Source organism: Cucumis sativus, chromosome 3 (genome assembly GCF_000004075.3).
Source record: "Cucumis sativus cultivar 9930 chromosome 3, Cucumber_9930_V3, whole genome shotgun sequence".
NCBI lineage: Eukaryota > Viridiplantae > Streptophyta > Magnoliopsida > Cucurbitales > Cucurbitaceae > Cucumis > Cucumis sativus.
The window spans coordinates 3,913,768-4,017,700 of NC_026657.2; the positions used below are offsets into that span (position 1 = coordinate 3,913,768).

Genomic DNA, 103,933 nt, shown 5'->3' on the forward strand with positions numbered 1-103,933 from the left:
AATGCATAATAAACTAAGGGTCCGTTTGGATTGTCTTTGAAAAAAATGTTTTTATAAGAATACATTTTCTAAAACACTTTTTTTTATAAAATGAGTTTAAAATCTAAACATTTACGTGTTTGGTTTGACCTATTTATAAACGTTTATATGCAAGAATGTGTTTAGTTTGTCATATACTAATAATATTTTATACGTACGTTAAATTACCATAAAAGGCTATTAAACATTATGAATTAATTTCATAGCGAAATAAACACATTTTAAATCTTTTTTATAAAAATATTTTTAAAAATTAATCGCACGTTATCTTGAAATTATTAATTTTTTAAATACTTGAAACTAAACATTAGTTTCGTTATTATTATTATTTTGGACAACTCAATTTTAAAAGCACAAATATCTTGAAATGTAAATACATAACTATACAAAAAATTAATTGATTTCCAATAACAAAATATAAATAAGATAAATAATGTTCTTAATTCATCTTCATTTCACGAACCGAATGATCATGTTCTTTATTGACGTCCTCATAATTTCTTTCACAGATGTTAAAGCGAAATTGATTTGGTTGAAAGAGAAACATTTGCAAATCTTTATATTTAAATGTATATGAACACATTGAAAAAATATTCAAAGTATTTAAAAAAAAACGACGGAGGGAAAAATAGATAGTAAAAAAGAATATAAAAATGGAGAGAGAAAAAACATATTTGGAGGAAATTTTTCATTAAACATCATATAAACATTTATTTTAAAATCTAGTTAAATGTATTTTTTCTAAAATGATTTATTTTATAATCTAATTTTAGAAAAATGTCAAACACCTCAATTTATTTTTAAATGAATTATTTTGAAAATTAAACACTTCAAAAATCAATTCAACCACCACAAATGAGATCAAATAGATGAAATGAGATATTTTTCAAGTCATTCTTTTCTAGTTTAATTGTAGTATAATATTTTTTCAAATACACTTTCTCATGCTTCTTCTCTTTTTTCCTTTTGAAAATTATTCTAAATTATTATTATTAGATTTTCTTTTTAAAATTAGAAACATTTTAAAAAGTACAAAAAAAAATATTGAAACTATTTTCAAAATATAACAAAATTAATCCTCTCTTTAGTCAATTAAAGTTTTTCTTTTTCCATATTTTATAAATAATTTTATTTTTTTTCTTCTTATTCGTAACAATTCTCCTTAATATTCTCTCTTTTTTCTTTGTTTAAAATTCATGTTTTCGTTATTGTAGTTGACTTGGTTCATTTTTTAATAGAATTTATTACTTTAATTATGTTTATAGTTTTATAAATAATGATTTTTTAGTGTATGATAAGTGTGGGAAACAAAACCTAATGCTCTCATCTTTGCTAGGAGTAAATATTATGTCAATTATTATTTAGGCTATATGTGTATTTGTGTAGAAAATTTTAGTTTAGTTTAATAACATTTTTCATTTTATAGTTGGTCAAATTGCTCAATCGCATATAATTCTCTTTTAAACTTTAAAGTTACAATATTCGAAAAAACTTAACAGACAAATAGAAATTAAAATTCAAGACTTTATGAATTTTTTATCATAATAAAATGTATAACTTTTCAATAATTGAATTCAACACTAAAATACTAGTTTATTTCTACTTGAAGTTAACATATTAGGATAAAAAGAAAACATATTTATCAAGTGACAAAAATCTATGAAATTTTATTTTTAAATTTAGTAAAACATGAATATTATATATATATATATATATATATATATATATATATATATATATATATATATATATATATATATATATATATATATATATATATATATAATATTAAATTTATTAAACAAATAACATAATTAATTAGATAATTTAATAAAAATAATCCCATATCAATTTTTATAAGAGAATATATTATAAAATTTGATAATAACTGCTATCATACGTAGAAATAGATGTTTGTACAAATTGTGGAAGTTTGTTTCAACTATGTTTTTCAAAAATAATATCTTATGTACTAAATAAATGTATGATAAAAAATAATAGTACAAAAACACATAATAACGGATATTTATCTTACAAACTACTATAAATTGGAATATAATAATATTCACTCCAATCATAGATTATAATGATTCAAACTATAATACTCCGCACTTCAAATATAGACTATAATCATTTACCGTGTATTATAACTCATAGAGTACAATAACTTATTATGCACTTCAAATGCATCAAATTGATTATATAGTGAAAATTTTGATCTTCGGCCTCACACCTTGGGATGGTTTTTCACTTTAAAGTGTTTAGTGTCAATGTGCCAGATTATTATTATTGTTTATAGTTGACTAATTTTCTATTAGATTCACGCCAACAAATTATGATAAAAGAAATTGTATTTTTTTTATTTGTGAATTTTTTTTATTTATATGTAAACTCCAACGTGAGAAAAAATACATAATTATTTTCTTTCTGTAAATGAAATTATTATCTTTTTTTTTTTACAAACTCAATACAAAATGAAAAATGTTCTAATATTTTTTGTATTTGTGTAAATTGTTCATACCGTAAAATCTCTACAACAAAAAATTGTATTCAAATTCATTTGTTTTAGTTAGGTTGTACCATAATCCAAGCGTTCACAAAAAAATTGTATTGGTTTTTTTGATCTTGTATAAATATTTTTTTACTTGTAGCGTACACCTACTATACTTTGAAAAGTAAAGTTTTTCTTTCTTTTTAACATTTAATCAAGTAAACAAAATAAAATATATTAATTTTTGTTGTTGTGTAAAATATGTTTATGAAATTTATATCGTAAATTCAATTCACATAGGAATTGTATTATTTAATTTTTCATTTGTCTTCAGTAGTTCAATTTGATTCGTAAATCCAATACATTAAAAAATATGCTTTTTTTTTAATTTATGGCAAATATTTGTTTTTTTTCTACCGCAACTCCATATGAGAAAGAAATTGAATTACATTTTTTTTTTCAATGTGTAAGAAATGTTTATGGAATATTTTCCGTAAACCAAATACAAACAAAAATTGTATTAATTTTTTCTTTTTTGCGTTTGTCTAAACTTATTTATTTTGTTCGTACTGTTTTCCAAAATAACGAAAATTATATTAAAATAATGTTTATACTTCATTTCTACTATAACCCTAACACACAACAAATATGTATTAATTTTTAAATTGATTTTGTATAAAAAAAAAATTGGACCGTACACATAATACACAATACAAACAAATCGTATTATTTTTTCATTTATGTAAAATATGTTTCTTCAAATTGTACCGTAAATAGAATACAAAAAGAAATTTGTATTTTAAGTTTGTAATATCAATACTTACAATAAAAAATTGTATTATGTTGTTTTTATTTTTCCTTTCATTTATTAATTTTTTTTCTTTATGGAAACGATAAGCAACATACTATAGAAGAGGACTAATTCATTTGGCACAAAGAGAATGAAGAAGAAGAGAGGGTGATTAATTTGTTTGCAAAAGAAAAGAAATAAGATGATTAATTTGGAGAGAATAATAAATAAATGAAGAAAGAGAAGAATAAATAAATGAAAAAAGAGAAGAAGAAATAAATAAATAAAGAGAATGATTATATTGGAAAATGAAAGGATTATACTCGAAAATGAAAGGATTAAGTGGGGAAAGTTGGATAATAAACGAGAAAAGAGAATGAATAAGGAGATTAAGCTAAGAATATATAACATTTATTCCTACGAAGGCTAAACTTATTATAAAAGTCACATAAATAGATCCTTTAAATTTTACCATTTTTATCCACAAATGGAGAAGTTCAACGGGCAAGGTGAGGACGAGATGAATTTTTTATTTGCAAAAAAAAAATATAGGAGTATTTTTAAAAATGACAAAATAAATTAAAATATTTACAAACTATAGCAAAATCTTAGATTCTATCATTGATAGTCTTCTATCACTATAACATATCAATGACTATAAGTCGTAAAATTTGTTATAGCTTGTAAATATTTTGTAAAATTTATTTCTAAAAATATACATAATTTTTTAAAAATATTTTAAAAAATAATAAAGTATTAAAACTAAAATGTATGACTTATTTAAGTTATTTTTGTTATGTCTTATAAATAGTTTCATTTTTTTTCATTAATGACAAAAAAAAAATCGATTGTTTTTAGAACAAAATCAATAAACTTAAATAACTGAAGTTTTAGTTAAATAATTATATTTGAGTAAATTTTTAAAAATAGTAGATTTTATAAAATATTTAGAGCCTAGAGCAAATTCTATCGATAGTCATTGATATGTTATAGTGATAGAATTCAAAATTTTGCTATAACTTATAAATATTTTTATTTATTTTGTTATTTTTTAAAAATACCCTTTATATGTATCTCTAAATCTTTTATATAATTAATTACATATGTAATTTTAATTTAAAGAGAGATTACTCAAATTTGCTAGGGGAGAAAATAGTTAATTATCTTTCAACTTATGCATGTGTATAATATAAATTTAAATGTTCAATTCAATGATATGTGTTAAAGTTAAATGTTAAATAATAAAACATAAAATTTAAATATCATATGCGTCCTGAATATTGTTAATAAGTACATAACAATAGTTATTATTATAATAAATTCAAAATTAATTCATAGTAGGATGGATTTTCTTCGTTTTTCTTTTAATTATAATTGATGGTCATTTTAGAAATAATAATTAAGGACATAGTCGGGTTTAAAATTTTTTGCAAATATAACAAAACTATCGTTGATAGACTTGTATTACTGATAGGTTGGTATTGATAGATCAATATTTACAACATGATTTATCGATGTTAGACTTCTATCATTGATAGAATTTGACAAATTTTGCTATATTTGTAATTTTTTAAAATGTTGCTATATACTTAATTATTTGCATCTGATTGCTAAATTTGCAATTATCCCTTCTTTTTTTTTTTTCTATACTCCATTCAGTTCGGGACGGATTTTCGCAGAACCCGTTCCACGAAAAAGAAAATGAACATTTTTATCTAAATTGTAAAACTCTTCAAGTTATGAGTTATGAGTTAATTTTTAAATGTAATTATTTTTATCTAATAGATTAACTAATTTTTTTACTATTAGATTAACATAATAATTACTATTAGATAGTCATGAGTTGTACAACATAGTTAATCTAATAGTAAAAAAATTAGTCTCCATAAGTAACTCTACCAAATTGATAATAGTCACTTCGTTAGAAATTAATTTTTTATGAGTTTTCTTGTCACCTAAATGTTAAAGGATTAGACCGCGTGAGATTAGTTGAAGTGCATGTAAACTAGGTCGGAGATTCATAAATATAAGAAAAATAAAAGATTTAAAAAGGTCAAGCCTACTTCACAATCTATACTTAACAAATGTTCTAATTTCGAAAAATATTTCACTACTAAATTCTCTTTTAATTTTAGCACAAGATTAACTTTAAAAACTCATATTATGCTCTCTTAATAAAGTTGAATTTTTACCAGTTAGATTATATTGAAAAAATCAACCAAAAATGTACTTTTTAAGTATTATAAAAAACGATTTTGCAATAAGACATTTTTAGGTATAGTAAAATGAACTAAAATATTTATAAATTATAATAAAATTTTGGATTCTATTAATGATATGCACTGCTAAATTTTATTATTGTCTATTAATAATGTCACTAATAGAAGCATATATCCGTGTCTATCAATATCTATCAATGATAGAGCTATACTTTGTGAATATTTTGTCAAATTTGTCATTTTTAATAATTCTCCTTTTGTAATTAAATATGATATATATATTTATTGTAATTATCATTTATGGCTTTTAGTTAATGTGTATTATCATGTTATTTGATTTTTATGGTATTTATTCAATTCATTATAGAGATTTTAGAGGATTAGGGTCCATTGGGATTGAATTAAGAACAAAATGTTTTTCAAGAATACATTTCCTTTTAAACCATTTATTGAAAATGAGTTTAACTTTAAACCCTTGCATGTTTTGTTAGACTTTTTTTATAAGTGTTTATATGTGAATTTTGTTTAATTTGCTATATACAAAAAATGTTTATACTTCACTTAAATTTCCATAAAGGACTACTAAATATTATTTTAAAATTTTGAAATTAGTAAAGTTAGATCTCAAAACATTATTTTTTTTCTATTAAATTTTTTAGATAGTTTTATTTTAGAAGTAGAAGTATATTGATATTTAAATTCATAATCAAAATATTTATTCTTTTTTCTTTTATTTTCAAAAAATAAATAAATAAGAGAAAATGAAATTAATAATGCCACCAAAAATAAATACATAGAGCTTGATTTATTGTATTGTTTGAATAATTACACTTAATTATTCAAAATAAAAGAGAAAAAAAAGTGAGATATTTTTTCAACAATATTTTATTTCTTTCCACAATATTGGATGTAGGGCAGTTTTGTAATTTTCATAAAGATAGAAAAAATTGCCAATTTTATAGTCAATCACCTAAACTTTGTGTTTGGATTGTTTTTTGAAGTGTTTAATTTTTAAAATAATTCATTTTAAAATAAATTGAGGTGTTTGACATTTATCTAAAATAAATTTTGAAAAAAAAATGAGATTATGAAATAAATCATTTTAGAGAAAATACATTCAACCAGGTCTTAGAATAAATGTTTATTTGGTGTTTAATGGAAAATTCCTTCCTAATATGTATTTTTGTCTCTCTATTTTTTCTATTCCTTTTTACTATCTATTTTTCACTCCGTTGTTTTTTTAAAAAATATTTTGAATATTTTTTTTAATGTGTGTTTATATACATTTAAATATAAAGATTTGCAAATGTTTCTCTTCAACCAAATCTACTTCACAAATTCTGTGAAATTAATCATGAGGGCGTCAACGAAGAACATGATCATTCGATTCGTGAAATGAAAATGAATTAAGAACGTTATTTATCTTATTTATATTTTGTTGTTGGAAATCAATTAATTTTTTTTATATAGTTATGTATTTACATTTCAAGATATTTGTGCTTTTAAAATTGAATTGCTCAAAATAATAATAATAAGAACGAAATTAATATTTAGTTTCAAGTATTTAAAATATTAATAATTTCAAGATGACGTGCGATTAATTCTAAAAAATACTTTTGAAATAAAGATTTAAAATGTGTGTATTTCGTTATGAAATTAATTCATAATGTTTAATAGCTTTTTATGGTAATTTAACCTATGTATAAAACATTATTAGTATAGGATAAACCAAACACATTTTTGCATATAAACGTTTATAAATAGGTCAAACTAAATACATAAGTGTTTAATTTTTAAACTCATTTTACAAAAAAAAAGAAATTTAAAAAATTTATTTTAAAAATACATTTTTTTTCAAAGGCAATCGAACGGAGCGAAAATTTTAGAAAATTTTCCCAACCACATGTGTAATTAAAAGGCCACGTTTACATTGTATTCAACACTTTTGTTAGAAGCAAGAGACCACTTAAATCTATTTTAAGAATTAAAGGGAACTAAAAATGTTTTATACCTCTTCTATTTAATGAGTGAAAATGTGGTAATGACAAATTTTTATTTTTATTTTGAAATTTTTTAAAAAATAAGACAAAGTGTCAAAATATTTACATCATATAAAACAATTTTGAAAAAGTAAAAAGCCTAAAAGCAAATAACAAAAATACCCCTACGACTAATCGGTCACACTCGCATGAAAAAATAATTTTGTACTATATCTAAACGATATTGTAGCAAATCTAAACAATTTTATATAATTATACCAAGTATAAAGGATCTTGTACCTTTGTATCTAATCTAAATGATATTGTACTAAATCTAAACGATTTATTATTGAGATAATGGTCTATTTCTATTTATCCGAAATTCTAAAAAAGTTTCTTTAGTTAATCACATTTATCTAAATTAACCTTTTATTTTTGCATTTTCATGTATATTTTTATCTATGCATTGTAGGAAAAAATGCAAACCTTCCTTTTGATTTGCAAATCAAACAAATTCAGTTCACCGCTCATGAACCCGCCAATCTAATCTTCTACTCCACCCAATTCCTCACACCGGCACAACAAGTGCATAAGCAACAGTTTCAGCACTGAAGACAATGCCGAATTGTACCTTTTAAACTCCCCTAAACGTTTGGTTACTAATTTGGAAACACCCAACACTAACACCTATGCTATTTTGCAGTCAAATTAGATAAACAAATCCGAATTGTATTTGGATTTTTGGGAAATTTATTCTTGGTCTTGGGCCACATTAAACCTTCAGCTTCCTGATTCGCTTTTGCAGTCTGGCCACAAGGTGTTTGTAAACTCAAAGAAGAGCGCAAGACTTGAAACATTATCAATAAGCTTACTGTAAGTCCAGTTTACCCTAAAATGGATGGCGGCATGTAAATCCCAACCTTTTAATGAGTCCCAAATATCCTAACGGTCCCTTTTTTTTTAGTATACAGAAAGTGTCGATGCTAAATATAGATACATATTTACATAAACAACTTCAAGAAACAATAGAGAGTCGTGGAAATTGACCAACTTGAAGAAACAAAGCAAGTTGAAATTTTAAGCAGCTTCTGCAAACCCAACTCTCGAGTTTCCATAGTCAAATACTGTATGGTAGGAACCCATGAAAACATCCCCCAAGATCCTGTGGAATAGACAGGACGATGTTATAGCTAAAGCAGGAATCTGAAAGCGAAGAAGAATTCCTAGGCATGTTTGGAGTGATTTTTCAGAATGACTATGAAACATGTTTAAAATCCTTTCGAAGTAGGAGCAGTAATGCATATAGCAATAAGACAAGAGTGTTAGTAGATATAGTACAATGCAAAAGAATTTGCAAGTATAACAAACTTGAGATTCATTATTTGGACTTTATCAGTGATAAACTATAGCCATCACTAGTAGTATTAACCATAAAATCTATCACCGATAGATATTGTTATATTTGTAATTCTTAAAATGTAGTTATACTCTTTAATTATTAGTCCTAAAAGTGTTACTTATTTGCAATTAAAATTGTAAATAGAATTTGAAAGTGTAAAGTTTAAAATTCCATTAGTAACGAAGGATTAAAAAAGTGTTCTAGAATAGTTTAGAAAATGAAAAAAAAAAGTGATTTTGAAGCATGCATGGAGAAACTAAGATAAATTAAGACTAACCAGAGGGGTCCTCGTGGAGGGGGAACGTCCAAAGCGGCAAATCCACTGATGCATTCAGTTACAGGTCCCTCGGTGACTTTGAGCACGTACTGGTCGAATTAAAAGAAACCCATATAGATTCATTCATTATAGGCTTGTTTTGTAAAAGATAACAAGATTGCTATTGTTGCTTGTTAGTAGAGCTAAAAGAAATGTTCACACGAAAATAGATAATCGACCATATCTTACCTGCTCCGGCTTGAGCTCAAAGACCTTTCCGCCAATAGTGAATGAAATGCTAGGCAAAGTAGACAAGGAATCACAATCAATTACTGATTCTCCCATTGGACTAGGCAACTTCTCGCAGAGCTGCAATCACAATAGAAGACTACATGAGCACAAGTGAAGCTGAGTATTGAAGGAACTTGAGGATGAAGTGTTATTTTACCCCATCTATATAATTGAGAATCTGGTCTTGGGTTTTCTCCTCCTTCAGCTGGCTTTGTGCCCATACAACTGCCATCTCACATGCGTTGCACATAACATCACGTAAACCATTTGAAGATTTCTGGGTGGTGTTATCGACAACGCTCTCAATGCCCATACTGAAACCAATTTCACCAAAATATGAACAGGAATGTAAAAAATATTACTCCCCGGTAAAAAAAAATAGAACAGAAATAAGATCATGAAATGTAAGCATCAGCTTCTGTCAAGGAGAAGAAATTGCAAACCTTACACCTCGCTCCCCATCAAAAGCACACAGGCCAAGCGTAGAGCAGATTTTCTTTGGTTGATCCTGCCAGAAAAGAAAAATAGTAAAGCAAAATGAAGACCTGAGAGTCTTAAGTTCAAGTTTGGATAATGTGAAGAAAGGCATCAAATACCTTTGCTAACAGCATTTTAATGATGGTTTCTCCATATTCGGCAACGACAGCCTTGCATTCCTCACTTACAACCCCGGAGGCCCCAATGGCATGATTAACTTGAGTAATAATAGTCTGAAATGACGTAGAAAATGATAAAATTAATGCAAACAAGAAACCTCAAAGCCTTACTATGAAAATGAAGGAACACCCGGCCATGGTCTTTCTTGCACATATGTGCAAAGAGGAAAAATGAAGATGCAACCTAAGATGTTGGAAGGTGAATCAATGTGAGAGAGACACTAAATGGGGGATTTAGCCCATCAAATTCATAAGTCAGTGTTAAATAACTCAACTCCACCATTTTAATGATGTTCACAGTTAAAAGCTTGCACAATTATGGAGATTTCATTTTTCCCTATTTCTCTTTTTTTGCACATTAAATAAGAAACTCCAAACTCTGTAACTCCATAACTCCAACATATTTAACTCTAGGCTTCAAAATTCAACTCAACACTTCAACCATCCCTAATGATTTTTATTATGAATTGAGCTGAAATAAACGCATCCTACAACATAGGTAAAATCATATACTAAAAAAAATAAACATGCTTAACCCCATTATTGCACATGAAGGGCAACACACACCGTTGGACCAGCCAATAACGAAGTTCCTGAATCCGCAATCGCTGAGCAACCACCAGAACAAAATCCTGCAATATGAATTTTTGAGTCGAAATTAATGAAGCCAGTTATGAAAATTATATTTGATTGATCAAAGTTGATGATTTTGAACATACCAGTTGTACTGCCATTGATCAGGACGTCACCCATATCAAACTGCCAACATAGAAAATGATATAAAAGTTTAAGGCCTAATAATAAACTGCTAACAAAGACAACTATATATTACATGCAAGCTTGTTTACGAAACAGCACCACAACGAACCTGCCAATATCCCTTTTTAGTAACTGGAACATATGTATGTTCCCCCTTGTAGTGATCAGGATCCACACCACCAAATACGATTTCACCACCTTGTTCCTCATCTGCATTCCGATTAAACCAAAAAGAGAAAACAGGTTCCTTTACAAGGTTTTGATCAACCATGTTGTACCTGTACTACTAAACATTTAGTAATCTATACCATCAACATTAACTCTCCGTTAAAATACGCATGCAAAAAGCAGTATTGATTCTACTACATACCATACAGGCACTGCATCTCCAACTGAGATCTCTTTAAAGCCAAGTCCTAATATGCCATCAAATTGGGCGAGTACAAACGTGAGGCTGGGTTCCCTAGTTGCCTCGATAAAATCCTGGAATGAAAAATATTATAGTAAAGGTCGACCAATAAAAAAATAGATGAAAAGAACAGCCATAAACACAAACAAAGACCTGTTTTTTAACTATTAGGTCGCCAACTTTAACATTGTCTTCACTAAAGTAGCCAGAAATAGCACCAGTCCCATATTTGATTGAAGCAGATTTACCTGCACATTAGGGGAACATAAGATCAGTGCCCATAGCCAAAACCACTCAAATTAACGTTGGTGATATCAAAAAGAAGTACAAGTGGCTCAAACCAATTAGTAGATTAAGTATCTATAAGAAGATAACTTCACAACCATAACATTAGCTACTAAGAGTACTGACCATTCTTTTTATAAGTACTCGATCGCTTTGACTTGTACTTGGAATGGAGTAGACAAGCCACCTGCAGACAACTCAAAATCATTTCATGCTATAATATATAATGGACAAATAAATCATTTCATTACTAAGATGATGGGGACTTACAGAGAAGCACTTAGATGATGGAACCCACAAATTTGAACTACCAGTGTCAAAAATAACAGCAAACTTTTGAGGGGGAGTACCAATACCAATCTCACCAAAATACTGAGCATTCAAGTAATTCTTCAATCCAACAATATCAAAATCATCCGAATCTCCCAAATTTGCACTAGGTTGATATTTCTCAACAGAATTTTTCAAAGAAATTCCTTCCTTGGTTGCAATCTTGCTAGCAACTCGGTTGTTCTGGCCAAACTTCCTCCTTTTAAGTCCAATTCTAACCTTCCCATCATTGGATGCACAAAAGACCATTGGAAACATAAAGAAGCAAATGAAGAGAACGGCTATAAAAAGTTTGAGTCTCGTACCCATGTTGCTCACTGTGAATTGAAAACACGCTTAATTAAAATCAAAAGGTAGTCATAAGGGCAACACTTCATTAAGCAATTCAAAAGATGAGTACAGTAATTAATATGTACAAACCAAAGTTTCACAAATCACATTTCAATCAAGAACTCTCTAAACAACATTGTAATTCTTTTATCATCAATAGGTCAGAGCAGTATTCATTTACTGTAATGCAACAGTCTCACTTTCTAGTGCAACAGTCTGTTAAGGCAAGCCGGGGCAACAAAAAATCTGCAAGCTTTATTTGTGAGACACAATATAAATAAATGAAGTACTTTATATTGATAAAACAGTTTTAGCGTGAGAAAATGAGCATGTTTGGGAGTAATTTTTAAATAGTTAAAATTCTGTTTTTAAAATCGCTTGAAAACATGTGTTTTAATTGTTTAAAAATCAATTTTGATTGTATGAAAAACTAAAGGAATTGGAAGCTTAAACGAGACTGTTTAAAGACATAAGCAAACCCATAAAAGTTAGTTCTATTTGTTTTATTTTGTTTTTCATTTTGAGATATTGTTTACGGAGGACACCTGCTTCACTTCTAAGAACAACAGTGCCAAGAGGAAATCATATTTAATCCAAAGTTACATGCTTCCCTTCAGCAGCCTCAGGTCAAAGCACAGAATATTCACATACAAACTGACTTGCACACACAAATACAAGTAACATAGACACACACTCCTCAGGATTCCCATTAATTGTAAACAAGTGAATTCCAAAGCTAAATATGCTGTCCAAAGATTTGACAATAAAATACAGCACGATTCTACAAAATAAAATCCACCTAAAAGTTAAGGTTTGGAAAAAGTAAATTTAATTAGTGGTGGAGCAAAGCAACAGTTAGCCACAACTAATGCATTTCAACAAGAAAAAAAATAGAAAAATCGAAATAAATCAAAGTTAGAATAAAGTGCTCTCCCAATACTTCAACAATTAACAGATTCAAGCTTCCTCTAGTCCCAAGATATTCTAATCTAAAATTCAAATGCTTCAACTATCTAACTTTCCCACAACTTATCAGAAATCAGACAACAAAGAACATTAAGATAACTTAATAAATTAAGCAATTTCCCAAGCTCGAACCTGAGTAAAAAATCCTACAGCAGATGTATATAAAAAAAGAAAGCAAAACCGAACTCGATCGCGGACCAAAGAGACGATTGAAGCAAAAGAAAAAGGGGAAATTTAAGAGAAATGAGAAAGAGCATTCACCTTGAAGACAAGAAGGAAGGCGAGAAGTACAGAAAAGAATTCAACGGTAGAGATACCGAACAGAAGGAGGAAGCTTCGTAGTCCCAGTGTGATAGAATATCAACCGTACACGTGTGTGGAGACCAGTGAAGATTCTTTTCGTCTTTATTAAGAACACTGCGTAGTTTTATTTGATTGGATAAGCTCTAAAATATCTATTTATTGTGAGTGTATATATTTATTATTTATAGATATATATATTTGGGTAAATATTTATAATAATTCATCATTATGATTTTTGAAATTTTGAGGGAGCCGAGCGTCCCACCCGTTTGTCCGTCTTCTAGTATTTTAATATTAATTTTAAAGTATTAAATTACAATATATATTAAAATTAGTTACATTTTTCCTAAAGTTTCAGTTCAAATCTCATCTACTACAATTATTTTTATAAAATAGTTTTTCTTCCGATATCAATATTTTCCTCCCAAATATCAAATTTCTTCCTAAGTTATTACAAAATAAATTTTATTCAAAACATCAATAAATTTCTTTTCTCAAATATCAATAATTTTATTTTCCTAAATATCAATTTTCTTCCTAAATTTTAATGATTTTGTAAAAGGAAGATATCAAATTTCTTCCTAAATTTCAATGATTTCCGGAAAGAAGATAATTTGATTTCCTCAAAGGAAGATAATTTTAAAAAAGAGAAAAAAGAAAAAACTCATATATAACTCTAACTTATTTCCTAGACCTCATTTGTTATCTAACAAAAAAAATTAAAAAAAATGCAACAAAATCGGTGATTCAAACTTTCACTCCCTCAACAATATTCCATGAAAAATGTATTATTCTTTTTTTTTTGTATGCAAATTTTAAATTCACATATTTACGTTACAAAAAAAATCATATGAAAATTGTCGATCTTTCTTTATTACTACAAATGTAGTGAATGGAGTATCAGTGAAACGTCGAGATATTTTTTTAACATTTTTAGTGTGTTTATTATATAGTGTCTAGTGCTCCCTATATAAAATTTCTGGATCCGTCATTAAAATTAATAAGAGTCCATTTAATAACGTTTTTGTTGTTTGTTCTCTACTTTTTGTTTCAAGTTTCTTTTCTTTCGAGAACAAGAAACAAAATTACTTTGGATAACTATTTTGGTTTTTTGTTTTTCTTTTGAGAAAATATCGTGCTTGTGAAATATTAAAGTTAAGCTAAATGAATGTGTTAGTCATAAATAATTAAAGAGAAGAAACTAAAATATAAATAAAATATGAAAACAAATATAAAAGGAAAAGAATTTGTAGGGTGGTGAAATTTGATATATAAAAAAATTAATATACGGATCAAAAAGGTAATTTACATATATGTACATATGTATATGTATGACAAATGGGGAACTATTTACATTTTGTATAACAAAAAAAATCCATCGAGACCCATGGTTCCATTTTTACTAACTACAAAAATAGCGTCAATCTCTCCTTCTTTTTCAAAGAAAAATTCCTTATTCATATTCTTCTTTCTCTTTCTACTCCACCTACATTTTCGTTTTTGTTTTCTTCTTCTCACCATACCGCCCAAGATCCACCTCCGACCTTCAGCCGCCGCCATCGTCATTCGCTTTGTCTTCCTTAACGTTATTGTCGTCCTTATCAAATAGACAATGATACAACTCTACCATTACCCTCCATCCAAGAAAAATGAGCAAAAGCAGCAATATCAAAGTGAAAGAAAGGAATAGAAAACTAGTCCAGTCTATCTGAGATAGACAACTAACTTCTTTGTAGAGATAAGACAAATATAGAATTATAGAATTCTATCGGGTCTATCAAAGATAAAATTATATATATCTGTCTCTAGATAGTTAGAGATATAGTACTTTCAATCTCTGTCTATCGCAAAGTCATCTACCTAGACTCTTGAAAGATTTGTCTAATTGGTGCTCGGGGAGGATGAGGAGGTCTATCACAAAACAAAAAAAATAAGTCTTTATCTATCATAGATAGATAGTGATAGACTCCTATCTTTATCTATCTCTTTGTTTAGTGATAAATAGAGATCAACTTCTATCTCTATCTATATCACTATGTCTATTGAGATACACAAAGATAAACTTCTATATTTGTCTATCTAAGATAAACTTATATCTTTGTTTATTTGAAATAAATAGAGATAGAAATCTAGTTATTTTTATCTATCAAAATAGTTAATATAATTATGAGTTTCTTAGTTAATTTTAGTGATATTTTCACTCCGAGTTTCTTATATAATCATATCTATTCCTATAGCTTAGTGTTATCGTAGAAGAACATTGTTAGCAATATACATCAGTTGTGTTCGACCTGTTGAGGTTCATTTGGATTGGAGACCTGAAGATGATGTCATCGAAACATTTACCTCCTATTATTAATAAAAATAAAGTTGAAAGATGCGACCTAGCAAACAGAGAATTTCATACGTAGGTGAATCTAAAAGTTCATCAAAACGTACTTGTTGTAATCGTAAAGGTCAAAATAGTAGAGCTTGCAAACTTGACCAAATAAACCAAATGATGTAGTCATTATTTTTGCAATGTAATATATATATAGACAGATGAATTGTCGTTTCTATTTATGAATGATATATTTTCTGATTTCTTATGTACTGTTCTTGAGTTGTGATTATTTTTTTAACGATAAAGTTGCTTTCTAAAATAATCTAATAGAACTCTATTAGGATCTAAATAATCTAATAGAACTCTATTAGGATCTAAATAATCTAATAGAACTCTATTAGGATAATAGGATAGATCCCTATGATGGTCTACATCTTGTTCTTGATCTTTTTCATCAACCAAGAGAATTTTGTGTTTCAAAGGTAAGTGTTCTTGAAATAATTTTGTTTATTTTTTTCAATTTTTCAGCATGTGCTTTAATCCTAAAATATTTTCAATTAGAGTGTTCAATGGTAGCAACTATTAGTGATGCAATTATAGCAAATTTCTCAAATTGAAAGTTATCGTTAATAGTCTAATTCTCAAATTGAAAGTTATTACTAATAGCAACAATTGGTTATATTTGTTGATAACTATTAGTGATAGCAACTTATAAAAATTATCAATTTTTGTGTTAGACGTACATTTGGTAGTTCTTTTACCAAATTTTATACTATATATGCCATTACTTTATTCTTGTGCTATTATATTTTATTATTTAAATTTAATCATACTAACACTTTAAGCTATACCAAAATACTGAAACAAAGAAATATGTAAACAAATTCACACCAAAACCCTATATTATAAGAAGGCAACTCAACTGGATCATTTTAATTGAACTTGAAAAGTTTTAAGTATACTAAAGAAAAGTATCACACTATGTCTAAATTTTGAATTCCAAGCTTTTTTTTTTTTTTTTTTTGTCGTATATCAATATTACTAATAAATAAATTATAGAAGTGACATAAAATTTTGATATATTTTTATAAATATTTTAATTTATTTTATTATATCTAAAATGTTTGTTTTTTTTTTAATGGAGAAGGATGGGCAATGAATATAGGTAATACGAATACTTTTTTCCCACTCCTAAAACTATACATTTTCCTATGTTGTATAGCGAATCACAAAGTGCCAAAAAATTTTATTAGCCCATAATTTGTGGCGGAAAATATCCAAAAAATAATTAGCTACCATCGAAATTTGGGAATAAATTGTTGGAGGAAACAAAGGAGACAAAAACATAGAAGTAGTTGATCCCAAGGCTAACCAATAGCTCAAAATCAAATTATTGGACTCGATTAAGAGTTTTCTTTTCTTAAGAAAAACGTACTATTTATTTATTTTAGCAAGATAATCTAACATATTACAAACCACCTCATCCACACATTTATTTCTCTAGAGAATAAGGAATAAAACAACAAGAGGCAATACCTCTTTTTAAAATCTAGTTAGAAGAAGATGTCAAAGCTAAGATGATAGATGATTTGGAACTTTTTCCTCCTCTCTTTGAGAATTTAGAAAAAAAAGCAAGAAGGCAAAATATCAATCAGTTTAGACTATATTGCAATAATTTAAACCTTAAACTCATAGTGATTGTGTAAACCTTGAACTTATACAACTGTTTGTTTAAGTTGATACAACTCCAACATTTAGGGTTTAAATTGATACAATTATTAATTTATCATCTAAATTATACAACTTCATAGTTCAAAGCAATATTTATCTAAAAAAACACTAAAAAAATAAGATTTGCTAGAAAAAAGGAACCTCTTGGACAAAAGAAAATAGGGTATGACAAATTAGATTGATTTGGTTTAGAAATGAGACACTTTCAAGTTTGAAATGAGTTTAGAATTCACAGCTCTCTTCCACACCTCCCAGATACATTGGGTATATATATATTAGGCCATAAATAAACAATTTTTTAAAATTTATTTTATGACACTTTCTATCTTCGTCTTCTCTTAATTTAGCTTTCTCCTGTGTCATAGAAAGTTCATGCATGTTGAGGAAGAGGAAGTTTAAAGAATTTGTAACGTACACAGTCATGAGTATGAACTAGGGAAAAAGGGAAAAGAGAGAAGAAAACATTAGGGACAATATTGTTATCCTAAAAGAGATAACTTGAAGCTAATTTTTTTAAGGTATAAAATATGCTTGAAAATTAATAAGGATATTAAAAAAAAAAAAACTATGGGAAATTAACTAGCATTATTGTTCACCATAGAGCTAGTGGATAAGGAATTTAATTTGGAGTACAGAAGAACTTTTTCATTTGTAAAAGATTAACACATCGTTACGACATTCAAGTTGGATGGAGATTCATTTATTTTAAGAATATGGAGGGGATGAGTTTGGATATGGACAATATACCTATAACTATATACATTCAAGTGATTACAATAATGGGGTTTGTCAACACATCAATTTATACACACGATTATCACAACTTTCTCTGAAAGTGATGAATACGTACATTCAATGCCTCTATATCATCTACAATCTTCAAAGCATCCATCCTCGTTCGGAAGAAATATGGTTTGGTCTAAGGTATCTTCTTATTGGTAGCGTCAAATTAACATTGAGACTCATGAATGACACGTAGAAATCTTAAGTAAACTGCGATTTGATTGAAATATTTTCATTATCAAATAAATTTTGGTAATGTTGGAGCTAGTACTTCATCACATCATTTTACTTATAAGTTTTTTCCTGTGAGTTGTGCCTTCGAAAAGCTTTTTCCGGTAGACTTACCAATCACACAATGTTCACAAAAATAATGCTTTCACTCTCACCACTTCGTACCCTGCTTTGTTTGGATAGAACTCCAAGGCTTTAGCAGCTTAACATGGAATATAATTCTTTGTGCCATAGATCACCATCGGAAAGACCTTTGGTAGAAACAATAATGTTAGCTCGGATCATATCAACATCTTTAATATATAAAATATCAATGTCGATATTGATAACTAGATATATATATGTTTTGGTTAAACTTTAAATCCAGTTTTATGCGTGAAAAATCTGTCCCTCAAATAAGTCTTATTTAGTTAGATCCTTCAATGAGCTAGTATAGTACAGTGAATATCCAATTTGATCCATAACTTTGGTAGACTGTATCTTGATTCATGAGTTGTCTCTCAATATGTTATAAAAATTTAGTGAGATAGGTTGCATCGTGCTTTTTGTTACCCATGCACTACCTTTAATTCAGCATTCTATAGATCAAAGTCACATTTTTTTTATCAAACTTCTCATTGCCATATCTAACCATAACAATCATTTGAATTCTTGTCATTTCAATAGTTTGGAATCTTATCGTCCTTGAATACTCACAACACAAACTTGTTAAGATAATAACACGACATAAACTCTTTACTCGATAGAGGAATCACAAATGTTTTAAATCGAGAGATATGTCAAAAAGAAAAGAAAATAATAAACACATCAATTTAAGTGGTTCAGTCAAGTTGACCTACATCCTTGACTCTACATCCACCGACCACTAACAAATTTATTATATAGACCCAAAGAACCTCAACTATATCCTCTTTATATAATATTTTAAGTGACTTGATCAAGTTAACGACTTACATCTACCAGTAAATTTAGTATATGTTCAAAGAGACTCAAGCCCAATTTATAGTTATATATATCTAATTTTAAAACTTAACTTAATATTAAGGTCTCCTTCTAGCATTTATATGTTTTTTAATATACGGACCTAAAATATGATAGATTTAGTAGTATAACTCTTATAACTTAATATCATAACAATAAAATCCTATCTACTACTAACAGGTAAAACCCTAAATAATGTCGTAATATGCATTTAACATAATTTTAATATCAAAATAAAATCATAGATCTACTAATAATATGCTTCTACGTAATAATTTTCTTATCACAACACTATAAATCAATATTAAATGAAAAGAAAACTTACGAATTGAATAACAATTATACTTTTTCGTGAAATGAATGATGATTCTTCTCTTCTTTTTTTTTTATATCAATCCAATCCAATATAACTATAATATATATATATATATATAGAATTAATTTTCTTAACATATTTATTATTTTATTCTTCTTTTTTCACTTTCTCTTTTTAATCTTTACCTAAAAGAAATTAAATTAAAGTATAAAAACAAATTTGATATTTTAATTTTTACCCAAAGAGAGAGTTTTCAAACCTAATTTGAAATTTTTTAAAACCCATTTACTATTTTATTTTTTATTTTCTATCTCAAATATGCAAGTAAAAGAAAAATGAAGGATTGATTTAATTTATTTTCAGGTAAAAGAAATTTTTTATTATTTTATTATCTAGAAAGTAGGGAAAGGAGGAAAAATATATTATTATCTCATAGTCAATGAGCATGTTCCAATAGTCAACGAATATGCTCATGTGGTCAATGAACCTCTACCCAACAACAACCACAACATTAATTGAAATGTGACGGTGGTTATAGTTGATAGAGATAGGGGTAGAGTTCTGATAATGACAGTGATCCAAAACATAATCAGAGAGTGCAGTCCACCAATCGTGAAATCAATAGACGAAAACAGATGTGACAAACGATATTGGAGATTAACACTTCATAAAGATTTTGTGAATTGTAGTTTGGTTTCAATGTTTAATGATGAGGATTGTAACCACCTATTTTTACCTTACATATATATTATTTTTTTTAAAAAAATAATATTAATAGTAATGGGTAAGTTTTTTATTTTTCACAAAGGTAAAAATTTATTAATAATATAAAATCTTATAATATCTCATTTAATTTATTTTTATCATTTTAAGAGAAAAAGAAAATCAATTTCTTTTTGACAAAATCTTTTAATATCACATTTGATTTATTTCTTTTAGAAAAAAAATGAAAAATTAATTTATTGATTGAGGGAAATTTTAAAAAAAAATCAATTTATTTTTAACAAAATCTCATAATATCTCATTTTTATTATTTTAGAAAAAAATTATTTTATTAACATCCCATTTGATTTATTATTTTTAGATAAAATCACAAATTTTCATATCTAATTTGATTTTATACTTATTAAGTTTTCCTAATTTGTAGTATATCCACGTTTATAAATAGATACATTTGCTCACGTGGAAAGGAAAATAAAAATTCTTTAGAGAGAATTCTATAGGAAAAAAAATTTATTTAGAGAAAATCTATACCCGGAAAAAAGTTATTTGAAGAAAATTTATGCAAAAAGTGGATTCTTATTCATTTTATTACTTAAAATTTTTTCTTTGTCCTGAACAACACCTAATCACACATTCAAATAAAACTTAGTTGAAATTCAAATAAAACTTAGTTGAATGTTGCATTTGGTAGAGATTTATGTTTACTTCCAAGGATCAGCACATCGTATCATAAGTAATTTTCTTTAGGATTTGAAATTTTTTTTTGCATTATTATGCTTTTTTTTATATAAAAAAAAAAGCTTTAGCACTTTTTCTCTCTAAAAAATATGAAAAAAGAAAGAGACATAAGGAAAATATTTTTTTTCTTATTTAAACGTTATTATCGTTGCCTTTCTTAAAGTCTCAACTCGTCTTGATTCTTCTTGATTCTTATTTTCTTTTCTCTAAAACATAGAGAGAATGACCAAGGATAAAGAAAATTTAATATTCCTATTACTATTACTGTTTTTGTTACCTTATTATTGTTATTATTATTATTATTATACTTATTATTATTATACTTATTATTATTATACTTATTATTATTATACTTATTATTATTATTTAAAAAGGCAATGATAATATCGCTTAAATTAAAAAAAAAAACTCCTTATCTCTTTTTTTTTCCTATTTTTTTAGAGTGAAGAAAAATGCTAAAGGTATTTATTTAAAAAAAATAAATATTCAAATCCCAAAGAAAATTACTTTTATATGAAGTGTGATCGACTGTAAATCTCTACCAAATGCAACCTCCAACTAAATTGTATGAGAAATTGCATTAGATGATAAAAAATAAAAAAAAATTCATGATAACAATGAATGTAATCTATTCTTAAATTTTTCATTTTTACAATTTAGAAAATGTAGATTGACATGACCTCTATTATTATAATATTTTTTTTTACTATTTTTGCGAACTTCCCAAAATTTAATTTCATTGTGCAATTAGGTTGTTTAGGATAAAAAAAATGAATAAGTAAAAATCCACATTTTGCATAAATTTTCTTCAAAAATTTTTTTTCTCATTTTCTCTAAATAAATTTTTTCTCCTATAGACTAAAATTTTTCTTCCGTTTTCAAATGACCAAAGATATTTATTTATAAACTCAGGATGTACCACAAATTAGAAAAACTTAATGCATATCAAACCAAATTAGATATTATATGATTTTATCTAAAATAATAAATCAAATGGGATGATATTAATAAATTAATTTTTTTAAATTAATAATAATGAGATATTATGAGTTTTTGTGAAAAATAAATTGATTTTTGTTTTCCCCCTAAAATGATAGAAAGAAATAAATCAAATGGAATATCAATAAATTAATTTAAAATAAATAAATCAAATGTAATATTAAAAGATTTTGTGTAAAATAAATTGATTTACTTTTTTTTCCTAAAATGATAAAAATAAATTAAATAAGATATTATAAGATTTTATATTATTACTAAATTATTAACTTTCTAATATTAGTCACTACTACTAATATTATATTATACGCAAGATAGAAATAGGTGGCTACAAAAAAAAATTTGAAGAATAGAACTAGGGTTATTGTTTATGACACTGAAGGAAGAGAATGCAACATGACATTCAAACTTTGAATTTTTAAACTTTATGTGCTAATGAAAAGTTGGATAGAGTTTTACAAAAGACTAATGATTTGACACAACTCAGTGAGTTTTTTACTGTTTGAATGTTTCGACATGTCGTCAATCATAAACTTTGTTTTGCTATTACGAGGGAAGACAAAGAACATTGACGAATTGAATCATAAGCCTTTCTCCTTTATATATATATTATATATATATTTGTTTTGTTTTTTTGGTTCAATACCAATAAAAATAGTGTATTCTTGAATCTTTTTTCCACATTATTTTTTGTTTTAATCTTTTCTCATCTAATTTTGAACTTTTGGCATTTTCTTTTATAACAATTTGTTATAATTTATATTGTTTTTGAAAAAATCTTACTACCTTACCTCGTGACTAGAAGAATTATTTTTGGACAATTTTCTCCAAATGGGTAAGTCTCGAATTCCAAATGTGTCCTTTAATCAATTAGTGTTTCTTTAATATTTATATGAGTATTTAAAACATCTAGAAAGCCCTTTTTTCTTTGCTAGAACTTGAAGGGATCTTGCCTCTTTAATGTTTATATTTATATTATTTTAATATAATTTTAAAACATTTAAAAAGTGACAAAATTTGTGGTTATGGTAGCAACTACTTTTATCCTACCAATAAATTTTTAAAAAAATAATATTAGTAATATTGACTAAATTTTTATTTATTTATTTTTGAAAAAAAAGTAAAAAAAATTAGTAATAACATATATTATTGATATCTCATTTTCATTATTTTAGGAAATAAAAGTAAATCAATTTATTTTAAATAAAATATTTTAATATCACATTTATCTTATTTGTACTATTTTATGAAAAATAAATAAATTTGTTTTTAAATAAAATCTTCTAATATCAATTTTCACTTATTTTATATCATTTTAAGAAAAAAAAAGAAAATTAATTTTCAATTTTTTTAATATCCATTGAATTTATATATTAATTTTACAAAATCTCAAAAAATCTCATTTAATTTAGTTTATTTATTTTAGGAAAATGAAATTTACCTTATTAATATAATATCAAATTTTGATTATTTTTTCTTAATTTATGGTACGCTCCGGGTGTATAAATAGGAACGTTTGTCATTTGAAAAAATGGAAAAAGTTTTTTTAAACAAATAATTCTTTGGATGAAAAAAGTTCTTACCAAAAAAAATCTTTAGAGAAAAGTTGTTAGAATTTTTTTTGGGAGAACCTCTACGAATTGGAAGAAAAGTTTCTCCAAAAAGGTAGGTTTTTTTATTCATTTCATTAAACATAGTATCGTTACCTTTTTTTTTGTTTCGATATATTTTTTTTATTTCTCTATACCAAATCAAATCTCGTGTTGAAATAGACTTTGTTAGAAGTTGCATGTAGTAGAATTTTACTCCCAAGGATTCACACCTGATCGACGAGTAATTTTTTTGGAATTTGATCTTTTTTTCTTTAAAGAAAGAAATAAATAAAAAATTGTATAAAAATGTTTCTTGGCTTTCTTTTACTTTTATTGTTATTTTTATATATATAAAAAAATAAAACTTGAGTCTTTTTCTTCTCCCTAAATAATAGAGAAAAAGAAAAAGGCATAACATTTTTTTTTAACTCTTAGATCTTTATTTTCTTCTCTCTAAAAAATATGGAGAAAATGATGGAATAATATAGAATTATGTCATTATTATTATTAAATATATATATATATATATATATATATATATATATATATATATATATATATATATATATATATATATATATTATTGTTATTGTACTCATATTTATATTTATTAGTGTTTTCTTTCTATTATTACTATACTTGTTATTTGTTATCGTTGTCGATATTCTTTTTATATTACTATTTATTCTCTATTAATTATCTTATTATTATTATTTTATATATATATTTCTTTGTATCACTACTTTTTTTTTTGTTTCTTTTCTTATTTTATTTACTCGATTATGTTTTCCTTTCTTTTACCTATTCACGTTACTACAATAATTATGGTTTGATGCACTTAAATATAACTCTTTATATTTAAATTTTTTAATGTTTAAAAATCCTTTCAATTTAAAATTCTTTATGTTTTAAAATAGACATTAAAAAAAAACCATTTAGCAAATTTGTCTTTAATGCTATAAATGTTTTTTGTTTTTTTAAAACCTTCCAAATTTAACATATAATTTCATAAGGTTTCCTAAACCAATCTTTTCCAAAAAAAACTTATATCGTTTCCCTTAAAAAAACTCCTACTATGGAATCTAGAACTTTCTGGGAGTCCGTTATTTCTAGATTCTTGAGGTGAGGGATCAATATTTTTGGAAGTCTGAGATTTGATCCCAAGAAAAAATAAATTTAATTAATATTTAAAAAAATCTTTATTAAAAGACTAGCCTAGATTTTGAGAAATTGTAATAATTTTTCATTTTCTTAAGGTGAGAAACTTTCCTTAAATATGTAGTCTTAATTAATGAAATATTATTCCACTTATTTTATGAAATTATTGTTTCAAATATTGGACTAATGAGCGGTAAAATAAGACATTAGTTTTAAAATAAATTAAAAAATATTTTTCAATTCAAGATTTTAAATTTGGCTACCATTTTTCTAAATGAGTGTTGTGGGGTAACCTTCCCCACACACAAATGACTCCCGAACTCAACTCTACTTTTTCGCAGACCATTTTTTAAAAAAATTGTTTACTTTATTTCGGTGTCCAATCACACCGTGACTCCTATTTTCCTTTAAAATTAACTCTTTTGAGAATGTTGGCCGCTCCGCGTCGTCTCGGGCACGTGATAAAGAGAACTAGTTTGAACACTAGTCTCAATGTTCTTAGCATGCAACCTTGAATCAAGAGAATTGCAATAAAGGTGGTGATGAAGCTCTATTATCTGCTAGAGAATTTATATTTATAGAAAAGCCATCATAAAAAAAAAAACTAAACACCAAAATGACTTAAATAGCCTTCCAATAAAACTCTAATTTATTGTAAAAAGATTAAATTAACCCTACTTAAATGTTATTAAAAATGATAAAACTTAAAAATACTAAAATTTAGTTAAAATTATTAAATACAATTTAATTAATAATTATTTGATGTATATGGACGATTCATATTAGAACTCCAATGCATTATTAACATGTCGGGAGTTGGTAGAGCACTTACGATGCCATTAAAAACGACAATGGGAGCTACCGAAAATTTACTAATTTAACCTGCCATAACTCTTGATGTCATTCTACATACGGCGTTGCGAGTTGCCCATAACTTTTGACGCTCTATAATGCCCATTGGGATATGTCTTTTCTCCCAACGATGATCTCTCTTCCAACTGTGGTTTTGTACATCGAAAAATACCTTCTTCTTTTTTCTTTTCTGTTGTGATACTGATATATTTGAAGATACATTTTCTTTTTTTAAAAAATAGGATATAGATATATTTATACATAAACATACTAGATGTAATTTATTAAATCTAAAAAAAATAAAGATAACAATGGTATGGAATACAATACAAACACTAAAGTATAGTAGAAAAAAACATCAAAATTATGGAAGTGCCATAATCAATCAAATGCATTAGAGAAAAAAAAAAGACACAAAGCAATCATAGAAGAGGAAAGAAGATCAGAAAAGTACGAAGATAAGCTAATAAATTTTTAAGATATTGAAAAGGATTATATTTTACAAAATTTTATAGCTACCCATGTGAGATGTTTTATTTATTTTTATCTTTTTGGTACGTCTTCGATAATTGAATGAACATTTTTAGGTTGTTTAGTTTTGAGTTAGAAAATATTGGATAAGTTGTTTAACTTTTTTTTTTTCTTTAGTTAAAAGATAGTACATAGAAATAGATACGCCAACATAAAAACAAATATAACCACGTAAAAATAGATATGTGAAATTTAGTATAGAAATAGATACACCAACATAAAAACAAATATAACAGAAAAAAAAAAAAAGTGCCAAATTGTATATCAAATGTGTATATGAAAAGTATCCAAAAAAAGTGCCAAATTGTATATCAAATGTGTATATGAAAAGTATCCAAAAGTATCAGTATTTGATACTTATCTAATATGATTTTTTTTTGCCTCAAATGATGTATCTATGGTTAATAAAGATCAAAATAAATATTTTTTTTAAAAAAGCTCATATCATGTTTGATATTCATTTGTTAAAATCAAATTAAGGTTATTTCCTTCCATTATATTTCTCAAATAAAATAGTTGAATTCTTTGTAAATTATCGAAAGAAAAAAAGTTTTCATAAACCACCCTTTTTTGTTTTGAAAGCTTAGTTTGGTTTTTGAAAACATTTGTATAAAGTATATATGGCAAAATAACATTTTTAAAGATGAAAAAGATATCTACGTTATAAGCTTAATTTAAAAAAAAATTAAAATAAAAAAGTAAATGATTACTCATAAACAAGAGTTTTTTTTTTCTTTTGTTCTTGGAATATATGTTGGTTTTCTCTCTTAGGGACTGGATTGAAAAAAACACAAATACTAAAGGTAAATGAAAAACATACGAATCTAATACACAACAATGACATAAGTCAAACACAATGTTGTAATAACAAGAATTGACAAGAATGCAAACTAAAAAAAATAAAAAAGAGATGAAGGGGCATGGAGCAGTTCAATACAATATCACCTACTCCATGGGTACAATGTTTGTCAGTGAAAAGAAAATTTCAATAACGAAAGAGTTAAATGATTACAACCAAGTAGTTATATATGTTAAAACTCATGCTTCAGTATCTAATAAGTACAACTTATTTTATAGTACTTAACACCTAGATTTCTCGTAAGCTTGAGATCCTCTTTTTACCATTATAAAGTACCTTCCAAATCTTAGCTTGAAATCATCTCAAACAAACTGATCACTTAGGCCCTCTAAGTGCACACAAAGCACTTAGTCATTCCTTAGTATGTATTAAAGAAGTTATATATGAACTCCTTCACTAAGGTCTACAACTTGATTATATAAACGCTCTTTAATCAAGCCTCAAAAAGTTGTTGACATATTCCATCATGACAAAACTACACTGGTTTTTAAAAAAATTCAAACAAACCGAACTGCAGTTAATAGTAGAAAATAGTAACATTTAGACTTCGTTAGGGAAGAAAATGCAAATTTTCCAATATAAAAATATTGAAAATAAATCAACATGACCCTTTATAGTTAGCCCATCAACTTTGAAAATTGAAAAGAATGGAAATGGGTGTAGCATGGCACATACCATGTATGCATATGATCCTTGTGAGTTAGTCAACTTGAAAATTCATTAAAACTTTGCATTCAGACCTTTCTTTTTCTATACCATCTTTGCTTGTACGTGTGTGAATTTTATTGCTTAGTATCATTTAATTGTATGCTCTTTTAAGAGATTTATATATTTAAATAAATGTTTTTGTTCTAAGAAAATACACCACACAAACCACTAAATTAAACCATATATTAAATTAAAGTCATTTATTTTGCTTCAAATGTAATGTTTTCATTTTTCTTTCTTCTTTGCATTGCAAACCCTTAACCTTTGCTTAGCCTCTCAGCATGGCTTAATTTCCTCAGGTCAGCGCCTTCATAGAGACACAATAATGATATTTTCTTTAAATCCCTGATTTACCCCTTTGACCTTTTGAGTTATGACGTTGATTAAATTAAAATTATGTAGAATACAAGTTTTGTTTAAGTGTCCCAAAGCAATGAAATCTCTTCTATTTAATTAATCTTTAGGGTTATAGACCTAGAATTCAACAACACTCTTTTCCCTTTCCCTTTACCCATCTTTTTCGCATTAAGTCCTACTATATACATCAAAGTCTCCCTCCTCTAACTTCCTACCCTCTCTCTGATCCCTTTTTAAAAACCCTATTACAAAAAAACCGATTGAAACCATACGCCTTTTCCCTTTGAAACTTCCACCGGCCAAGCCATGGAAGTTAAGAAAATAATGCTCGTAATAGCCGTAACCATGGCTCTATCCGTCACTCTCACCATGAAGAAATTTGAAAACTCATCGACAACAACTGTAACAGAAATAAAGACAGATCAAACAGACACAACAACCGTCGTTGAAGGTTCTTCAACAACGATAACAAATACGAGGTTGGAACCATCGAGAAGTTTGAGTCGATTCTTAGCGGAAGGAATGAAAAACCCTAGAGCGGCGAGCCATTGCCACAAGAACAAACATATGTGTGAGAAGATACATGGAAAAGGGTGGAAATGTTGCAACAACAAGTGCGTCGACTTGACGATCGATAAACACAATTGCGGGGGATGCAAAAAGAAATGCAAGTACACGGATGAATGTTGTCGAGGGCAGTGTGTCGATTTCGCTTATGACAAACGCCATTGTGGCCGTTGCAATAACCGTTGCATGCGCGGTAAATTTTGTGTATACGGCATGTGTGAGTATGCATGATATATTCTAAATATTTTTAAGACAATTACAAAAAGTCTCTTGGTTTATCCATTATTTCAATGGATTTATCTAATTAATCATCTTGAATTTTCTTGTTTAAACAAAAAAGTAATTTGAAAAAGTTTCAAATTCAATAAAAAGGAATCACATAATTCATTTATATTGTGTGGTTCTGGTCAAAATAATTACTAAAGTTGAATTAAAAATATATATTTAAAATAAGAGTGTGGTGTTACAAAAAAAGAAAAAAGAAAGAAACAAATTTGATTGAGTATATTTTATGCCAATGGCTATTTTATTTCCTTTTTTCCATTTTCTTTTTCTTTTTTCTTTTCGTTGATGTAGGGAGGATTATTTGTAACTCAAACATATTATATGCTTCACACCAAGTATATATACCATTTTTTTTGTTCACGTTATCTTTATATTGTGTGCCTTTTCTTTTTTATTCTTTGATGTGAAAAATACTGAAGTAACCAATAATTTAATTGTGATTTATTGACTTAAATTTGTGGATTTAATTACAATAAAGCTATTCAATCAATGTAACCAAGTGAAAAAATCAAGTATTTTTTTTTTTTGTTTTAAAATTAAAACCAAATCTCTAACTTTAAAATCCATAATATAAATTATGGATACATATAAACAATACACATAAAAATAGAGAACCATGTTTTTATGCTAATTAAATATATATGTATTATGTGTGACTATAATTTATATATTACGTTTTTTTAGGCAATGTAAATTTTGCACATAAACATGAGAATTATAGAGAAGGAAGAGTAACCATATGTTTTAATTTTTTTCTAGGTTCAATAGTAAATTTAATTTGGTTCCATCAGCTTGAAAAATAACTCAAATTTAGTCATAGGAATGGTAATTATAATTTATTCTTTTTTATTTGATAAAACTCATAAATAATATATGAACATGAGATTGTTTATAAGAATTTTATTAAAGCCAAATAGGAACATTTTGTAATCAGACTAAATTTTAGCTTACTAAATTTATCTTTTTGCTTGTTACTAATAGACCAATTTTATAGGGTCGAATATTAATCACTCTATTATTCTATTTTATATTCTAAAATAACTATAAAAAAATGGTTTTTTGAATCGTAATAAAAAAATCTATATATAATATTTTTTTTTGGAGAATTATTACGAATAAAAAAAGTATAAAATTATTTACAAAATATAGAGAAAAAAAACTTAAATAAAGAATATATATATATATATAATTGATGAATTTCGATATATTTTGTATATTATGATATTAAAATACTTCATATTGTTTCTTGTTATTCATTTATTTGGGTAACACTTCAAATATATATATTTAAAATAAAGTCTAAAACTTAAGAAATAGGTTAAGGACAAATGAACTGGCTTTTAAAATTTTTGAAAATATTACAAATAGACATGTTATTGCACCTAGATTTTGATATTGTTTATTCAAAAAATAAATGAAAAGAAGCATACAAAAGTTATGGGGAACCTCACTAATTGTCCTATATCTATAATCTATATATATATATATTAAATTAAATATGATAAATAATGACCTTGACATATATATTATATTCTATATTCATTCGCATGTTCGGATCTCTAGTACTCTACCATTGTTTACATTTCAATATTATATATTTATATAGAAACTATGAATTGTGGATCAAATCAATAGAGCACATGAACCCACATTCTCCTCCCCCGATCCATAATATTGTATGTAGAAATAGTTAAACCGAGAAGAAAAAGAACTCAAAGTTAAAATTTTCTTTTTTATAAAAAAATTTATAAAATATAGCATTTCTTATAAAAAATATTTTAATTATTATGTTATATTTAAAAATATCCTTTAAATTTATTTATTTCCTATTATTTTGTATGCTTTCATTTCCTAAAACAAAGAATAAAAGTAGTTCCAAAAGTAATTTTATTAAGTTTTAAGATTTTGCTGGAAGTTAAAAGATGTTTGAGGAAAAAAAAATACATTTGTGTAACAAAAATTTGAAAAATGAAAAATGAAATATATACATATTGATTCCAATTAACAACAATATTCTTATATGAGAATTCATTTTCTTTTTATATATGTAAGTAATAAAAGAATAAAAGAACAAAAAAAACCACCAGAAATATATCAAGTTATTAAATATAACTTTCAAGTCCAATAAATCATTTTAACGAGAGTAATTTTTAAATTAACCACATATAATGAGTCATGCTTGATAATTTAAATGAACTACGTAATAGTATTATTACATTGTTAAAAAAAAAGATTCTAATACAATTTGTGTATTTTTTTTTTGGTCAAATGCATGCATTGCCATATAAATTCGTGCCACTAGGCCAAGTTATAGGCTGCAAATAGCCTACTTAATTAATTGTATAATATGATTAATTTGTGTATGAAAATAATGTTGCCATTAAAGGGGGTTTTGTTTGCTTGCAAATGTGCTATTTATAGATGGCCTAAATGCCTAATTTTCGATCACAAGCTAAAAGCCAAAGTCCAAATTAACTATACATTATTGTTTATTAATATACTATAAGCTCCAAAATTTAATTTTCCACCAAATTAATAGTTGTTTAAATGTTTGCTTTACGAAAAATAAAATTAAATGTTGAAACGTATGATAAAAGCTATACAAATAATATGATATATATATGTTTCATCAGCCAAAGTTCTCCATCTTGAAAATTGCATGAAGTCACATGTATTTCCCCTCAAAACATGCTACTTCTCACATGTCTTTTTACCTTAATATAGGGCAAAAGCAAAAGAGCTAACACAACCACCTTTAACGTTCGCATGAAATCAAACCTTTCTCATATTTTATATCTCATTCATAGTATTAAATTTTTATAGTTTTTATCGATATCTCTACGTTTTCATGGATAAGTATCGATATGAGGGGTGAATCAATATTTTTTTAGTATATGGTTGAAAAATCTATGAATCACGAAAAATAAGCATTAAAAGACTACTGATTAAATAAATTAATATAAATAATAATCAAATTTACCTATTTGAAAATAATAATTTTTTATTTAATAATTTAATTTTTTTAATTGTTTGTATAAATATAAATTATTCAATTTAGGAGTAAATTGATCTATTGTCTTATTTAGTTGTTTCCTTATATTCATGTATCAGTCTTGTATTTATTCTCTAATTATTATAATGTAAAGACACACAATATTTTATCAATAAAATATTTACCCCACACGGTATCAAAGCAAAGATCTTAACCTAGTTTCCTTTGACCTTTGACCTTTGACCTTTGACATCGTTAGTATCTATCTGTACCAGTCGCCGTCGCCTCTCTCCACCGCAAGGCCCGCTACCGTTGACGTCGTCTCCAGATTCTGTTTCGTCCTATCGTTTTCATTAGTCAACTCTGCCAGTCTCTGTTCCAAAGTTGTTTCATCCTTAGTCTTTGTGCCCTGGTCATTAAAATCAATCTCTATTCATTGGTCTTTGTTGATCTCTAATCTGAATATTTTTCAGATCCAGCTGTTTGTTCGCGTCTGAGGTTTTCGTTGAAGTTTTTTTCCTCAGATTCATCTCTATTTCATTCGCACTTATTCGTCCCCTTATTTGTCTCTATTTTTCTCATTCATCTCTGTTTTTGCCTCTTTGATTGTCGAAGATATCGTCTCTCTGATTGTTTTTGCCCATTCATCGCGTCTGAAGTCTCTCTGTTTGTCCATTCGTTGCCATTGCTCTTTTTGCATATTCAACTTCCTGATTCACTTCAGTTCACTCTAGATCAGTTCCTACTCAGTAGCTTTGTGGGTGCCTCCAAATCTAACTTCAATGGAGAAAAATCATATGATTCATCCTATTAGTACAATCCTTGATGACACCAATTACCTCACCTAGGTAGATCAAATGAAAAGTTTTCTAATTGGACGAAAACTATGACATATTGTCACTGGTTATATTACCAAACCAACCAAATATGATAAGGAGGACGATAATAAATTTATTGAATGCCTCGAAGGATTGAGACTGTAAGAATCATCAAATTATCATATGGACTCAGCTTGATTAAGCTAAAATCAGTAAAGATCATCTTCGACTTATTAAAGTCCTTATGGGATTACGTAAAAAATATGAATCTATTAGGGCTACCTTACTACACCGCAGTCCTTTGCCCTCATTGGATGCAACTATGCAAGAGATTTTGTTTGAAGAAAATCGTCTTGGCATCAATCCCTCCAAACAGTCTGATGTCGTCCTTGCAAGCACTTCTCCACTCAATGGAGCATCGAACACATTTTGTAAGAATTGTAAGTTCTCTGGTCATAAGTTTATTAATTGTCCTAAAATAAAGTGTAAGTATTACCATAAGCGTGGTCCTATTCTGGATAATTATTCCACAAGACTACCTCAACCTCCTGGTTCTTTTACAAAAGCAAAGAACTTTACTAAACCTGGTACCCCCTCTATCGTTGTCGCTACCTCAGATGATTCTACCTCCCCCCATCTTCAGATAAGTGATCTTCAAAACTTATTGAATCAATTAATTTTATCACCTTTCTTTGCTCTTGTTGTCTCACCAGGTAATTGATGGCTTCTTGACTCTACCTGTTGCAACCATATGACATCTTATTTTCCACTTATGTCTACTTCTAGTCCTGCAAAATCTTTACCTTCTATTTATGTTGTTGATGGCAATTGTATGAACATCTCTCATATATTGGCATCATTGATACTTCCAGTCTGAGTATTCTCCATACTTACTTAGTGCCAAACTTGACCTTCAATCTAGTGTCCGTTGTTCAATTATGTGATCTTGGCCTAATTGTTTCTTTTTCTCTCGATGGTTGTCAGGTTTAGGATTCACAAACGAAACGAACGATTGGCACGAGTCGCAAAGTGGAAAGATTGTTTAAGCTCATATCACTTCAGTTTCCTTCTCCTTTTTTCATCTCTGCTTCTCTCACTGACTCTGATACATATCAGTGACATATTCATCTTGGTCATGCTTTTTCTGAAAAACTTCATCGTTTAATTTTCGTTAACCATTTGAGTAATGTTGCTAAATTTGTTCCTTTTAATTGCTTAAATTGCAAACTTGCTAAACAACCTGCTTTGTCTTTTTCTCAATCCACTTCTATATGTGATAAACCATTTGATTTAGTTCATTCTCACATCTAGGGTTCAGCCTCTACTACTAATCTAACCGTAAAGTTTTTTGTTGTGCCTGCTTTGTTCTTCTACATCCTAATGAACACACTAAACTTGAACCACGTGCTCGCCTCTGCTGCTTTCCTGTCTATGACATAGAACATAAAGGTTTTCATTGTTGGGATCCTTTTTTCAATAGACTTCGTATATTTGGACATGTCATCTTTTTGGGAGCATACTATGTTCTCTCGTTTGTCCTTCTTCCACACCTCATTTTCAAGTCCTCATCCTTTCTTCACTGATAAATTTGTTGAACTTTTTCCTCTTTCTGAGGCCACTCTTGATACTAAGCTTGCTCAGTCTGCACCTGCTCTTGCAAACTTGAACAACCAGCCATCTGTCTCCAATCATGTTCTTGGACCTGCTCTAGATACTCTTCTTCATCGTTCTACTCGGGTAAGGGAACCTCTCATCCATCTCCATGATTGTCACTGTTTTTCCACTATTGTTTTCCTTGTTGAAACCACCTCTTATAAAGAGGCCAATATTGACCCTTTATGGCAGAAAGTAATAAATGATGAATTACAGGCTCTTGAAAAGACACACATTTTGGATTATATTGATTTACCTCCTAGTAAAAAACTCATTGGATGCAAGTGGAATTACAAAATCAAAACTCACTATGATGAACTATTGACGTTATAAGACTTGACTTGTAGTGAAAGAATACTCATAATAATATGGGATTCACTATGAAGAAACATTTGCTCTTATGGCTCGAATGACATATGTTCGAAGTTTGCTAGCAGTTGCTGCTGCCAATTAGTGGCCTTTTCTTCAGATGAATGTTAAAAATACCTTCCCTAATGAGACCCTTTTTGAAGAAGTTTATATGAAGCCACCACTTGGTACTTCTCCTCCTCCTAACAAGGTGTGTCTCTTGCATCGAGTATTATATGGTTTGAAATAGACTCCACGAGCTTGGTTTGCCACATTTAGCTCCATCATTACACAACTTGGATTTGCCTCTAGCCCTCACGAAACCTTTCTCTTTACATACCAGACACCCTATGATATTGTTGTTGTTCTTCTTCTTTATGTTGGCGATATGATTATTATTGGTAATGACCCACATGCCATATTCGACCTACAACATTATATGGGTCCACATTTGGAGATGAAGGACCTTGGATCTCTCAACTACTTTCTTGGCCTTGAAGTCTCTCGACGCTCGGATGGGTATTTGTTGTCTCAATCAAGATATGCTTACGATCTTTTAGCCCGCTCAGGAATCACCAACTTCAACACCGTTAAATCTCAATGTTCATTTAACCCATTTTTATGGTGTTCTTCTTGAAGATACAAGTTTTTATAGGTAACTTGTTGGAAATCTCATTTATCTAATAGTAACTCGTTCAGACATTGCATATGTTGTTCATATTGTTAGTCAGTTTATGGCTGCTCCTCGAACAATCCATTTTACTATAGCTTTGCCCATCATTCGCTATGTTAAGGGAACTTTAGGGCATGGTCTTCAATTTTCTTCTCAATCCTCTCTTGTATTATCTAGCTACTCTAATGCAGATTGGGTCGGGTATCCTACTGATCGAAGATCTACAATCGATTACTGTTTTTACTTAGGAGATTCTCTCATTTCTTGGCGTAGTAAGAAACAAAGTGTTGTCTCTCGTTCTAGTATTGAATCTGAATATCGTGCTCTTGCTGATTCTACCGTTGAACTCCTATGGCTTCGTTGGCTACTTGTTAACATGGGTGTCCCTTAATAGGGTCTCACCCTCCTTCATTGTGACAATCGTAGTGTCATGTGAATTGCCCACAATAATGTCTTTCATGAGCGTACAAAGCACATCGAAAATAACTATCACTTTGTTTGTCATCATCTCTTGAGCAACGCTCTTCTCTTACGCTCTGTCTCCGCTATTGAGCAACCAACATATATCTTCACCAAAGCTTTACCATCTAATCGCTTTAGTAAGTTACTTACCAAACTCAAGCTGACAATCATTCTACCATCCTGAGTTTGAAAAATGGTATAAATGTAAATTATTCAATTTATGAGCAAATTGATCTCTTGCCTTATTTAGTTGTTTCCTTATATTGTTGTATCAATTTTGTATTTATTATCTCATTCTTATACGTAAAGACACGATATTTTATCAATATAATATTTACCCCATGATTTTTTTTATAAATTTTTATAGAAATTTGGGTAAAATTAAGATATTGATATCTTAAATATTAATTTTAATCTTAATGTCCAAATATTAATCAAAACCAAAAGATCTTTATGTTTTCTATAATATATCATATGTTTTAGGTCGTTTAAAAACTGTGATAGACTATTTTTTAAATAATACAGTAAAATGAATTAAAATATTTACAAACATATCAAAATTTTACAATCTATTACTAATAAACGCTGATAAACTAATTCTAGCTATCTTATTTTTTAAAAATAAACTATAAACTTTATATATTTGTAAATATTTTTGAATAGCTTAATCATTAATTAAAACAATTTTTCTTTTATAAATACATGTTGTGGATGCAATATTTCCTGTTTAATTTATCTTATTATATATGTATGGAAATTATTCTCCCACACTCTTCATATCGACATGAAGAGAGAGAGTACATTTCAAATGCATGTAAATTTTATTTTCATGATTACATAAGTGGTACGATGTATAAAACAATAAATTCAAGAATTTTTGAATTAGATGATTTTTACAAATTAAACTTAATTAGAGAATCACATATCTTAATCCATAAATCTAACGGTACAACCATCACAAACATATATATGGATTTTGGCATCCACAAATTAATATAAAAAAAATCCGAAAAAAAATAAATGTGATGAACGATGATTATAGATTAATGAAGATGTAGTTTTTGTTGGGACAAAGCCTCCCAATTCTATCAAAGGAATAAACAGAAAAATAGTAGAGAAATTAAACGAATCAATAAAAGCTTAAAACACAAGAATTTATATGAAAAACTATCAATTTGGAGAAAAATACCACAAACAAGAAATAAATCTACTACGTAGAAAATTGCTACAATCACACATAATAGTTTTTCTCTTCCTGGCCTAATTACAACAATGCTCTTTCAAAACTTTTGACTACTCACACCTTTTATCCACTCTCCAACTAGATAATGCAAAAGGGATTTAATTAGAGTTAACACAGTTAAGCTTAAAGTTCTTCTAACTAAGATAATTGAAAAACAAAAGGCATAAACCCCTTTTATAGCAAATGACTTTCCTAAACATTTTGAGTGTGAAACAAACTAATGACTTTCCTATACATTTTCAAGTAGAACAAACTCATGGTTTTCTTGAATCTTTTTTATGTTGGACAATGACCCTTTTAATATTTTGTCAAAAACAATTTCGTTCTCCGTATAAGCTATTATTTCAAAGGTGATACAGGCTAATAGGACATCGTAACGTATTGAAATTGGGACCCAAAGAAAACTTGGATATTGACAAATAAAACACTAAAGTCTTGTTTGGTAATTATAACCATTTTCACTTTTTGTATTTTAAATTCTATTTTTTACTTTTTGTTAATTAAAAAACAAAAACTATATATGTTTGGTAATTATTTTTTTTCAAAACAAAATGTATTCTTTGAAAGTTTTTTTTTTCATTTTCAATTTTTTCCTAATTTTAAAATAAAATTTAATAAAGAAAAAAAAGGTGAATTAGATACCAAACACATTCATTTTTTACAAATTATTTTTTTAAAACAAAAGAAAACAAAAAAAAGAAATTGGTTACTTAGGTAATTATTTAATTGCGAAGACAATAGATATTCTAAAAATTTATATATAAGCTTATATATGGGAAAGATAAATCTGCAAAGCTTATTTAAGTTGTTGAAGCACTTCGATCGAGCTACACATGAGAAAGATAAATCTGCAAAGTAGAAACTTGTTACTAGTTTGGTTGAGTCATAGATCTCGATTTCCTTAAGATGTTTTGTGCCTCTACTCAGTATGCAAACAATTATGGAATTGTCTCGTCGTCCCCAAGATAAAACAACATTTGTTCGTTAATTGAAGCTACACTGAAAATGAATAGAAAACCAACACTCTAATAGATACTTGCTTGAAATTCCTGAGTTAAAAAATAACAAAAGAGAATACAAGAGAATAGTTTTTTTTTTTTCAATGTCTCAAACGAGAACTGAAGTGGCATATATATATATATAGGGTAGAGAATGTAACATTGGTAAGGTTAGCAAAACAATACTCCTATCATTATTCACCACGCCTTGTCTGTCTCACTTGGAGATATTGACAAAGTCACATTTGCCTATCTTCTCACCCCGTCTAAAACATGAATATCCCTCTTTTAGGATCCAAACGTAGAATTCAAAGTTGGGTATCAAGGATCTTTCACTTTTCTTTCCAAGCAACGTGAGAATTCCATTTTTAAATAAAAGAATAATATTTAAACATTTTTTTTTTTATCAACATGAGTAAATTGGAAATCAAACTTTTGTGATTTTTTTAAACCATACAAGAAATCTGTTACCATTAAAAATCGACTTATTCCCACCCATAAAAATTGATGACGGGTTAAAAACTAAATTCAAGATAGACATGAAAAGAATGTGAATTGAAGTCAACATTATCTTATCAATTGCATGGATATTAAGTGTTCGCACATCAACATAAAAAGACAAAATTCCAGCAAATACAAATAAAAATCCATTAAGCTCCACTCTCAACAATGAACAATATACAATCATTTAATTATATTGACACAATCCTCATGTTTCCCACTTCAATCACCACTTTTCACTTTCCACACGTCCATAAAAGTTGTTCATGTAAATGCACTATAAATGAGATTTTAAGTTTGCTCTCTATATTCACCATTCTATTGCTACTACAACATAAAACATAGGATTATTATGGCTTTGGTTTTAGCCTCCATTGTTACACTTATCCTTCTTTCTTGCCTCTTACATTCACTGTTCTTCAAAATTAAGACCAAAAATCTTCCTCCTGGTCCAAAAGGATTCCCCATTATTGGTAGCCTCCATTTATTAAAAAACCTTGTTCATAGAGATCTTCATAAATTATCTCAAACTTATGGCCCCATTATGCACATGAAATTAGGGCTTCAATCCACCATTGTTGTCTCTTCTCCTAATGCTGCTAAGCTCTTTCTCAAAACCCATGACCCTATTTTTGCAAACCGGCCAGTTCCTCAAACTTCCAACCAAATGTCTTACGACCACAAAAACATAGCCTTTGTTCAATTTGGGCCTTATTGGCAAAGTATGCGTAAAATATGTTCATCTCATTTGCTTACATCTAGCAAAGTCAACTCTTTTTCATCGATTCGAAGGCAAGAACTCGGGTTATTGATCCATCATCTTAAAGAGGCGGCAAGAAATCATGCTATTGTGGATCTTAGTTCTAAAATCTCTTCCCTTACTTTTGATGTGATTTGTGTAATGTTGTTTGGGAAGAAATTTGTTGATAAAGAGCTTACGGCTGCAATACGTGAGGGTACCTCGTTGTCTGGTGCTCCTAACTTGGGAGATTTTTTTCCTTTTATTGCCTTCCTTGATCTTCAAGGATTAGGTCGTCGTGCCAAAGCTGTTAACAAGGTTGTTGATGGATTTCTAGACATGATTATTGAAGAACGTCTTGAATTCAAGGACAAAAATAAAACTGAGAGCAGTGAGCTTTTTGTGGATGTTATGTTAGATCTCATAAGGTCAGAAGAAATGGAACACCAAATTGATCGATCAAATATCAAAGCTGTAATTTTCGTAAGTAAAACTTCAACACTCCATCCATATGCATCAATTACATCTGGTATTTTGTCAAGAGTATTATTTTTATAAGACACGTGAATCATTTCTCACATTGTCTGAATTTTTTAAAAGCCAACTAAGCGTAGAGATGTTCATGTTGGTATGAAATTTTGTCTAGGCCCTGGAATGGGTGAGAGAAAATGATTGGGGAGCATGACCTCCCCGCTGCCTCTTTTTCAAGGACATGTAGAATCTACGTAGGAACCCAAGTATCAAAAGAAAACCTATGATAATTTATTTACTATAGGTAATAAATAAAAAAAAATACAAAGATATAAAAGAAGAAAAATATATTTAGAGCAAATTCCCTAATGGGCTAAACTAATTCTAACAGTATATTATTATTAATTGCACATTTAGATTTATATTATATATAAATAATTTAATAAAAAATTATGAAAAATGGTAAAATGGACAAATATAAGCGTAATAATTTGATATTATTGAATTGAAATTTTGAGTGCAAATAGCAAAACTATGAATGGTAGTGAATTGGTGACTTATTGTAAATGAAAAAATGGTTGAAAATTTTACAAAATATAACCAATTTTCTTCAAATTTTATTCATGAAAAAACTTATGAAACTCTATCTAGTGATATATCTAAAATTTTATTATATTTTATAAATATTCTAGTTTATTTTACCATATATATTAATCTTATATTCTTCATTAATTCTCTCCCATGGAAACCCTTCTTTTTTTTCTTTTTTGTAGGACTTGATGATAGGAGGAGTGGATAGTTCAAGCACCACAATCATTTGGGCATTATCAGAGATAATCAAGAATCCACAAGTAATGAAGAAAATCCAAGAAGAGCTAAAAGAAGTAGTTGGTTTAAACAAAATGGTAGAAGAATCACATTTAAACCAATTAAAATACTTAGACATGACCATAAAAGAAAGCTTAAGAATTCATCCAGTAATTCCATTAATACCAAGAAAGTCCATTCAAGATTGCAATGTAAATGGCTACCACATTCCTAAAAATACAGACATAATAATAAATGATTGGGCAATTGGGCAAGATCCATGTTATTGGATTGAGCCTCAAAAATTTAATCCAGACAGATTTGTCGATACCCAAATTGATTTCATAGGAAACAAAAACAATTTCGAGATGATTCCATTTGGATCTGGAAGAAGAGGTTGTCCAGGAATGCAATTAGGATTGGTTTTGGTTCGAATGATTGTGGCTCAATTGGTGCATTGTTTTGATTGGGAGCTTCCAAATGGTGTATTGCCAAGTGAATTGGATATGAGCGAAGACTTTGGGTTGAGTTGTCCTCGAGCTCAAAATCTTAGGGTTGTACCTGTTTATCGTGTTTGTATTTGAATTTTGTTTCTGTTTAATTTGGATGTAATAATATGTTGTTTTATCTCTATGAATAAAACTTCGTTTCAAATATCATTTTAGTGTATTTTGGGTTACCTGCACTATTGAATATTCAAATTTAATTTTGGAATATTCATTCATTTACTCTCAACGGTTATTTTATTATTGATTTTTTTAATAACATTTTGTTATCTTTTACATTTTTTACAGTAAAGTTTAGAAATATATTCATATATAAAAAATAATAAAATATAGTAAATTTGATAAAATATTTATAACATATAATAAAATTTCAGATCCTATTAATAATAGACATTGATAGACACTGATACGCTTCTATCAATGACATTGATAGACAATGAAAAAAATTTATCAGTTTCTATTATTGATTGAATTTAAAATTTTGTTATAGCTTATAAATATTTTTGTTTATTTTACTTTATTTGAAAATGCTATTTTTAATATGATAATTGGTATTATTATTTAATCAACTTTTTTAATTAAAAATTAACTTTAAAAGATTAAATAGAACATCACGCAAGCGTCCCCGTCGTCACAAGCCACATCCCTCACCGAATCTAAAGTCGTATGTGAGGCCTTGATCCATGAGAAGGAATGTGAATTGAGAATAAGTGATCTGAAAAGCGTAAGTCCAATGTTCTGTCATGTGAAGGTGAGTGATGTGATAAGAACAACTGGTGAGAAGGAAGCATACCTTGAACGCCAAAGAGTTAGGTGTTTAGCATGGTGTTGCGAAAAGAAGAAATATCTATGCCCAAGAGAATGAGGCGAGGAAGTGTCTTGTCAAGGTGACATGACAACTCGTTGTAGAAAAGGAAACGATAGTGACTTTTCGAGAAGAGAAAATGGTAGTCAGGTGATTTAAGAGTTTGACTTCTCGATAAGATAAAGTGTGCGAGTCTCAAGGTTGTCAAATTGCCACGGACGGTTACACTTACATGTTGCGGTGTGTTAGTAAGGTGATACGTGTAAAGCTTGAAAGTGGCCCTTGGAGATGAAAGGAAACTATAAATATGACCGAAAGCCAAAGGAAAAAGAGAAGTTTTGCCTAAAAGATGCTAGATTTTCTTATGAAAATGAAAAAAAAAAAGTTCTGAATGTTGAACGGTCGGTTGAAGGAACTGTCGGACGAGAGAAGAAAGTCGAAAGTAGAGAAGGGAGGAGTTAAGGCTAAGTTTCTTCCGTGAGTGATAGAAATACGATTTATAAGTACTATGTTTTGTGAGTGTGATACAATGATTTATAAGTATTGTTTGTGAATGATAACAATACGATTTATAAGTACTACATCTGTTAGTGATAATATTTGTTTTAGAAACGTTTCCTATGATTAATTATTCTTTAATGAGTGGTAAAATATAAGTTTTGTTTCTGTGAATGATTTTTTTACTCGATATAAATGATAATTCAATCTTTAAAATCAAGTACTAAATCATTTTTATGGTTAAATGTTTTCTATGCTTGCATACGATTATCGAATAATTATTGAGAAAGGAAAATGTTGTATTCATGATCTTCGTTTTGAAAATGGATTGTTTTATAAATGTGGTGTTGTAAGTATATATCCTTCATAACTCTATGATTATGTTTGTGCGATGACTTTGTTATGTTGTGATAATTTGTGCTAAAACTAAGCTATAAGCTGTTACATTCTCGTTGTATCCGTGGTTTGGGGCCTTGTGGTATGGTTTGATCTATCGCACGATGCTGAAAAATATCCCAGGTAACTCACGTGACGCTAGTTGAGTGTGGATTCCAGGTCTAGGCAATGAGAGAATCCCTAGTCTCAGTGTTGAACTTGTTGCAAAATGGCTTAAGCATGTGGTGCATGTGACGTTTTTGTGATTGTGATTTATTTGTGGTTTGATGTCCTGTGTTTTATCTGATGCAGTTTATGTTGGGATTTATGTCCTAAAACTCGTAAATAGTAAATATAATTTATTGACTGTTATTTATTAATAAAATGTTATTATTAATATTTCAATAAGCGTTATTGATTATATTATTAACTTTGTCTTAATAACCTAAATCCAATAAATTAACGTCCTAAGTTGTTTAATGAGTCTTGAACAATATGTAGAGACATAGAGAGATCAATGTTCGAGATCAACTTAAATGATCTATAGTATAGGGATAAGACATAGTACCTTATCTTGGTAACACTATGGATACAACTCACTTTGTGTTTGATACAAACACAATAATCCAATTATATTAAAACTCATTCAACTAATTTAGTATTAAATCAAAATTAATTTAAATAAAATATAACTAAACTATTCATTACACATTTTAAATTGCAACCAAGAAAGGGACTTAATAAAGCTTCACGACTTCACGAATGTTCGTAACACATTGATGTAATAAATGCGGGGTGGGAATCTGAACCTAAGACCTTTTGTCCACGGGTACATACAGGTGCCAGTTGAGCTAAGCTCATGTTGGCGACTCATCAAACAACTTAAGATGTTAGTTTATGAAATTGAGGTTTTTAAGACAAAACTAATAATATAATCAATAACATTTATTGAAATTATAATAATAACACTTTATTAATAACTGTCAATGAATTATATTTACAACCTAAGAATTTTAGGATATAAATCCCAATAGTTTGTACGATCTCACTCATCCAGTTATGCTCCATTGGGCACACGACACTATTATTATGTTCCTAACGTAAAGTTAACAGATCACCTAGCAGGACCAGTAGTGGTTCCCTTAGTGGTATATTTATATATTCCATGTTTTCAATGTTTAATATTTTAGACAAATGTAGAGGATCTAGAAAACTGGCGAGCGACAGAAATGATCCATGACATGTTATATAGGAACTCATCTAGAAACCATACAAGAAATTTGTTACCATTAAAAATCAACATAATCCCACCGATAAAATTTCATGACGGGTTAAAAACTAAATTCGAGAGGGACATGAAAAGAATGTGAATTAAAGTCAACATTATTTTATCAATTGCATGGACATTAAGTGTCACACTTCAACATAAAAAGACAAAATTCCAGCAAATTAACTATGTATACACATAAAAATCCATTAAGCTCCACTCTCAACAATGAACAATATACATTCATTTACTTTATATTGACACAATCCTCATGTTTCCCACTTGAATCCCCACTTTTCACTTTCCACACGTCCATAAAAGTTGTTCATGTAAATGCACTATAAATGAGATTTTAAGTTTCCTCTCTATATTCACCATTCTATTGCTACTACAACATAAAACATAGGATTATTATGGCTTTGGTTTTAGCCTCCATTGTTACACTTATCCTTCTTTCTTGCCTCTTACATTCATTGTTCTTCAAAATTAAGACCAAAAATCTTCCTCCTGGTCCAAAAGGATTCCCCATTATTGGTAGCCTCCATTTATTAAAAAACCTTGTTCATAGAGATCTTCATAAATTATCTCAAACTTATGGCCCCATTATGCACATGAAATTAGGGCTTCAATCCACCATTGTTGTCTCTTCTCCTAATGCTGCTAAGCTCTTTCTCAAAACCCATGACCCTATTTTTGCAAACCGTCCAATTTCTCAAACTTCCAACCAACTGTCTTACAACCATAAAAACATAGCTTATGCTCAATTTGGCCCTTATTGGCAAACTATGCGTAAAATATGTTCATTTCAATTGCTTACATCTAGCAAAATCAACTCTTTTACATCGATTCGAATGCAAGAACTCGGTTTTTTTATCGATCGTCTTCAAGAGGCGGCAAAAAATCATGTTATTGTGGATCTTAGTTATCAAGTCTCTTCCCTTATCGCTGATGTGATTTGTATAATGTTGTTTGGGAAGAAATTTACTGATAAAGAGTTTATGGTTGCAATACATGAGGGTACCTTCTTGGCTGGTGCTTCTAACTTGGGAGATTTTATTCCTTTTATTGCCTTCCTTGATCTTCAAGGGTTAGGCCGTCGTGCCAAAGCTGTTATTAAGATCTTTGATGAATTACTAGACGTGATTATTGAAGAACGTCTCGAGTACAAGAAGCAAAATAGAACTGAGAAGGGTGAGTTTTTTGTGGATGTTATGTTAGATGTCATAAGATCACGGGAAAAAGAACACCAAATCGATCGATCGAGTATCAAAGCGGTAATTCTTGTAAGTAAAACTTTAAAACTCCATTCATATGCATTAATTAGGCCGGTAATTTGTCGAGGCTTATCCATTTTTATTATCATCTTGATCACAGTCTTCATTACTTCTCTCTCAGGGCAATTAAACCCTATTTTGTTATTTTTGTAGGACTTGATAATAGGAGGAGTGGATAGTTCAAGCGCTGCAATCAATTGGACATTATCAGAATTAATCAAGCATCCACAAGTAATGAAGAAAATCCGAAAAGAGCTACAAGAAGTAGTTGGTTTAAACAAAATGGTAGAAGAATCACATTTGAACCAATTAAAATATTTAGATATGACCATAAAAGAAACCTTAAGAATCCATCCATCACTTCCATTAATCCCAAGAAAGTCCATTCAAGATTGTAATGTAAATGGCTACCACATTCCTAAAAATACAGACATAATAATAAATGATTGGGCAATTGGGCAAGATCCATGCTATTGGATTGAGCCTCAAAAATTTAATCCAGACAGATTTATTGATAGCCCAATTGATATAGTAAGAAACAATAACAATTTCGAGATGATTCCATTTGGATTTGGAAGAAGAGTTTGTCCTGGAATGCAATTAGGATTGGTTTTGATTCGATTGATTGTGGCTCAATTGGTGCATTGTTTTGATTGGGAGCTTCCAAACGGTGTATTGCCAAGTGAATTGGATATGAGTGAAGAATTTGGATTGACTTGTCCTCGAGCTCAAAATCTAAGGGTGGTACCTATTTATCGTGTTTGTATTTGAATTTTGGTTTTGTTTAATGGATATTATTTGTTTTTTATCTTTATGAATTGAAATATCATTTTCATTAATGTATTTCATGTTTTAGATTTTTAAATTTTAGTTCATGCATCATTACTTCTAAATAGGTAAATTTAGTCTCGAAATCTTCGGTCATTTAGTCTCAGTTGATGTTTTATTATTGATTTTTCAATAACATTTTGCTATCTTTTACAATTTTTACGCAATGTGTGATATCTTGACGCAGAGCGGTCGACGTCCTCGTTTATTTAATCTTAATAAATAAATAGGTCCAAAGTTGCGACCAACCATACTAAAGTGTGATTGGTCACGAAAAAAATTGGTCTACCTAAATTCAGATTTAGGTTTGTGAGTCAGTTGTGTATGTGTCAACATCATACACCATCTATAAAAATGGTTACCAAAACAAAAATTTTATTTCTTAAACTAAGTTACAATGGTTCACAAAACAAGGTTTTGATTTTTTTTTAATGTCTCACAGTTCTCAATTTACATCTAAGAAATTAAAAGTTAAGCATGAATTGATAATTATAGGTGGCAGAGTAGTAATTAGAAAAATGAAATTTAGTTTAAGGTTTAGAGTTTAGGATAGTTTTTTATGAATGTCCCTTCTTTTCTTTCTCAATTCAATGTTGAGAGTGATTAATTTTGTATGAATGTCCCTTCTTTGTCATTTGAAAAGGCGGAGCAAGTTTTGTAGAGAAAAAAAAATCTTTAGAGAGAGTGCTTAGAAATTTTTTTATTATTTAGAACGAATCTTTGCGAAAAAAAGTTGTGCAAAAGGTGAATTTTTCTTATTCTTTTTATTATCTTATTGTCTCTACATTTTTTTAAAAAAACTTTATCTTAAGCAAATCAAATCCCATTATAAATAAACTTAGTTGAATGTTGCATTTGGTAAAGATTTAATCCCAATAATTCGCACCTCATACAACAAGTAATTTCTTTGGAATTTGAATACTTATTTTTCTTTTCTTCTCTTTTTAAAAATAAAAGAGAAACAAAAGAAAATGTAAGAAAATTTTAGTATTTTTTTACTACATTTTTTCTTTCTTTTATCATCATTTAAAAAAAGAAAATTTTTAGTCTTTTTCTTCTCTCCAAAAAAAATAGAGAGAGAAAACGACATATGAAAAATGTTTGTTTTTTATTTATTTATATTTCATTGCTTTTTTTTAAACCCAACTCTTTACCTTTCTTTTCTTTTCTCTAAAATATGAAGTGAAAGAATGAGGATAGAAAAAAATTTAACATTATTATCGTTATTATCATTATTATTATTATCATCATCATTATTATTATATTTTATTTTATTACTATTACGGTTCTTTTTTCTTTTTAGTTGTTGTTCTTATTATTTAATTTTTTTCTTTATTATTATTATTTTTATTTCTTTTATGGGGCCGCTCCTCTACCATCTTTTTTTATTCATTCCTTTTTGTTTGTTTGTTTCTTTCCTTATTTTATTTATTGTTATTATGTTTCATTTCTTTTACTTATTCACGTTACTATCATAATTATTGTTATATGCACTTAAATGGAACTCCTTGTATTAAAATTGTTTAATGTTTTAAAATTCTTCTAATTTAAAATTCTTTATGTTTTAAAATAAATATTTTTTTTAATTATTTAGCAAATTTGTCTTTAATGTTATAAATGTTTTATGTTTTTTAAAACCTTCAAATTTAACATATGATTTCATAAGGTTTCCTAAATCAGTCTTTTATAAAAAATTTATACTTTTTTCTTAAACAAAAATTTTACGACAAAATCTAGAAACTTGGAAGTCTGATTTTCTAGAATTCTTCAAATGAGGAATCACATCTTTGGAAGTCCAAGATATGATCCCAAGAAAAAATGAATTTAATTAATGTTTTTTTTTAAAAAAAATCTTTATTCAAAGCCTAGCCTAGGATAGATTTTGAGAAGTTGTAATAATTTCTCATTTTTTTAAGGTGAGAAACTTTTCTCAATATATAGTCTAATTAATGGAATATTATTCCACTTATTTTATGAGATCGTTGATTCAAATATTGGAGTAATGAGAGGTGAAATAAGACATTAGTTTTAAAATAAATAAATAAAAAATTTCAATTCAAGATTTAAAATTTGGCCACTGTTTTTCTAAATTGGTGTTGTGGGGTGTTAATAACTTTCCCACACACAAATGACTCTTGAACTCAACACTATTTTTCGCAGGCCATTTAAACAAAAATGTTTACTTTATTTCGATGTTCAATCACACCGTAAAAAAGATTGGTGGCGACTCCTATTTTCTTTTAAAACTAACTCTTTTGAGGACATCGGTCACTCTGCGTCGTCTTGAGCACGTGGAAACACTAATCAAAATCTCAACACTAAAAAACACTATCTACTAGGAAAACTTCACAAAGAGAATTTTAAAGAGATTTTTTCTTGGTTTTTCCCATGCACACAAAATGAAAAATGAAATGTGTTTGATAGAGTGATTTGGAAAGTTAATTTTAGAAACCTTTGAGTTAAAGGAAGATTACGTTGGAAATTAAATGTAAAACAGTACTAAAACATTTTTATTTCTTAATTATGTGATAAAGATCGTGTCATTTATTACATTTCATCTCCCCTAGGATGTCAACAAGTGAGAGGAGATATTCTAACATTTCGCATAGTTAGTACTATCGTGTAGTGTAGTCATAATGAATATCACATAATTAAAACTATATCATGTAGGACTCTCAAAGGTATCATTCGCATAGCTTAGTCCGATCGCTCTTGTTGCATAACACTTATCGCATATGACATAGTGTTATCACGTAAAGAATTTGTAATGTCTTTAGTTTAGGAGGGAGACATGAATAAATTGGCATCGCATATGAATGAGAGGGATCATGAGGACATGAAATGAGGATATGAAAGTAATATTAAAAAAGACTTAAAAGAATTAAAAGTTACTACTTATACTAACAAGGTGCAACATTTTTCTTTTCAATGGCTTGATCATAGAAACTCCAAAGTTAAGCGTGTTTAACTTGAAATAATTCTATGTTGAGTGACCTCTTAGAAATTTTCCTAGCATGCATGTGAGGGAGGACAAAGCATATTGAAAGAACTCGTGTTAGTTTGTTGGAAAAACTTTCACTAACAAGTCTTTAGGACGTGTAAGGATGATGCTACAAGGTCAATGGGTAATGTCAAGGATCTGAATCCTTGTCTAAATTCTCGGCTTGGGACAAAAAAAGATTATCTAAATTAAAATGGAAAATTGTATCAGATGACAAAAAAAATTTAGAAAAAAGCCGCCTATAACACTTTTTTTTTTTTTTTTTTGCATATTTCAAATATGACAAGTAATTAGATATATAAAAGAGTTATTTGCTTTTAAATTTGATACTTTAAAAAATGCAGTAACATGTGTCCTATTATCATAAAAAAAAAGTTTGCTATTTTTACGAACGCCCCAATTAAAGAATAGTCCTTAGTTAAACTTTATAAATAGTTCATATAAATCAATAAATTTTCACGTTTGAACCAAATTTTATATTTACGGTGGAAAATTTAATGAAAATTGGGTCAACCTTCACTTCTATCTCAATCCTCACAATCGAAAGTGTTTGGATCAAGTGATAGTGAAAAAAATTATTTTTTAGGTAATAAATTTTAATGAATATGTGAATTTGGTTTAAATTGTATCTTTTTAGTTCCCAAGTTTATAAGTATAGATGTATTTGGTCTCTAAGTCTTCCTAATTCATAATGTATTTTTTAGTGTATGGGATTTTAAAAATATATTATTAAAGGTTAATTTGATAAATATAACAAAACACTAAAATATTTACGGATTCATGGATCCAATCATTTTTTTAAAATATTATAGGTTTGTTTTTCTTTTTCATCTTCTTTATTCTCTTCTTCTGCAATTTTTCTTTTATATTTTTTTTGAAATCATGATCTTTGTTTTCAATCAATCATAAATCTTGTTTGATTTATTTTTTAAAAGTGTTATTTGGTTCAAGATTCTGTACCAAATATAAAAGATACGGGTGCACGATATTGAATAAAAAAATGTTGGGATATTCGTACACGATCGTTTAGATTTGGCTATATGATTTTGTACTAATATCGTTTAGATCATTTACAAAATATAAAAGAATCTACAAGATTATGTATCAAATATAAATCATTGGCATTTTTTTTTTGTATTTTTTGTTGTGGGTCTCTAAACTTTTCCATTTTCATAATTGTTTTATACATTGTAAATATTCTATTTTCTAAATTGTAAATATTTGGTCGGTTTGATATATTTTGTAAGAAACCCCTTATTTAAAAGGTCTTAATTTTTTTCCTTTTTAAAAATAATTGTATGTTTTTAAAATTAGAAAAAAATAGTTTTAGAGATATTTAAATTTTTAAAATTTATCTTTTAATTTAAAATGTTCCGAAACATTTTTAAAATAAAAGTATAAAGTTATTTTTAAAAAATTTAAAACCTATTTTTAAAAAATTCAAAGACTAAAAAATACCTCTTAAAAAAAATTCGAGGAGTAAATGAATCACAGAAATTGTACATTTTTTAAACTTAAAAGACTATACACATCTATTTTCCAAAACTTGAAAACTAAAAAATAATTCCTAAATAATTGTCAATTTATATATTCATGTATCATGGACTTATTTTAAATCGTAAATTTTAACGCAAATAGAATAGAAAAGGTTGGAATTTATAGTTATAATAATTTATAGTTAGAATCTTAGTTTGATAAAATTTACATAGTCATAAAATCAATCCCTATTATTATTATATGGAAATCACACCAATTCAACCCCCATAAATTATTGCTTTAAGTTTGTTCATGCCTTAATTTGTAGATATCATATTGGTGGTGTTATTGCTATGATCGTTGCTACAACTACAATCATCCATTTCTTACTCTCTAAGTGAATGGGCACAACAGTTTTGAATATAAATGACGGAAAATTATTTCAAAACACCTATCATAAAAAATATCTTCTCTTCATAAATTTGTGATCCTATCACTATAACATATCAATGACTATCCGTGATAGAATTTGCTATAGCTTATAAATATTTTATAAAATCTACCTTTGTTTTAAAAAAAAAATTCAAATAAAATCTGTTTTGATTAGATTTTAAAAACAAATGTTACCAAACAAATGAAAAGGAAAAACAAATAGGTATATAATATTTTTGAAGCATCTCCAATTGAATTGAAGACATCATAACCAAAATGACTTAATTTTTTTATAGAAAATTTGTAGATGTTGATGTTATATATTTTTAATTGATAATATATTGAACAATGTTATCATATACCTTATCTTAGATTTATCTACTAAAAAAATCATATAACAGTCATATATCAATCATATAATAATCACATAATTAGGGTGACTATGGTAGGTCAAAAAATTGAAATGACCGAACGAACTAAAATCGATCGATCAGAGGAATGGATAGTGTTGGTCGGTTTCGATTTTGTTATAAAAAACCGATTAAATGTCGGTCAATTTGGGTTGGAAGGGTGAGACCAACCAACCGACCAACTGAACTCCCGTTTTTTTTATGTTTATTCAATATATATATTATTTGTAGGGTGAAGTAAATTTGCAATTAATTTTATTAATTTAAAGGTTAATTTACATACATATACCAAAATCCAAAATATGTATAGTCCGTATAACAACAAAAAAAAAAATTAAAGCCCATGAAAGCTATTGTTTTTTTCATAAATTTCATATTTGCGGTTTGTTGTTTTTTAATATTGTAGGATCATTCTATTCACTTCACTTTTTTTCCTTTTCTTTATAATTTATTCTTCTCCCCTTCCTATTGTTACTTCTTCTTTTTCATATATGTTCTTCGTTTCCTTTTCCAGAATTTCTTCCTTCTTCTTCATCTCTCATCTTCTTTTTTTCTTCTTGGTACAAGATCTAGACGATCAATTGTCTATCCTAGATAGAAACAGAGATAGATCATTTAAATTTGGTACCAAAATCGTTTAAATAAGTACAAAATCATTAAGACCAAGTACAAAGATCGCTTAGACTAAGTACAAGATTATTTAGAATGGATTCAAAATCATTTAGACTGGGTACAAAGTTGGTTTTTCACGTGTTAGTGATCGAGAGTTATTTTTGTTATTTCACGTTGTGAACTTTTTTCTTTTTCAAGATTGTTCTATTTTTTAAAAAATCCCCTAACTTTTATTTATTTACTTTTTGAAAATTTTCAATTTATTGGTCTTGTTAAATTCATTTTATATGTTTAAAAATTCTGTCACATATTATTTATTTAGTACCAAAAGTTAATTGGAATGATTTTATTTTGGTAGTATATTTATACTACAAGAAAATAGAGATCTCCTGATGCTTTTGTGAGTCAGGAGATATATGAAAGTACATCGGAAAAAGATCTTCCGACGCATAAATGCCTATCGAGCCCAATGTCAGGAGATTTATGGACGACGTTGGGAATTCTTGACGCTACATGTTGTGCATTGAAAATTCCTCCAATTTTTTTTTTAAATACCTTGCATGGTATATATATCCATCCTTAAGTTCCTAATATCACCATAATACATTCCTATATTATGTAGCCTTAAAAAAAATTAATTCCAATTAAATCCTAACTCCTAACTAAAATTTTAATTAAGTGGCTAAATTCAAAACAAGACTCATTTTCTCTCCATCCCAAGAACATTGCAACATGATAAATAGGCAACTACCTCAAATTAAAAGACATGCAATAACATTTTAGTCTAAATAAAACTATAGCAAAATGGAATCTTGTCATAAAAGTGGAAGCTATTAAACTGAAGTGTAAGCATTTACCTGAATTTATTTATATGTTCCAAGAAAATCAATCGCATTATTGCATAGTATATTTCTTTCAGTCTCTACATGAAAAGATCATAAGAAAATTAAAAATTTCATGAAATAACATAAAACAAAATTAGACAAAATCAGGACATAATTGAGGATGAGATTTCGGATAAGTAGTGATTAGTATTTATCGAAAATGAGAGAAGAGTAGAATACTAAACCAATCCAAGAACATACCTCACAAATATTTGGAGAGATGAACGTGGTCGAACCATTTGTACGAGTGGGTTTCGTGGAGATGAAGATTGAAAATGAAGAGCGTTTGAAAAAAGAAGAGGCAGTGGGGAGATGGAGAGATGAAAATTAAAAAAAAAAAATGGGATCTTTTAAGTTTGTTCTATGAACAAAGAACAAAAATAGTCAGAGGATCTCCCAAAGCACCTCAAAGACGTCGGAAGATCTCACTATTCTCAACGCACCTCAAAGATGTCGAGAGATCTCACTATTCCCAACACCATAAAGAGAAACATCGAGGATGGCTCCAACCATTCCCCACATTTCACTAATTGCGTCGAAAATGGTGTGAACCATCCCTGACGTTCTTGCATGGCGTTGGAGAAAATGAAACAATTAAGCAATTATTTTATTTTTCCAAATGCGATCGACGTAGACGTTGGCGAAAGTTGCCTACATTCGCGACGTCTATTTGAATGGCGTTGAAAGAAATTTCAAAATAAAATAAAATAATAAAAATGGTGGATTATTGTTGTCGTCTAAACATATATGTTGGGATTGTTCCCCAACGTCAACACTTGTCAAGTAGCGTCAGAAATGGTAGAACATTCTCGACGTTTTTTCTCCTGACGTCTTTTTCGGCATCGGAAATTCTTCGATATTCTTATAGTGTTACAGTCTACTTTTTATGTTTGTATTAATTAACTAGCAAATGTGGGAGAAGAAAAAAAAAACAGAAAACCTAGAAAAGTGATCGATCGACCAAAAATTGATCAGTTGGTTTTATTGCGAATGGAAGTCGAGGTCAGTTTGGCCATTTTCATATTGACTTGTGGTCGGTTGGAGTCGGTTTGGCCAGAAAACCGACTTCATCCAATCATTGATCATTGATCATCCATACACATGATAATCAAATAAAAATTAGATAACAATTGAATAGTCGTATTTCATTGTGTATGCTTGAACAATTCACGTGCTTCTAATTCCCGATTTTAATTTTCGCATCTTGCATAACATATTGGATATATTATTAGCAATGATATACAAAACCATGAAATTAAAGGCATTAGCTCGATTATACCGATCATCATAAGGGTGAAATAAATGAAAAACAATTAGGGCAACTAGATAAATAGCAAAATAATTAAATACTTTAGTTTAGATAACTAGCAAAAATAAATAAATAATTATACTTGACAAAAATAACCCACCGTTAAAAATTAACGTAATAATAATAAAAGAACAAAAAAAAAAATATTTCCTCTCCCTATTTTCTCTCCCACCGTCTCTTTTCCCTTTCCCTCATCATCACTTCCTCTAACTTCTGCCCTCTCCAAAAAAAAAAAAAAACTATCAATTCATTTCCCTCTACTTCTCCCCTCTCTAAGAAACTACTACCTTATCCCTATAGGAAAAGATTTTTCTTGGGGGACTTTTCTTCTGAGACACTTTTTACCGTAAAAGATGTATTTAGATTCCTTATCAGAAGGTTGAGAAGACCGGAACAAATTTTTTCTTCAAAATCAAACATCATTCTGATTTCAAATTTATTTAGGGCGGTTTGATGTGCTTCAAATTTTGTTAGATTTAGTGTCTTTAAATTTATTAGAATCACTATATGTTTATTTGATTATTTGATTTAGCACCCTGCATTATTTATTTAGCATTAGAATCACTCACTATATGTTTATTTGATTATTTGATTTGGCACCGTGCTTTATTTATTTAGCATTAGAATCACTCTATGTTTATTTGATTTGGCACTCTGCATTGTTTATTTAGCATCGTGCTTTATTTGTTTGTCTGTTTGTGCTATTTATTTTACAGTATTATTTTATGTCACTAGCATGTCTACTTTTGTATCACAGCATGCATGCATATTACTTTATATCACAACGTGTCTACATATTACTTTATGTCACACCGTGTCTGCATATTATTACTTTATGTTACAGCGTATCTGCATATTATTACTTTATTTCACAGCGTGTCTGCATATTATTACTTTCTTTCACAGCGTGTCTGCATATTATTACTTTCTTTCAAAGTATGTCTGCATATTATTGCTTTATTACATAGCGTATCTGCATATTATTACTTTATTTCATAGTGTGTTTGCATATTATTATTTTATTTCACATAATGTATTTCTCAAACTTCACGCTATTTTGCTATTATTATTTATTTTTTAATTTGAATATTTAAATCGAAGAATAAGTAATATTTTTTATAGGTTTTATAACTTAAATTCGAGGAATACATGAAATTTCTCAATTTGAAATTTAATTTATTTAATTATTAAATTTTCTTTAAAATTATAAACAATTTCATTTTTAAATGAGACTGAGTAATGTTTTTATAAATTTATTAATTCCCACATACATCAAATTTCTCTTTAGACACCTACGATGGACATCAAAATATCAAAGTTTGGTATTTTAATATTCTTGAGATGAATCAATTAAAAATATCATCTTTTAAACAAATAAAAAACTCATTTTTCTAATGGCTCTTATGTCACTCATAGTTATCCCTTCATATTAATTCATGCTAAGTTTTAACACATTTACTACTTTTGAACCTAAATCCTCAATTTACGTAGGCCAACGTTTTTATGTTTTTTTTTTTTTTGTGACCAACCACACTTTATATATGGTTGGTGGACGTTAGCCGCTCCACGTCAGATCATGTCGCGATAATAAAGCCTCACGAAAATTAAAAATTCACTCAAATACATTGTAATAAAACACATACCATTATAAAATACATAATTAATAGATCTGTCATGTCTCAAATCAACCTAATAGGCATGGATCATTCTAACCTATACTTAAATTTGAATGAATATTTATTTAGCCTTTTGGCACTTGAAAATTAATTATTCTTCCAAACTGTACCTAGATCATAATGCATTTGGTATTAATTTGGACTTTCTTATAATGTTTCTTATTAGTTCAATTAATATTAATTAGTTACTTAGGACAAATCAATTCGCTTCTCCAATTGGGAAACTCAGTTTTACTCAAGCTAGATTTGATTCTTTTCATATGGAATTTCTCCAAATTTACTACTTTTGAAATATTTTTTTGCTTTCCAATTAAAACTATATATCAACCCCTCGAGCTGGAAACAACTTTGCAAGAGAAATTTATGTGCTCTTGAGTTTGACCTGAACTTGCCACTAGAATTAGTTGTAGGTGTATAATTTGGTAATTTATTTGATGAAGATTTAAGCAACAAAATCCAATAACTTTACTATCCATGATTGAGTAGGAGATGAAATAGCCACATTCCATAAAGTGATATGAAATTACATTAAAATTCAATTAGAAAGCAGCTATGTATGGAGATTAAAAAAACTCGTGAAATGTTGACAATAGATAAAAATAATAATATGAACTCAATTATCATGAGTTCCTCTTCCAATTCAATTCGGAAGGCAAGCAGAAATGATTGGTCAGACGACCTGAAGAGATAGGGAATGTTGGAGCGAGAGAGATGGCTGAGAAGGGGTTTAGGGTGAAGAAGGGGTAACAAACCCTACTTATTATGGAGAGGCAATTTTGGAATAAAATTTTAGGATATTACATTGTTAAATGTATTTTTAACTACACATATTATTTTAAATATATTTTTTGCCATATTTACAATATATTAAATGTTAATGGCATAAATGCTAATATATTATGAAAATTCAAACATGGTAATCTAAAAACGTTACCTATAAAATTCCAAAATATTTATCATCTCCAGCATTCCATAAGCACTTCTTGTTCAATAATTTTTCGGTTTGCAAAAAAGTAAAGGAGAGAAAGGGAGAGAGAAATAAATAAAGGGAAAAAGAAAGTGTGAAGCTGCCCTAAGTGAGAATCATATGGTACGGTGTGAATATTTTTTTATTAGATAATAACTAAAAGCTGAAAAGTGTTTCTTAATTTAATCTTCAAAGTATGTATATAGGAGCAAGCACATTCGTGAAACACGTGAAGTACTTTCTTATTGCTTATAAGCGTTTCATTGGTTCTCGTTAAATATTATTTGTTAATTTGAAAAAGAAAAAAAAAAAGAAAATCAGATGTTTCAGTAGAAAAACCTTTTAAATCAATTTTCAAGAAAAATAGTTTTCTAGTAATTATTAAAACGCTCCCAGCTAATCCTCTACCTCACTTCTACCATCCATGCCCCCAACTATCATTGTCTTTTGTCGAGCACCTCTAGTATTTTGATGACAATTACTACGGCCTCAAACCTACTTCAACGACAAATACGCTACTACTTACTTTTGCAATATCCGCGTTAATGACAACCGTCTCTAGAAATGAAATGAGCTACAGTAACAACAAATCATCATAATGCATCGGAACATTACACGACACATAGCATAACTATTTTGTTCTCTTTTTAGAAAGTGACAGAGTGAGGTACCAAAATTACAAAAGAGAAAACTTGGATAGGGTAGCAAGTATTTTTAATATCCCTTTTGTTGACAGTTCAATAAACCCCTTTATTAGCTTGATGAAGAGAGAATTTTAGTGTTTTGTAGCTTTCACTATGAAAAGCAACAAAAGTGCATACCATCCTTTGGGTAATATCAAAGCTTCCTAATATTCCAATTCCAAATCATAAAACATTCTAAATATATATATATATATATTATATTATATTAACAAACATAAACATAAAATACACATTATCCCTAACAATTAACCTCCCAAGATCAATCCCAAAAAAGAAAAATGCATTATTATCCATCTATCCCTTTCTTCATTCTAACCATCCTTTCAACCCTCCTCACCTCATCCAACTCCCACCGTTGTTCAGACAAATTCCAAGAGCTCGTCAATGCCCGAAATCTCTCGAATTGCCAACGCCTCCCAACGCTTGGTGCAGAGCTTGGTTGGAGCATCCCTGCGCCCAACAAATCCCACCACGTATTTCGAGTCCTCTTTGGCGCCCTGATGGAAGCCGACGGGGGGTGGTTGGCGTGGGGAGTGAATCCAGGGAAAAAGCCAGAGATGGTGGGGACGAGAGCTGTGATCGGGATCAAAAACCCTACGAACGGTTCTTCTTATTGTAGGAGTTATAATTTGACCCATGAGACACGAATTGGATGCCCGCTTCGACCGACGGATTTGGAGGAGATAAAGTGTACGAAATTCGAATATGAAACCATGACGGATTACCATTTGATTTCCGCTAGTTTGAATCTTTCGGCTGCGATTTATAATGATTTGAAGCTTAATATTGTGTGGCAAAGTGGATTAGATGTTGACGAAGATACGCCATTAGCGCATACGACTACTTTAATGAATATTGATTGTGTTGAGACGCTTGAATTGAGTACGGGTAAAAGTACTGATATGACTCACCTCAAGATTTACTTTAGAAAAGTATGCATTTCTCTTCACTCTCCATTTTTTCCCCTCATTTGTCTCATATTATGAATTTTCCATACATGTGAAATTGTCAGAAATAACACTCAAAGTTTTCTGTGGACTAACTTTTCTTGGTATAGTTTCCTAGCTGAGACTTCACAAAGAAAGCCAAAAACGAAATTATTAGCTTTGTTGTGTCATTTAAAAAAGAAACATTTTTCTTTTGTTTTTGTCTTGTTATCAATCTTGGCCGGTAAGCATTAGGATGAGTAATTAAAACAATCGGTAAAAAAATGGTACTATTTGTGAAAGATAAAAAACTCTTAGGGTTATTTTTTATAATTACCAACATAACATTAGGCTTGAATGAGAGGAGTAACTCAAATATATCTTACAAAAACTGTGAGATCTATTAATTTTTTCAATATAGAATCACCAACATGTAGGGATGAGCATGATAAATTAAGAAACCGAGTCAACCGATCAAAATTAATCCAACCAAGATAAGGAGAGGTTCGGTCAGTGTCAGTTTGGAAAAGAATTCAAATCAACTACATTTTAATTTTTTTTCAAAGACTTAAACCAACCAATCTACCGGCCAATGGTCAGTTTGTAAACTTTCATGGTAATGTAGGTTTGAATATTTACTAAACCGACCATGGTAGGTTTTAAGCGGTTTGATGGAAAAACGGACTTCGACGGAGGGATAAATATACCCTGTCAACACATCCCTTATTCTATTTTGTTTTTATTCTGCAGGTGCATGGAATATTGAATATTATAGGATGGGGAACATTTTTACCAATAGGAGCAATAATAGCAAGATTCTTTAGGAAATTCCCATTTGAAAGCGATGTTTGGTGGTACCGTACTCATGAGGTTTGCCAATTGGCTGGGTTCGCCATTGGCATGGTTGGTTGGGGGATTGGGATGTGGCTCGCCCATAGTTCACCTGACTACATTTTCAACACTCATCGTGTCTTCGCCATCTTCATCTTCGTTTTTGCCACTTTACAAGTTACTCCCCTTATCCCTTTTGCCTCTTTTCTTACTTACGTACATGTTTGAAAGTAATTTTGAAATAAAAAAACAATCTTTTGATCAAAGGTTTAAGATTTGTTTGGTAATCATTTTGATTTGTTTGAAAAATTAAGTCCACAGACGTCACATCCTTCCATCTCCAAATTTCTTTCTTATATTTTATTATATTTTGTTAGGTACCATTTCCAATGCATTGGTTTAAAAAATCAAGACATAATTTGAAAACTAAAAAGTATTCTTTAAAAATTTGTGTTTCATGTTTTGAATTTAACTTAGAATTCAATCATTTTACTTGATTTTAAAAAAAGAGCTAACTAGTAGATTGATTTTAAATTTACAATGATATTGATGTTTTTTGTGATGATTTTAAATTTACAATGATATTGATGTTTTTTGTGATTTTCTTGTATTTAAAGTGATTATGATTTATTACAAACAAAACTGATTTTAGAATCAATTGCTCTATTTGGAAACTATTTGCTTTTTGAAAAATTAAATGCATAAACATTATTTCCACCCATAAATTAAATTTCGTTTTGTATTTTCACTATTTACCAATAATTATAAAATCAAACCAAAACATAAAAACTTGTATGAAGGTCATTCTTTGCCAAACACCCCCACTTAAAAGTCTTCAATTGATTATGGGTGAAAAATAAATTTCATTTGTTCACTCTCGATCTCGATCGTCATGCTATTTTAGAAAAGAAAAATTATTTTAGCCATGTGCAAATAGTTTTCAATTTTTTTCAAAATCACTTTGAATTAAACCTGTCATTTACAACAAAGTGTTGCTTACTAATTTTCACTTCTAACATGTTGGTTTCTATATTATAGACATTGGCGATAAAGTTTAGACCCTCGCCTACGGACGACTCTCGAAAAGTGTGGAACATCTATCATCATTTCCTAGGATATGCTTTACTAGCATTGATATATATAAATATATTTGAAGGAATGAGAATCTTGAAGCCAGAGAACAAAGAGAAATGGAGATATGCAGTCATTGGAATTCTTGTAACATTAGGGTTAGTCACTTTGGTTCTTGAAGTCCATACTTGGAGAAAGTTTATTAAACAAAGAACTACAAGGAAGAAATTGGGGTCTCAATTTCCTAATCAAGCTAGGCCTAATCAACAAGAAGAAGAAGATGGGGATGGAATGACAATTCAATCACCACCATTTTCAAGAAGAAACATTCCCTCTACACCTGCACCAATATAAGAGTAAGTAAAATAGCTAGGACAAACATAATAATATTGGTAATATTATTATTTAATTCTAACTTTTTTGTATGGAGAGATGTATTTTTCATATATACTTGCACTTTTGTGATCATATATATAATTTGTTTTGGTGTTTAAGTTATAATGCTTTTTTAATTTTGTTTTGTTAGGATGGTTTGAGAATTTCATGGTGTATAAACGAATTAAAGAGAGCTCAATAATAATGTTTGCAAAGTTACATACATATATAGACTACACCCTTCAAACGTATGGTCAATTGCTTTTGATTAAGATGCATGGAGTTATGTTATTTAGGGTTTGTTCAATAACCAATTTGGTTTTTTTTTTTTTTTTTTTTCTTTTCTTTTGAAAATTTAAGTATATAAAACACTTATTTCACTTCTAAATTTATTATCAATATATTTAACAAGTTAAATTTTGAAAACTAAAAAGAATAATATCTTTTAAAATCTTGTTTTTAATTTTTAAATTTGGTGAAGAATTCAACACTATTGTACTAAAAAGAAAAGATAATCGACTTAATTTTAAAAACCAAGTAAATAATTACGTTGTTTTTGAGAAGTAAGTCTAAATGTAACACTCGTTATACTTCTAGGTTTCTTTTTCATATCTTATCTACTTTCTAAAGTAGTTCTCAAATCATGATGTTCAATTAAGAAAATCAACCCCGAACATGAAAACTATTTTAAAATTTTGAAAGAAAATAAACCGAGTTTAAAAAAAGAAATCATATAGTTATCAATTGGATTCACTTTCTTCTAAATCTTTTCATATATCTTTTAAATGTGAATTAAGGTTAGTAAAAGAAATAAAGTATAGCTCAAATCACATGCGTACGTATGTATAGATATATATTAGGTGTTAGTGATTATAAAGTTGGTTAAGTGGTTAAAATCCTTCCACATATTAAACTAAAAAATAATTACTTCAACTAACAATTTAAAACTAGGAGTGTTCAAAAAAGCCAAATCAATCCAAGCCAATTCATATTATTTGGGTTGAGTTAAATTGTGTAAACTTCGTATGATTTGAGTTGGTTCCTTAGTTCATCTAAAATATTTAAATCAACCCGAGCCTATTCTATAGGTTTATTTTAATGTAATGAGTATAGTTATTTGATATTTTTAAAAATAGTAAAATAAATTAAAATATTTACAAGCTATAGCAAAATTTTAGATTTTTAACCTATCTATCAACTTCTATTATTGAGCTATAAATATTTTACTACTTTTTATAATTATTTTATAATTATAATTCTATCGTTGTCTATCAACTTTTATTATGGATGAAATCTAAAATTTTGTTGGAAATATTTGGACAAATTTATACTTTTACAATTTCTCTTAATTTTATTTAATTTTATAATTTTTGTTTTGGAATAATTATTTCAATAACTGGTACAAGTAATTGTTTTAACACATTAGAAAAAAATATTTCAGAATCTAAATCTTAACTTAAAATACAAAGATAACAAAACTTTAGTAACAAAATGAAATTTGAGAAAAGAATACAAATGTGTACCCTTTTGATCGTTTTTGGTGAAGATTTCTCCGAACCACAAACCATGGAAAGAACATGGAGAAGATTAAACACCTAATCATTTCCTTTCATTATAATCACAAATCTTCGTTTATCTTCCACCTTCAGAAAAATCCTCTCTAATGGCTGCTCCTCTGGTCGAAGGCGCTGCCGTCGCCGCTCTCCGATCAGTAATGTTTCGAGCTCGGCAGGCGGCTGAGCGTTCTGGTCGCAATTTCGATCAGGTCCGCGTCGTCGCTGTCTCCAAGACAAAGCCTGTGTCTCTCATTCGCCAAGTATATGATGCTGCTCACCGCTGCTTTGGCGAGAACTATGTTCAAGAGCTTATCGATAAAGCTCCTCTGGTGCCTTTTTGTTTTTTCTAGGGATTTTATTGGATTTATGTATTTCGATGCGCGCCACTTACGTCTGTTTCTGTTCCTCTCGTGGTTTGATTTCAGCTTCCTCAAGATATTGAATGGCATTTCATTGGGCATTTGCAGAGCAACAAAGTTAAATCGCTTCTTGGTACAGTCCCTTCCCTGTTCTATTTTTTCATTGCTTTATTACAGTGTTCTTGTTTGTAATTTCTGCTTTTATGGAGTCTTCCTGAGGATTGGTTGTTTTCTTGATTCTTTCTAATGCTTTGAAAATCTTGGTTGCCAAACTTTGAGAGTTGTGTCTAATTGGTTCTTAAACTCTATAACATGTCTAATAGTTTCCTAAATTTATAATAGTATTCACTGAATTCTAATTTTGTATAACTGGTCTAGAAATTTGAGAAACTTTTTAATATGAAATTGAAAGTTTAGGTGGCTATTACAATTTTTTTTAGCTTTGGGACTTGATAATACCAAATAAAAGTTTAGAAGGGGATCTATTAGAGACAATTGTGGAAGTTTAAGGACTGTATTTCAAGTTTCAAACTTTCAACAATAAATCTTCCATAACAGAAAGGTTCTCTGCTTGCTGCCTTTATACTACGAAATACTGTTAACCTCTACACCTTGCAATTAAAAGTCTAGGCAATTCTTTTTGAAACAGTGATTGAACTGTAAGATTCACATTTTCAGTACGAAATCATTCTATGATGCACATATCACATTTAGAAGTAGACCTTATTATATCATTGCTCTCAGGAGGCATTTTTTCCCTGCAGCTGGAGTTCCTAACCTGGCTATGGTTCAGGGTGTAGATAATGAGAAGGTAAAGACTTAATCCAATTCTATTATATTTTTAAAGGTAATATTCTTTGTGAAGTTTTTTTCTTTTTCTTTTTCTTTTTTTTTTTTTTTGTTGGAACATGAAACAACTTCTTATTGATAGAATGGAAAAAAAATCATACTCAAATTGTACATTACTGTACATGCTGCCTTTTGAAATGGGGCTTGTAATGTGATATAAAGATCAGCATGCAGCACAATAAGCTGCTTATGGATCCTATTTTTTGTTAAAAAAATAACTTTATGTTATTGATGAACAATGTAGTTGGTAAAGTTTATGGTTTTCTACCAGTAAGGAGCTAAGTTTTCAGATGTTTTAAAGAAAAGAAAAAAAAAAAGGAAGAAAAGATGCTTTGTATTCTGTCACCTCTAAGATTACTTGATGTGGTTGTGCTGCTGCAGCTTGCAAATCACCTTGATCGTGCAGTTTCAAACCTCGGAAGGGATCCATTGAAGGTTCTAGTTCAAGTAAACACCAGTGGAGAAATATGTGAGTTACACAGTCTTTGATGAATTTATGCAAGATCATTCTGATAATTAGTTGAAGCAGTACAGTTTTTGTTAGATAACCAATCTCCCAGACAACAAAGCCTCATTTGCAAGTGGGGGGGAATTTATATCTTAAAATAAAGTTGTACGTGTATGTATATGTAAAATCATATTTTTAGTATAGCCTTTAATGAACATGTAGTTTCAAGTATAAAGTAATTCGTCACTGATCAGGCTCTTGTTTCTTGGATATCTTTACTGTCTTGTTCCAGCCACAAGTTTTTCTAGGATTATAAAACTTCAACATCTGATGAATTACTTTCTCTCGAACTTATACCCCTTGAGCCTCGATGCTTTTCCTAGCCTCAAGCTTGAATTATTACATATTGTGTTTTATGCTTTGTTTGTAACATAAATACTCTATTTCCATTGGGATTTCCTCTGTAACCAAAGGGGTGTTTAGAAAATGACTTGTATGACAATTTGGCAGCAAAATCTGGAATTGAACCTTCTGGATGCATCGAACTTGCAAAGCATGTGAAGTTGCGTTGCTCACATCTACAGTTTTCTGGCCTAATGACAATAGGGATGCCAGATTATACTTCCACTCCAGAGAACTTTAAGGTTATAATATTTGTACTTTTCTTTGTTATTTTATTTTATTTTATTTGGTCAGGTATCTTTACACCATAGTGGAATGGGTGAATATGATCTTAAATAATGTCTTCAAAGTTTAGATTCAGAATCTTTTTAAGTTTTAGAATGTAGACAAATATATACAGATCGAATCTACGTTCTAGGCTGTGCTTCACATTCATGAGTTTTCTCGTTTTTTTTTTTTTTTTTTGGCTCAATCTACTAAAGCCATAAATTGTTTTCCTTATTTACTAGACGCTACTGAAATGTAGAGCCGAGGTCTGCAAGGCACTTGAAATGGCAGAAGAGCGTTGTGAATTGTCCATGGGAATGTCTAATGATTTCGAGTTGGCGGTTAGTATTACCTAAATCATGATCTTTTTGTTGACATGCCCTTGTCTTCCTTTCATTCTTTCTCAACGGAAGTTCGGGTTTTTAATTTTTGAAAAAATATAGATATATAATTCATATACTCGTTAACCATAAAATTGGAATGTAATGAATTTTTTTAGGCTAAATGTAATGAACTTGTAAAATACAAAATTGACCCAAAAGTAGACCTAATTAAAAGTCTTTAGACCTACTACATTTCTTTAAATTGTTGGGATCTATTACACGAAACTAAAAGTTCTAACACTTGTTTGATTCTTTTTTTATTTTTAAAGTTCAAAAGAATTAACCTTTAACTTAGAACATTAATTTTATTTTTTAGAACAACAGCAGGATGGGAGAATGAACTTTTTAAAGGTTGTTTATGTCAATTGTTTAATAGCATTTAACTTTCTATGTTCAACAAAATACTTTGGATCATAGATTTCTTTTATTGTTTGCATTAATTTGAAGTCTATAAGTAATGGGCAACCTCAATCTGTTGTATTTTTGTTACAGATCGAAATGGGCAGCACCAATGTGAGAATTGGATCCACAATATTTGGTCCAAGGGAATACGCAAAGAAGCAAGCGGACTAGCATTTACATGAGTTTTCCAATCATCCTACGTTTCAAAAGGTTACCTAAACATTTCTAAAATATTGCAAGGTAGCAAAATTCGATTTCTAACAATGATATGATCTAGAATTCATAATAAATCTAAATTCTTTTATATTTGTAAATTCTTCTGAGAGATAATCAAATACTAAAAATCTAACAATATGACATCAAATCAACATAAACACAAGTTTCAACCCACATAATCGTGATTATCCGAAAATCTAGTGGAAAACAGTCTTGGATATAAGTTACTTAGATATTGATAATTAACAATAATAATGTATATTAAGTAGTTAAAATAGCATAAAAATATTAGTTGAAATCTATAAAGTCTAAATAATATGTTATGTTTGATAATTCATTAAAATTCATGGTAATGAATAAGAGATGTTAATTTATAAACTACTTAAGTTATATTTTCTGTTATAAAAATCTCACACTTTCCTTTTGCAGGTGTTAAAAAAGTCACGTCAAAAAGTGAATTTCTGTTAAACAAATCGAGATTATCTATCTTTAAAATCTCATGAAAAAAATATTTATTGAAAATCATTTTCATTACTTTTATTATTATGAAAAAATTCTCATTTCTATTTTGCAACGTATTTCTAAGCTCCTCCAAGTTCCCACCACCACCGGGGCCTCCTTCAATTTGATTAATTAACATATAAGAGGTAGGGTTCAATTAACATATAAGAGGTAGGGTTATAATAGGAATGGTTTATAGCATAAACGTGGCACAACTTCCTAGATATCTTCGTAATGGTATATACTCTCATGATTTTGTTTTTGGTACTATTCTGAAAAATTTCATATCAATAAAGATAGTTGTCCTTACTTATATACTTAAGATCATCGACCAAACACGTAGAACAATTGAGTACGCTAGATAAATTTCAAATAGGAAAAGCCTTGGTAGAAATTTAATATGGTTTTCTCTAGATTAATAAAATAAGCTTATTATAAATCACAAGCTTATCTAACTTATTGCTTCTTTCAGAGTAATATATAATTACATGTTAATTTAAAGCGTCGAATGCACAACCAAATCATTGGTTGTCAATCAATAGCAATAATGTAGAATAATCAATAAATCAAGGATAAAACTCATAGACAAGAAATACAATCATACTATCCAAATACTCTAAAAAATAGGATGAATTTCTACAAAACCCTCAAAACTAGAAAGAGCAAAGATCTTACCTTCCCATAATGGTGAAAAAGATAATGATCCACCTCGTTTTTTGTTGATTATAGAGATAAGATAAAATCAAACCTAAAAATTAATGTTGTAGATAGATAGACAACGAAAGAAACAGAGAAAATGACTAGTCATTTGCCTAAAACAGTCATTATAAAAAGAAATATCGTGCATCTTTCGCATAGGTTTAGTTTAATTGACTTAGTCAAATCAAATCAATACATATATTTAATATAATCGTGGTTGTTTCCTAACCTACATTATGTGTATCTAATACATATTAGTATTAAATGTGAATTTGATTCTTATTAAATTAATATTTAAACTACTTCAAATATTTAATTCTATCATGAATTAATTTTGAGAAATATTCAGAATTAAATTTATATTATAAAATTTAATTAAAATTTAAATTTAAATCACTCTACATTATATTATTTTTCTAAGTGTATTTGAACATTTCAAATTTTTATTCAAGACAATCTTACCTCAATACATTTTACGAGCTAGAAATGAGACCTAATAAATCTATAGACCAGAAGTTTCGACTATATGAGATTCATTTGTTAAACTCATTATTAATCACATTAATCAATATCCATTAACTATGTGAACAATTCACTAAAGACTAACAGCTGCACACTTCTTACTATAAATACATTTATGAGTCCATGGATATAGACTAGTAACAACAAATTAATTAAATTAGTCCTTCACAAGTGTTCATAAAACCAGTTGTGTCAAATTATCATTTTACTCCTCGTTACTTCTAAATAATCATTAAATATTTGTGTTCTTACAATGAACAACATGCTTATGGTCTAAAAATTAAACATAAATTGCATGCCCTCGAACCAATGAGAGATAGAATAGGGTCCTTTGTGCAAATTTTGGAGTCACCATTTAAGGGATTAATCATATCTACTTACATGAGAGCTGAGAAAGAGTGAATTTCATCTTGTATTATTATGTTCTAAGTTTATGGTTGCTCGGTCTTGCTCCAAAAATGGTAGGCTATTGAATCAACAAATTGATCACTCTTGCTCATACAAATTAAAGAACAACCCCCAATAGAATTTTAAGTAATGTCTATCAGTATCATTGATATAATCTAAAATTTTATTATATTTTGTAAATATTTTTGTTCATTATACTATATTGGAAAATGTCCCTAAACAAAATATACTCATTAAACTCTCTTAGTTGTTTTTTTCTTTTTCGGAGAGAAATCGTTGCTGCTTCATCTTTTGTAGAAGTGAGAAAAGAGACCATATATACAGAAGCAGGGAGGCAACCAACACTCACAAAACAAAATTAATCATAAATAAATAACCGATTTAAATATCATTTATTTGGAAATGGTTTTCGGTTTTGGAAAGTTTAGTTTACCAAAAAACGTTTATGATAAAAAAAAATATACATTATTATTTTATTACTCCTCTCCTCGCCACACCACGTCCAATCAACAAGCAGACGAACGACGACAACGGGAGTGTGGAGATGTAGGCATATCTACATTTGTCTATCTCTTCACCCCTTCCAAAACTTGGGTGGCCTTAGAGCCCAAACTCATGGATGGATCTACGAATTTATAAAGGAGACTGCAGTTAGCAACGTGGAAATGCATGTATTGAATAAAATAATAATAAATATTTGCTTACTCAACGTTTTCATTTAACAATAATCTCACTTGAAAAAGATTTACTATCCTCCTCACTTATAGGCTAGTAGACTATTTTAATCTATAGTATATCATGCTGGCTAATAAATTTCAATGACATAATTAGTTTGTTGAATGTACATAACCTAAAATTAAACATTCAAAAGTATATAAACTAAAATTGAACAAACTCAAAAAAGTACAAGAACTAATAAATACTATATTTAATTTATATATATGTTGATGTTAAATGTGGACAAAAAGAAACACGTCTAACCTTGAGAAGAAATTAAAAAGTTATTAGATATACCATGTGGAAACTATAAGGATGTATTTTTAAACGGTTTAGTTTAGAATTTATCTTAAATCTACCTTTGTATGAGATTTTTTAAAATACTAAGCAACAAATCTTATAGATTATTTTTAAATATTCGCAAAATGAATTAAAGTATTTATTAAATATAATAAAATATCACAATTTATCTATAAATTTAACGAAATATAGTTTGAGAATGATTCAAACATGTTTGAGTTAGGTAGAAAACAGATTTGTATATATGGCTTTAAATGCATTTATATTAATGAACTAAACCCACCTTTAAGAACCTAAATGAAAAAAAATGAAGTAGGGATAACTAAGCAACTTATTACTTTAATTAAAAGGGTTCATTAATTATCATTCAAAACTGTCATATTCACCTATGCTTCTACCTAATACTATCATTTTAAATATTGTTGACATCTAATTTAACTTTATTCCATATTTGTATATATACATTAGGAAATTGTTTCAAGAATTTCCTTAGGGGAAGATATATCATTATTTTTTGCTTGGTTCCAATCTCCAATTTTATATTCCTTTATTGCTTTGATTTTTAAAAAAAATTAAATTAATAACATTATTAAATCTTTTATATAACATATTTGCTATAATTTTAAATATAAAAATTTTAATTTATACTCAAATTTAAAGTGGAGTGAACTAATAATCGAAACCATTTAAATCTTGAATTTTGAGAGTTGTATCAATTTTAATCCAAAACTAACAACGGTATCAATTTAGATTCTAAATGTATCCATTTAATTTTTAAATTTATATAAATATATTAATTTAAACTCTTCGTTATGTTTTATTTTAACACACAAATGAAAGTTAAAGGTTTAAATTAATGTATTTATGAAGTTTAATATTTAAACTAATGCAATTATCAGTTTAGGATTTAAATTGATACAACCAAAAATTCACGGTTTGAATTAATACAATTATTAGAACTATTAGTTTACGGTCTAAACTAATATTTTATGTAATTTAAAATTTAAAAAACTGGTTCTCTAACAGTTATGATGTTTGCAGACAAACGTGGAATAGTTAATTTATTAAATAGTTAAAAAGTCAAATTAAATTAAATCTCGAAACATTTTTAAAAATAGTAAAATAAATTAAAATATTTACTAGTTATAGTAAAATTTTGGATTTTATGAATGATAACCACCGATAGAATTCTATCAATATCATAGAAGCATTCAGTAGTTATAGATGTCTATTATTAGAATTTAAAATTTTTGTTATACATTTAAAATATTTTGTCAAATTTGTTTTTTTACTGTTCTCTTGAATCTTTTAAATTTTCTCAATTAAATAGTTAATTTATTACCAAAAAAACTCCATTTAAATACCTAACTCTTGAAGTGGAACTCTCTGTTCCAAAACCTTCCAAATAATGTTAAAAGCATAACAATATATCATATTAAATTATCGAACTAACTACCGAAATAAATTAAATACGGTCAACTTTGAAATAAAATGTTTTATTGTTTCACCTTATATATATTATATATACACACTTACGATAGGAAAAATACATTATAATATAAAATTACAACAAAAAAAAGACTCGAAAATTGAACGTTTACTTCGTAAAACTTCAATTTATTCGTGTTGTTTGTTTGTATTTTTTATACGTTATATCAAGTACATTGTAATTAAAAATTATAAACCCCTTAGAAAAATGTAGGTTTAGTTTATACTTATAAAATAACTTCTTTTTCTCTTTATTTTTTATTTCTTCAGTCAAGTATATTAAATTTAAAATTATAAACACTTGACTCTAGAAAATTGTCCGTTTACTTAAGAAAATATAGACTCGTTTGATAAGAAACCTAAAAACAAGAATTTAAATGTAAAGTTTACCAATGAATGTGAAAAGTAGAGGAAAAAGGAAAGGTAGTTTTATATTTGTAAATGTTGAAAGGATAAAGTTTCTGAATGAATGTAAAATAGTAAAAAAAAAAAAATATATATTGAGATACATATTCACAATTGAAGTTGAATTTTTTTCATGAAGTTGAATTTTTTTCACGAACTTGAATTAGTTGGTATACCAAGTCAAAGGATTATTAATTAGTGAGAAAGTATTATATATATACAACCTTAATATGATAAATGTTTCATACCACCTCCACTTAATGTGTCATGTTAATGAGAGTTTAAAGTTTGCACCCAACCTACTAAACTAATATCAATATTTAGGACAAATTTAGAACATGGTAGAGGTGGAAATACTAGAAAATTTTCCACTTAAAGAAATATGTATATGAGTTAGATTTTGTTGGTGGAGTGAAAACTAAAACTAAATTAACAAGTACTAAAATGCAAATATTGTTTCTTTATAAGGACTAAAATGTAAATATACCTTCTTTATTTTTCTGTGTTGAATTCCTTGACTTGACTCGACTTGAGAATGAGATGTGCACATTACAGCTCCCAAGTCCCTCCCCAGGCGCTCTATAAATAACGAAGCACGCAAGGGAGCTAAGGCAAGGCGGGCATTTGTTTGAGTGAGGACTTTTATCAAACAGATGGTGGGCATTATTAAAATGGGGCGTTGGGGGTTGGTGATGGCAGTGGTGGCAATAATGGCGATGGCGGTGGGGGAAGTGGCGGCGCTGACGGCGGCAGAGTGTCAAGCGGAGAGAGATATGGCGGTGAATGCGTGCAAATCGGTGTTGTTCGGGAGAAATCCGTCGCCGGCGTGCTGTCAGAGGGCGAGAGTAAGTCATACAGTGTGTATTTGCCCGGCGGTGACGCCTAAGCTAATGACATATGTGGATCCTATTCGCGCCATTCGACTCATAGAAAGCTGCGGCCGTAAGGTTCCTCGCCATTTCAAATGTGGAAGTAAGCAATTAACGTCTCTCTCTCTTTTTAACTTTCCATTTTTCATAATTGATTTCAACTTTGGAATGGTTTAAAATGTCGGACCTCCCTATTTTTATAAAAGTTTTATAACCATTTTTTAAAATAGCAAAATAAACTAAAATATTTAAAAATTATACAAAATTTTAGATTCTATCGATAATAGTAATTAATAAACTTCTATCACCGTTTATCAATATTGTGATAAAAATATATCAATGACTATCAACTTTTATTATTGATGAAATCTGAAAATTTTGATATATATTGTAAATATTTTGTTAAATTTGTTATTGTTAACAATTTCTCAAACTTTTAATTTTATACCAATGCAAATCAAATAAAAAAAATTTAAAAATAAATTTAAATGACCATGTTTTTAAGCTAGTTAAGTTGTCTAAAATTATTTATAATATATTTAAGGGATAGTTGCAAATTTAGCAATTAAATTCAAATTTATTAAGTATATAGCACAATTTTAAAAAGTTTGCAAATATAGCAAAATTTGTCAAATTCTATCATGATATAAGTCTATCACTGATAGATCATGTTGTAAATATTGGTCTATCACTGATATACCATATGAAGTTCATCAGCGATACAAGTCTATCAGTAATAGTTTTGCTATATTTGTAACTTTTTTAAATTGTTGCTATATCCTTAATTATTATTGCTAAAATAGTCATCCATTGCAATTTTTCTATATTTAAATGAGTGTCATTTTTTGTTATTACTCTTTTATGATCCAATGAAAATACTAGTTTATTCTTAACGTGAATATAAAAATATGAAATGAAGGGAACATATTTAGTACAATTTAAAATTTATAAATTTATTAAGTACAACTTAAAATTGAAAAATTATTTTAAATAACAAAATGTCGATAAATATTTTAACTTCTATCGGTGTCTATCAATATCATTAATAAACATAAGTAGAAGTCTATTAGTATCCATAGTTCTAATCGATTGATTCTAATTTTATTATATTTATAAATATTTTAATTTATTTTCGTATATTTAAATATAATAGAAAAGAACTCTAAACGAAAAGAGACCAAATCCTTTAAATAATTCATGATAAAAATAATTGACAAGTTCTTGTTGTTTTGTAAGTAGGACAATCAAAGTATTTATAATTATTGGACTGAAAAAGCACTTTCATTAAATACGAAAATGTATGGTAAAGTGAGCGGAAAAGGGTCATGATATTGAAATATTAAAATAAATTATAAGCATATTTTTTTCAACTAATGTGAATTATTAAGCAACATTAGGGATTATATACTCTAAAACAGTTGTACGGATTTTATATTTTTTAAAAAAAAAAGTTCTATACCTAAATTTCATAAATTTGCTCATGTGAAATATACAAGTTTTTTAATTAAATTAATTTAACTCCAACATAATTATGTTTTGGCTGATTTATTTATGCATATGGAACTTTATTTTAAAATAACTAAAAAAGACACGGAGAGACTTCTATCAATATTAAACTTGTATTAGTTTCTATTAATGATAGACTTTCATCCGTTTAGTATATTTTTTAAAATGTCTATATCTATCTTATTGATACTTTTTATCAATTAATGTTTGTAATGCAGGTTTTACCACTCCATGAAAATTATCGAGATGAGATTACCCAAGCAAATCTCGATATAAAAACGATGGACACAAATTAAGTTATTGTGTATCTTTTTTTTTTTTTTTTTTTGTTCTTCAATGTTTAATGTTAATTAATATCCACTACTTTTATGTATGACTTTAGTTTAAAAAATAATAATAAATAAAGTTTGTTAAGCTTAATGTATTTTCTTTTTCTTTTTCCCTATGATTGAAGATTTGAGATTGAAATCACTATGTATTGTGGTTATTTATTTATTTTATTGTGCATTTCTACTACTTCTTTTTCTATTTACAAATTTGACATTTTCTTTCTCTTTTTTTTTTTCATTTACAATATAATATTTTTAGAGTGGGTGTTTCATGTACTCTAAGAATTGTTAAGTGTATACTAACCAAGATTAAAATAAATAAGGAAAATTTTTAATTTATATACGTGAATTTTGGAATTTGTATCGATTTAAACTTTTAAACTAATAATTATATTAATTTAAACCTTAAATTTTGGAGATTGTATCAATTCATACTTTAAATTAATAATTATATCAATCTAGACTCTAAATTTTTTCAAAGGTATAATTTAGATCTTGAACTTCTATAAATATATCAATTTAAATTCTCGATTATGTTTTACTTGAACACACTTATAAAATTTAAGAGTTTACGTTGAAACTTACAAAAATTTAAGATTTAAATTGATGCATTTTTTAAAGCTTATGGTATTGTAAATAGATACAATCCCGAGTTAATGGGTATAAATCGATATTTGTCTAATAAATAAATAAACAATTCACTCTCTTAAAAGAATTATATTAATTAAAGTATGAAACTTTCATAATTTAATTTACACTTTCATTATAAAACTTTTGATATGTTATTCTCATATATCATTATGAAACTACTTTAATCAAATAAAATAATAATGATTTTTACTAAGATGAGTATTTTTAGAAGAAAAAAAACTGCAATACTTTAATTCTTTTTTTTTTCTACTAATTTGAAAATAAATAATGAGGCAATTTGTTTGCTACTTTGAATATGATTTTTGGAGAACAAATTACTTAATTGATAGGGTATTGTTTGAATAACTATTTGGATAAATAATTCAAAGAAGAAAAAGACTTTATTATAAAGATATTGTATCAATTAATCTATACTATAAACTTCTGATTTCATCAAACATGATCCTTAAACTTGAGTAAATGATAAAATTTTCATCTTAATTTAATTTTCGATAGGTTCACCTACTAGTTTTGTTAATATGCAGATAGCTTAACTAACTAACATCAATTTTTATTATCATCCTCAACAATTGCAATTCAATCCCCCCACATCCCCACATTGTTGGTAAAAAGAAAAGTTTGGTTCTCGATCTGCTGGAGTATAACATGGATGGCCAAACATGTGAAAATGTTGGACATTTAGCTTTAATTTGTTTTCTAGCTTCACAATTCCTACAAATGACTTTGTAAACATCTGGAGGAGAAGGTAAACCAACTGTAACATTTTTTGTTAAAGCTTTTTTAATGGATATAACACTGGCATGATCAAGACGTTTATGACACAAAGCAGGTTCATTTTGTTTAGAAATGTTTGTAAACAACATTAATAACATTGGGAAACCAAAGAAAACAATTGTTAGAGGAGTCCATACTTGAATGATGAATGAATTGTCTAATTTTCTTTTATCTCAATAGTTTGAGGGGTTATCATTCTATACACATAGTGGCCATTGGCCAAGATCGTTAAGAGAGAAATTCTCTCATTTGGCCAAAATAGTTAAGATAAGAACTTGTCTCCTTACACTAAATATTTTATCCACAGAAACAATACAGCAAGAAAAATAAATCCTCTTACTAGTGACAAGACTTTGCTTCTCTTATAAGTAGAATTCACCATTTTTGCTTCACTGAAAATTTTGTGTATATATTATAAATTTCAGGCATTTATAAAAAAAATGGAACGTCTACAATACAAGGGCACCTCTTTCGTTGTGAAAGCAAGGCATGTGTTGTTGAGATGATACAATAATATTCAAACAGGGGGGTCCTAAGAGAGAAAGGACTTGGGGATTCATATGGGGTATTGGCAAGAAACAACTTTATATTACACTCACAAAGAAGAAACAAACTGGGAGTATAGCTACCTACTTCTAAACATTTGAGTATTGGAACATTCATCCATCAACTTGTTCTTGCAAAGGTTGGCTCTGTATTTGTTCTTGCAAAGGTTGACTCTGTATTTGTTCTTGCAAAGGTTGACTCTGTATTTGTTCTTGCGAAGGTTGACTCTGTATTTGTTCTTGCGACGGTTGACTCTGTATTTCTTCTTGCAAGGGTTGACTCTGCATCACGGCAAGAAACAGATCAACAATCTTCCAATTTGAGAAATGTTTGTAAGAGACAGAAATACATGGTTATGACATGAAAACATGAGAAAATCAAGAAAGAAGAAGCATGCGACAACTAACAACTCTCATTCCACAAGAGTGCTTCTATACCTAGTGCTTTTAAAGTATAAAGTGCAATAGTCTTCCGGGGTTTAGGCACAATGTGTGAAGGAAAAAAAGGTTCTTTTTGTGAGGCACACTAATGCAATAGTACATAAAGGGAAAGCATAGTTGAAGTAAAAATATGAAGAAAAAAAACAAAAAACAAAGACCTAAACACAAGAAATTTGCATTTAGGTTTACTAATATTGACTTTTTTTAGTTAATAAAGGAAAACCCTAATAATTACTATTTTAAAAAAAAATGAAAAAGACTCAAGCACTTGAGCCACGCCTTATTTTGTGAGCCTCGCTTTTTTAAGGAAAAACGAGGCACCAAATCTGTATCTTACCCTTAGGCGCACCATTTGCACCTTGCATCTAAGTGCACGGCCCAGAGAGCTATTAAAACACTGACCGTACAACAGGCCAACTTCAAGTGGATTACGCACATCCACTTTAATGGAGAAATCAAATGATATTCTTTATGGATTACAAACATCATAGCAATAGAGTGCCTTCAATTGACACATATCCTAAATGGATGAATTAACAAACAGAAGACCACCGATTTAAAGGGATGAAAAATAAATAGCAAGCTACGACCAACAAAGATCTTAGAATAAATGGGGACTAAAAAGTCCATTACCTGTGTCACTGAGAAGTTTTCACAAATGGCGCCAGTAAAAGGTACAAATTCCTTACTAGCTTCAGTATAAAACCATCTGCAAATCCATAATTTACCATTATAAAGGGAACACGGCAAGCTAAATCATCCTCTAAGGAGAAATCAATCACAAATTATCGACCAACACACATTCAATAAAGGAGAAGTGCTTGATATCGGTCTCCAAAAGCAACAAATGGATTAGAGAATTGTCCAAGGAAATCGACGTACTTGCACAGGAAAATTGGCTTTATTCCATTATCTTCCCCAGGACTCAATTGTTTTCGTCTTTCAAGTTCTTCTTTATACTTTGCAACAGAAAGAACTTCACATGGTCCTCGAATTAAGCCCAGATCTAAACAAATATAGCCATCGGATGTATATACCTACGGACATAATTACAAATATGAGGTCCATATATGAAACTCTCTACACCAACAGTGCAGAAATAAGTTTCCTGGAGTGACGTTAGGAATCACATAGAAATAGACCACAATAATATGTGTGTGAGATCTTAGTATAACTTCTTGAGGTTTGTGCAATAACATATCTGAATGAAGAATCTCATAAAATGCACATAAGGGATGGGCCTACAAGGAAAATGGAGAAATTAAAGAAACAAAAGAAGAAAAAAGTGTACCTCATGTTCTTCAGGTGAGCACGGGTGGAGATGGGCAACTTCCTTTGGTAAGTCCTCATAAAAGTAACACTTCTTAAGAATAGCCCATTTCAACCCACTTTCATATTCATGGCTGAAGGACTGCATTAAAAGTAAAAGCTTTCCCATATTACTTCCAGGCAATTTTCAAAAATTGTAAGAAAACTATATGAATTCGACAATCAACTTAAATACTCTATTAGATAAGTTTTTAAGAGGTTTCAAACTATGCTTAACAATTTGCTCACATGAAGCCTATAGGGCATCAATTTCCCGTTGCTGGATTGAAAAAGAGCAAATTCTTCAACTTTATATGTCACACCATCAACTCGACAGGATTTGTAATATGCCCTCATATCTAAAATCTGATATTGTTCACCGATCCATTCAACATTATGCAAGTCATTGGAAGAAGCACCGGGCTGCTCTCTATTTATGATGCTAGCTTCAAAATTTTCAACATTATTCTCCTGCAGAACTTCATGATCATCTTTCTTCACGATTGAAGTATCATGAGCACTTGCTGTTGAGGAGGGTATTTCTGGCCCTGCAGAAACCATTTTCTGATCAACAATTCGAGGAATGTCAGGGGGTTTAGGAAGACTAGAACTGTCAGCTGTTGTTTGGGATTCTTCTGGAGGCTCTTCTTTCGTTGAGGATTTATCATCACCTATTGATGCTTGAGAACTTTTAATGGGCTGAGCAGATGTTTCACTTGATAACTCACCAGAAGAGGGTTCACAAACCAGCCCCAAGGATTTGGCTGGGGTATTCAAGGAAGTCGGTGAAGTTGGTATTGGTTTCTCATCTATGTCTTTCCTAATTGGTAAAAAATTATTTCCATGAATCTCTTCCACATTCGAAATTTTGATACCAGATGATTCATTTGCATTGCTTCCATAGTCAGCAGGCTGAGGAGTTGGCAAATCTGAACCTCCATTAGAAACCAACTTCAACTGACCAGCACTGGCCTTCTGTTCTATGGCTCCTGATCTTTTCTCTAGTAGCTGAGTTCCACTGGTATTGACTGATAATTTTGGTGGCGGGTTACTCCTCATGACACGCCCATATTTAGGAGGTAAAGGCTTCCCATTGCTTATAGTTAAACATCTTGGGCAGTGCCATTCGCCTCTAGGAATTGCTCTCTGATTAGGTGACTGTACACATTTCAAGTGATATCCTTTCTCACAAGCATCACATATAAGTACAGTATCAATCTCATTAATGGTAACTTGACAAGTTTGGCAAGTCACAGCTTTGTTCATGTAATCTCTTGAAGGAGGATTCCAAGTAGGATGATCAGGCAGTTGTGGCTGTAAGAGCTTCTGAATAATTTTGACAATTTCATTGTGGTTATTAGAAAGTGAAGGTCCTTGCACAAAATTCATGTTCTGTAAAGGCGGCTGCAAACCAGTAAGATTTCCTGTCCCAGTTTGAGAAATAGGAGGTCTAAAGCTCTGGTCCCTTGCAGCTTGAGAAGACGATCTTAATGCCCTTGAGTCTGTGGTTCCCTGAGCATTAACAGCAGAATGATTGGGAAACTTGTGCTCTGGCCCACCTTTAGTTGTCAAAGCAGACTGAGTTTGAGCAGACCATGTTGGAGCACTCGCCAGAGGATGATTTGCCAAAGAGTTAACTGAAAACCACCAAAAAAACATTCAATAACGAAATAAATGCAAAGTCAAAGCAACAAATTGTGAGCAAAGACTTTAACTTAACAAGCCACCTGGTCGAGTTTTATCCCCACTCTCACTCAAGGAAAAAAAAAAATATATATATATAGAGAGAGAGAGAGAGAGAGATAATCAAAACACTGAAAACATCAAACACAAGGTCATAAGTTTAACAAAAAAAATCACAGGAGCATGCTCTTACACTCACACACAGTACTTTATCAGTTCTGCAAAATATTTTTTCTTATAGAAACTACTTTTATTGAGAAAGATCGAAAGAATACAAGAGTCTACAAAAAAAACCAAGTTCACAAAATATCCATTAAAGAAAAGGTTCCAACTAAGGTCTAAGTAAAATGTTGATCAAAAAGAAATTAAAAAGGTCTTTGAAATTGAAGCCCAAAGGGAGACATGAAACTTCACCAAGGACCAAACATCATTGGCGTCCCTCTCCTCCCTCTAAACACTTGTTATTCCTCTCTTCATAAATCATGCTTGCACCTAGAATCCCAAAGAAAGCGGCCCTTCTTACTAAAAGGCAGATGAAGGAACCGCCCTGCCAAACCATTGGCATTCCTTTGAGGAGCAAGCATGAAACCAAGCTCCTAGAAAGAGTGGTTGCGCAACAACCTACCAAACTCATATCTCTAGGATGACTAAAAGTTAGGAAACAAGAGTAAAATTATAACATTTAGAAACTTAGGAACTAAAATAAAATCAAACATAAAACATAAAGACTAAAAAGTGCAACATTTTGAAACCTAAGGACCAAATGGAAACAAGACCTAAAACTTAGGAACTGAAAAGGTATTTTTCCAAAATTAAATTAAGCTAGTGGCCTTATAAAAAGCAAGTGGCCATAACGAGAAAATTCGCAAAACAAAAGAGGTAAAAAGACTTAATAAAAGCAATGGATGAGATTAGCTGCCCGTTGTATACATCACCAACTTGATGCCAAAACTCTTCCATCGTTAGGCAAAAGAAATACCTTGCATTTGAGATCCATATGCTCCATTTAATGGTCTTTCAGTGCCATGCAAGAGTGAAGAAGAATCCATTCCTTGACGACCAATAGAATATCCACTTGAAATAATATGTGATCTGACTTCATTGCTCGGTGTTTGCGCTTGAACCTGTATAGATGTAGGACCAGCAACAGAACCATGACCTGAAGGCAGAGTACCTGCAGTACCTCCCACAGAAGCTGGGACAGGACCTGGTTTTTCTGAGGGAAACATCCGTACTGTAGGCAATGGCCCACGGCTCTCAACTGATGAACTGGAACCTTTTTGGGTTGTATGGGATCCATAACCCGGAGGTGGGCCATATTTCTTGGAATCTTCCATCTAGATGAGAAAGCAAGAATTAAAAATCTCTTGATCATTCAGGTTCTTGGGCATTCTAAAATATACATTTATTCAATAATAAGCCAAACAATTTCGAAGATAATATGAAGTTGCACAAAATAATAAAAGTTAAACTCCATGCCAAAGAAGATTACAGAAAGCTCTTCAAATTAGCAAAAAGAACACTTAAACTATCGAGGATGATAACTCATGGAACAGAACGAAATGGAATTTTTGTATTGTGTATCAAAGCGTAAAAATGTGTTTTCATATACATTGAAAGTAAGAAATCCCCAAAAGAAATTCTTAATGAGGGCTTTGAGCCTTAGGACTTCACAAAAGGTGTGTGCCTCAAGCACGCCATATTTTGCAAGTCTCACGACTCTCACCTTTTCCAGGTAAGGCGCCAAACCTGGCCTTGAACCTAGGTGAGCGCCAAGAGGGCTTTTTAAAACGCTGCTCTCAACATAGATTGGATTAGGATAAATCATCTTCTTTTAGAGAAACAAGCATGTTTTTCCAGGCAGAAAAATATCTCCTGCCTTGCAATTTCTTCTCTCTTATGAGAACCCTTGCCATACTTATATCTTTAGTTCCTAGTGAAAGCTGACTAAAAAGGCTTGTCTCTATCAAAAAATGTGCGGCTAACCCTTGCTCAGGTGGTGTTGAGCAGTCTATCTTGTTATTTCTTCTCTCTATAGATTCCCAGCCAAAGTGATCAAATGACTTGAAAAGATTGTAAACATTTTATCTGGGATGGGGTCATGTTCAAACCAACTTCCCACCTACTAGGTTCACTTCCTTCAATTTATCGTAGTTTTGGGACTGGTTCTCCTCATCAAAGACATAGTGTTTTCCTAGTGAAATGGCTTTAGAGATTTCATCAGGAGCAAAATGCTTCATGAAGCCTGAAGGAGATTTAATCAAAAGATGGTCCCGAGATATGCAGCACGATCCCTTCTTCGGTATGTCTAGAAAGAAACAAATAGTGGTTTATGAAGATATGTGTTCCTTTTTTTGCTCCTCTTAACTTTCGGTGCACCACTTTGACGAACACAATCATCAATTTGTAAGAAAAGAGCAAGATTCTTTTGAAGAATGCTCTCACATAAGGCCTTCGGAAATTATGGAAAGAAAGAAGAATAATGCTTTCAAAACCACAAGGAAAACACTCAATCTATTTGGAAGGCTAACATTACCTTTTCAGCAACTAATCTATTTGCAATTTGACAAAAATTCAAGCATTTTTTAGGTAATCATTTGGCCTAGTCTTCTATGAAATCTTTTCGTTCTACTTGATGAAAAGTTATGTGGATCTTCCAGAGAAAGAAAAAGAAAAACTAATGTATCTCTACGAGAATAATGAGCCAGAAAACTCAGAAGCAGATTGGAGAAGTACATCACTTTCTCTCTTTCCTCGGAAGAATTGAAGATTTCTAGGCTATCAGTAACCAAATAAAGACTAGAACACCTATCCAACCTCATCCTACAGGTTTCATTCAAATTAGTTTGAAGATCAAACAGTCAAGCAGAGTACTTCACGAAGTATTACACAATAAAGCATCAAATAGTATAGGGCAAGAGAACAAAAAAGTAGATAAAATGGAAGACCCAGGTAGCAAATTTACACACGACAACCCACAATCCCAAGAAGCCTGAGAAAAAGCACAAAATACCTTCTTCTTCGACTGCGCCAATTTCTCCGCTATCGTCAACCTAGGACCTCGAAACCCTAACTTCTGATCCCTAGCATGGAGCCCCAAGTCTTCAATCAAAGCACTAATACCCTCCCTTCCCACAATATCCTTCGGAGGCAATCCTTCACAAATCCTAACCAACTTAGCCCTAGCTTCAGCCATTAATCCAACCTCAGCATCACTGGGCTTCTTACCACCACGCAAAGCCGTCATAGTCGACATAACCAACACAATCTCAGCTACCCTTCTGAGATTGGGACCCAAGTCGCAAGCATTCCGAGGTTTCTTCCTGGATTGAGGCTCCGCAAGTTGATTGTCGTCATGAATCTCAATGGGTCTCTTGTCGGAGGTGGGGAGAGCGGGTTGGACATCAACAAGGGCAGTTTCCTCCATGGGAGAAGACCCAGAAGAGGAAAAGGAGGTGGTAGGTGAAGAGAAGGAGAAGGGGGAAGAGGGGAATTTGAAAAATTGAAAATTAAGAGGTAAGAAAGAGAGGGGTTTTGGCGGGTAATTAAGATTGTTGGAAGAGTAATAAAAAGTGAAAGCGTTGAGTTTTGGGGGGGAAGAGGCGAAAGAGGGCTGTGGTTTGTGGTTTGTGGCCGTGGCCGTGGCTGTGCCTGATCTGAAGGAGTTTTTTTGACGACAAAGAAAAGCGACGGTGTTGGTTTCTTTGGTTTCTACTTTAACTAAACCGTCCATGGACCGGGTTTCGTATTGAGATGAAAAGGAATTGCTCTTTCTGCTTTAAATCAAACCAAACCAAACCCCTTTTTCTTTTTATGAAATATTTTCTTACTTAAAATTACCTTTTTAAATTAAAATTTTCAAAATACATTTTTAACTAGCAATTTTCAAAAATGGTAAATTTTACAAAATATTTACCATTTATAACAATCTCAAAAATAATAAATTTTACAAAATATTTATAATTTATAACAAATTATATCAATCTAGTTATTGATATGTTATAGAAAACTATCCCGAATAGAATTCAAAATTTTGGTATAACTTGTAAATATTTTAATTTATTTTGTTATTTTTAAAAATGTTCTTTTTTTTAATTTTATTATGTTTTAAATTAGAAAAAATAGTGCCAGGGATGATCTAATTTTTAGAGATTATTTTCCTAATTTTAAATAGCACATAATTATTTGAAATAAATATATAAATTTATTCGAGGAACTTTTAAACTTTTTTTAAAAAATTATGGACTAAAAAATTGTATCTTGAAAACTCGAAAACTAAATGTATGTATTTTTACAAAAATAAGGTTAAAAATATATTTTTGAAACTTAAGAACCAAACAAACATATTTTTCAAAACTTGAGGACTAAAATGTCCTTACATATTTTTAGTATTAGGTTTTGATTTTGATTTTAGTTTAGTCATTAAACTTCAAATCGTTAGAATTACATATTTAATAATTGAGTTCCGCTTTAGTATGGTTCTTATATTTCAATATTTACTCTTTTAATTCCTCTTCTTTTTTTTTTGTTGGCATTAACATTCATCATTGGGTTTAAGGTTAATGTTTATTTAGTTTTGAAGTTTTTAAATAAGTTGTTTTTAAATCTTTGATTTAAAGGTTCTAAATTGTTAGTTGACCAACAAAAATATTACGTGGCAGTGACTAGTTTACTGACTCAACATGTGATTAGACAGTTTGTTCTTTTATTATCTTTCTCAATCTTTCATCTGAAAAACTTTACAAACATTTATCCATACACTTGTTTTTTTTTATTTTTGCCAAAGTAGATTTTGTTTTCGTCGTAAATTCATCGATACAACTCTATTTTAGCAAAATAACCATTTTCAAACATTTTTTCAGGTTCTTTCCAACCATGCTTGTATACTAAACAAATGCTTAAAAAACTTTAAATTTCATCATCCAAAAGTTAAATTTTTCTATGTTTAAACATTGTAAGGTCGTTTGAATTCAATACTTTCTTTTTAAAAAAAAATGCTCTTTTTATTTGTTTGGTTGCAAATAACATAAAAAATAGTATAAAACGAAGTGGTAAAGTGCATCTTGTATTATGCAAACGTAAATTTTATTTTGGTCATATATTCGTCTATACAACTTTGTTTTAGCTAAATACTCACTCTATATTATTCTTTGAAACCATACTTCTAAATTATATAAAATATGAAACATCTTGACCTTTAAATGATCACAAAGTTTAAACTTAGATCATTTCATGTATTTGATGTTTTGCTCACAAAGTTTAAACTTAGATCATTCAATGTATTTGATGTTTTGGTAATATAGAAAGAAACACAAAGATGGGAAGTGGAAAAACTGATTCATTTAAAAGCAAGGACAAAGTAGGCATTTCAGAACAAAATACATGTGTTCAAAAGAGATTACTTTGATAAGAAAAAATTGAGTTTTGGGTTTCGTTTGGTTAATTTTTCGTCAATGCATGGGACATCGTATTCAAATCGCATTGCACATGAGCAAATTGGATAGATTGAAAAAGATTAGCCAACTACATAATATAAGCTAAAAAGTGCAAACTTCAACTAATTCCCCTTCTCATTAATCATTCAAATAACGAAGAGAAATTTAAACTGATGAACAAAGCTTACAACAATATTAAGATTTTCTATAACAACCAAAGCCTCCACAAAAATGGAGGTCAAGTATGAATGCTTGATGACAACAATAATCCACAGATCCCAAGAACAATTTATTTCTGCATGCAATCTAAACTCATGTTCAACATTCAACCAACCTAGGGTTGGACATTCTTAAATTATGAGTAAAAGACATTCCTCGCAATTATAAGATCAAAGATCAATAACCTTTCTCAATAACATGTTCCATCAATCTTTTCCTGGGACACAAATCGATTTAAATTTACACATCAAACCTGGCATAAAAAGCATAAAGAAATTCACATTAGCCAATCCAGCAATAAAGCAGAAAATCACACATTGGCTGAAGGGTTAGTCAACAATTCCAGTGACTTCTTCAAATGCTCTACCGCAACTGAAACATCATCAAAGGCCAGAGCCCCTACTGCAAACCTCGCGGCCTTGTGTGCTTCAGCGATTTTCTCAGGAGCTGGCTGGTAGTTGCTGTCGTAGTGGTATGATTTGGCTGGAGCTGAGGTAGGTTGAGGTTCTGAGGCCGTCTCCTCTCTGCCGTTTGAATGATATTGAGAAGCTGATGGGTAGCTGGCTGGAGGAGGAGTCACTTGGGAAGAGTATGAAGCATCAGATCCTTGGTAATAGGTTGGGTAGTGAGAAGGGGCGGCCGGGAGGCTGCTTTCAGAGAAACTTGGATAAGATTGGAAATGGGGATAAGAGTAATTAGGAGAAGTTTCATTAGATGGATAATTATGAGGCAACGGCGGTTGTTGATGCTCTTGTGAGTAGGATTGAATGTGGTGGTATGGCTGAGTGTAAGAGGAATTGTCTTGTTCATTCCTCGGAGGAGGTATATGGAACTCATGGGATGGATAACCAGCTGCAGGGTATGATGGAATGTTTGGAGGGTGCTGATTGTCAACTTCATTATGGAATCGGGCAGGTGGAGATGTGTGATTGTTCATGTTGTCATAGACCTGAGGACTTGGTGGTATATTTGTGTGATCGTTATTCTCCTTATCGTAAACCCGAGGCGACAAATCTGATTGTGATTGAGTTCTTGAGACTTGAGGTTCTCCTGGTCTTACATCCTATAAAAACAAACATCAAGCATCGTGGTTACATTATAACCCTCGAAAAGTAAAAATCTCCTTGATGGTTGTTTTACACCTGCAAGATACTTCCGCATAAGGGCAATCCAGACAACTTTAAAGGACACTATCGATTGAGCTTCAGAATCAGATCATTAACAATTTTAATGTGATGAAACTAGACTCAAGTGAAGGGGAATAAAATAATAATAATAATAATAAAGGCAGCAGAAGACTTCCTGAATGGTCCAATTTTCTCCCACTATATCTACAGGACTCCAAAAATGGAGAGTAATAATTCTACTTTCTGTTTGTGTAATCTGATGTTTATTAACCATGCTCATTAGACATCAATGTAGTTTTTAGAAGGTAGTTCAAATGAAATTAGAGTTGGGCACCGAACCATACATTTGCACTGGTAGGTGTACTTGAAGGAACAGACAGATCATCATCACCAGAAGGTGGACCAGGCTGTGGCTTCCTTCCCTCTTTCAAAGCCTTCCTGATATCGGCTGCTTTCCAGACTGCATATTTCCGTTTTTGCTCAAGCTATAAATGAAATTTTAGAACAATTAAGCAAAGGTCTGATTCAGAAAACTAAAACACGGTCGGTCATTCAGCAAAGAAACTCACATCTGGTTGAAGTGGACCAAACTGGGAAATAATCTCAAAGAAAATGCTGGCAGCATAAAATGTTTTTGCAGTGTTCCTGTGAATAAAATCTTAAAGCAATTAGAAACTCAGACACTAAAGTATGTATTGCTCAATCCATAGTCAAATATAATGGCAAAAGTTCACAAATGAAAAGGGATGGCATAACTTAATTGAGTTTAAATATACACATACACCCTACAAATATCTAAATCAAACAATTCAACAAAGATACTGAACACGAAAAACTTCAAGGCAATTATGATCTAATCCTGCATCTTCTATACCCATCATGAGAAGTTGTGGAAACTAAGAATGGTGAACCAACGCTTCCTTTTTCATTTAGAACAAAAATCAAATCAAATATGTCGGAATTGTTTTTATTTATTTTTTATTATTCTTCTTTTTATTTTCTGTTTTATTTTGTTTTTTAATACACCATATTCTTATTTTCTTTGGGGTGTTCTCCTATAACTTGTATTTTTAGAATAAATGAAGTAACTTTCTCTAATCTATCTTAAAATTATAAAATTGTCAATAATGATTTCAAAGTGAACGATAGTTTATAATGTGAATCATTACATGTCATCAAATCTAATCCAATCATAGTTTCTAACAGAACTTTTCCAAGTCAAGTCAGACAACTATGAATCTTTATAACCAACTAAAAGTACCAGAATAAAAATATTTTTCTATATGAAGGAAGATCATTGATTCAGTGCCATACAAATCTGCTCGTCCAGCATGATCTTGTTTGTCTGCCTTTGCAAAGACGTTCAATGCAAAACCCTCTAGATGCAAACTATCATCAGGCCCAAGGTTGAGTGACTTCTTATCCTGAAAACGATAGATGGATTGATCAGTAAGCAGTCATATTGCCAGCCTAATGTATGAAGTTACAAATGAGAGAGAAAAGTGATGAATGATCCTTCGTTGATGATCCTAACAATGGGCTATACAATATTATTTGGAAGGATCTCTGCCTAAAAAAGGTCAAGTAATTCCGCAAGCTTAGCTACGTATGTCTCAATAATCATGATCATTTGCAAATATGTTCCTTGGATGGTCATTTGCCAAATTGGCGTCAACTATGTAAATCAGATAATGAAACAAAAAACCGTATCTTCATTGCTTTTACTTTTTCTTTGAAGATTTGGGTATATGTAGGGTGCTTGGTGGTTCCTCCTAAAATTGTCTATGCTTGGTTATCTTTGATCCTTAATGACCACCATTTCAAATAGGCAAAAAGAAAACACTACGGGTACACTTCAATAGAGCATGAATTTGATTGGTTTTATATCCAAATGGACATGTCAATGCCAACAGAAATGTAAGCTAATTACAAGTCTCCATACCTAATCGCCTTCATTTCAATTGGAGGCAAGAGACAAGACATGAGTTGTTTTGTGATTCATAGCTTCACTGGTTTGGTATTGTGCCATTTGATTTGTTTTCAAAACATATCCCATATTTAATTAGTTCAAATTGAGAGAAACGCCTAAATATTCCAAAGCAAGGGGAAACATCAGAAACTTCCTTGAATTATCTTTGGGAAAAAAATGTGTCTTCCTTTGTAATTATAGCTTCAACAATCTAATATCCAACTAGAGAAGTTGTTAGGAACCTAGGTAGTATAGGATGCCTTTGTCCCACATTGGTTAGAATAGGATGACCAGTGTGGTACTTAAATGGTTTGGCTCTCCTACCCCAATAGAGCTGGCTTTTGGGGTATGGTTCAACAAGGTGCTTAAACACGTAACAATGATATCAAAGCCGGCTGTCGATGTTTCAGGGTGGAACTAGTAGAGGGTTTTGATCAGGTGTGACCGAATGAAGTGCCACCGAAGTGGCCGACAAGACGTTAGCTTTCCAAGAACGGAGTATTGTTAGGAGCCAAGGTAGTATGGGATACTTTTTTCCCACATTAGTTAGAATGAGATGACTAATGTAGTACTTAAGTGGCTAGGCTCTCCCACCCCAATAGCTGGCTTTTGAGGTGAAGTTCTCCAAGGTGCTTAAGTACCTAACAGACTTTTTGCAACTTTATTAAATGAGATCTTAATTCCTGTTTTTAGTATAATTTCATACCTTTAACAAAATTGTTTCATATTAAAACAAACTGTACAGCCAACATTTGTTTGTGAGCTTATGATTTGTAGAAGACAACAATAGTATGTAACACACCATAAACAGAGACCTGGCTTCTTAACCTCAAATTACAAAATCTAATTTGTGAGCCAAACAACCCCAACCCCTCCAAACTTTTGAAATGTCTAGTTCCTCCAAGTCAGGGCAAGTTAAACTTGGGCCGAATTAATAAACTGGCAACTGCACTCTTATCTGGCACCTTCCAAAAGAAGTCTCCAGAAAACTTACCAATATCTAGAAGGAAGAAGCATTTCGAATTAAGTAAAATACTTTGAAATCACGTCGACAAGTACCACGGATTTTGCCAATTACCTCTCTCGGTTCTAGTTGTAGACCATCTAAAGGTCTCTTTCCCATATAAAGCAGCCTATACTTTAAGCCAAATGACACCTGTTTAAAGGGAAATCACAGCAACATATAGCCACCATTTCTCGAAAAAGTTGGCAAGACCTCCCTCTACAATAAATAAGGTACCACTAACCAAGGGTTCACTTGCTTTCCAAGTTGGCGTCCTCCCACAAGAATAAACCAATTTACTTCTGCCTAGAACCTAAGAAGGGAAAGGTAAGAGACCAAAATATTTGAGAGAACAAATGAAACCTTCTTCCAATTTTCTGGAGAGTTTAAGAAATTTCTCCCAGATCAGTTCCAAAAATATACCGACTCAGGTTTGCCACCAGAAGGAAGGACGAGGTAGGGCAAAGAGCCAATTACTGTTAGCCCTTGGAGAGCTAAAAAATACAGACGGTCATATGGACAGGACTATACTACAAGCCAATATACAACAGCTAAACTTATTGATAGATTAATCTTAAACCTCAAGGATTATTCCAAAATCTAAAGAATCTTAAAGCGCCCATGAACTTTCTATAAGTTTGACTGTTTAAGCCAATCTCTCTTTCCCTCCCCTCTCCATCTTAAATCTCCCCTTTGTTTGTTGTCGATTTAGCAGCTCTAAGAAACATGTTAAATTCCATATATACTGTGTTTTATTACAGAATACTCAATTAATTAGAGAAATAGAAAGCCCTCCTAAGATATATATATATATATATATATATATATATTTCCAAACCCCAAGTAGCTCTGATCGGCCCTGATTCTAGGTAACATGATACTACCCATTCCTTTAAGATAAACTACCAAATCTTCGAACAAAAACCCATCAAAATTAGCAGTCCCAGTTCGTCAGCCTTCCAATATTCGGGACCACAAAACATCCATATAACCCACTAACTTGAACAAATATTAGATTAACAAAAGCAGTAAAAGCAAAACCTTTTCGAGCTGATTCATGAGGGAAACAAGGAGGGCATTAGTGGTCTTGGTACGCTCTCCCGGTGGAATCTTGAGTCCGCGTTCCATAGCATATAATCGACCTAAACATGGAGGGAAAAAAACCCAGTCAATCAAGAATTCAAAACAATAAAAGGCTGGAAGAAGAATTAAAGCTAAGAATTACAGTAATATGCGACAAGAGGCTCATGCTTCTGCAATTCGTCGGCTCGCTGGAGGTAGGGAAGAAGGAGCTTCGCCGGCTCGGTGTCGCTGGCCATATTGGAGTGGTTAGGAGAGAAATTTTGGTGATGAGAATCTCCAAATCTGATGGGATCAAAGGTGGTTTTCTTAATAAAGAAGGAGAAGTCGTTTTTGGCTCAAGAAAGCAAGAGATGGCGGTATGCCGTTGTACTAAGTCTACTGGAGCGTTATATCTGGGAGAGTAAAGAAAATGGAAAATTGCATACATATTTAGCCCTTTTTTTACTGTACCAAAATTAACTAAATTATTTATAAAATATCGAGTTTATGTCCTAAACATAAATAAATTATTATATTTTTAAAAAAAATTAAAAATGATATCATTTCAAATCATTTTTCTAAAAACGTGAGATTTTTGTCACTTTCAAGATGAATTAGTATTTATATTTTAAAATTTCTTTTCAAAAACGAATTTGACACTTTGATCTCCGTATAAATTAAACGAGAAATTTTGAAGGGAGGTAAGAATATAGATGAAAAAGTCATGTCAATTCTCGTGTACATCTCTATTTAATGGGTTGTGGTTACTGGTTGGCTTGTTTTTTTTCTTTCTCTATTTTTTGTGTCTACCTTTGTTCCACTCTATGATCGTTTCTATTTTTATGTCTTGTCTTATTGATAAATTATCAAATTTGGGACTAACTAAAGCTTGGTATGTGCTCTAAACTAATTGAGCAAATAAGTTGGCAAATCATGATGATGTCACGTGTTTGCATTGTAACCATTGGATCAAATAAAATGTTTGACCTAATGTGGTATTAATGTTAGGCTTGATTACAAAAATATTTTAATTTGGCTCAAAGTCCAACTAAGCCCAAAATTTAGTTAATTGGTTTGATGGTCAAATCCATAAATCAATCAAGCTCAAATTCACTAAGTCTTTTCGCTCACATCAAAACACTAATAAGTAGAGTTTTCTTTTTTTTTTCTTTTTTGAAAAGGAAGTACAATTTGGGGTGGAAAATTGAACTCGATATCTCTTGTTCTCGAAAACATAAAGATGTCATTACGCTAAGCTCATATGTGGGCTAAGTAGAGAAGCTCTCACGAAAGGGTTCAAAATTTCTCGATTCTAAACAACCAAAGAAAACTCTCAACAATAATTAAAGTCACTATAAGAATAGAAAGTCCACGCACTCAACTTTCCGTATAAGAGATCGAATATATTTTACTTGTGTTTCTGTAAATAAAATTAATATTAGTGTGCATACGTACTCCACAATCTGTCTTTCACTTCATTCTGAACATTTTTTTTACGAGATTATAATCAAAATCTCTTTTAATATGTTTTACGTGTGTTTCTATTCAAAATCTCAACAAAACTTTACCAGGAATCAATCGAGATTTGTAATTATAGGGTTTCTATTCTTGAACTCGTCAGTTCTCAGGGTACATGTCCACCGATATTAAAAACTAGAGTTATTCTATCCAAAAACTCGGTCTAACTCGAGGTAACCTTCCATCAGGATTCATACCTAAATCAACTCTGTTTTTTTATCCTAAATGATCTCGAGGGAACTTTGCTCCAAGTTTGAAAACTTAAATCCTTTTGTTTTTAATCCTGAGTGATCTTGGGAGAACTTTGTCTTGAGTTTTAAAGTAATTGAGCATGTGATAATATAAATAAAAAAAATGAGTTATGGTACATATCTTGTTCAACTCAACATGCAACACATTGTGTTTCCTTTCTTAAAGAGAAGTGTATTAATTAACTTAATTGATAATCATGATTCTCCATCCCTATATTAATAAGTTCATGGTGGTTGAGTTGAATTAATGGCAAAATTTGAGAATATAAGTTGGGTAGTTGTTGGTTAACTTGTTTTCTTTATTCCATTCACTATCTTTCGTATTAATATTATATATAACCAACTTTCTCATTAATTATATTGGTTCAATCTCTTTCTAATCAATATTTAATAAATAAGTTTTTTCTTATAAGTTTATGATCAATCGTCTGTAGGTAATATGAATTGAGCCTAGGTAGTGACCAAGATAAATGATAAAATGAAATGCGCAATAAAATTGAAATGCATACGCCGTCGTCTGTGAATGTGGTTGGTGTTAGCGCTCTCGAGCTTCAGATTTCACAAATAACCATAAACCGTAAACTTAAAACAAAGTCTTAAACTATCAAATGGTTCAAAGTTAGTTACCTCTACAGATTTAAGCTTGAGATACACTACGTAAGGTTTGTCGTTCAAAAACGAGTCGATCTAAGAAAGTTTGAGAGCAAAAACGTTAAAACTTGGTCGAAATGAGAAGCTTGATTTCACAAAACTGAATATCAAACGTTCGGGGAACCAATGGTGTTTTAATAATTTTAGCCTAGCCTTTATTTTGAATTTTAAAAACAAAACAAAAAATCTCGGGAACAAGTCCGACCGATATTGCTCGAGAAAACAAGAAAATGAGAGTTTTTTAAGAATGTATTACTTTTGAAATATAAAACCGAAACTGTGTCATTTTTTACCGTTCTACCAAAAAAAATAGGATAACTAAACATTGAAAATTTAAAAGTAAAAATACGGTAAAGTGTAGGTAATTGCAACCCCTATTAAAGAACAATTCCAAAGTAATAATGAGTTATATACAAAATTTAAATGTTCCTTATGACAAGGGTCTTATGTGAAATGCAAATCCCTTCAACCATATCTCTATCATGCCAAAAATCATCCACATTTCAAACTCAAAACAACACAGAAGACAAACCAAGAAAAGGAAAAGAGAAAAGATCACACATACCAAGCAAAGAAAAACAGTAAAAAAACAAACCACTACAGAAGGCCAACGATCTCCTCAAACTAAGAAGCAACACGAGCACGTACAATAGCAACCATAAGCCACACAAGCACAAAAGCATCACAAGAAGAGCTCCGTCCAACCAACAATTCCGCTTCTGCCAAATAAAATAAATAATAGCAGGCTACAATGTACCTGACACCCTTTTCCAACCCAACCTTACAAACCCTTTGCAACTCAATCCACCACTTAGACACCCATCCCACCCAACACCCAACCACTAAAGATACACCCAAAGAACAAATGATCCCAAGACTCAACTTCTCCACACATATCTCTACCATGTCTAAATTCATCAACATTTGAAACTTCTCATTTTGAATTCTCCAAATCTAAAAACCATTTGTTCAAAACATTTTCAATCAAAGTCCCCACTTTCAAAACTATCATTTGAAAACATACTCATTCTCATTCGCAAAATCCACTTGAAAACATAACAAACATGAATTTGTTGGAGAAAACGTGTTCCCATTGCAAGGTTATCATATTCATTCTTCATTGATCGCATTTAAAATTTTAAATTTATATGAATTGTTCATCCTCATTACTCTGATCGAAGACTAATAATGAATTGTTACCAAAATTTGATGCATCCTTGAACATGGAGCATGTTCAACTCGATTATTAATTGAAACAACAAATACTACGAGAGATTTTAAGTTCAAGAATTAAGTAACAGACTTTAAATACAAATTGAAAGTTAAAGAAGAATAAAACTAGTGAATAACAATTTTAGTTAAGATAGTTTGATTAAACAGATATACCATCCAAATGGATTTAAATCTTTTCACTCTTCTTCATTCAAATCCTACTCTTCTTTTAAGAATTATTTGTTAACTTCATTTCACATTTCTAATCATCAATTTTTTTTAAGCTATACATCACTTTCCCAAATCAATTCAACTTTTTTCCATTAGTATAAAAAAAGTTTACAATAATTCATTTCGAGGAATCTGTCTGCATATTGGCTTGGCAGAGCTCTAGCAAAGCATCATCGATTGGCAAAGATGTATTAAGCCATACAAAACAGAAACCACAACATTAGAGAGTCTAATTGAACTAGATTAGTGAAAACCAAAAAGAACTCGCCCATGGAGGACTTAACTAAATGCAGAAAGAGCTGTATTGCCCCCCATTTCTGGACACTAGAGTACAAAGATTTAGGACAAAATAACTACTAATATTAACCCACAAACCTTCCAACTTCTAACATACACAACAACTACAAAGAACATCCCACTCTCCCATCATTAAATTTCGTTATTTTGTGGAACATCTCCACTACCAGCACCAACTACAAATATTACACATGGTATTATATAGCCCTATTTTATCAGTACTTCTCTTCTATTTCTCTTCTCATGGTGAAGCTGAAACAGGCTCCGTACCTGAAATGTGTGAGCCAGAGTCATCTTTCGAAATTGCGTCGTATTTCACCGGTGTCATTGGTCTCATACTGTCTCTTTTGCTATCTTTGTTCATTGATCTAGATCCATTTTGATTAAGCGATAACCGTCTGCTGCTAGGTGTTCCGTTTGCAGCTCCATTCGCACGAGCTCCCCCTGCCTTCTTTGTAGCAATGGTTCGAACAGGGCTAGGCCTTGAATTGGTGATGATCTCTGGGTCTGTGGTTTGCTGATCGTGGAATTTTTTGTGGTCCTGCAAAGTCCGAAGTAGGAGTCCGCAGAAAAGAGGGTCTTTAGTTGAGGCAATGTCAAACCGAAAGTAACATGTACATGAATAAGTGCATATATATATGTACATAAGAGGTTTAATTTACCCTCAGTCGTCGTTTTTCTTCCTCTCTTTCATGCCTGAGCATAGTGTATTCGTCTAGCATAGCAAGGAGAGGAACACCGTCGTAAATAAACGAGATGCCACGATCTTCCTCCCAAGCCCGAGTTTTGGCAATTAAAGTGTCAACAAGAGCTATATAACCAAGCCATCAAGAAGAGCCAAGCATTAATATCCAGGGATCGTAAGGAGAGTATTGAAGTTCTCGTATGTATTTACAACAAACCTGGAATTTTGTTAACCAGAATTCTAGCTTTCTCTGCACGTTTGAGATTCAAATGAGCCCCTCTGCTAGCATTGTACCTATTATCATCCTGCAAGGTGACGCCACAATGGTGTCAAAACATAACACAACACAACACAAGTCCAGTATTTTTGAGAAATTAGAAGTATTAGCATATACATTTTAGTCTGAGCCTATAGGAATGGCATTCAAAGTTTCAACTGTGAAACTGACATGATGTATATGTTGCTAATCCTTTGCACTTTTATCAACAATGGTAACTTGGTAAGAAGTAAAATTAATTGCAAGTTTTCCAGTTTTTTTTTTTTTTTTAAAGCAAGTCCACGTTTTAGATCTGTGAATTTACAAACTGCAGCCATACAGAAACGAATCTTCCATGGCTGATTCAACATACTGCTAGGCATTGAAATCTATAACAAGTGTTGGATATTATGGGTTTGTGTACAATTAGAAAAAAAATCATATGTCCAGCCATGTTCAGTAAATAAAAATTTCAAGTTTTCAACTATATTCTAATAAAATCCATGTTAAAACTGAAGCAGTTCAGGGAATATGAAATGGCAATTCCACAGAAAATTATAAACTGCCAATCAGTTTATGGTTCCCTGAAACTGAATTTACATAGACAAATCAACGTAATCGCAAGTTTTTATAATAGCGATTTTTTTTAATATCATAGCAGAAAAGGACAAGTACCCGATTGTAGTCTTCCAGCCAGCTCTCTTCTTCACAAGCTAACATCCATTTTTCAACCTTGTCTAGTATTTCTTTCCTGCTGAGAACTTCTTCTTTGGCCTTTGTTATTTGATCGTCCATGTCATCCAATAATTCAGCCGGCTCGACATTACCAGAATCAATGAGTGCCATAATTTTTTCTCGAGCTGCCTCCGGGTCTATTTCTATGTGAGCGTGAGAAAATATCTCTTCAAGTTCAGATTGTTTCTTGAAAGCAATTTCCTTCATCCTACTAGCCTTAAGTTGATCAAGCCTCTCAACCTCCACCTCAGCCTTATAAATTTAACATGTAGAACAAAAAAAAATGTCAACAGCCACATCTATTCAAATTTACTGCGTGATATCTACAGAATACTCAAATACCTGCTCAATCAAATCAAGAGCAAGAGCCCCTGGGACAGTCACTTCATCTACTGATGCTGATATATTACACGTGACATGGTCAAATAAACTTCTTTCTTCTGAAGGGGTATCCATCAAATTCCAAAGATCAATCAGCTGAGTTGCCAATTCTTGAAGCTGTATAAGACAAAATACAAAATAATTCAATGTTAAAAAGCTCCAAATAAACAAGTTAACTGAAGTACATAGTACTTCACCATGGCAATATCACAACATCATAATCTAGAGGTCGAAATAATGCAAGCTCTAGTATGAATGAGAATGTACACAATAAATGTTATCTTTACCCCCCAACACCTGACAGATACAGGTGTTGTTGAAATATAGTAGAGTGGCCCATGCATTGGTTCAAGCTCTAAAAAGCTCAAGTTTCCCATTCATTGCTATATGTACTAGTTGCAAATAAAGGAGGAAAGTTAACCGGTTCAAGCTCTAAAAAGCTGAAGTTTCCAATAAATTGATATATGTACTAGTTGCAAATAAAGGAGAAAAGACATACCCAGCTAAGAAACAGTCAGAGCGTATGGCATGCCTCTGCTCCCATTTTAATGTTGACTAAAGCAATAAATTCATTCTCGATGCAATACACAGGTATTCTAATTCTAATTTCATTTTAAAGATAAAAATGAGAGATACATTTTTGTGGGAAGATTTAAGATTTTAAACTAGTTGAATAATCTGAAGAAAAAAAGTTCATTTAAATATCCTTTCAATCATGATTGATACAGATTCTAATGTATAGGTTTTGCATGTTTTCACATTTTGCACCAGGGAAGCAAAGCAAATGTAATTTTGAAATTTTCTTCTTTAGAGTGTGTTTGAAACTACTTCTTCAGTAAATTTGGAGGATCTAGAGTGTTAATCAAAGAATCTAAAGTGTTTGGTAATGAATAAAAATCACTTGCATAATCATCATCTTGGTTTTGAATCCTTTTTTGAAGAAACGTTTTGAAGTTGATTATCAAAAAAATAAATATAATGTGGTCTGAAGTTGATTATCCAAAAAAATGAATATAATGTGGTTGATTGTGAATCACTTTATGATTAATTTAGCATTTGTAGAATCACTCCGAATGTAGGCAAGCAAATGAACTTTTGATTAGAGAAAACACGAATGTTTTGGTTATAACAATTTTTATAAGTAGCATTTTAATAAAAATGAATATTCTTAAAAAGTATTCAAATTAGAAGGTGCTCCATAAATAAACCCAGAATATTAAATTTACCTTATGTAGCCTTTGCTTTTTATCTTCTTTCAGCGCTAAGACCATCTTTGCCAGCTTGGATAAAGTATCATTGCTAATGCTTTTAGATTGCACACCAGTTGCATCATTTAAGCTTGGGTGAACCTCGGTTACAGTGGCAAAGAAATCAATTCCAAGGACAGCACACAGATCATGCACAGTGCTCACAAATTCAAGAACTTTGTGCAACCTATCACTCTGTTCATATTTGAATATTGGATCAAATATTGGCGTGATGAAGGAAGAAATAAAAATAAAAATAAATTGCACCCCATAATAGAACTTCACCTTTTCCTTCTGCAGTTCCTGAAGTTGGCAATGGTATTCATCAAGCTTTTCTACCGAAAGTTGAGATTCATCTACTACTGGATTCTCGCTAAGGTTTAAACTCCCAGCAATCTCCCCACATATTTTCTGAATCTCTGATTGTACATCAAAAAATTCCTTAACCCTCTGCTCTTTCTGTTTCCAAAGCTTTTCCAGAGCTGGAGCTATGGCGGCAAGCTGTTCTTTGATTGTTCCAGAAGCCTTCTCAGGCTGTAATTAAAAGAAGAGAATAGAGCTTGATATGAATCACCAAACAACGCATCAGCATTGTCTCAGATATAAAAGGGGTCATATAAATTATTTACTCACAAATTCAGAAAAACTTTTTTCACCAAGAGCAGATAGAAGACTGGAAAGCTCATGCTTTGCATCTGATAAAGACTGCAAAAGTTTTGCCCTTGACTTATCAGCTAGCTCCACTTTCCTTTTGTAGACATCCAAACATTCTTGATCTATCTGAAGCAGCATTTTATCTCGTTCCTCATCAGTTTCACCAACTTCATCCCAAATTTCCTAAGATAGTCTTTGGTCAGTCCATAAAAATTTTTAAGATGAAATAGAGGAAGCAAAAGATCAACAGCGTGATTTATTTACTTGTAGTTTCTGCAGTAGGGTACCACATGTGGTTTCTCCTTGAAGAGGAATTTGTGTATCCGCTACCGCCATTCACAAATCTGTTAACTTCACACCTTTATCTGCATCAATCAAACTCTCAAAGTTAGGTTCTGTGCATGAAACCATGCAATGTTAATCCTGGAGATCACATCACCCCCACACATTTCACATGTTTTGAATCTTGATGCCATTTTAAAAAAAAAAGGTATATGAGAGACTGGAACCACAGTACCAAAACATAGTGGCCAAACAATTTCTATAAACATATATATCTCTGTGCATAAAGCATGGCATGTGTATATGGATGAGAGAGAGAGAAAGAGGGAGCATTCATAAACTTAACTTACAATTCATCAAACTGACCGATTAACAATTCCTTCTACTCATAACCCAAGAGCTAGAAATTATTCTTATTCTAAGTTGAAATAAGTAGTTCATCTCATTTAAACGCACTTAATCAACCAAATAGACTCCAACACAGTCCCCCACCACAACAATTCACTCTGGGTTTTTAAGAATTAAGTCAGAAAAAGGTACGAATCTCAAATTTCGCAAATTCACAAAAATCGCAGAACCACAACAAACATTAAACCCTATATTTCATAAAACCAAGAGCAAGAAAGAATCGGGGACACTCCGCACTCTCACAGTAGAGACATAGTACAATCACATTCCAGGAGGAAGAACATGAAAATTCAACTGAAACCCATGTATGAAAATTAGAACGGCCATTGAGAAAAATGGCCACTAAAATCATCCTCGAAGCCAATGCTTCTGTGAATACAGCTTCAGATCTACAAATACTCCCATTCCATCAAAGAGTTCCCACGATTAACACGACCGACGTAAGTCATTCCACCAAAGGTAAAAAATCAGTCCAAAAAAAAAAAAACAAATTAAACCAGCTCAAGCAAGCTAGAGACCACAAAAAAAACCCCTCATTACCAAAACCCACAACCATAAACACAAAATCACAAATGCATATTACGCAACAACAAATACCCGATCCTAAACCCTACATTTCAGAGAATTAAGAATCTACAACACCCGGATCTCAGTCATTACCAGATTCCACCAATCACATTCCAGGAAAAAAAAAAAAACAGAGCAAAGACGTTGAAAGAAAGAAAACCCAGATACAGTAACTCAAACCCATGACTAGCATTAGCGGCAAAAGAATCAAACAAAGAAAAAAAAATCAATACCCAGATCTTGGAAGAAGCAAAAAATGTATTCAGATCTACAAGAAAAGAGAACTTGTACTGTAAGTGTTGGTGATTGTGGATGTGAGTGATGAAAAGTATAATAACTATGAGAGAACAGAGAAATGGAGAGAGGAGAGAGAGAGAAGAATACAGAGAGAGTGTGAGAGACAACAATCCAGAGCATGCAGATTAGAGGAGAAAATGATGGATGGGAAGGGAGGAGGGTTGGGGGTTTGGTAATGGGACCCTTAAATACAAACAATATCCAATTGTTTCAACATTATATATCATAATTAATTAATTTTTTCTTTTATGTAATCACCCTTAATTACCAAAGTGACACTCTCACTATACAATCAATACTCATTAACATATCATAATGCTACCCTCCGCCTCTCTCAATAATCAATATCAAAATTGCTCAAAATATGAACATAACATAACAACTCATAAATAAGTAAATAATAATAAACTAATACACAATACTTTTTAATTATAGAATTTAAAATTTGGTTATATTTTGTAAATATTTGTTTTTATTATAAAATATTTTTTAAAAAATTATTCGGATTCATAGAAAGAGAAAGATTTGTTGTGAATTGTCATGTGGCCTATCCCCACTCCCTATCTCATTTCTTAATCACAATTCCCTTCTCTTCAATGATACCTATTATCTTTTCTTTCTAATTTATTTTTTTCCTTTTTCATTCAAAGAAGGGTGATGGATTTCTAACCAACTAACTTTTTCTTTTTAATTTTAGGTTTAACTAAAATAAATGAAAAACAATATACTTTATTTAGCATACTACATTGAAACAAAAACCAATAAGACAATAAACTAAAAATAAGAGTGGAACGAATCGATTCTCTAGTATAGTTTTTGAGCCACACCTTCCACAACTAAAAATTACAACTATGAAATGATAATTCATTTGAAGATATAATTTTTTGAAAAATTGCTTCAAATGACAAAAACATTTAGAAAAATTAGTGATATCAGATAACTATCGTATGGTAATCATAGGACTATCAGACGGTAACCATAGGACTAGAAGAAGATCATCACTTTTAAATTTGCTACTTTTGCATGTTCATAAAATGTTATAACATAAAGCTCTATTATCATAATTCTTTTTGCTATTTTTGTAAAAGTCCCTCATTTTTTTTACTGTTAATCCGTTGGAAACCAGGACACGGATTGTGATGATCTCGAATGACATCAACGAAATCCTAAATTTTGTTTACTTTCCAAAACTACCATTAAATAGAAAGTTGTCGTAATATTAAATTCGGTACTGTAATAGATCATCACAATATCTTAGCTTATTGTTATACAGATTTAAGTCTCAATTATTCGTTCTAATATATTTTTATATACTTATAGAATGAGAATTTGGACCATATTTTACCCATACAATTCTCAATCTATAATTGGTTAATAAATACACATTTCCATTCATTCAAAGATATGTAATCAATTTAAATATAAAACTTGATTTATTAATTTAGACATATATTTTCAATCCACAGGTTGAATTTTTGTTCTTATCTCCACCAACCCTATTGGCAAATTGGAGAAAAAAAATATATTTGTATGTTGTTTAATTTTATAATCGAAAGTTTCCATTTGTGTGGTGTTTAAATTTTAGTAAATATAGAATGATAAAGAAAATCGATATATATATATATATATATATATATATATAAGAGATATTGTAAAAAAAACAACAAAATATTCACTTAAAAATTAAGTTTTTGTCTTTTTAATGGGTTTTTTAAAGTATAAATAGTTTTTTTTCTTTCTATCATTGAAAAATACCCAAAAAAAAAAAAATATAGTGAATTTGCTTTCTAAAATTATTATAAATTTAGTCCACAGTAACCTTTTACGACTTTTTCATATATAACAAAATGGTGGAAAAAAATTTGTAAGTTAGTCTGATTTTGCTATATTTAAAAATATTTTTAAGAATTTATTCTTTAAAATAAGTACTTTTTTTTTTCTTTTAACTACTTTTTGAAGTTTTGTCCAAAGCCCTAATGTCAAACAAAAGAAATCCACTTTTGACATTTCCCCCTTTAACAATTTAACCAATATTTCAAAAGTTACAGTAAATAAATTAGCCATTATAGTTTCTACTGTTTTTCTTAGAGAATTTAAAAAAATAATCATTAATATATCTTTAAATCGTGAGAATTCAAAATTAAAATACAAATGATTAAACATGACCAACACCAAACATTTAGAAATATATTAATTAATTTACGGTAGATGTTCTTCAAATTTTGTTTAAATAAAATGAAAGGTTAATATTTTAACTTGAAATATTTAGAAAACTTTGGATTTCACTAAATTGTTGAATAAAAAATTTAAAATTCAAAGACGGCATGCATAACACAACATAACTTACCAACATTATTTAAATAAATTTGATGTGACATGACAACCCTTGTACATAAAATTTAGTAAATTTCAGTGGTCAATGTTATCATTAACATTTTTTAATGGATAATTCACCATACATTTATCACACCTAAAATTGAGGTTATTTATGATTGTAATTTTTCTACCATGAGTTACCTCATTTATTTTTTAAAAAATAATTTGAATAGAAAACTCTTTTATGTAAACTGTTTTTAAAAATAATTTTAAATTAAGAAAATTAAGAAGATAATTGTCTAAACTTATAGATGTAATGAAAGCTTATGATGAAAGTTTATTAATTTGAAGTAAAATAAAAAAAATGGGAAGAAGAAAAGTGTTTGAAGGACCCAAAGTTTGATTATTCCAAAATTGTGAATCTATCGTGAGGACAAAATTCTTGCAAGTTGGAAGTGAATGAAGGAAGGAATTTTTCTTTTATAACGTGCAATTCTGAAAAAAACAAAAGTTTAAAGGTATGAACAAAGAAATTAACTCACTACCTTTTGTTTTTTTTTTATCTGTAAATTTGCATTTCATGTATATATTATTTTGTTCATTTATTACTATTCAATTTTATTCTAATAACCCATTTTCATTACTTGAAGATTTATAAAATTTGATTGAAAATAGAAACGAGGGAATGGAAAGCAAAAAGGGAACCACGGAATTAAGAAAATAGAATTAGAAAGAAGGTAACATTAAATAGGAAGTAGAATATTGGAGTGTTTGACTAACAATAATGGTGGGACTCTGGTTTGACAATTGATGGATGCTAAGGCCATGTTTGTTGGTAGCTCTGGGTCCATTTACATCACCCATTATTACAACCACATTTAGGACATTTTTGCCTCATGCTACCGATCAAACCTAAGAATTTTTGTTTCTTAACTATTTTTCTTTTCTTTCTTTTAAAAATAATCACAAAACTTCTTTTCTAATGTAGGATGTGAACATTCCATCGATTTTACGTACTTAGATTAATTAATCCGACTTCTTTTAGTTGAGAGTACATGATCATACCCATTAACCTATCTCATCTCCAGATTTTATTTGTTATATATATGATACTATTCGTCATTGTAGCTAAAGTATTGTCAAATGTAATTTCACTTCTTTTTGTTACATTGTTCTAGAAAGATATTCAAATTTTATTTCATTGTCGGTTTTACACAAATCTTACGTTGATATATGTAATTTTGTGGAGAAACATAACCAACGAAATATTAAAAAGTATACAAACAAATATGTTATGCAAGAGAAGTTTTAACTTCTTTTTTTTTTAAATTAACGAATATTCATATACACTTTTTTTGAAATATTAGGTAAATATAGAACATTCTCGGATAGAAATCATATAAAACAATATATATCTAAACGATGTTGGATATAAGTAATTCTCGAGATTTATAATTTCAGACATTTAAAGATTTCATTATCTACTTTTAAAGAATAAAAAAATGGGTGTTTTTGTTGTGTTTTTTTTAAATAAATTAAATCATTAATACTACAAAATAGAGTAAATATTTTAAAATTTAGGTGGATGGAAATAGAATTTGGCCTTGAAAATATATAGTTGATTAAAGGGTTTAACATGTGTGTTTGGTACTTTGATCTATAATGTGTAACATATTTTTATTTTATGTTGTGACCTTTGTCTTTGTTTTGCTATTATATTTTGTGTTGCCATTCTTAGATTTTGATATAAGAGTCTCATATACATGTGGGTTAGAGAAATTAATAAAATTATCAAATGGGTTTTTAAGTAAATTTAAGAATGAAAGTAATTATATCAAATAGGTTTTAAACTAAATTTAAGATTGAAATAAGTTTGATATCAAAATTTAGGTTAGATTCCTTATTTACAAATTAGGTTATTTCTAACTCATTCGTAA

General features: G+C 29.8%; 10 protein-coding genes and 1 long non-coding RNA gene across 13 annotated transcripts; 6 read left to right on the top strand and 5 right to left on the bottom strand.

Moving 5' to 3' along the window:
• Positions 1-8,245: 8,245 nt before the first annotated feature.
• On the bottom strand, positions 8,246-13,595 carry LOC101222990 (aspartic proteinase A1). 2 transcript variants are annotated; one of them, XM_011652210.2, is made up of 14 exons: positions 13,461-13,595; positions 11,844-12,220; positions 11,700-11,760; positions 11,442-11,536; positions 11,250-11,362; positions 10,989-11,157; positions 10,840-10,879; positions 10,688-10,752; positions 10,061-10,174; positions 9,908-9,972; positions 9,622-9,778; positions 9,423-9,542; positions 9,195-9,283; positions 8,246-8,680 (listed from the first exon to the last, which is right to left on the bottom strand). In XM_011652210.2, exons 2-14 carry the CDS (start codon positions 12,210-12,212, stop codon positions 8,596-8,598), a joined length of 1,542 nt encoding a protein of 513 aa, XP_011650512.1. In that variant the 5' UTR covers positions 12,213-12,220; positions 13,461-13,595; the 3' UTR covers positions 8,246-8,595. The 2 variants fall into 2 exon arrangements, with proteins under 2 accessions (XP_011650512.1, XP_004151126.1); XM_004151078.3 differs by having other exon boundaries at positions 13,332-13,463.
• A 14,923-nt stretch (positions 13,596-28,518) lies between these two features.
• Positions 28,519-29,604, top strand: LOC101217149 (stigma-specific STIG1-like protein 1). The gene has a single exon (XM_004149287.3). It carries the CDS (start codon positions 28,688-28,690, stop codon positions 29,177-29,179), a length of 492 nt encoding a protein of 163 aa, XP_004149335.2. The 5' UTR covers positions 28,519-28,687; the 3' UTR covers positions 29,180-29,604.
• Positions 29,605-39,471: 9,867 nt separating this feature from the next.
• LOC105435070 (cytochrome P450 CYP736A12) lies at positions 39,472-41,522 on the top strand. Its single transcript, XM_011654431.2, has 2 exons — positions 39,472-40,143; positions 40,905-41,522. Exons 1-2 carry the CDS (start codon positions 39,472-39,474, stop codon positions 41,520-41,522), a joined length of 1,290 nt encoding a protein of 429 aa, XP_011652733.2.
• Positions 41,523-45,000: 3,478 nt separating this feature from the next.
• On the top strand, positions 45,001-46,434 carry LOC105435071 (cytochrome P450 CYP736A12-like). Its single transcript, XM_031882927.1, has 3 exons — positions 45,001-45,672; positions 45,817-45,934; positions 46,094-46,434. The coding sequence occupies exons 1-3, from the start codon at positions 45,001-45,003 to the stop codon at positions 46,432-46,434; spliced, it is 1,131 nt and encodes a 376-aa protein (XP_031738787.1).
• Positions 46,435-58,116: 11,682 nt separating this feature from the next.
• LOC101222112 (cytochrome b561 and DOMON domain-containing protein At4g12980) lies at positions 58,117-61,392 on the top strand. Its single transcript, XM_004149307.3, has 3 exons — positions 58,117-58,894; positions 59,639-59,896; positions 60,758-61,392. Exons 1-3 carry the CDS (start codon positions 58,241-58,243, stop codon positions 61,142-61,144), a joined length of 1,299 nt encoding a protein of 432 aa, XP_004149355.1. The 5' UTR covers positions 58,117-58,240; the 3' UTR covers positions 61,145-61,392.
• A 1,254-nt stretch (positions 61,393-62,646) lies between these two features.
• Positions 62,647-66,145, top strand: LOC101217387 (pyridoxal phosphate homeostasis protein). The gene is made up of 7 exons (XM_004149288.2): positions 62,647-63,050; positions 63,147-63,213; positions 63,845-63,891; positions 64,311-64,398; positions 64,888-65,021; positions 65,289-65,387; positions 65,922-66,145. Exons 1-7 carry the CDS (start codon positions 62,829-62,831, stop codon positions 66,000-66,002), a joined length of 738 nt encoding a protein of 245 aa, XP_004149336.1. The 5' UTR covers positions 62,647-62,828; the 3' UTR covers positions 66,003-66,145.
• A 2,397-nt stretch (positions 66,146-68,542) lies between these two features.
• On the bottom strand, positions 68,543-71,708 carry LOC116402577. Its single transcript, XR_004215024.1, has 2 exons — positions 71,575-71,708; positions 68,543-68,802 (listed from the first exon to the last, which is right to left on the bottom strand). It is a non-coding gene; the product is annotated as an uncharacterized LOC116402577 (long non-coding RNA).
• Positions 71,620-73,882, top strand: LOC101222349. Its single transcript, XM_011652212.2, has 2 exons — positions 71,620-72,059; positions 73,681-73,882. The coding sequence occupies exons 1-2, from the start codon at positions 71,741-71,743 to the stop codon at positions 73,695-73,697; spliced, it is 336 nt and encodes a 111-aa protein (XP_011650514.1). The 5' UTR covers positions 71,620-71,740; the 3' UTR covers positions 73,698-73,882.
• A 1,722-nt stretch (positions 73,883-75,604) lies between these two features.
• On the bottom strand, positions 75,605-82,882 carry LOC101222588. 2 transcript variants are annotated; one of them, XM_004149309.3, is made up of 7 exons: positions 82,207-82,878; positions 80,173-80,530; positions 77,760-79,147; positions 77,494-77,613; positions 77,085-77,239; positions 76,836-76,911; positions 75,605-76,043 (listed from the first exon to the last, which is right to left on the bottom strand). In XM_004149309.3, exons 1-7 carry the CDS (start codon positions 82,618-82,620, stop codon positions 75,876-75,878), a joined length of 2,679 nt encoding a protein of 892 aa, XP_004149357.3. In that variant the 5' UTR covers positions 82,621-82,878; the 3' UTR covers positions 75,605-75,875. The 2 variants fall into 2 exon arrangements, 1 of the variants encoding a protein (XP_004149357.3); XR_004215471.1 differs by having other exon boundaries at positions 75,993-76,043; positions 77,004-77,239; positions 82,207-82,882.
• A 2,011-nt stretch (positions 82,883-84,893) lies between these two features.
• LOC101217617 (protein HOMOLOG OF MAMMALIAN LYST-INTERACTING PROTEIN 5) lies at positions 84,894-90,425 on the bottom strand. Its single transcript, XM_004149289.3, has 6 exons — positions 90,172-90,425; positions 89,988-90,088; positions 87,289-87,398; positions 86,544-86,619; positions 86,319-86,459; positions 84,894-85,910 (listed from the first exon to the last, which is right to left on the bottom strand). The coding sequence occupies exons 1-6, from the start codon at positions 90,263-90,265 to the stop codon at positions 85,158-85,160; spliced, it is 1,275 nt and encodes a 424-aa protein (XP_004149337.1). The 5' UTR covers positions 90,266-90,425; the 3' UTR covers positions 84,894-85,157.
• A 3,606-nt stretch (positions 90,426-94,031) lies between these two features.
• Positions 94,032-99,795, bottom strand: LOC101217855 (65-kDa microtubule-associated protein 1). The gene is made up of 10 exons (XM_011652214.2): positions 99,617-99,795; positions 98,391-98,491; positions 98,106-98,309; positions 97,758-98,006; positions 97,452-97,667; positions 96,187-96,342; positions 95,785-96,096; positions 95,071-95,158; positions 94,831-94,979; positions 94,032-94,709 (listed from the first exon to the last, which is right to left on the bottom strand). Exons 2-10 carry the CDS (start codon positions 98,460-98,462, stop codon positions 94,410-94,412), a joined length of 1,746 nt encoding a protein of 581 aa, XP_011650516.1. The 5' UTR covers positions 98,463-98,491; positions 99,617-99,795; the 3' UTR covers positions 94,032-94,409.
• Positions 99,796-103,933: the final 4,138 nt, after the last annotated feature.

Excerpts from the sequence above, each read along its gene's own strand:
- LOC101222990 (XM_011652210.2), bottom strand. The coding sequence starts at position 12,212 with ATGGGTACGAGACTCAAACTTTTTATAGCCGTTCTCTTCATTTGCTTC. Across the intron at positions 9,543-9,621 it reads TTCTCAATTATATAGATGGG|CTCTGCGAGAAGTTGCCTAG; the intron begins GTAAAATAACAC and ends TTGTGATTGCAG. Across the intron at positions 9,284-9,422 it reads TTGAGCTCAAGCCGGAGCAG|TACGTGCTCAAAGTCACCGA; the intron begins GTAAGATATGGT and ends TAATTCGACCAG.
- LOC101217149 (XM_004149287.3), top strand. The coding sequence starts at position 28,688 with ATGGAAGTTAAGAAAATAATGCTCGTAATAGCCGTAACCATGGCTCTA.
- LOC105435070 (XM_011654431.2), top strand. The coding sequence starts at position 39,472 with ATGAAATTAGGGCTTCAATCCACCATTGTTGTCTCTTCTCCTAATGCT. Across the intron at positions 40,144-40,904 it reads ATATCAAAGCTGTAATTTTC|GACTTGATGATAGGAGGAGT; the intron begins GTAAGTAAAACT and ends TCTTTTTTGTAG.
- LOC105435071 (XM_031882927.1), top strand. The coding sequence starts at position 45,001 with ATGAAATTAGGGCTTCAATCCACCATTGTTGTCTCTTCTCCTAATGCT. Across the intron at positions 45,673-45,816 it reads GTATCAAAGCGGTAATTCTT|GACTTGATAATAGGAGGAGT; the intron begins GTAAGTAAAACT and ends TTATTTTTGTAG. Across the intron at positions 45,935-46,093 it reads AGAGCTACAAGAAGTAGTTG|ACATAATAATAAATGATTGG; the intron begins GTTTAAACAAAA and ends CTAAAAATACAG.
- LOC101222112 (XM_004149307.3), top strand. The coding sequence starts at position 58,241 with ATGCATTATTATCCATCTATCCCTTTCTTCATTCTAACCATCCTTTCA. Across the intron at positions 58,895-59,638 it reads TCAAGATTTACTTTAGAAAA|GTGCATGGAATATTGAATAT; the intron begins GTATGCATTTCT and ends TTTATTCTGCAG. Across the intron at positions 59,897-60,757 it reads TCGTTTTTGCCACTTTACAA|ACATTGGCGATAAAGTTTAG; the intron begins GTTACTCCCCTT and ends TCTATATTATAG.
- LOC101217387 (XM_004149288.2), top strand. The coding sequence starts at position 62,829 with ATGGCTGCTCCTCTGGTCGAAGGCGCTGCCGTCGCCGCTCTCCGATCA. Across the intron at positions 63,214-63,844 it reads CAAAGTTAAATCGCTTCTTG|CTGGAGTTCCTAACCTGGCT; the intron begins GTACAGTCCCTT and ends TTTTCCCTGCAG. Across the intron at positions 65,388-65,921 it reads CTAATGATTTCGAGTTGGCG|ATCGAAATGGGCAGCACCAA; the intron begins GTTAGTATTACC and ends TTTTTGTTACAG.
- LOC101222349 (XM_011652212.2), top strand. The coding sequence starts at position 71,741 with ATGGTGGGCATTATTAAAATGGGGCGTTGGGGGTTGGTGATGGCAGTG.
- LOC101222588 (XM_004149309.3), bottom strand. The coding sequence starts at position 82,620 with ATGGAGGAAACTGCCCTTGTTGATGTCCAACCCGCTCTCCCCACCTCC. Across the intron at positions 80,531-82,206 it reads TGGCGCAGTCGAAGAAGAAG|ATGGAAGATTCCAAGAAATA; the intron begins GTATTTTGTGCT and ends TTTCTCATCTAG. Across the intron at positions 77,240-77,493 it reads GCTCACCTGAAGAACATGAG|GTATATACATCCGATGGCTA; the intron begins GTACACTTTTTT and ends TTATGTCCGTAG.
- LOC101217617 (XM_004149289.3), bottom strand. The coding sequence starts at position 90,265 with ATGGCCAGCGACACCGAGCCGGCGAAGCTCCTTCTTCCCTACCTCCAG. Across the intron at positions 86,620-87,288 it reads CATGCTGGACGAGCAGATTT|GAACACTGCAAAAACATTTT; the intron begins GTATGGCACTGA and ends TTTTATTCACAG. Across the intron at positions 85,911-86,318 it reads GTACACCTACCAGTGCAAAT|GATGTAAGACCAGGAGAACC; the intron begins GTATGGTTCGGT and ends TTGTTTTTATAG.
- LOC101217855 (XM_011652214.2), bottom strand. The coding sequence starts at position 98,462 with ATGGCGGTAGCGGATACACAAATTCCTCTTCAAGGAGAAACCACATGT. Across the intron at positions 97,668-97,757 it reads AGGAACTGCAGAAGGAAAAG|AGTGATAGGTTGCACAAAGT; the intron begins GTGAAGTTCTAT and ends AAATATGAACAG. Across the intron at positions 96,097-96,186 it reads CTCTTGATTTGATTGAGCAG|GCTGAGGTGGAGGTTGAGAG; the intron begins GTATTTGAGTAT and ends TAAATTTATAAG.